At 35.3% G+C, this 144,179-nt stretch overlaps 1 protein-coding gene across 1 annotated transcript; it reads left to right on the forward strand.

Annotated features, from left to right (window-relative positions):
* The first annotated feature begins 30,854 nt into the window (after window positions 1-30,854).
* On the forward strand, window positions 30,855-91,261 carry LOC149553767 (Inositol monophosphatase family protein). Its single transcript, XM_089789125.1, has 9 exons — window positions 30,855-30,980; window positions 31,053-31,149; window positions 31,415-31,517; window positions 55,816-56,057; window positions 66,501-66,560; window positions 69,534-69,946; window positions 70,176-70,254; window positions 70,359-70,409; window positions 90,970-91,261. Exons 1-9 carry the CDS (start codon window positions 30,913-30,915, stop codon window positions 91,099-91,101), a joined length of 1,245 nt encoding a protein of 414 aa, XP_089645251.1. The 5' UTR covers window positions 30,855-30,912; the 3' UTR covers window positions 91,102-91,261.
* The last annotated feature ends 52,918 nt before the right edge of the window (window positions 91,262-144,179 follow it).

Genomic DNA, 144,179 nt, shown 5'->3' on the forward strand with positions numbered 1-144,179 from the left:
TGTAACTACAAGTATATTGAATCTTCTCTTTAAGTTTACACAAACTAATTTTTTAAACCCTTAACAAATTAATTTCAAAACACTGAATTGATTAATTTCATGTTGAGTTGATTAATCATTATGGTAATTCCACTTGCAAAACAATAAAATGGAAACCACATTTGTAACATTCATTATGAGTAAACTGGAAAGCTAAAACAAATGTGGATTGGTTGAAGTTTGTATGGTCTGCACTTCCTTAATAATGCCACATAAGTAAATTTGCATAAAAAGCAAAAAAATCAATTTGAAAATTCAACCAAAATACACAAAGGGTCTAAAACAATTTCTTCCATGATATTGCATTAAGAGCATATGTAATTTGACAATCTATCGATTGGCATAAATATGTACATAAACTTCTTCACGTACTTATGAGTACATAAGGAAAGTCCACCAACTATCGAACTCAAGTAACATCTATATAACATGATTCGTAATGATAAATTTTGATTTAAGAAACATTCATCTTAACATCGATCATCATGGTTTCATACGAGTTTACATTTACATCATAAATGGAAAGATATGTATTCGAACTAGAAGATCATCTACAGTCTATAAGGACTACACTCCCTTAATAATGACACATAAGTAAATTTGCATAAAAAGCAAAAAAGTCAATTTGAAAAGTCAACCAAAATACACAAAGAGACTAAAACAAATTTCTTCCATGATATTGCATTAAGAGCGTATGTAATTCGACAGTCTATCGATTAGCATAAATATGTACATAAACTTCTTCACATACTTATAAGTACATAAGGAAAGTTGACCAACTGTCGAACTCAAGTAACATCTATATAACATGATTCATTATGATAAATTTTGATTTAAAAAATATCGATCTTAACATCGATCATCATGGTTTCATAAAATTTTACATTTACATCATAAATGGAAAGATATGTATTCAAACTAGAAGATCATCTACAAGCTCCTATTTCTGAAGCCCTCAGAATTGAAGTCCATTTGCTATCACGAGATGGGAGTGCAGCCAAGAAAATTTTAATCTCATACCACAAAGTGGTTAGCTCCCTTGAGGTCCTTCTTAATTGGCATAAGAATTCTCCAACCCTACCCAAGGAACCTAGCAACTTGGGACAGTTAGATCGGATGGATCTAGTGCAACCATGTGCCTAATTCTACATGCGCATATACCTAAATAAAAAACATAGAAATAGATGTGGTAGGGAGAAAATAATATAAATTGTGCATTTCTGAAATGTCCCTTTACTAATTTTTTATGATATTTCCAGCCTCAAATCAGAACTTTAAAATCAAACAACCAATATTACAAAGATCTGTCAATTCTCCAATAAAACCCAAATCGGGTATGTCCAAATTAGTGCCAAAAAAAACTTCACAACTTCACAAATTGTTAATAAATATGAAAATGGACATTTTTACAGAAATTTCAGCAGCATAACAGCCTACAAAATGACATTTCCAGATTTGTACAGCCCTTACACAACAGATCACAAATGTAGAGCAAAACTATGCTCAATCGGGCTCCCGAAATTAACACCAAAATGCCCGAAAACACCAAAAAACACTCATAAATTATCTCAGAAGTTTGATCACGACCCAATACATATATTCGGCTCTATTTTAACATCATAAAGTCTGAAATACAACAGCAAACCAAACTGATATGAAACACTCAACTGAAAACCCAAATTCAAACCAAAAACAATCCCCGAAAACACCCAAATCGGCACTATTCAGCACAAGGGCAAACTCTGTATGAGCATGCACATGGAATGGCTTCAAACTCCCGTCCTTAGCCTTTCTGGAAACCTGCAAACTCCCGTTCTTGGGTCTCCTTCTCCACAGGTTTGGCAGCCTCTGAAGAACAACAAGAAAATTAGCAAGAATCAAGATGTAGAATGAGCCCAAAATGCCTCCAAACCCCTTTTAAAGAGGGCATAACCCTAACTCACGTCCAAGAGGGGTTAATAAAATATAATTTAATAATAATTTTTATTTATTAGTCCATTGGTTTCCAAAGATTAACCCCTTTTTCCGAAATTTCACCTTTTTGGAGCCTGCCTGCCTTAACAAAGTTTATTATTTTTTTTTTATTATTTGAATAGGGGACATGACAAGTCCTCCCCTCCCAAATATTGCTTGTCCTCAAGCAATGAAGGTTGGAATTCTCAAGAATATGTTCTCCTTCCCAAGTTGCATCCTCTAGTGGTAATCCTTTCCATTTGACCAAATGCTCTATGATGCTCCTATTTCTCAACCTTTTCTCTCTTGTATCCAAAATTTCTTCTGGTATCAAAACTAATTTCCCTTCATCATCAAGAGATGGTAATTCTGTAGATACTATGGTTTGCTGGCCTATAACCTTCTTTAAGCAAGATACATGAAAAATATTATGTATTTTGCTGTTTGGTGGGAGCTCCAATTCATAAGCTACCTCTCCTACCTTCTTGATGATTTTATAAGGCCCATAGAACCTTGGCTTGAGTTTCTCTGCCCCACTTCTCTTCAAGGTGCTTTGCTTATATGGCTGCAACCTAACAAATACCAAATCTCCCACCTCAAAAGATCTTTCAATCCTTTTCCTGTCAGCATATATCTTTTGTTGGTTTTGTGCATGTTGTAGATTATCCTTGAGGGACCTTATTATGTCTTGGCTTTGCTTGATGAAATCACTTGCTGTGGGTACTCTGCTATCGGAAAGTATTAGATCAACAAAGGAAAGGGCATCGTAACCATAAAGAGCACGAAAAGGAGGCATACCAATAGACATGTGATGAGATGTATTGTAACAATACTCCCCTAGGTGTAACCATTTCACCCAAGCATGTTGTTGATTTGAAACATAGTTCCTCAAATATCCTTCTATCCATTTATTAACTATCTCTGTTTGTCCATCTATTTGAGGGTGATAGCTAGTACTGGGAGTGAGTTCAGTTCCTGCCAAATGAAAGAGCTCCTTCCAAAAAGAGCTAAGGAATCTACTGTCCCGGTCACTAACAATGTTTCTAGGCAAACCATGTAATCTAAAAATTTCCTTGAAGAACAATTCAGCCACTTGTGATGCCTTGAAATCAGATGTGATAGGAAAGAAATGTGCATACTTAGTTAGTCTATCTACCACCACATATATGCAATCCTTACCTTGAACCTTGGGCAACCCAGTGATGAAATCCATGAAAATACTTTCCCATTTTTGTTCAGGAATAGGAAGTGGCTGCAACAACCCTGCAGGAAAATTTTGCTCACTCTTGCTTTGTTGGCATACCATACATTCTTTAATGTGTTTAAGGACATCCTCCTTCATACCCTTCCATGAAAACCGCTCTCGAATTTGCCTGTATGTCTTGAAGTATCCCTGGTGACCAGCCAAAGGTGTGTCATGAAAAGCCCTCAATATCCTCTCCTTAGTTTTTGACCCTGGTACTAAGAAGATCTTGTTCTTGTAATAAATCAATTCATCAACAACCTTGTACCTGTTATCATCCACTAACTTATCCAAAATCTTGGTGGCAAATGAATCTTTAGCATACTCTAAAATTATGGAGACTTTCCAATCAGCAGAGATAGATGATAAGGAACACAAAGTGGGCTTTCTTGAGAGAGCATCAGCAACCACATTATTCTTTCCTTTCATGTATTCAATATCAAAATCATAAGCTTGCAATTTGCTTACCCATTTTTGTTGACGATCATTCAAATCCCTTTGGTTCAAGAAGAACCTGAGGCTATTATGGTCTGTCTTTACAATGAATCTCCCACATACCAAATATTGTCTAAACTTATGAAGTGCATGCATGATTGCCAACATTTCCTTATCATAGATGGAGTACCCTTTCTCTGATTGATTTAATTTTCGACTCTCAAATGCTATTGGATGTCCCCTTTGAGTTAGGACAGCCCCTATACCTTCTCCTGAAGCATCACATTCAACAACAAAAGGTAAAGAGAAATCTGGAATTGCAAGCACAGGGCATGAACTCATTACCTCCTTAAGCTTATCAAATGTTTTTTGTGCCTCTTCTGTCCAAACAAAAGCTCCTTTCTTTGTCAAATCAGTCAAGGGGGCAGCAAGCTGAGAAAATCCCTTGGCAAATCTCCTATAGTAGCTACACAACCCGAAGAAACCTCTCAACTGTGTAAGATTAGTGGGTGGAGGCCAATCCAAAATTGCCTGGATTTTTTGTTGATCAACCTGTACTCCTTTAGAGCTTATAATATGTCCCAAATATAGGATCTCTGTCAAACCAAACTCACATTTAGATAGCTTAGCATAGAAGGATTGCTGCTCCAAGATTCCCAAAATAGTGTCTATGTGGTTTAGATGCTCTTCCCATGTTTTACTGTATATCAAGATATCATCAAAAAATACCAAAACAAATTTTCGAAGATGCTGACTGAATACCTTATTCATACAAGATTGGAATGTTGCTGGTGCATTAGTGAGTCCAAATGGCATAACAAGAAATTCAAAGTGCCCATAGTGACATCTGAAAGCAGTCTTTTCCACATCTTCACTCCTCATTCGGATTTGATGGTAGCCTGATCTTAAGTCAATTTTTGAGAAGTATACAGCACCATGTAACTCATTAATGAGTTCATCTATGCGTGGTATGGGATACCTATTTTTTATGGTCTTCTTGTTTAGAGCCCTGTAGTCTATACACATTCTCATTGTACCATCCTTTTTCTTGACAAGTACCACAGATGATGCAAATGGACTAGAGCTAGGCCTTATGAATCCCATGTCCAGGAGTTCTTTAATAGTTTTTTCAATTTCTTCCTTATAACCTCTTGGATGGCGGTATGGGGTTGTTATAACTGGTTTGGCACCCTGTTCTAACTCTATAACATGCTCAAAACCTCTATCTGGTGGTAATCCTGGAGGCAAGTCATTGAAAACTATACTATGCTTATCAAGAATATTTTGAATTTCAAAATGGAAATTACCTTGATTCTTGGGAGAGCTTGTTGGTTGGATTATGACTCTTGCTGCCCATGTTACTTGTCCTCTTCGAAAAGTCCTCTCCATCCTCTTTGCAGAGACCGCCTTAGGTGCTCCATTTGATAACCCTCTCAATATGACTTCTTTCCCATTGGAATGAAATTTAAACTCCATAGTTTGATGGTTCATGTAATAGCCTCCGATAGAGTGCAACCATTGAACACCCAATACAAGATCTGTCTCCCCAATACCAACCACATAGAAGTCATCACATAACTCATAATCTCCTAAGGTCATCTTGAGTTGTTTCACCACCCGTGTGCAAGGCATAGTGAATCCATCAGCTACAGTAACATTGAATCCCTCAAAATCTTCTGCTTTAAGCCCTCTTTTCATGACAAATCCTTCATCAATAAAATTGTGAGTTGCCCCACTATCAAGAAGAACAGTCAACCTTTGTCCTGCTAGTACCCCTCGAATTCGGAAGGGATGGTATCTTGGGACTCCTGATAATGCTGCTAAAGTGCCATCCTTGCTGATTTCTTTTACTTTCTCTTCTTCTACCTCCTCCTTAGTATCATGAAATTCCTCATGCTCATCTGAATCAGATTCTGAAGCAACTTCAATATAGTGCACTTGACCTTTCCCCAAACATCTGTGTCCTGGAACCCATGGTTCTCTACAAGTAAAACAAAGTTTTTTCCTTCGTAATTCACTCCTAGTCTCTTCATCTACCTTCTTTTTTGCCACATTTGTCACATCTTTTTAGTGGTAGTGTTGGGAAAGTCTTTTTCTGAAAATTTCCCTTATGTTGCCAAAGATTTGGGGGTTTTTGATTAGTGATTGATTTCATAGGCACGCACGTTTCAAGTTGCAAGCTTCTTTTGATAGCTTCCTATAAGGTTGAGGGTGAGAAAGCCTTAACCAAACCCTTAACAGAATCTTCTAAACCATCAAGAAAAAGATAAACGATCCTCTTTTCACTCATATCAGGTACCATAACAGCCACTTTTTGAAATTCTTCTACATACTCATTAACTGATTTGGTTTGCTTCAACTTTGACAATTCTTTAAAGTACTCTTCATCATCCTTGAGGTCAAATCTATCTATCACCCTTTGACTGAAATCTTCAAATGTAGTTACCTGATCGTGACCTTGAGTAGTCATTCCATGATACCACCAATCATAGGCTGCATCTTCCAAGTGTAGACTTGCAAATTGAATAGCATCACTCTCTTTCATGGGGTTGAGTGTGAAGAAAGTTTGTAATTTTTGTAGCCATGCTCTAGCTGAAATTTTATTTGTTCCATCAAAAGTAGGCGCTGTAAACTTGCTTATTTTATTTTTGAGCTCTCTTCCACTTGTGTCATGCTCCCTCCTATTCTCTTTCTTGGGCATCAAAGCATTCATCATATCCACATATTCTTTAAAAGGAACTGAACTACGAAAGTCATCATCTAAGCCATTGTAAGTAGCTCTTAATGTAATCAAATTACCTCTAACCTCTTCCACTGGATTAATGGCTGGATTTGGTACTGGTGGCTCATCTGCAGGCAAGAAAATAGATTTGGATGATTTAGATGGTGTGGATCTCCCATTTCTCGGCTCCTCTGAAGTGCTCCCTTTCTCATTAATAGATGCAATTCCTTGTAATTTTTCTGTCAATATTCGCAAAGCCTCTCTAGTTTCCACCAAACCATCCACTGTTTGCTTCTGAGTATTTTGGATGTCTTGGAAGAATTTCTTTGCCATCTCATCTGGATCAGCCATACTTTTTTCTTCCTTGGATTTTGTACTTTTGCTTTCAACTGGGGGTTTGATCAAAATTTCTTTATTCTTTTCTCGCTGCAAATATCTTTTTTCTCTTTCACTTAGTTGCATGCAATCATAAAATATGACATGCAAGATCTGGGTAGTTATCAAAACTTGACATGCAAGATCTGGGTAGTTGTTAAAACTGACATGCAACTTCTACAAACCCTCAGGCTGGCAAGATCACGGCTCTGATACCACTGAAATGTCCCTTTACTAATTTTTTATGATATTTCCAGCCTCAAATCAGAACTTTAAAATCAAACAACCAATATTACAAAGATCTGTCAATTCTCCAATAAAACCCAAATCGGGTATGTCCAAATTAGTGCCAAAAAAAACTTCACAACTTCACAAATTGTTAATAAATCTGAAAATGGACATTTTTACAGAAATTTCAGCAGCATAACAGCCTACAAAATGACATTTCTAGATTTGTACAGCCCTTACACAACAGATCACAAATGTAGAGCAAAACTATGCTCAATCGGGCTCCCGAAATTAACACCAAAATGCCCGAAAACACCAAAAAACACTCATAAATTATCTCAGAAGTTTGATCACGACCCAATACATATATTCGGCTCTATTTTAACATCATAAAGTCTGAAATACAACAGCAAACCAAACTGATATGAAACACTCAACTGAAAACCCAAATTCAAACCAAAAACAATCCCCGAAAACACCCAAATCGGCACTATTCAGCACAAGGGCAAACTCTGTATGAGCATGCACATGGAATGGCTTCAAACTCCCATCCTTAGCCTTCCTAGAAACCTGCAAACTCCCGTTCTTGGGTCTCCTTCTCCACAGGTTTGGCAGCCTCTGAAGAACAACAAGAAAATTAGCAAGAATCAAGATGTAGAATGAGCCCAAAATGCCTCCAAACCCCTTTTAAAGAGGGCATAACCCTAACTCACGTCCAAGAGGGGTTAATAAAATATAATTTAATAATAATTTTTATTTATTAGTCCATTGGTTTCCAAAGATTAACCCCTTTTTCTGAAATTTCACCTTTTTGGAGCCTGCCTGCCTTAACAAAGTTTATTATTTTTTTTTTATTATTTGAATAGGGGACATGACAATTTCTAACATATGCATTAAACAAGCTTGGCCAAGCATTTATACCAATTGGAAGAAAAAATGAACTGGTAGGTGGCATGAAAAGAAAACATTTTTTCTTTCAAGTAAACTACCCTTCCATGTAATTCCACATTCAACACCCATTTCATGGTTTTCAATCATGTGAAGAGAAAATAATACATAGAAATTCCATACTTTAGTTTTTTGAAATAAGGCTTGATAGATCTTACTTGCAAATCAGAAATTAGTATTTGTTGTTTATCTATAGTGCCAACCACAATTCCTCTCAAGAACTATTAATTTTGTATATCTACAAATCAGTAAGGAGACAACCAAACCATTTACACCATATCTAACACAACACTAAGATTTCAATGTAGAATTTAATTTGTGTTCACTCAAAACTCAAACTAGTTGTGACAACAAAATAATAACTATCTTATCACTGAGTTTAAGTTACACCAACACTTTTTTATGTATAAAAAAGAAAACTAAGAGTCACCTTCTTCCTTAAATATGATATTTTTTAAAAATAAACTCATAAATGAAATTCATGCATAGTCATTTGGTTTTCCTATCCATTGGAGATCATTAACTAGATTAAAACTATCCTTCTTTCCTAACAATCATTTAACCCATTTCAAACTGTCTTTGATCCAAGTGATCCTCAGTTAACCAATGATCTCTATGAGACAACATCTAAGCATTACTTGGATAAAATCTCTAGTTGGAACATCATTATTCTTGTGATACTAGGAGATAAGAAAAGTGTAGATTACTCGAAAAATGAAGGATCTATATGGTTGTCTACATAAAAGTTTAAGTACAATGTTTTCAGAAGAGCATAATAACAACTCTTACTATTCTTTAATTTATTTATTTTACTCTTAAACTAAAGGAAATATAAAACAACCAATCATTTAGGAATAGACAAAAGAAGTGTTAGAATTTGTAATCTTTCCTTGGTTGTATTTATTAAATGGGATAAACCAAGGTATCCCTTATGTTGTTTGTCCTCTAGTCCACATATGAGGACAAGTCCTTTTTGTAATTCCTTTATTAAGAAAAATATTTTATTCCTCCTTAAGAGGATTATGACACTTGTTATGCACACACTTATGAATGTGGCAATCATTCACATGGGAGTTACAAATAACTCCTTTTCTCATCTCTTTATAAGAGATGCTTCTCTCTCATTCTAAACACACAATCACAATGTAGTTCATGTAATGAGCAATGTGGCTCCACATTTTCTCCTTCTCTCTCTTTCTTCATTCTTAGGCGTTTGCCTCATTCATATAATTCAAAAGGGGTTTTCTTTGCTTTCCCCTTTCAAAATCCTTGTCTCCTCTCTTGTGTTGATCTTGAAAAGATCATATAAAGTGTGGTAATTATGTTCATCACAAACTCTCTTGGATTAATTTATAATTCTTTAATTTTAGTTCATTTCAATTTTATTATTTCTAACATGGTATCAGAACAAATTAATCCTTGTTTTGAATTTTGTGATGATGGATTAGAGCTCACCTTATTTCAACCTAGGTAACTCTATTTTAAAATTAAAAAATTCTCTTAGTAGCATTTATTAATTTGAGTTTAATATTTTTTATTTTAAAAATTACATTATTATTTCCCTGACATTTGATTGCAGGGAACACTTAAATACTATTAATTAATTGTTAATTAGGACTTACATTAGAGTCGATTAGATTTATTTCTATTCATATTATTATTATTTTTTAAATTATTATTTTCTTTCATCTATTTTTAAAAAATATTTAATACCTGTATTCTTTTTAGATATTTTCAACAATATCTATTATTTTCAAATCTTATTTATGATTCTATTCCTCAATTAAATAAATCTCTTTTTTGTCTCTTATTTTAATTACTTAAATCTTTTTTTTTTTTTGAAATTCTCAACATTCTCTAAATTGATTTTATCTTATGTTTCCCTTTTAGTTAGTTTTTTAAAGAAATTTCCTTTAAATTCTTCAAATCTGATCTCTTTTTAAGAAATTTCTTTATATCGCTTTCCTTCATCTATTTAATCTAATTCATGTTCTCTTCATTTGTTCTTTTAGTATTTTAAGTTGGCTTCTTTACTGATTAATTATTTGTTGCTTTGTAATGTTGATTTTTATAGAGGTTAAGATTTATTCTTTATAGAGTATTATTTTTAGTGAAATTTTAAGTAAATTGATAAATGCAAATCGAGCCATTCTTTTGATGGGTTTGAATCGCATTCCACATTGCTAGGGAAAGGATTTCTATTCTAGTTTTATTATTTGCAATCATGCTCAATATTCACAGAAACATCTTCTAGGGTTATCATGGCTTTGAAGCATGCATAACCAAAATCGTTCTCTGAGAAGGCTTGAGACATCACCCTAGCTTTATTATTTGTTGTGTTCATGCTAGCTTTATAATTTACATACAATATATTTAAGTTTTGCATCTGCTTAGGATTAAGACATTCACTAGGCTCGACAATACGATTCTTAAAGTTCACATTCTATCTTTAAGTGTTGCAAAATAGTGGTATTCAATGGCTTTAAAATGATTTTGGTGTTTACAATGAGCCTCTTATTTCATTCTTTTAACTAATGTTGCATGTTCTTCCTTCCCTTTTTGTTGCATGTCACAATCCTTGAGACCTCTTTCTCCTCCAATCCTCTGCCTACGTAGATCCGTATAGCCCTCTATAAGATTCATGTTTTACCCATCCACCTTCTCTTCTTTCGATAAAAATCCCTAATTGTGATTGTTTTTATTAACAGTATTAGAATTAGTGTTTGTGTTAGTAGCGGCTCTAAGAGGCGTAGATCCATTAGCGAAGTTATGATTGAAAAAACCTCCAACGGTAGCAAGGGAGCCGTCAACTATGGGAGGAGCACTGCTGCTTTTGTACAAGTTTAATTCTCTTTCCCTTTCACTAATCTCATACCGACGCTACTTCTGCAACACCATCCCTAATTCTTCACTGTCTTGAATACTCGTTGGACTTGCGCCACTATTGTTACTACTACCTGGTATCCTAACGTTCCTCTCATCCCAAGACCAAGAAATATCTTTACAGGACTTTCTATCTACCGTCTCTCACTCATTGTCTGCTTTGCCAAGGCCTGGACATGGCTCCACACGTGTCTCAGCCAACCCTACAATGAGGGCGCCAGATCACTTCAAAGCGAAGATCTGCTCTTTCAAGCTTGGATTCTCTGTATTTTGGCCCGGGGACCTTCCTCGGCAGTTTAACATTCGATCCACCCAAGCACGTCATTGTCGTACCCCTCTGCCAAGCTGCTATACCTTCTCACCCTAATGTAAGGCTTTATCACCTTTTTTTATGCTTGTCCTTAGAAGTTTTTTTATTTCTTTTTATTATTATTAACTTGTTAATAGAGCTTAGTTTGGTTTTTTATTTATCAAAGAAGTTTTTTTCAAATTCATTTCTAAGTGTTTTATAGTTGTTAAATATATAATTTCAAGTTATAAATAATGATATAAAGTTTCAAAGTTTAATTCGTATTGTTCTTTAATAAAAAAAAATTTGGCTCGTAAAGTTTAATATAACTATTTTGTTTTGTTTATCCTTATTCTAAACAAGCCTTAATTTAAAGTTTTATTTTATTGTTTTATTAATAGAATTTGAGCTATTAATTTATTAATTAAATTTTTTGGATTGTCACTAATCTAATTTTATTATTATCATTTAATCATTTATAAGTCTCATATGGTCATAGCATAGGTTATAAAATTAATTTATAACCTCTATACTTGGCCTTTTGATTATATTTTATTGTTTCAAAATTATAAGTTATTATGTTATAATTTATTACATTATAAGAATAATTTACTATGTCATAAGTAATTAAATTGATTTAAAACTTATATGTTTTGCATACTTATCCATACTTAGATACGCCTAACATCAAGTCTTTTAAAATAGTTTTTTTTTTTAAGTTTCCTTTTAAAGGATATTTGCAAATTCTTTAATAATAATAACAATTTTGCATCAGTTTGATTCCTTATGTTGCAACATTATTATTCCTCTAATGTTTTCTTGTAGGATTGCATTATTATTCGCCTGTTACAACATCTATTCTAAGTTATTCTCTGACAAGTTTTTTATACTCTAGATTACTTTTTTTAGAATATTGTCGTTACCAATGCTTTCATATGCAGTGTTTCCTTACATGAAGAGAAATCACTACTAATAAGAGAAGTTGTTGCTAATTAATAAAATTAAAACATCTTTTTCTATCTTAAAATGAATTCATGTAGGCAATTAATACAATTCTCTTCATCCTTTCATTAGTCTATTGCAAATAAAAATAAGTACATAAATCTCTCTCTCTCTCTCTCTCTCTCTCTCTCTCTCTCTCTCTCTCTCTCTCTCTCTCTCTCTCTCTCTCTCTCTCTCTCTCTCTCACTCTCATAATTAAAACATAAACCTATTGCATGCCTAACCTTTTAACCCTTTCCTCTAGACCCAACTCCCTACACCTGGTTTGTAGAACCCACTGACTCCACAATAACCCCTATATTATCATCCCCTGAAGAGGCCCTCATCTGAGGATGAACCCTTCAACTTTCACAGTATCGAACCACTACTAAGATTGCATCAAATAATGCATATGTCCTAGCCACCATATCTATTGGCAGTAGCCCTGCAATATGAATCATTTCTCTTTCAAAATATATGTGATTCCTTAGCCGCAACCCTATCCTCATAGTATCCAAAAGGTTCATTCGTACCATATCCTCATCAAACTTCTTGATGGGAATAATTCCTCCTACCCATGCCTTTGAACCATGCAACATATAACCACTGATTGCTTCATCTAATACAGTTGCATTCACAAAAGATGGATTAATACCGATCTCTTGAATCTTCATCAACGTCTTGTACTCAGGTAACATATCATATATGTTTGAGTACTATATGGACAATACTTGAGTCTGATAGAGAGGTCGTGTTGCCCTTGGCCTCAACACCCCATCTCCTATTATGCTCCTTATTGCATGCTCCACCTCTCTAGGTATTTCTTGAAATAGTTCATCAAAATCTCTCCTCAGGTATGTTGACTCCAGTGGAAATTCCCATGTTAAAATGGGAATCATCACTTGGAGATTCAACACTTTGTGATCCATTTCCTCTCTGCAACCTACATTCAAAATACATATGAAATATAAGTGTTTTTTTCATGACAAAAAGATACTTTTGCATACTCTACTTTCATATGCTTTACCTTCACCTAGAATTAGCTCGACTGAAGTTTTTTTGAGTAAGACTCTAGATGCTTCTCTCAACTTCATTCTCTTTGTTTGCAACTTATAGAAGTTTTTTTCCCTTTTCTATTCGATTACACTGTTGACTACCCAATGCATGTTAGTGCATTCTTTTTTGGCGTACTTGCAACTATCTATTCTAGTTATATTCTTTCATAACTGCTAAAATTTTCTATCATTGCTTTAATGTCTCTGTTTATGTATGCACAAAATTAAGAGTTTTTTTTTAGTTGTTCATGTAATATGCTTTTTCGGCTTTCATCATTCTAAAAATTCGGTTATGTTAATTTTTAACAAAAAAAGAGTACTATATTTTTTAATGATAATATATTTCTTTGATTGTGATTAGATTATGTTATTTCAATTTACCAAACATTACTATTTAAGAGATTTTATCTTCATTCTACTTGATTTTTTTTTTTCCTCTCAATATTGTGACTTATCATTTACATATATTTATTTGAGTATATATGGGTGCACACATATATACCCAAATAAATATATAATTTTATTTATGACTATTATAATTCAGAAATTGATATATACCTTCACAAAATGAATTAAGTACGCATGTTTACCCTCAAAGGAGTTTATACCTGATATCCATATTTTGTTTTTTTTTTTTCCATTGATCTTCCCTGGATAACTGCATTTACCTAAAATGGATTATGAGTTATCTTACACATTTGCCATCATTGTGATATTTTAACATTACATGGTTGCACTTTTATGCTTTTATAGCATTGTTCTATGCCCATGTTGGTACTTTATGGTTTTATACGATTGATCTACATGATTTATATGATTTTTTTTGAGTTGCATAGGGAGCCATTTTTTTTCAAGGTTAACTGTGTAGGTCCCCTCAGTATAACTGATACATAGTTTCCTTATCTGGCCCATGGAGTATCCCTCCATCCTATATTGTTGTGCACTCATTTTATATGGAGTTTCCCTCCATTTGATCCTATCTGTTCCACTTTAATAGGATAATATCTTTATGGAGTTTCCCTCCATTTGGTTCTATTGGTTCCACTTTGAAAGATTGATATTTATATGGAGTTTCCCTCCATTTGATTCTATATGCTCTACTTTGAAAGGTTGATATTTATGGAGTTTCCCTCCATGTTGTTCCATTTTGTTCCTCAATGAAGAGGATACTATTATTGGAGTTTTCCCTCCAAATTTAGATGATTTGATCCAATTTGAAGGCAATATGTTGTTAAACCCTCATAATCCATTCGTTTGAGTATCCTAACAAAAATCATGATAATACTAATTTGATTAGCATGTCTCTCTTTTTACTTTATTTTCATAGATTTAATGTGATAATGATTTACATACTTTATTGCTTAGATCATGAGTCATGCATGTTATGAAGGCATGCCCCCATTAACTTGCAGTGAGATGATTCATTAAGTGGACTGTCTGTATCCACGTGATTGATGCAATGTTGATGCAAGTATCATTAGTTGGCCTTGTCTATGGTCATTAGTACATTAGTTTAATATACTTTTCTTGAGAACACTGATCAAACTTTTTTGTGCTTATTGATAATATTTTGAGCATGTACTTTATCTTGATATCAGGTTATCTCCATTGCTTTGTGGTAACATGTTTATTTTCCTTTCTGTCTCACTATGAATATTAGATTTCTAATTTGAATTTAAGATAAAATACTCCTTGTGGATAGTTTTCTTGTTTCTTGTGTCGATGTTTTTCAGGTAATCCATCCAAGCACATACAAGACAATATTATTTGGTGTACATTCAGATGACCTATCCACTTCTCTCTTGGCTCTATGAAGATTTACTTACACTCATAAGAAACCTTTTGCATAATTGGAGATTCTCAAAGATCAAGTTGCTGCTATTTAGAGTTTCATTGTAAAAATTTGGGTTTAATACCCTTTGATGTAATTTCCCCAAGTAAAGATTAAAGGGGAGTGTTAGAATTTGTAATCTTTCCTTAGTTGTATTTATTAAATGGGATAAACCAAGGTATCCCTTATGTTGTTTTTCCTGTAGTCCACATGTGAGGACAAGTCCTTTTTGTAATTCCTTTATTAAGGAAAATAGTTTATTCCTCCTTAAGAGGGTTATTACACTTGTTATGCACACACTTATGAATATGGCAATCATTCACATGGGAGTTACAAATAACTCCTTTTCTCATCTCTTTATAAGAGATGCTTCTCTCTCATTCTAAACACACAATCACGATGTAGTTCATGTAATGAGCAATGTGGCTCCACATTTTCTCCTTCTCTCTCTTTCTTCATTCTTAGGCATTTGCCTCATTCATATAATTCACGAGGGGTTTTCTTTGCTTTTCCCTTTCAAAATCCTTGTCTCCTCTCCTGTGTTGATCTTGGAAAGCTCATATAAAGTGTGGTAATTATGTTCATCACAAACTCTCTTGGATTAATTTATAATTCTTTAATTTTAGTTCATTTCAATTTTATTATTTCTAACAAGAAGAATAAGTTTATCAAAAATATATTACCATACTTAATGCCTACACTAGCCGATAAACATGTTATCTAATAATCAAATGTTCAGCCAACCTTAAACATCACACATTAAGGAAGAAATTAAGCTTGAACAAATAAGTCAACTTTGACTATTTAACACTTTTAGCTTAACAATCAAGCCTCACTTTGTGATGCCAAATGTTCCACAAAGACAACAAAATTATTGGGTGTTTAAAACTAATGTTAACAAATTAATCTTTACATTTTTCATAATGGACGATAAAAAAGTGTGGACAAGACTACCCTCCTTGCAAAATGTACCTTTGACAAAAAATAAAAAAATAAAAAATATAATAGATTTTTTCTCAAATTTTCACCATTTGTTCTTCGTGGTCGAAAACAACAACAAAAATTGAAATATAATTATGATGCTTTAGACAGTTTGAAAAAAAAAGTTTAAATTTTGATATATTTTGTGAGGACAGCCATCCCCAACTCTCGTAGTTCCCTCCTGATCTTCCCTCTAAGAGTCTATAACCTTGGAAAGATCATCAACCTCTTGATGGATCTGTACTTGCCTCATACATAAACCCATTTTAGAGGCCTTGAGTTTTCAGACATTTCCTATAGGGATTCATTTCTTTTAACAAAAGGAGAGCTCCATGCTGGTATGCATTGAAGAAAAATATTAGTTTATTTTTCTATTTTCCAAGGTAGTATTTATGGCAAGTTTTAAAACCTTAACCAACATCGTTCTACGAATGCTAGACTAGCTCAAAATAATTGCACTAACATTTTCTAGGCATAAATCATTTGACAATGATTCTAGCATAAATTTTAGGTAAGTTTTTGATAGTGGAAAAGGAAAGTTTTAAAAGCCACTGAGGATATTCATTCAGCAGTCCAGGTTGTCTGGTCCTATACGATGGAAATACAACAACAAGGGTTTCCATAAAAATATTAATGATTTGTAGGTGAACAACACCTCACTAACAAAGGCAAAGAAGATATATAAAAGAAAGAAACAAGTCAAGCCATCATGATATTTATCAAGGATGAAAATAAATAAAAATTCCATTTTGAGCCAAACACAATAATGAACAAATATGAACTCGATAAAACTAGTTAAAAATAATAATAATAAAGAGGGAATCTCAGTGTTCCATAGTAACTAAGTATAGAGCTAAAAATAAATTAAAGTCTGTGATTTGTGATAAGCATCAACGACTTCAAGTTACTAGCTCAATCCTGACACCACTTCTCTATATGCTATCTGTACATACTACATGATTAAGATTAAAGGAGATTAAGGCAAGAATTTTGATTTTAACTTAAACAATTTATTTATTAAGGCAAGCTTATTTTATCTTAAGAAGCAGATTGAAAGAGAATTAGATCTCATATCCAAATTTAGTTCTGAATCAATGCACCTCATTTTCATAAAGTATAGCAATGATAAAATGAAGTATGATTTTATTTCAATATTCCTAGTATGCATAAGGTGGTGTATATGTGAGCTAGATTATCCAAACCAACCCTACCAAGGAGCTAACCTCCTCTACCTTAGCGACACACTTGCCTTCAATTCTTACACAAAACTCAGATACTCTCGATACACAATGAGTTAGTATCCATCTAAATACTAAAAATCCATAAAGAATGTGTCACATGTGCAATACATACATACATGTACATACACCAATGTAACAATTGATCATTATAATTGATAGCATCAATATCATCATAATTTCAAATCATAGCATCATCAAACTAATATGCATTAATCATAAATCAAAATCATATGATCAAAGATGTAATCATCTACTCATGAGTCTAACAAGTAAGTCATAACATGTAATCATAGATCAAATCAACTTCCATAGTGACTATTAAGTCTAACTTAGAAAACCATAACATTTTGATACAAGTCAAATCATAAGTCTAAGTCAAACATAGTAAAACATAAAAAATATCCTAAAAACATAGGTGCCCATAGGTCAAGTCATGACAAGTCAAAGAGAAATTTTTTCATAAATTTACATTAGTACTAATCATTAAAAACCATAATCAATAATAATGTAGAATTATGGAACCCTACGTAGAAACTAGATTTTTATTGATAGTTTTGAATATTTACATTAGTTACTCCTACTGTACTATAGGAAATATCTATAATTTACAGTGGCATCCCTCCAAATAAGGTGAATAGATAGTATCATATCCAAAAAAAATTACAAAATTTTTGCCATAAGGGCATTGGTTGTTTGGTCATTTAATATAGAAAGAAAGAAAACATAGTGGACAGTGAACTGCAAAGACACTAAGCATCTTCATCATTAACCCCATCCAAGAAAAATCATTTGGAGAGGATATCTCCAAGAATTATTCTAGTCAACTATAATCCCTTTCCAATTCTACCTTGTTGTCTAGCCTATGCCCCTTCTAGAGGACATTCCTCTCCATTTGTGCCCACTTGTAATGCCTTGTCAATTGTCACTCATTCATGTTGAGGAGGAAGGGTTGCCTCAAGACATAGCTTCCTCATTTGAGAAGCTTGGGGATATCATCAGCCCAAGGAATCCATAATCCTAGGTCAAAAAGGACAACAAATTCAATGTCACCCTCAAGAAACTCTTCCATGAAAACCCTCTGCAATAGAATAATCATTTCAATTTTATATCATTTGAGGTCGAGGAGAGATCTGAGGAAATGGGACATGATGTATATGCTCACATAGTACATTGATTCTCATTCTGAAGTAATCATGGCCCAACACCATGAACATAACAATATTTACGAAACAACCCACTTCCGTGCAGCTAGAACTAAGAACTTCATCAGGGATAATGGACTAAAAGGGCTTCTGCTACAATGTGGACATGTTGTGCAACCAAATTATAATATCCATCTATACTTGCAAGAAATTTGAAAAACCTAAAACTAGATGCAAAAAACTTGACTTCTACACATTGAACACTAGAGGCAATGATAAGAAAAATTGAAATTGAACAAGAAGGAAGTGAGAGGTATATAAATGGTCCTTGTCTTTTATTTTTTTCAATCTATTGTATCTTTAGGAAAATCTCTCCCATTAATGTATGAGCATGGTCTATACTTAGTCTATTATCATTTGTACTACTAAAATTTTGGAAATTGTGCGTGATAAGTGGAACATAGTTAAAATCATTATCATTATATTGATAGGACATTCATTTATTGCAAGTTACTTTACCATACTTGCCACGTGTATCCTTTTCAAAGACCTCATGTAGAAATTTTCTCAATCGAAGAAATTTGACCTAAGATAAAACTTCAGCGGTTGATCTACTATTAATTAACTGTCTTGATTAATACATTTGCATTGCACAATTACGAAACAATTGATTTTTTGGTATGTGTCAACTTAATCCATACTTTGTGTAGTGAAAACCAATAACATGGCAAGTACAATGGTGATATTAAGCTGACAAGGTGTTATATAATATTTGTTAAAGTGTTAATTTAATTTAATTTACTAAATTACCTTTACTCCCTTCTTAAGATTCCATTTTGTACACTTTGCATTTCTATTTAATAATTAATTAGTAATTATTAAATGTCATTTACCTCTTAGGGTTTCCCTTTTGGGTTTTCGATCTTCTTCTATAAGGATTGATCTTTTGTAATTATCTCTCATCTTTTCAGTCTAATAATATAGTTCTCATATTTTCAGAGCAAGACCCTTGAGTCTTCTTTGCTTTTTCTTCTCTATGATAGGTTCTTGCATGTACGTGTTCTTTGGGTTTTATGGATTTGTATTGCTCAAATCCTTCAAATTTATGTTTAATGAATTGACAATTGGGATTGGACCTAGGGCCCACATGCAGTGTGTCACCAATAAAATACATATGACAAATTAATCACTAAACGATTAGTCAATGTAATTAAAAAATTTTTATTGGTAGAAAAATATTTTGGCAAAAGAATTCATTTTTTAAAACCTTTTACAGCAATTTTTTTACCTTGCATATTTCAAATCTTTTTTTGGCAAACCAAAAAAATTCACCTCAATAATTATAAGTTTCCCCCAAAAAATGTTTCATTTGCCACTATCTTATAAAAAAATAAAGATGGGCCACAAAAAGGTTGCCAATAGAAAATAATCTTCTTCTTACTTTAACATTTCAACCTTGATATGAATTTTTCCTACCCACAAAATGTTGGATTTGCTAAAAGTTTATACTTCACATTAACAAATTTAAGAACCGATTCTTTTATGTGTTGTTGCTCCTAGAATCTCTTCAACTCTTGTGTTCCCATCTGCTTTCCCCAACTTCTCTCCCTCTAGTTCATGTATATCCCTATTAGTACTATCTTTGTCTTTTAATAACTTTCATAACATCCCTTACCATGTGCAATAGATGTCCTGATTCAAGGATGCAAATTTCCAATTATTGAATAGTTTTGTCTCTCTTAGGTAATTGTTTAAAATCCCACACTCTCTCATTTTCAACAACCCCTTTAAATTGTGCAATTGAAATTAAGGTTGGAACAATTTATTGTACTTGTTGTAGGTTGTACTACTATTGCATTCACTTTAACAGATTAGTGCATTAGTTTATAATTTATCAACCATTCACAATGAATTATTTTTTATTAATTAAATATTAATAAGGTTTATATATTAATTTATTATTGAAATAGTTTCTCTTAATGATGATTGGCTCATTTCATTTGGTCTTATAGGACCCCTTTTTTTGGATGCTTCCTCCATATTGATTTATTTTCGGCTATATTTTAGGTAGTTATTATGTTTTATTCTATTTAATATTTCAACATTCTTGATAAAATTATTTATAAATTTACTTTATAATTACTTCTATCTATTACTGTTCAAATTTTATTTTTTATTAACTTTCAATATATGTGATATTTTCTTTAATATTTTACTAAAACAAAAATATTATTTTTAGAAAATACACATTTCTCATCTCTAAAAATGAAATCAAAATATAGCATTAACTTATATTATATTATATTATACTACATTTTATAATACTAAAATTATATAATATGTAATTTTAAAAAAAAATAACGTACATCTATTCTTTAATAGTTCATTTAATTATTATAATATTGAAGAGATATTTCTATTACAATACATTTTACATCAAGTACATGTCACTATGTGGCACTTGTTCAATTTACATTTAATTGATTATCAAAAAGATATTTAGTATATCATTTATTACCAAAAATCTTCTTATTTTAAATCGTTCTCACATAAATGTATGTAATAAAGAAACAAAAATGAGTTACTATTATATATATATAATCTAATTTTTATTTTCTCACCTACACTCATACACAAAAATCATTGTCTTTCTTTGAACAATAATAATCAAAATCAATTTAAATAAAAGAATAAATTCTACTCGCAGTAAGAAAATTTAAAGAAATTCTCAATATCACTTAATTTATAAGTATGGAAATCTTCGCAAAAGATTAAAAGTCACTTTCCATGCTCATGCAAATCATATTGAAAATACATTAAAAGAATATTTAAATATATAATTTTAAATAATAAATGAACAAATTCAACTTAGACTAAGTGATGTGCTCAACTACCATTATTCTTATTGCACCCTTACCACCCTTACCGAAGATCTAACACCCTTTACCTCAACCACATTCTCCCCTTTAATCATGCCTACAAAAACATGTTCAGCTAAAATCCAAAATTGAATAGGAATACATACATTTATAACAAAAATATTTATCATTGCATTTTTATTTTTCATCAATATAATCAAATAGTAATTAAGAATACTTATTTCATTTGTAAACATAATAAATCATTCACATGACTTAAAATAAAGATATCAAATCACATGTCTATAATATTTTTTGAAGTTGATGAAAGCTCAACCTCGAAGCTCCCAAGAATCACCTGCATGCAAACACCTATCATAGAAAGAGAGAAGTAAAGCTATGGAGGTTGGAATTCCTAGATCCATAGATGACACATTCTTGATGAGAAAAAAGAGAAATTACTATTATCAAAAGTGAATGGATAATTACAAAGAGACTAGCCCTTATAAAGGAGAGCCAAACAGTAAAAGGTAAAACCTAGGCTGCATTATAATAATTAATAAAAGAATTAATAATTAGATGCCTAAAGTTTAGCTTAGCAGAAGTGAGTTAATTAGAAAATATCTAATTACTCTAACACCCCCCCACAAGATAAACTTAGGGAGTAGCTAAAAACCTAGAAACTACTACTAGAAGTAGATTTGGGTCCCAACAGCAAAGCCTGGTGAGGTACCAAGCACAACCAAATCAATGAAAAGAGAAGAACTAGAGAAAACCACATGGGAAAAACCCTACTTCAAAAGGAGATGGAAAAAAATATGAAAGAACTAGTGAAGGATTGAAGAAGCCTCCAAACTAGAGAATACACTAAAGCATGTAGAAGCTGCAAAGCTTTATCAAAAAGTAACTGTTGATTTAAAGAACCTCCATTGAAATAAAACCTAGCCAGATAGAGAAGACTATAATCTTCATGAGTTCTCTTAGAAGAGACTAGTCGAATCAAGAGGCACACAAAGGCAAACAACCAAACTCAAAGATACAGATGACATGAAACACCAAAGCCTAAAGAGTTGATCAATCAAACATAGAAGGTTTAAACTAAAGTAGGAATGAAAATAAGAGTATCTATATGGTAAATGATCCATGAAGTAGGAATGAAAATATGAGTGTCTATATGGTAAATGATCCATCTCACTGAAATGCATAGGTACCTAACCACTGCATCGGTCTAGTTTATAGGAATAAATACCGAGTACATAGCTCATGACTCCATCGAACCAAGGAATCATAAGAACCAACATAAGAACTATTGATATCTCTAAGTCTTGTTGTCTATTAGCATCAAACACAATCATATATAAGGCAGAGTTAGTCAGTCATCACTATGATTGAGCTACTCTATATAGGCCGAGTCATGTAAAGACTTGTAAATAATCATGTATATGTCAAGCTCTATAGGAGCCGAGAAAGTATTTTGTCATCGAGTATTTTTAGTACAAGTCAAGCCTAGTGAATGTTGAGCAAATAGAGCACATAGACATCGAGTTATACAGAAGAAGCCAAGTTTAGTTAAGGTTGAGAATCAACAAAAAGAATAGTTACAATTGAGCATTAGAAACAATAAGTGTCGAGTAACACAAAGAGAACATAAACATTTGGAATGATAAAAACTTTGAGGTAAACCATTTTGAGCCAATGTGGACACGACATTTAATGATTGTAGAGTTTGTTATAGATGTTGTTACACATTTTGACATGGATCACCAATCCTATGAGGAAAGAACAACCAATTAGATGAAGAGGCAAAATAGGAAGCATCTAGAAGACTCCACATAAGTCTTTAACTAGGCATATCCAAATCTTATTTTATATAAAGGAGTGAGCTAACGCAGAAGAGATTGTGAACTGTGTGAAGGAAGCAAAGTATTGTTAAGTTTTGGATGTTGCATGTGAAAGCTGTGAAGAACAAAGGTTAGCGACCTAATGAAGTAGTGAAGGATTAAGCAAAGTTGTATCAAATTGGAGATCATATCAAAGATTGGAAGGAGGAGATCTGCAATCAACAATTACAGTGTAGACCAAAGGATGAGGTACTGAAATAGTTCTAATAGATTGAATCAGGGCAAATCTCTTAATAGAGTGTTTAACATACCTTTGTAAATCTTCCAACATAGTCTTTACTTCATTGTAAGTCTAAAATCATTTAACAAGGTACGACCTAACAATCTTAAATACCTTTAGTAGAGAAGACCCATCACAGGGTAGATCATCAGAAGTGATCAAAATCATAACCCTAGTTCAGTTTAACTTTGTTACTACATTAGTGAAGATTTATGGGTGTCATCCCCATCCTAGTTTTATCTTCACCTTGGAGGGTTTTTGGGTAACCAAATCTTTTGTATTATGTGTTTACATTTCATGGATGTGATTGATAGTTATATTTATTTGTTACAACATTTGATTTTACAAGTTATGTTATGCATAAACTATATATGAGAGGGTTAATATGGTGAATAAAGTAAAGTTGTTTTGAAGGATATAAGTTTTATAGATCCTAATTCACCCCCCCACTTAGTCTCTTAGTTTCCCAATTAAACTTCCAACAAAGAACCCATGCAACTATAAAAGTGGGCCAAAAGAACTACATGTCAAGGAAGCATGATCAAGATGCATAAAAGAATACATATGTGTGAATGCAGTGATCGATCGTAGATACAACATGAGGCTAATATCATGGATAAAATACTCACTAATAGAGGAAGATGACAAACAAAGGCGAAAAACCAACCCCCCATGATACTTTAATCAGAGTAGTGCATGTACAATAAGGCACAAGATATGGTGAATCCCAAGAATATAGTAATATGTATGAGTGTCCTCAGATGATACTTCTCAAATCAAAAGGCAAAAATAAGGCAAAATAACTAATATAAAAATATAGATGCAATATTACACTTTATCTCAGTGTGTTTGCAAGAATACATATAAATGATGTCTAAAAAGAGCATAAGAGACATAATATTGATAAAATGGATAGTAAAACCCTAACAAACCATATGAAGCAATAAAATCGACCCCCAGACCTAAAACAACCAAGATATCCACTATAATATATAAATACAAAAAAATTGAATAGAATGTGCTTCGAGAAGTATTTAGAAAAACAACTAGCATTACTGGAAAGAGCTCGGGAAGACATTTCCAATGATACAAAGAATTCCTAAATCAGAGATTGGATGCTCAAGATATGTCTCCTTGAGTGCAAAAAAGAACTCCTAACTTTGACAATTGAAAAAGCCATAAAAAATATCAACATGGAAAATTACCTATACCCTTATGATGGGCTCAAACTAGCTTTCTGACGATATCTTGTTTGCATAAAATAGAGTCTGTATGCTAGAGCTATGAGCATATAATTGAAGGTAGGTCCAAATAGAGCCATAAGGGGTGACATGTGTGCTAATGTCACCAAGTGATGAACATAAATTTGACAGTTAAATAGTCGTTGAGGCAAAAAAAAGCCAAAAAAAGACCCTTACCAGAAAAAATCCAATCACCAAAAGTATTATGCTAGAAAATAAAGGGTTGGTATTGGAAGAAAAACTTGGTGGCCAAAATAAGCATGTGTCACAATGTGGTTGGTTTGGAAAATAAACCACCCAAAAATACCTAAAAAAAAACTACATCCACCAAAAAATTTGTGGAGAAGAAGATAGGCCAACCAATAAAAAAACATCACCAATTACCATATGTACGTCATAGAGTGAGAAAAAGTGGTCCACAATGGGCTTGAAAAATGTGTGGAGCTTTCAAAGGAGCTAGATCGAACACAAAGACGGTGAAGCTTTGTTTGACATGATTTTTGATAGAGCTTCCCAAAACACGCGGGTCTAAGATGGTAGATTTGAAAAATGTACCACCCAAAAATAATAAACAATGCCCTTACCAAGCTCAATTAGAGTGCAATATGCAAATTACCCCTACAAACTTCAATGGGCCTATTGGTGGTGTAGGCGCAAACAAAGGCACATGGGGCCAAAAAGAAAGAGGTTGATAGTATGGAATTTGTGCCAAATAGGAGTCTAAATACACCTTTCATTAAAGCACAAGTAGCATGCTGCATGATGCAGGAGTTGCAACACATAAAATGGCCTTGGCAAATCTGCCTCTAAATTGGCAAAACTACCAACTATCCAACAATTTTTTTGTGCAAACTTGAGGTCCACACCCACAAAAAGTGAGCAAATAATTTGTCTATTGACTGGGTTGCATAACAAATACGATTACATGCATGTGGGAGCGTATGATTGGAAGAGAAACACAAGCCTCATGTCTCAGACGACGCTTCCAAGGTGAGGCTTGGTTTCCAAAATGATGATGTAACCAGAGCCTGCAATACCAAGCCCATGTGGGAACCCTAAAGATTCTACCCCCCAAAAAATAAATTACTGCAAATTGGAATAAAAATGTAGGTGATAAGAAGGTACAGGGGGACTACCACCTGTAGATCCCCTAAAAATTTGCCTTTTTCTTTTAAAAAAACCCTTGTCACCAATAATAATCGTACATAAAAATAATATGCACATTGATTTGTGAAAAATCACACACTATTACACATTTCCATAGATTTTAATTTTTGGTAAAATGGATCAAAAAAATTGAGTCACCCTTTGGGAAGTGTGCCCAGGCCGTATGACTTAGGTTCAATTTTTTTTGCCTTTGAATCTAACAACGTCCAAATAAGATGTATTTTAAATGGAAATAGGGGTTTTCAAGCTCTTTGAGCTCAATGGTGATGTCCATTTGGGCTCAAAGTGCTCTAAAAATAGGTCCTCGTTAGATCCAATACACAATTCTCTAAAAGTCACATATCTAAAAATTGATGCCAAATCTCTCACAAATATAAAATGGGCATGAAGATCTGAGACTCTGATATTATGTTGAATTTGATGAAAGCTCAACCCCACAACTCCCAAGAATCACCTACATGCAAACACCTATCATAGAAATAGATAAGCAAAAGCTATGGAGGTTAGAATTCTCAAATCCATTGATGAGACATTCTTTATGAGCAAAAGGAGAAATTGATATTATCAAAACTAAATGAATAATTACAATGAGACTACTTCTTATAAAGGAGATCCAAACCCTGAAAGATAAAACCTAGTTTGCATTATAATAATTAATAAAATAATTAATTATTAACTTTCTAAAATTTAGCTTGAGTAGAATAGAGTTAATTAAGATATATCTAATTACTCTAACAATATTTAACCATAACATGTTTCTAAATGACACTAAAATAAAGGAATTTACAAATAGATTATGACATCTTGTTATTGAATTCATTTAAATTAAAGACATGAATCAAATTTTCATTTTAAATTTGAAAAATACTAATAAGAGCAAACATACATTAATACTTAATACTACTATTGATATATTTTAAATGAACTATTCTAATTTTCAAATATATAAAAATAATATAAAAACCTAACTAATTATATATATCTTTGAAAAGAAATAATAAATCATAATTTTTATAATTATTAAAAAAATATAAATCTCACCTATAAAGTAATAAAATGACATTATATCATAAATGTAAATCAATTTTCTTAATACGCTAAATCTAACACCTCTCATAAATTGTTTTATTAGTACTTGTCACTAGGTTAAGTACTATTGTGATGATTTTTGAATTTCACATTTTAATGAGTGATTAAAACTTTTCATTTTTACGAATTAGAATTAATATAGCTGAATTTTCTTATTGTGGATAACATAGATGCAAATTTTTTAACTTTGTGATGTCAAGAAAATATTTTTCTTTGATTTAATTGGACAAATCCATTTAAGTCTTATATTGGTTGGATTTCACATAGATTGTAAAACTAACACTTTTTAAAATTTATTTTTTATTAATCTTACTTTTTAAGAATTATTTTTATTAATCTTAATGCGATTTATTAGTGTTTAATATTTTTTGAATGTAAGAACATTGGTTTAGATTTTTATACTTTTAATATTGTAATTATTCCCAATATAAATTTTATCATTCATTTAATTGTTAAAAAATAATATATACTTATATTATATAATCATTTAAGAAATATTATTATGGTTATTTTTTTTATATTATAATTCATTTACAACATAATAGTATCATATGATATATATATGCAACAAAAATATACCAATAAATAAAATTTTAATTTCAATAAATTATACTTTACAATTAACAGTTAATAATTATTTATAATAATAATAAACTCTTTATTACTATAATTACCATTATAGAATATTATAACTAACTAATACTTTTATTGATTAAAATATATTATATATTATATTAAATTTATTAAAGTCACATGCTTTTATACATGGCGATAGGAGATGAGATTTAAGAGAAAAATGTAGAATGAACATTAAATAATATAAATATAAGTTTTTTCAAAAATTAAAATTAAGAAATTTAAAAAGTTGAAGATTAAAACATAGATATAAAAATTTTAATATTAAAAAAAATTGAATATTGCTTAAGAAATATGTTCAATTATTTTAAGATTTTACAATTAAATTCAATTTATCAAATATGAAAAAATTAATCATTTAAAAAAAACCTCATCAAAAAATTTATTACGAAAAATTAACAAGTGGCCACATAGTGGCTTAGTACTTACCTTAAGCTTTTAATTAATAAATTTATTAAATTATATAATATATTTTTATTAATAAAAGTATTTTATAGTTATAATTTCTAGAATGATAATTGTAATAATAAAGAATTTATTATTATAATTATATAAATAATTGTTGATTATACATAAAATTAAAATTTTATTTATAAATATAATAATTGATGTATATGTTATATGATACTATTATATTGTAAATAAATTATAATATAAACATAATAACTATAATAATAATATATAACAATTATATAATATAAGTATATATTATTTTTTAAACAATTGAACGAATGACAAAAATTATATTAGAAATGAGTACAATATGAAAAGTATAAAAATCTAAATCAATGTACTTACATTCAAAACTATTAAAAACCAATGAAGCACATTAAGATTAAAAAATAATTCTTAAAAAGTATTAGTTTTGCAGTTTATGACATATGACTAATACAAGACTTAAATGGATTCATCCAATTAAATCATAGAAAAATATTTTTTGAAAATTATAATGTTAAAAATCTTGCATGTATGTATGCACAACATATTAAATTGAGAAGAAAATATAAAATATTAATTCAAACTTGTAGAAAAAAAAAAGTGAAATTCAAAAATCATCACAATAGTACTTAGCCACAAGTACTAATAAGAGAAATTCAAAAATATAATAATGAAAAAATAACATCTCTAAAAAATATTCTATTTACTAAATAAATTATACAAACTAAAAAACAATGTTTAAAGATAAAACTAAACTAATATAAAAATCAATTTTAAAACTAACACCTAAATCAATTAAAAAAATTAAAAGTTAAATAAATAGAGATCACAATATAAGCTAAAATGTGGAGATCACAAGTAATTATTTTTTAAATAAATAAGAATAGAAAACAATAATTAAAAGTGGATATTTAAAATATAATCTTATGTGAAGAAATTAGATTATTAATAATTTTCAATTTAAATAACATAATATTTACTAAAATCTTTTTAATAGATTAATAAATATTATTTATTTAAATTAAATTTATCAAATATGAAAAAAATTATTTATAAAAAATCTATTATGAAAAATTAATAAAAGAAATACAAAATTTTTATATGTCTAACAAATATTTAATGAGTAAATAAATTATAGAAACTGAAGGACAACCTTGCGAGTTGGCAGGATATTAGGCTTAAGTTTAACCTTCCTGACTCTCATAAACGTACCTATAATATGATAGTTAATGCCTGTCACCCCCTCAATCTTCCTTGTAGATGTGATGTGGATTCCCATAGATTCTTATATTTTCGTTGGGATGATGGATCCCTCTTACATAAAATCAAAGCCAAAGATATATATAAGGTGCTTAATAAAGATCACTCTATCTTATCACACTTGAATACCACCTGGTATATGAATTTGGACTCTCTTGAATGGTACAAAATCCTTGACAAATTTTGGATGTCTCATATTCCTCTCAAAATCTTACATTTTAAATGGCAGCTTCTTCTTGATAGATTTCCCATTAAAAATTAGGCTGGTGATACTGACTCTTGTTCTATTTGCAGGGTTCCTGAAAATTTAAGACGTATCTTCTTTACTTGTCATTTTGCTAGGATTATATGGAATTTCTTTGGAATATCTATAACTGATCATGTCTCTGTGCTAGATACTATTCTTGGAAACATATCGGGTCTCAAGAAGGATGCTAACTTTTTTTTGGAATATTCTCTCTTCCCATATTCTTTGGTTTATTTGGAAAAGTAGAAATGAGGACAAATTCCAAGATGTTGGTAGATCCCTTACTTTGTTTCAATTGAAACTCAAAGCTTTAAGATTATCCCGCAGGTGTGCTGCATTATGAAACTTGAGAAGGACAAGCTAAAAAGATTTCTCTGTGATGGGCACGCTACTATGTTCATCTATGAAATGAAACATGGGCTGGAACGAGCTAGCATTATTGATGACTGGGCTGCTTTTGAAGAAGCCCTTAAGCGGCTGATTAAGGAGATGCAGGATACTAGAGGCCCTTTTTCTGATAGACTTGAGTTCTTTGCTCATATTCTTGAGCGGAAGAAAGTTGTTTGGATGGAAGGAGAGTTGGGATGGACTGCGTGGATTGATGATCGTGATGATATTCTGGATTACCTTATCTAATTTCTCTTTTTGTAATCTAGCTGAAACTATTACATATTGTGCTAGTTGACTGATCATGGATTACTAGTTAAACTAAGAGGTTGAGGTTCGCCTCCCCTATTTTGATATTGTACATTTCTTTTTGATCTACCAATTATTTAATTTAAAAAAAAATATAGAAACTAAAAAATAATATTTAAAAAAATAAAACTAATGAAAAAATTTAATTTAAATAATTTAAAAACTAAAATCTAAATCAATTTTAAAAATTAAAAGTTAAATGAATAGAGATTACAACATGACGAGAAAGATTTGCAATTTTTCAGCGAAACTGACAATTTTTCTGTCCAATTGACAACTTTTCTATCAGAAGTTAAATTTGTACAAAAAAAGTTCCTACAAATAATCTATCGACTAAATTAAATCTTGATTTATATAAAAGCTAAAAAAAGTCACTATGTGACACTTGTTAATACACGAAATGTAACATCTCCTTATATTGTTTGAAGAATTGAAATGATAAGAATTAACATTTCTTAACAAAGATACATAGTACAAAATATCAAAAATAAGAGATTGAGATTTAATTATTGAAAACCTTGAGTCCGTAGAATATTCAACCTCCTAAGTTTTTAAAGAGGAGTCTCCCTTAAAAAAACAAAAAAAACTAATATTCAAGTTTACCCTTTCATTTAACTGTTTATGCTTATTAAAATCTACTAAAATTTTCATGCTTTTTTCCCACGTTGAAAGAGCGGCGGAAATGACGCTTTTTAGAAAGGAATTTGGTTGAGAGGGCAGCCGTTAACCCCAGTCGATGCTTGAGTTCAAAAGCTGTGCAATAGTTTACTGCCAACAGGACCGTTGACAGAGCCCTGAGCTGCAGGGAAGAAAATGAAAGTGTCATGCCTCTCTTCTCATCTTCCCTTTTTCATCGCCCCAACTCGGAAGCTGAACATCAGGTTACATTTGAACTCTCCAAATTTAAAACTGCATTCTTGATCCTTTGAATTAACGGCCGAACTCGTATGCAGGTCCAGGTTAACATTCTTAACGGAGAATGCGAAATACCGCCGAGAACTCGAAGCAGCCGTCGATGTCGTCCAGAGAGCATGTCGTCTTTGTGTGGAAGTATGTTATTCCTCGTTTTCTCCGTCATTTAACGGTCGTTTTTCTTTTCTTTTTGAAATTCTCTGGGCGAAATGTCGTATGCATTCTCTTTCTAGATAATCAATTGATTATGAAAACTGTTTTCAAGAACATTTTTGATAACTGTCAATGACGATGACAATTTATTGTGTAAGTAATAGTTTGTACATTTCCTTTCCTAATTATCAAAAATATGGTATGCTTTTCGCGTTAGAAAATGCTTTGCTACATGTTTGTGCATCTGTAGGTGCAAAAACGGCTGTTCTCTAAAGAGAGGGGCGTGTTGGAGAAAGGTGATCGGACTCCTGTAACAGTTGCTGATTTTGGGGTTCAAGCATTGATTAGCATGGGTAATTTTCCGAACAATCAACATAATGCATCAATATTTTGTTTAAATTCTTCAATTAATCCTTCATTTTAGTTTAAAAAATATTTTAAGAAATCAATTATGTGCTTCTAATATTATGTCAATCCTCTCGACCCATCCTTCATCAGTATTGGTTACCAAATGCATAAATAATAATTTTTATTCTTGGACGACTTCACTTAATTTTACATTTACCATTTTTATCTGAATGGTTGAATTTTAACATCAAATTCAAATACATTGAGATCAAACATTAAAATTTGAATTAAAACTTGATGAGATTACTTGTTGGGGCCAAAGCTACCCGGGATTAAGACACTCGAGATCTATAATTTCTGTGTGAAATATCAGCTTCAGATGGATTAAAAGCACATCTGAAATTACATTATGAATAGCCTACTAACTGGCTAACTTTAAGAGTCTTCTGCTCGTCTTCTAAAGAAAGGTGATGGATTAGAATTATACCCATCTCATCAAAGAAGGCAGCCTTCTTTTGTCTCACTTAACTTGAAATTAAATACAGCATAGTAGACTTCTAGTTTAGTATACAAAGTTTTATTATTATCACACGAGGAAGAGTTGCTAACTTGCTATTGATACACTTGAAACAGGGGCACACTGGAGTTACTTTTATAACTTCAGTTTCAAATATGAAAAAGTCAGCCTTTCCACGAAGCCACACAATCTGCCTTTACATTCCCTTTGGGGTAGATATGCATGGCAATGCAATTATCAAAGCTATACATGATAGGTATCACACCTACAGAAAATGCATTTAGCTGCCAATTTGCAGTTTTACCAATTCAGATTGCGTTGATTACAATTGCTGAATCACCTTCAATTTCTATGTTTTTGATTCCTTGCATTTTGCATAGATATAGTCCATGAACCAGATCTCTAAACTCTGCTTCATTGTTGGTACCTTTGCCTAGAGGCTTGGAAGAAGCTATCACCGCTTTTTCTAACCAGTCTCCGATGATACATCTTGCACATGATATGCTAGGACGAGGATTCCCTTGAAAGGCCTTGTCAAAATATAGCTTCATCCATACTATCTGTGGTTTTTTCCATATTTCTTCCTCTCTTCGAGTTTTTCTTGTTGTTTCATTCTTTCCAATCCAAGATGGAATTCTTGGCTTCGTCCCCTTCAATCTCATTTATGCATCTTATTCTGTAAATTGTACATTTTTGGGTATGAATGTTAATAAGAACCTGGATTATTGGGGGAGTGGGGTAGGGTTGAATCAGTAATATTCAACTTCTACCAACTTTAAACTCAAATCACAACTTAATCAAACTCGATTAACCAAAATTGAACTTATCATCTATCCATTCATGTTAACTTGTGAAGCTTAATCATAAAGTAACTCATAAAAGCATCCACAAAGTAACACATTAGCACAAAGCTTCTTATGGTGGAAACCCTTGTCAGAGGGAAAATCACGACGGGAATTGATACCCACAACTATTTTGCACTCTTCTGAAATGTGTCTGATTAAGAGCCTAGCCCTGTGAGGAGTTTACAATAATTTTCGGTTAAGAACAAGTCTTGTTAGGAGTCACCTGATCAAGGGATTCACCTCTAGCCTTGAGCTTTACCCTATTAGAAGTAACCTGAAGAAAGGATTTTGTAACTCAAATTAATGAGCCACCTGCTTCAAGGAATTAACTTCAAATCTTGCTAAAGGTCCTGCTCACCCTGTTAAAAGTGACCATGTGAGAAGCTTTTAACTTGTCAAACTTCTAGGATTAATCAAGTAGAAATGATCCAAGAATAGCACTTCGCAATTGCTTGTAGAGATCCTTTTCTGTTCACCATCTGCATCTCCTCGCAGACATTCAACTATCAGCTTGATCGTGCAACCCTTGTTGATCACAACCACTTCAAGTGATAACTCCACTCTCACTCTTTCAAAATAACTATCTGCCATATACATATACTTTTCATCATTAATTAATACTAACCCTAAATGTGTTACCCATGATTCAAGGAATAAACTTCAGATCTTGCTAAAGGTCCTGCTCACCCTCTTAAAAGTGACCATGTGAGAAGCTTTCAACTTTTCAAACTTCTAGGATTAATCAAGTAGAAATAATCTGAGAATAACACTTCACAATTGCTTGTAGAGATTCTTTTCTATTCACCTTTTGCATCTCCTTGCAGACATTCAACTATCAGCTTGCTCACGCAACCCTTGTCTATCACAACCACTTCAAGTGATAACAATACTCACTCTTTCAAAATAACTATTTTCCATACACATATGCTTTTCATCATTAATTAATACTAACCCTAAACGTGTTACCCATGGAAATCCAACAATGTAAAATGTGTTGCACAACCCTAATCCATCATTATATGTTGCCACACGATCAACAACTTCCATCGTGCATTGATCTAACATCACACATTTGTCCTTTTCTTTTTCCAACGAGTATATAGTTCCACGAAATCCATCACAATCGTCAACATCATTCAAAATTTCTTTGCTTCCACATCATTGACACATCATCAAACATCTCACTAGCTCAAAAAATCTACTGGAAACAACCTACATGTTACTGGTTCAATCTACTTTTCATTTTCTTCTTAAACTTTGTTCTATTGATCCAAAACATGTCTTCTTATTGTTGAGTTTTATAGATTGTTTTTTGCAAATGTAATAACACAACCATCATATTGGTGTTTTCCAAATGCATATATAAAAGTAGATATAAGAGTATTTGTCTAAATGATGATTTACCAATAGCCACTAAAGAATAATCTCTAGGTCAATTCAATCTGATTGAAGCTACAACCGTAACACCCCCTCTTAGCGAGGGAGGATTGTTATAGAACACATTATGCTCTTAGGCATATGGAGAGATATCATCTTAGTATGATAATCCTGGAATGATATATTTAAGGATATCAACATATATCCATCAACATAGATGTTATCTTTCAATACAATCTGAAGTATGATTCAACAAGAAATATCAATCATATGATATTCATCATACCTATATTCTTTTGGTATGTGCACTGGTATAAAATCCTTGATGCCTACCAAAAGAATATGTTATATCTTAGAAAGATATGTGTTATCTCCGACACTCTTGGATAACAACTAAATGTAGTCTATCAAATAACAGTGATGATCTTAAGAACAACAACTTAATGTAGTCCATCATGACAAGTATCATGACCTCTAGCACACTCCAAGACATCAACTTAATGTACTCTGTTAGGATATGTATGTTATCATGATCTCCAACACATTCTGAGACAACAATGTAGTCTATCATGATAATAGAATAAGAACACAAGAACAACAAATGTAGTATCATGGGCTGTGAGACATTTTAGGACATCAACTTAATGTAGTCTATCATGATACGTTCATTATCGTGATCTTTGGCACTCTGGGACAACAATTTAATGTAGTCTATCATGATAACAAGTCAAGCCATTGTTAAGATCGTTACCTTACAATAGTGACCATTCACAAACATCGATGAAAGATTGTCACCTGCCATGATGTTTTCCAACCTGAATTATGTACTAACTCACATGATATCCACCATGATCCAAGTTAGAGGGTGGATCCACCATAGCTACTCCTAGAGGGTGGAACAAGGGTATTTGCCTCAAACTTCTTTCTCACAGAAGAGAGTACATTACAAAAAATTTCACTTCGAACTTCTCCCTCGTAGAGAAGAGACCATTAACAAGGGATCACACTTCAAAATTCTCCCTCTAAACAATGATCCTGGGAAGTCAAATCCTCTAGTTACTCCCTCTCTTTGCCCAACGATGCCTGTTAGACTCCCTTTGAATCGGATATCAATCTTCCGACTTTTTGGTGATAAGTCATTATTTCCTCATGATGCACACAAGTGTAGGCCCATCAAAATCATGCAGTCACACACTTATTTTTAGACTCCCTTTGAGCATCAATCTTCTGAGCTTCTATGTTTCCTTTGAAGAAGTGTTAGCCTCCCTCTTAGTATAGAAGGATACTGATAATCTTAATCATCAAGAATATTTTCTTCAAGAGCCTTATTTTATCCATTTTGATCATTAGATGACTAATGAATTCTAGATCACAACTTCTTTGGAGCTATTGTCATAAGATTGAGTCCGCAAAATATGCCTAATGTACCATTTTTTTTTCTTCTGTAAACTATAATGAGTAGATAAATGAATACTTAAGAATAATAATTACTTATCTGTACATCAACATCCTTGATACTAATTGCTTCAATGAAGGTCCACATGCCTCCAATGGGAATAAAACATTGGCTTAAGGTAATTATTCACCCCCCTACAATGTAAAACTCCCACATACTTCATTTTTATAGAGTTTTCAATCAACATCAAGTCTAATGAGAGACAATCATCCATGAATGATATCGACCTCTAATTCTGTTAGTTATCAACCTCTATGACGAGACCATCAAATTGATACCATTTATTTAATGTTTGTTAGCTTAGACAATGCCATTTTGCCTTTTGAAACTTGATCTAATTTATGATCAGAGAGCCCGTGTAATTGATGTGCAAGATCTCTAAGTCTGTGTTTTTGCCATTTACAAGAGCACGAAGAGAATGGAACGAACTTCCTTGTAGAATTTCCTTTCTCCTTCTCCATGCATTTGATTTGAAAACTAACTCATGATGTTTTCCCACAATTTGGATTGTTGATTCAAAAACGGGTAGCTCACATTTATCAATCTTTAATATACATTCATTGTGGTAGACCATCAATTTTGTTCAGTTCATGCATGTTATCATCCAGTTTTGCATGAATGAGATAGGGTATAGACCAAAGTATCTTGACTTGTAATATCCTCAATCCTCATAATTTTCGGCTTCCAATATTAGCCAATATAACATTTTGCAGTTTTAACAAATCTCTGTGGCAATATTAATCAACCAACCCTTTCATATCACAACAAATCAACAAAGTCATAAACCATATTTCAAACCGAAACCCTTTTGCAATCCATATATTAATAACAACATTCTTCTGTGTACCAAATTCAATTTCGAGCAACAACCTATACTTCTAAAAGCTTCCTTCAACTGCAAATTCCATTCATTTATCACAGGACTTTCTTCCCATAGACAACTTCCAATTCTGTACTTCTTCAATTTTATAAGCAGATATTGTTTAAAACTCCTGTTATGAATATCTTTTATTTATTTTTGTTTCATACTTCAAGTTTGAATTGAATGATATATATTGTTTATTGAATCTGGTATTGCCGTTTGGAGTTCTAACCATTCTACATGACAAATGGTGGTGACTGGACTCTCAACATTGGCCAAGTTCGATACTTGTCAACCAAATCTTCTGCATTAAGACCAAGTCTATCATCGACTCATAAAAGTGATTCCATTTGCGTTTCATAATGTTAAGCTGCTGAGTTTCTTATCATCGACTTTAGACTTATCAAATTTGCAATATTGTCAAGTCTGTGCTATTCAACTTTATCTCAGTGAGATTTGTTTGCGCTAAATATGATTTTTAAAAAAACGATTGTAAGAGAAGCTTTAATTAAGGCCTGATTATTTCACTACACTGCTTGATAAATATGAAATATTTAACTCTGAAGGATATCCGCTGTTTATGGTGCTGAAAATAATTTTATTGTAGAATTGATACCAACAGTATTGACTATTTGATCGATCAGTATGTAATGTCCCCATCTTTTTAGCAACTTAGTGGAGTTCTTAGCCTTTACGTTCTCCAAAGGCTAAGTGGAGAAATAAGGAGAAATTGATTAAATCAATTTCTTATAAAGTCATTAAATAAATTAAAATTAAAAGGTGACTTTATATTTAATTAATTTAATTTTCTAGAAGCACAATTAATTATTGTATTGCAAGGGAGAAGCTTCTAGAAAGTGCATTAATTATTGGAAATGGGGAAGCCTCTAGTAATTTAATTTTCTAGAAGCACAATTAATTATTGTATTGCAAGGGAGAAGCCTCTAGAGAGTGCATTAATTAATGGAAAGGGGGAAGCTTCTAGAGAATGCAATTAATTAATATTTTATTTCCTTCCAGAAGGGTGAAGGAAAAGAATAAATAGGGGTGAGAGTCTCATTGTTTAGCATTGGATTATTGTAAATTGCATTTGATAAGAACTTGGATGTGTGAGTTACAGATCTGTTCTTGGCATTATGATGTAGAGAGCACAACTAAGAAGCTTCAAATGGGCTTCCCACTCTTGAAATCAACCAATTGGTTATCAAATCTTTAACCTTATTACAAAGTTTCAGCACACTCCAATCCTCCAATGGATCAAAGAAATACACTCTCCAACTTCACCAAGAATCCAAGGACAAAGAACCAAACTTGCCCACTTTATGGGTTTTGCACCAATCCCCACAACTAGGTCAATACTAGGAAAACACCCGAGAAGTTTGTCCCAAGGGTTCTAAGATATTAAATGGTCTTAGGGCACCTATTTAACTTAGACTACACCACTGGTTTGAATCATATGTTTGCACAATGCCTCAAACCCCGATTTGGCTTAGTAGCCCTGTGAGCCCCTTTTAGCCCTCCTGAAATGGCCTTTAGGATCTAACTTCACAAAGTTTCAAACAAAACCTAAAACAAATTAGGTTTTTAAATACCCTTTTCAAAGTTACTTCAAACCCCAAAGCATCAAGTTCTAGCCCCACTCTAGCATTCCCTTTTCTTCACAAAGCAACACAGACCTAAGTGATCAAGTTAGGCTTGGTTTACAAAGCAACCAGTAAGAAACAGGGTCATGGAAATGAACTCAATACTCAAGAATGACCGACAACATTAAAATAACTTATTCCCAAATGGTCAACCCTTCACCAAGTCCCAAACTCCTGCCATTCACAAATCAACATGCTACAAGAGGTCAAATCCTTCATGGTACTTGATCTAGGGCTTGATTGGAAAAATCACAAAACACATCCTCCAGTTTTGAAACCCTGGAATCTTCAAAAGGACCCTACTAACTACCATTTCCCAAGTGGCCATGAAATTCCAACCAAGGAAAGTGCAGTTAGAGGCCCATTTTTGCTGTGTGCACCAAAATGCTGTCCTAAAAACCTAGTTTCACTAAAAATGCAATACCTTGAGTTAGAAAACACATAGAATGATGAGACCAGAAGCAATAGAAAGCTGATTCAAAAATCTATCTCAAACATCCATAAGATCTGGTCTGACAGTCCGTACAGTTTGTGCAGCGTGCAAACAACAGTAAAAATGACTTCCAAAACTGAATTTTCTTCCTTGCAACTTCTTCCAATCTGTTCATTGATGCCCTCCAGACCTCAAAAATGAGGTATGTATATCTTCTATGTCTATTTTAATGGTTACAACCAATATTTTAATAGTTATAACCCTTTTCCCACTAAGTTGCAAATTTGAGCAACTTTTACAACTTTCAACAATGCAACTTTGCACAAAAAGTGCAATTTTTACATTTTTCACTTGATTCCACTTCTAGGACTTGGAAAAGGTTCCAACATACCCAAAACCAACTAAGAACACCTAATCCTAGGTTTTGTTGACTGAAAACATTAATAATCCCGAATTTGCCTAATGAACAACTTTTGCTTATAAATTACATAAAGTGCCTTAAGCATACAAAATGGTGTCTTTCTTTGACAACCATGAATTTTTCATCCAAGTTTTGTTTATTCTAGCCTAAGTAGGTGAAAACAAACATGAAAACCAAAATATAAACCAAGTGCCTTGGTGCTCTGCACCACATTAGAGGACGTCTATCCTCTCTTCTGACATACTAGGTGTCATTCTCTTGGGGTTTGGCCTTTGGAATTCATTTCTATCAACTCATTAGCACGCAGCTTGGACGCATTTCCAGCTACAGGCAGATTGGGTGTAATTAGTGAGTTGAAGAGTTTGTTATGTATTTGATTTTATGATGCTGGAGTAATTAGTGAGTTTGCTATGTATTTAATTTTATTAGTTTGAAAACTAATATTATTTCAGTAATGGTCCAATCTTCAGTTTGCATAAATTCCTTCTTGTTCATGTTATATGGTTGTAAAATCTATGCAAAAACATTAGAATCTTTATCAACAGTTGGTTCAGTTCTTGGGCATTTCCAGGGTGTCCATTACATAGTAATCTAACCAATTATGAATTGGTGCCTTTACTGATAGTATTGTTGACTGGATTACTAGATTTATTGACATGACTGAGTCTCTCTTTAGTACTAATTTTCTTACCAATATAATCATAAGTTGTGTGTTACCAAACATTAATATGCTTTCCATATATGTGGACATAAATTGATATTACACCTTATCTCCTCTTCACTTTCTCTTTACAACTAAACATTCTTTGTCATCAAATATAACCGGTTCTCATAACATGCCCAATGGAGTGGGAAAGTTATTCTCTTATATTACCCAAACTGATAGGTTGGCATCTCTTGGCAAGCAAGAGACACTTCTTGTCATGATCAAACCCCTCCATCTTAATCATATGTTAATTGTTGTAAATGAATCGTCTTATATGATCACAACTTATTATTATCATCATGTTTATAGATTGGTCTTATACTCCAATCATACCTCTTCCTAAAATAATTGATTATGCTTGTTCTTTTTCTATTGCCTGTGCTAGTTAAAGTCCTCCTGTGCTGTCATAGAAAGGATGGTTGACTTATGCGGCCTGTGTTTTCTTTCTAGATCCGTAATGTTCGATCTTAGACCAGTTCGTGCATTCCCATGGTTGATTAATTTAGGTTTCCGGCTCCACTTCTATGGCTTAACACTTCTTTGAATCATGTTCATAACTTGTGTCTGCAAGACTTTGCCACTATCTCTTTTTTCAGACCCTCTCCTCGACTAATGCCTTTGCTCTCTCCTTTTCCTAACCTCTATAGTTGGCTGTTTGCCTGATACAAAACAAAACTCCAGATGCCGTCTATGGTAAATAACTAGACATCTATCCATCATTATTAATAAGCGGTAATGTGTGAGTAGACACCATTCTAAGCATGTGATTTTGACATGAAGAATAATATATATTTGTTCCGTGTTATTATCGTGCCAACATTCCCATTCGATGAGTCGCCTGATAATTCATAACTTGCAGATGAGTCTGAATGTACGGACACTACCCGACAATCCATATCTTGCAGATGTACAATTAAAGATAATACATATTTTGCAAATGACTTCAGAATATAGATGACTTCAAAACATGATGGGAAGCGCTGTCATTATTTGTCATTGTTGCTATAATTTGTACAACAATACACAGGTGTGATTTACATCTTTGAGATGTCAAGAATGACCCTTAGTTCAACAATAATAATACAACCAACAGTAAAAACTTCCGCAGGTCGAAGAGAGTAAAATAGATAGCAATGGGCGGGATTAACTGCAACATAAGAAAATGATGACCCAACGAAGCACAACTAACATAGGTGCCCATTGCAATATTCAAATGCCCATCGCAACAATTTGCAGATTCTCCATTTCCTTATTTGATGCCTTGCTGCATTTGACTCTCCCCTTTGGGACATGCGGAAAACCCTCGTGTTTCCCATGTCATGGATACTATCCTCTTCATTGTATGCTGCGATCTTATATGTATATATACTACAATCCTATATATACTGTGATTCCAATGTCAATTCATTTTGAAGGAAGCATTCTATGCCTTGCATCCTTTCTTACATTTGTAGCCTTGCTTTGATACCATGTTGAGTTTTATAGATCGTTTTCTGCAAATGTAATAACACTGCCACCATATTGGCATCTTCCAAATGCAGATTTGAATGACTTATAAATATGAAAGGAGAGACATATCTCTATTGTTAATCATCATTAGATTATATATATATATTTACCAATAACCACAAAAGAATTATCTCTAGGTCAATTGTAATGTCCCCTTTTTGACAGGCACCAACTACTTATTTTATTTTAGCCTTTATTTTCCCTAGAGGCTAAAAGGGAAGAAATAAAGGGGAAAAGATATATTAAACTAATTACTTATAAGGTTACTAAACAATGAAATATTAAAAAGTAACTTTATATTTAATTGATTTAATATTAAAGTGACTAACATAATAAAATATGAAAAAGTCACTTAAAAGAATAAAGTGCTGGATTCCTCTAGAAGCTTCTTGGAGTTGCTTGTGAAATCTTTATAAGGAGCCTTTGGGGGGTCATTTTACACATCTTGAGTTGCATATTGATCTATTGTGCTGAGAGCCTTAGTGCTTGCATACTTGCCTGAGAGTTTGAAGACTCTAAGGTGCCAATTTCGGTTGTGAGATATCAACCCTAGTTGGGAGTGGAGGAATTGGTATTCAACCAATTCATTTGTGATGAATTGGGAGATAATATTCAGTGATTTTTGTTCAGCCCGTGCATCTAATTTTTGACATCAGTTGGCAAGGAGAAAGGTTTCAGTTTTTGCAGCGGATCCAAAAAAGCAAAGCGAAAAAGCAGAGCCGAAAAAGCAGTCTGAAAAAGCAGATCCGAAAAAGTAGTCCGAAAAAGCAAAGCAAAAAGGCAAAGCCGAAAAAGCAGATTCAAAAAAGCAGTCCGAAAAAGCAAATCCAAAAAAAGCAAAGCCAAAAAACATGTCATCTTAGCTACTTATTCTAGGTTCTTTTAGTTTTACATTTGGCAATTGTAGATGGATACATTTGACAAGTAATATATGTCTTTTTGTTACCAAAGCATTCAGTCATTGTGAACATTGAAGTATTGAAGGGAAATCAACTTAATTCAGCTGTTCAGTTTGTATGCCAAATGTTTGTAAAAACGTCTCATTGCATAGTCATAGGATGCATACCAAGTGTTTGTGAAAATACCTCTTGGTTGTAGTTGTGCATTTTACATCAGAGTTTCATGTACTTGCATTTGGAAAATAATAAAAAGAAGTTGCATATCATTTTGATTTCCAATTAGTTATTTTGCAATCATTTGTATTCATCAATATCGTTGGCATTCAAAAATCATAGCAAAACAAAAAACATCAGCAAATTGAGGCTGCAAAGGAAGTGTTCGACAAAATTCCCAAGGTAGAAAAACAGGGATAAAACTTCAAAAATTGTCAAGGCACTTTACATCAATTCAATCCGATTGAAGCTACAACCTTAACACTTGTAAACCAAATCGATCATAACTCTGACATTGATCTAACAACTTAGTAAATTTCATAAATCCTTGATTTCATCTCTTGAAACAACACAAATTTGATAAACCAATCAAATCATTGATTGACTGTTATAAACTAACCAACCTGATAAGATATTTTCACTTCAATCAGTTATAACTCATTCAAGTCTGATGTGCAGTCATGAAATTTCAAACATAGCAACTGGAGACATCTTTGAGTCTCCCATACCAATTGTGCACACTAACTCATCATACAAATAAACCGTAAACTTGATTTGTCACCTGCATAGTGAGTTAAGCTCTTCCTGATAAATAGCTCAACACACATTGCAAGTTGACATTAATGACGACATAGTAATTGGTTCAATCATTATCAAACATGTTCTTCAAGGCATCATAAATTTCCTATCAACTCTTAAATACATTTGCATCAGTTATGCCAACAATGAATTGCCCAATCTTGCTATTAATGATTTCAGTAATTGATGCTTCTACCTTATTCAGGAAGGATCTCATGTTTATTTCTTTTCCTGGAATGATGTCTTTTTTCTTTCTTTCCACAATTTCCAAGTCAAACTTGTCGGACACATGGACCATAAACTTTTAAATGTTGACTATTTTCTGATGGCCAGCTTTGAAAAGTCTTAGGATATCAATGGGTAGTGCACTCTGTTAATGTTTTATAGCTGCAGGAGAAATCATTTCTACCTACGATGATTGCTTCTGTGATTTAGTTGAGTTATTATTGTTCATGTGTTACATCAATATTGATTTTGAGACCTTTGCTATCATGGAACATTCAAATTACGCTATGAAGAGTCCAATATCATAAGTTGAATGATTTGAGAATCTGAAGAGTCACAACAGTTCATTCTTTAGCGTTGGCCCATGAACAATTACTCTTATAACTTCCTTTAGATGTGTGCCACGTCAGGCATTTCATCCTTTGTCATGAATGTTTTTTAAATATGAAAGGGCCATACATGGACCAAGGGAATTAAGAGTTAATAATAAATTAGTATATTGTGGCAAAGACAAGGAGGTGTCATCGGTGGAGCGGAAGAGTCTTAATGTATTAGTTACGCAACACAAAGAGTTGGTGTGGCATTCTTCCTTGCATGAGAATAGTATCTTCATACAATCTGTTGAATCAATCAATATCAAGTCTATTGTTCATTGAATATCATTGCATGGTATTTGGATAGATACTTGGCGATTATTGATGTTTCTTATTCTTTATATTGTCTTTGTGCTTGAAGATGGTCCTTTTTTTTGTTGTAGCATTTGATTCACTGTTGTATGTATTAGTGCGGATTTTTGTAAAAGGCTTTGCTACTACTGTGATAATAGCTATTCTATAAATTTCAATGCTCAAAGTTGTGAAATAAGGAAACTTGATTCTGAAAAAGTTATTGTTAAGGGTAAACGCATTGAAAGTAATGTTTATGGCTTGAGAGAAGTTAAAGGCAGAAATTGTTCGTCGAGTCAAGTAAATGAAAGTTGGCTTTGGCATAGCAGGTTAGGGCTTGTCAATTTTGATAATTTGGTAAAAATCAGTTCTTTGAATTCAGTAAGACATATGCTCAAGATTGTGAAACCTAAAAACATTGTGTGCAAAGAATGTCAACAAGGAAAGCAAACTAGGACAAGTTTGTAACCGAAAGAATATAGTCTACAACCTGTGGAGTTGATACACACAGATCTTTGTGGACCCACCAGAAATAAAGGCTTAAAAAATGAAAGATACTTCATGCTTTTTGTAGATTCTTATTCTAGAATGACATGGGTGACATTTACTAAAAGAGAAATCAGAGGCTTTTTAAAAGTTTAAAATTTCTAAGGCTATGGTTGAAAAGGAAACCAATTATTAAATTAAATGCCTTAGATTTGATAGAGGTAGCAAATCTATGTTTAATGAATTTGTTGCTTATATTGAAGAAGGAAGTATAAAGAGACAGTGCTCTGCAATACTTCTACCCAAAACCTTAGTTAAATATTTAAATAAAGCCAATTTTTGTTAAATATTTTAAATTTTTTGGAAGCAAGTGTTTTATTAAGTGGGTGAGGAAGGTTTGAGTAGTTTTGATCCTAAATGTGATGAAGGGTTATTTCTTGGTTATTCAACTCAGAGTAAAGCATATAAGTGCGTTAACATGGATTAAAGAACATTGTTGAATGCGTTAATATAAAAATTAATGAACAATTACACACAAAACAAGTCTGAAGAATCTGTTGTTAATTCAGATAATGTGTTTGAAAGTACCACTACATCTTCCAATGTTTCTAATGAAAACACTTCTACAACAAATATTTTTAATGATGATGATGAAATATGTTATGAAAATGCTAGTGAGATTTCTTTTGAAAATATTGGTGAAAAGAATCCATTTAAAATTGTGAGAAGAAATCATCTTGAACAATAAATAATTGGTAACAAAGACGATGGAATCCAAACAAGGAAAAAAGTTATTAAAAATTATAATGACGAAGCCTATCTATCTTTGATTTTTGAAATGGAACCTAAAACATATAAAAAATTATTACAATAAAGATAATCATCTATTATTAGTTAATGGTAATCTATTGTAAATATCTAGTTAGCTTTAAGTTAGCTTTCACTTTTTTAGCTTTCCCTGTTAGAATAGAATGTTTCTATTCTTAATGAGCATTTCTTAAGGAAACATCGTTTTATTCTTTTGTATATATTGACCTTTCGATCTCTGTTAATAACAATCAAGTATTTACCAATTACTTCGTAATACGGTATCAGAGCCAATGCTTCAATTTTTTTCGAAAATTTCATAACTTCTCTCGAAATTATCTGCACTCAATTTTTGAAATTATTTTTGATTGTAGTATAGGGTTTCCAGGTTTATGAGAAACTCCTCTAATCTCACCTAGTTCTTGGCTAGGGTTTACGAATCTGAAAAATCGCAAATCTGGAGGTCATTTTTTTCTGCAACTCATTTGCAAATTGTGATTTTGTTGGTCGTTTGCAAATCGTGACCTAAAAATCGCGTCTGAAAACCTTAAGGAGCTCATATTTTTGGTTTTTTACAATCGTTTTTAAGTGCCTGGTAACTGCCTGTTTTTCATAACCGAAACTAGACAAATTCATGCCTAATAACTGCTCATTTTTTCGTGACCTCTAGGCATTGGGTTTATGAGTTTATCAGTGTTCTTACTTCTCCATACTGCTACTTCCAACATTGGTTGTCTGTTCAAACTACCTCTTTTTGACCCAGTTTCAGTAACATTTTTGCTCAAAACCGCCATTATTTGGAGTTTTTTTTTGTAGCCAGCTAGGGTTTTGCTCGAAACCCTTTTTTTTTGTACCATATCCAATTTGTTTTACAGATTCTTGGTGGGTTTTTTGAGAGCTCAACTAGGTTGTCAAATTTTCCTGGGTGCCTCAATTTTTGAGCTAATGGATCTAGAAATTGACAACAAATTCCTTCTGGGTTATTCGTGCTCTCTTCTGGGTCACTCTGATTTTTTTGGGTCTTCGATTTTATTTGCCTCGAAGAACATGCCTTAACAGTTTTTCATTGAAAAATGTGCTATGGCATCTTTGACAAACATTCTGCTCGAGCACAACTCCAAATTCAATAGTCGAAATTATGGCACTTGGAAGCCACAGATCATCGCCATTTTTGAATATCAGAACACCGATCAACTTGTATTGGGTGTTACGAAATGTCCGATTGCTCATGGTATTGATCATGATACATGGGATTTGAATAAGCAGGAGGCAGTGATGCTTCTCAAATTATCTGTGGCTGATGATCAACTTTCTCAGATTCTATCCAACAAGATAGCTGCCGAGATCTAGACACATCTCAAAATTCTTCATGAGACTTCTGACAAAAGAAGAGCTTTCTTTTTGAAAAACACTCTGTTTTCTATTGTCATGGATAAGCGCACCTCGCTCCAGGCACACTTGAATTGGATTCAGGAAATCTGTGATCAGTTACTTGCCATCGGTTGAAAGATGAAGAGGATATTGTGGTTATCACTCTTTGGAGTTTACCAAATCCTATGAGCATTTTATCGATACTCTCAACACCACGTCTTCTGGTGTTGATTTGAAGTTCACTAATCTCTACACACTGCTACTTCAGCAAGATCGGTGAAAACAATAGTTCGGTAGCAGTTCCAGCTCCACCTCCACAGAGCAAGCCTTTGTTACAAATTCCGTTCAGAAGGATAAAGGCAAGTTTCAACAACCATCTCAACAGAAGTCTTTAGCTCCACCATCAGATGGTTCCCGAACGAAGAACATTCAATGGAACTACACATGAAGGTTGAATGTTGAAAATGCTTAGCTGTACAATCTAAGCAATCAGTTTCACAGCCCAAAGCAAACAGTGCAGAGCACACTGAGCAGACGGAGTTTGCCTTTTATGCCTTCATGGCCAAAATACCTGCAGATCATGTGAAGTTGTCTGCCTGGTACATTGATTCAGGTGCCTCTTGTCATTTCACTCACCACAGAGACTAGTTTATTGACTACCAACCTTATTCAGACTCTGTTATTTTTGGTGGCGGAGAAGAGTATGCGGTTGTCGGCAAAGGCAACATTCAGATTTAGTCTGCTGGGAGGAATCTCATATTCTTTGATGTGCACTACGTTCCAGGGATGGAACTAAATCTACTCTTAGTCAGTCAATTGCTACAACATTCTCCACACTTGGATGTCACCTTTAGTTTACATCAGTGCAACATCATTGATTGGGTGACTCAGTCTATGTTGCAGTGGGTCTTGAGGATTATGGTCTTTTCAGACTTACTGATTCTGGTGATTCTTGGGACTTAGCTATGGCTGCTCGGTGATCTTCTGTTAGCACACTTTGGCATCAATGATATGGGCACTTAAATGTGCATTATCTCTCACAGCTTGCTCAAGATGAGCTTGCTCTTGGATTTCCAGAGATTCAGACACAACAGCTTGGAGTTCGTGATGCATGACAGGTTGGGAAGCAACATCGCACACCCTTCACTAGTAGCAATTCATGGCACGCTTCTCAGGTATTTCAGCTTGTTCATGCTGATATCTGCGGCCCTATGGCCACTCTTTCCGTTCTTGGGTCCAGGTATTTTCTATTGTTTGTTGATGATTTTAGTAGAAAAATGTGGGTGTATTTCCTTAAAAAGAAATCATATGCATTTCCTGTATTTTAGAAGTTTAAACCTTCAGTTGAAAAAGAGTTTGGGAAATCTATTATTACTCTTAGATCAGACAATGGGGGGGAATTTTGTTCTAATGTTTTTTCTAGCTTCTTGGATACACATGGCATTAAATGCCAGTTAACAACACCCCACACGCCACAATAAAACAGTGTAGTTGAATGTCGAAATCGGATAATCACCGAGATGGCTTGATCCATGCTTGAACATAGACATGTTCCGAAGAGGTTTTGGACAGAAGAAGTCAACACTGCAGTTTATTTGTTGAACTGGTCACCCACAGTGGTGGTCAAAGGTAAAACTTCGGAAGAGGCCTGGTCAGGTTGCAAGGCTAGAATCATTTACCTAAAGGTTTTTGGCTCCCTTGCTTTTGTTTGGATCCCTGATGCATCACGTACCAAGTTGGATGCCAAGAATCAGAAACTCATGCTTGTTGGATTTCACAAAGCCTAATGCCTGATCGATGTTGAGACATCTTGTCTTATCTATAGTCTTTAATAGTCTTTGATGAGCAGTGAGGACCATTTATGCCTGTTTCTCCTGTTCCTAATCCAACAGACTAGCCTACGAAGGCTCATGATTTGGGAGTTCAGCTTCCATTAGGTCCACTTGATGGGACGACTCTAGTAGCTCTTGCAGCTCCAGTTATACCAATGATACTTGTACAAACACCTCCGACTTCTCCTGCAGGATCACCTCGATTTGTAGATGCTTCACCTGAGTTTGATCCAGATTCTTTTGATGAGGAACCGGATCATCATGCATCTTTTGATACTCATGTTGGTCATTCTCCTATCCGGCCTAAGTGGTGGGCTAAGACATTTGCTGATCTTTGTGATGATGAGCTTATTGATGGGAGAACTGCTTTGAAAAAGAGAAAAATTATAGAATCTGTTAACTTTTCTCTTATGGCCAACATTTACAGTGTGTTTGAACCTCAAACATATTCCGAGCCTAAAGGAATTCTAGAGTGGGAACATGCCATGACATTTGAACACTAGAGCGTGCTAAAGAACAACACTTGGGTCCTTTCTGATCTTCCACCAGGGAATAAACCCATTGGATGCAAATGGGTTTACAAAATCAAATACAAATTGGATGGTACTTTGGATAAGTACAAAGCTTGTTTAGTGGCAAAGGGCTTTTCTAAGCGTCAGGGCATTGATTACGAGGAGACCTTTGCTCCTACTGCAAAGATGAGCACCATCATATTAGTCCTAGCCATGGCAACACAATTTGGTTGGAAGGTCCATTAGATGGACGTCAAGAGGGCTTTCCTGAATGGTGATCTCCATGAAGAGGTCTATGTGATGCAGCCTCCTGCTTTCAAGGTTGTTGGAAAAGACCATCAGGTTCTCAGATTGGTAAAATCTCTCTATGGCTTAAAGCAGGCCTCTCGGGCATGGTACATAAAAATTGATAAGTACCTTAGTGATCAAGGCTTCAAGAGGAGTTTTTTAGACAAAAATCTATACATCAAGACTAATGATAGTAACATCATCTTTCTGGTTATTTATGTGGATGATCTGATCATCACTGACAGTTCACCATCTTTGATTCAGGGAATTAAACAAAATTTATGCCAGTCTTTCGATATGACTGACCTTGGTTTCATGCTTTATTGCCTAGGTGTTGAAGTTTGGCAACAGTCTTTTGGTATATTCATCTCTCAGTCCAAATATGCCAGGGCCTTGTTAGACAAATTCCCTATGCGGTATTACAAGCCTACATCTACACCTATGGAGAAAGGTCTCAAGCTATCAACAAAGTCTGATTCTCCTTTCATTGATGATACTACATATAGGCAACTAGTAGGCAACCTCATTTACCTCTCTGCTACTAGGCCTGATATTAGCTTTGTAGTCAGTTATATTTCACACTTTATGACAGCTCCTAAGGTTGATCATTGGATGGTAGCAAAGCGTGTGCTTTGTTATGTGAAGGGCACTTCAAATTATTGACTTTTGTACTCTCGAAGTTCTAATCCTAAACTCAGTGGGTTCACAGATTCAGATTGGGCAAGCTCAATTGATGATAAAAAGTCAACTTCTGGATATGTGATTAGTTTGGGATCTAATGTAGTCACATGGACCAGTAAGAAGTAGTAGACAATTTCTCTCTCTTCTATAGAGGGATTGTTAAGGCAGGATGTGAAGCTATTTGGCTTTGTCGGATGCTTGGGGATATGCAAATGTCACCAGCAAGATCAACTACTTTATTTGTTGATAATGAAGGTGTTACCAAGTTAGCACGAAATCCAGTGTTCCATGAACAAACCAAGCATGTGGATGTTCATTGTCATTACATACGACAGCTGGTTGAAGACAGGACTATAGATTTGCAGTATGTTCCCACCACAGATCAGACTGCAGACGTTCTCACCAAGCCCCTTGGTCCTAATAAGTTTGTTAAATTCAGAGGCCAGCTTGGTGTTCTAGATAGATTAACCATTAAGGGAGGGTATTACGATAATAGATAATTGTCTATTATTAGTTAATGGTAATCTATTGTAAATATCTAGTTAGCTTTCGCTTTTTTAGCTTTTTTTGTTAGAATAGAATGTTTCTATTCTTTACGATTGTTTCCTAAGGAAACATCGTTTCATTCTTTTGTATATATTGACCTTTCGGTCTCTATTAATAACAAGTAGGTATTTACCAATTACTTTGTAATAGAAATCTGGCATAGACGATATCTGAAATATTTGGATTGATGCAATGAAAGAGGAATTAGGACAAATTGAGAAAAATAACACTTGAGAGTTAGTTCCTTGATCGTCAAATAAGAATGTCATTAGAGCTAAATGGGTGTTTAAAAATGAATTTAACAAAGATGGAAAAATTATTAGAAACAAAGCCAGGCTAGTTTGTAAGTGTTATGCACAAATTGAAGGAGTTGATTTTGACAAAACATTTGCTCTTTTAGCCAGGTTCGAAGCTATATGTATGTTTATGGCCATTTCAATATATAAAAAGTTTAAGGTTTGGTAGATGGATGTAAAATCAGCTTTTCTGATTGGGTTTTTAGAAGAGGAAGTTTACATGGAACAGCCTGAAAGCTTTGCTTGTGCAAAAAAAAGAAGGCTGTGTGTAGACTCAGAAAGGTCTTGTATGGTCTGAAACATGCACATAGGGCTTGGTATCCTACACTTTATCAACATCTCTTACGACAGGGGTTTCACAGAAGTAATGCAGGGGATAATCTGCATTTCAAATCTATTGGAGATCAGGTTTTTGTTGTGGTTGTTTTTGTTGATGGCATCATTTTTCATGGGGATGATGAAGTTTGCAAAGATTGTGCTAACCATGCAATCAGCTTTTGAAATGTCCATGTTAGGCATATTATCATATTTTCTTGCTTTTCAAGTTTTTCAGTTGGAAGAAGGCATATTTTTGTCGCAAACTAAATATGCCAAGAAAATGCTTAAGAGTTTCATATGGATAAATGTAATCTTGTCAATACACCTATGGTTATAAGTTGCAAATTAACTAAGGATGATGATTCCCCTGCAATAGATCAAACATGGTATAGGTTTATAATAGGTAGTTTGTCATGTCTTACAGCATCTAGACCAGATATAATGCAAGCAATGTGTACTGTTGTACGGTTTCAGGCTTCTCCTAGTTTCTCATCTAAATGAGGTGAAATGATTTTTTAAGTATTTGCAAGGTACTCTCGATTATGGGTTGTGGTATCCAGAGAATGCAGGTTATTTGGATGCTAGGCACAACACCAGCAGTGGAGCTTTTTTATTGGGAGACAGGTTGGTAGCATAGCTCAGTTAAAAACAAGATTTAGTCACCTTGTCAACAGCCGAGGTTGAATACGTTGCTGCAGTTGTTTGTTGCATCCACGCATTATGGATGAAGCAACCCCTTATAGATTTGAAGGTGAACTTTAATGGTCCAGTTCCTATTTATTGTTATAATACTAGTGTGATTAATATTTCCAGAATTCCTGTCGTATATTCTTGCACTAAACACATTTCTATTAAGTAACATTTTTTTAAAGAAGGGTTGCTGACTGTGAAGCCTGTATTGAATATGTTAATACCAAATAGCAGTTGGCTTACATTTTTACAATGCCTCTTCTTGCAGCTACTTTTGAAAGTCTTCATGAAAGTTTTGGAGTTGTGGCTTTGCCACATTAAATTGTTTTGTAGAATGACATGACCTTAGGGGGAGTCTTTATTGGTTTTAATTTCTACACCCTGTACCTTGTCATTGATGTCAAGGGGGAAGAAAATGTGATATATTGTCGTTCTGCAGATATTTTTGTACATTCGATTCAGCTTCAGCTTGATCAGATTTTGTATTGAGTATTTTTGCATTTCGGTTACGAGTTTTGCCTTCAAGTTATTAAATTACAGATGGTTCAGATTGTCTGTTCAGAATGTCATGTTACAGATTGCAGGGTGTAGTTCAACGGTATTTCATATTTCATGTTTAAATTACCATCAAGGACAGGGGAATATTGTAAGATGTTGGTCATTGATGTCATGACAATGAATAAACAAACAGTATGAATCTGGAAAATACATATACCATTTTGTGAACAAATAAATTACAGTATGGATTATTCTCCCATAGCAGCCAATAGAAATTACAGATTGTTCTAAGCATGTGTTAAATAAGACAAATCTACTTACCTGCCTTTCTGTTCCATGCCGTGTCGAAGACTCTTCTTAATAACTGCCATAGGATATATTGTTTGCAATTATTTACAGAAAATATTACTTATATTTCACAGGGTTCTAGTATAGTTTCCTTCTTCGCGATGCTTTTGGTTCGTGCTTGTTATATTGTATTGCCAGTCTGTGTTTATATGGAGGTTTTGGAAATTTTGAAGAGGTTCCTAAAAGTGCCGTTGAATGACAAGTATCGAGTGCTGGTTACCAGTTTCCAGCCCGATAAAAGACAAATACATTGAAGTCCCAGTCTGTGTTTATATGGAGGTTTTGGAAATTTTGAAGAGGTTCCTAAAAGTGCCGTTGAATGAGAAGTATTGAGTGCTGGTTACCAGTTGCCAGCCTGATAAAAGACAAATAAATTGAAGTCTACCACGTAGGTGTTTTCTGGCATTCATGGGTCCAAAACACATTCAAACAAAGTCTATGTCAAAGTCAGGTTGTTTTGAAATCGACAATCAATATCAGCCGTGCAATTATCAGGTTGTTTATTAAAACTTTTGACAATCAATATCGACTGTGTAATTTTTCGGGTTGTTTATTTGCTAAAACTTCTTAATGCTTGGAAGATACTACCACTTGCCATGTTGTGGGGTTGATGGCAGTTGTTAGTTATACTTCTGAACGGAAGTTTACATTCTAATAATTGTTTTAGTTTTTTTTGAATGTTGGTATCGGGAAACAATAGCTTGAATGCAATTGTAACAGAGTCACTGCTGTGAAAGAAACATATGAGAAGTTCTGAAGAAGTTTATTTTCTAATAGTTGTTTTAGTTTTTTTTGAATGCTGGTATCGGGAAACAAGAGCTGGAATGCAATTGTAACAGAGTCACTGCTGTGAAAGAAACATATGAGAAGTTCTGAAGATAAGAGCAGACTTATGCTGTAAGTAATATATTCAGTATCTAAAACATTGAAGGGAACATAAGTCTTCATTTATTTTCAGTTTTAAACACATAAATATTGGATACTTCAATATTTTAAAGAGTTTAATGGTCAGATATACAGAGAAAATATCAGTTTTCAGATTCTGATATGCAGAGAGTATTGTGTGATTTGACTGGGAACTAAATTATTTCATCTGAGAGGCTTTAATCACAGTTTGAAAGTGCTACAATACGTATTGTCTGGGCACTACATTTTCAGTGATTTTGTAGTGCAGCAAACATACAGGCTCCGTGTTTTCTAAAGATGCTTACATATCAGTTATTTACGTTCAGTTGGTTCAGTTTAAATACCATTAGAACATCTTTGTTTTGAAAGCATTACTTATTTCATTTTAAAGATCATCATTCTGAAATGTATGCGTGTTCAACTGAATGAACTTAAGTTCTAATCCTTTAGAGCTGAACCGTTTCATTATTTCAAAGCATTGATAAGTTGAGTGGGTTGGAGCCTTGAACATTACGGAGCTAGTATTCTTATAATGTATTTGAAATAATTTCGAGTTTGTGCTCACACAAAATTGTATAAGTTGATGCTTATGGTGTTGAAGATTTGAAGCTCTTAAGAAGAGAGGGGTTTGTTGATTCCTAAGGGTTGAAGCTCTTAACATTGTAATTGTTTTCAGATTCGTGAGGCTGGATTAGGACAGTAAATCCTAGCAGCATTTCTCACCTTGGTTTTCTCCCACATTTGGTTTCCACATCACATTCTTGTGCACTGCTCCTTGTGTCTCATTGCTTGTTTTCTTTGTACTTCTCATGTGCTTTATATTAATCAAGTCAACTTGAAGTAAATACATAAAGTTGGAATTAAGTTGAGAAATTAAATTAAAGTTCATTGGCTACTTATTCACACCCATCTCTTATTAGCGAATCTGTGTTCTACAAGAACATGCTCAGCAAATGTTGATTTCATAGTTTCACCTATACTAATCAGCACGATCCAACTCTTAACTCTAACCTCTGATTTTTCCCCTATCAATGAGTTGTCCTGATTAGAACATGCTCAGCCAATGTTGATTTCATAGTTTCACCATTGCTAATCAACATGATCCAACTCTCAACTTCAACCTCTGAATTTTTTCCTTTCATTGAGTTGTGCGGATTTCTTCTCAAATTTGATTCAATCTTCATTAATTTACCCATTGCTTAACCTTTCTTAAGCCAACCTGCAATCTGAAATTGGAGGTGGGAGGTGAACTTCTTCTATGGTGGTGATCAAATGTATCTTGGTTTGGTTCATGATGGAGCCCAAAGGGAGGTTAGAATCTGATTCACCCATGGTGTCAAGCGCCCCAAGGAAGCACCCCAAGGAAGGTTGGAATCCGACCTGCCCTTGGGCTCAAGTCCAAGGTAATGTTCATTCCATTCTCAAATTGCACTTGAGATGACTTTCATGCACTTCCATTCAATTTCATATCAGAATTGGTTTGGTCTTTTGAGAAGACAAAGATTTGATCTTTTGAGATGGGTCAGGTGCAATGGTATCCCATGGTTGTGAAGCTAACCAAGAGGTGTAAATGATAATTGTTGTAGTTGAAAAGATGGAACTATTATTGACAAGGGTTTCAGTGTATTGCTTTTACTGGTTAATAATATAGTTTGAGCATAATATTTTTGAGTCAGGATTTCATGGAAAGAGGCCATGAACCATCCCACACTTTATGCATTTGATGAACTAATCAACACTTAAAAAGTTAGCTTATAAAAGGTGTTTAAATCATACTGCATGCTTCTCCAGCATTAATTACTAAAGAAAAATAACCCCAGTTGAATTCCCATCTTGAGAATATTTAAGTCCAGACATAACATAATTTTATCAGACATCACACCCTCTTTATCAAGTTCTATTCTGGTGGTAGGATATTGCAATTTACATTATGAGTTGATGGAAACGTTTATGGCAGCATGAATGCTACCTAGAAAGATTTATGGTAACATTTATGGCATAATAAATGCATCCTAAAAGGCTGCGTGTTTGCCAACTGTTGTTTCTGTAACTTGTAAAAACTTTTAAAATGTATGCTCCTGGAATTTTTATTTCACTAGTAGGCCTTCTCTTCAGTAAAACGACAGTCTAGTCTCAGTACATTTTTCTTTTAGTTTAGGTTCTTTACAATTTCCTTTTTAAAACTGGATTTCATGATAATTTTACAGTAACTTTGTGGGAAGCTTGTTTCTAGCAAATTTTTGGTGTACCTTATCATTAACTAACTGGTATGAATTGAACAAAATGTGCACTATATATATGTTTGGCTTTGGTGGGAATAAGAATAAAAGATATGATGGTTGCTGACGATCTAATCTTTTGGTTGCTATTTTAGAGCTAGGCAGGTTATTCCCCTCTATTCCTCTAGTGGCTGAAGAAGATTCTAGCCAGTTGCGATTGGACCTTGAAAATTTTCAACAAAATGATTCTTCTGATTCCCTTGTTGAGGCAGTAATGAATGCTGTTACCAATTCTCAGAGTGTCCAAGGTGAACAGCTGAATTACAAGCAGATCCTAAAAGCTATTGATAGAGGCGGGAAAGTAACGACTTCAGAAGAAAAGTCTGGTACATATTGGGTGGGTGATGTGTGAGGAAACTCAAAGAGTTATCTTGTTAGTTCTCAATGCAGAGTGTTCTAACTGTTAAAGAACTTCTGGAGAAATTTATTTGGTAGCAATTCTTTATGCTTTAATTGTCTCTTTTTATTGACTAACAAGATAAAATTTCATGTCTTTAACAAAGGAATAAGTATGGCTTAGTTCCTACAGTAATATCTTCTGTTTGTAATTGATTTGTATTCACATTTTTAGACAGTTTCCACATAATTTCTTTTTCTGCAGATATCTATATGTAAATTTAAGGTTCTTAAGTAACCTAGTTCACTGAATGGAGTTATGCAAATCATTTTTTGGTGCAAATAAAGGCTCCACACCATCTTGTCGCTTAAATTTTCTCATCAAATTCTATCTATTTGAGGGGATCTGGAGTTAACTGCTCTAGATCATTGAGGTCTGGCAAATATATACCGAAAGAAAGAGTAAAAGTTAAAATTGACTTTCAACCTACTTGTTCAAGTGATATAATAATAACTAACAATTTTCTTGAATTCTTATATTTGTGTAAAGGTAATTGCTTAGATGATTGCAAAAATAAATTTACAATATATATAGGCAATTACAAATCAATGTTTCCATAGGAAACAATCGTAAACATAAGTCTAAAATTTAAACTATCTAAAATAACTGAACTAAATTGAAAGCTACTTAAAAAAAACAAATGACTATTAAATAATAAATTATAATAAAGATACTCTAATACCCTCCCTTAATGGTCACTCTATCAACTACACCAAGTTGTCTCGTAAATCTTACAAACTCGTCAAGGCTTAGAGAATTGGTAAGAATGTCTGTGTCATGTCCCCAATTTCTGCCCTTCCTTAGTGACAACATTTTCTAGCAGGGTTGGTCTATTATCTGGTTCCCATAGGCTAGTAGAGTGTGGAGGGAACCAACCCAGGGGCTTTGAGAGTCATGCATGAGCTTCCCAAGTAGTTTGGAGCAGTAGACAACAGTTTCCTACAATTTAGGAGGGATTCCTAATTTGTAGGGATTGACTAGGAGTGGTCTAGGAGGCATTTGGAGACCTCGGCAAACGTTTTGGAGACTTAGAGTGCATCTCCTATTGTTTAGGAGGCATTCCTTTTTTTAAGGAGGAACTCCCAGTTCAGTGACAGTTCTCTCAGAGGTGCACATAGTAGGGGAGAGTCATTGGGACTCAATTTTGGTTGATTGGGGCTGTCTCCTACTTTTTAGGAGCATCCCTAGATTTTAGGGATGGACTGCCAGTTGACCCATCTTGTTCGGCATCAGTCACAAACAGGTGACAAGGTCAGATTCATGTTTGATTGGTCATTTTGGGCCTTTTGGGACCATTTGGGAAATATTTCCTAAGTTGGTGATTAAATAAATTAAAATAAGGTTAATAATATAACCATTTTGGAGTAATAAAGGGATTCTGGCTTTAGTTGATCAGGTACACCTATGTGTTATAGCTCGTTGGAAAGGTCTCGAATTATTATACATGATTTTTACTATTTGTAGACTTTTTAGTGCCTTCAGCTATGCAATTTTAATAAAGTAATGTTTTTCCTATAGAGTGGACGACTTTAATTGGGAAAATGTTATTTTATTATATTTTATTTAAAGGGCAAAGTGTAATTTCCCTTTAGGGTTCGATTTACAGCTGGAAGGGGATATAAGGAGATGGAGACCTAATTTCTTATTATCTTTTGCATATTGAAAAACTTATTTTTGTGAATTGGCTCTGAGAGAGCAATTCTTCATCTAGGACGCAAACCCTAGGTTCTGGATTGGTTGAGACGTAGTCCTCAGTGGTTATTGGCATTGGATTCTTTAGACAATGTGCATTGCTATCAGGGATAGAGTATGCCATTCTTTATTGTGGATTCAGGTTGCAGATTTATGGTTTCAGCATTGCAGATTGATTCTTTCAGCTGGGACGTGATCCTTGCAGTCTTAGGGCCGCCATTCGCAGCAGGTACACCCCACGTGGAATATAGGGAATGCTTGTATTCAGCCTCAGATGTATCCTTGATTCATGTTCATTATTCACCATCCAGTTTGGCATTATTGTTGGATGTAAGCTCCTTGGAATTGTATTGGATTTATTATTTGGCTTTATAAATCAAAAATCTGCCTGGTACGATTTATAGCAATTCTGATTTGGCTCTATGCTCTTATTTATTTTCAGCCTCCTTTCATGTTTATTGTTCATTATTCATTACTATTGTGAAAACTATCAAAAAACACAAAACAAAAACAAAACCTTCTGCAACTTATGTCTATTCTCAAAGACCATCAAAGAAATCACAGGAAAATATAGTTTATTAATTTAAAAACTACAACAGATCAGCAAGGGCATCCATCAGGGATCTTTCAGTCTATAGTCTGATCTTTAGTTGGAACATGCTGCAACTGTAATTATCCATCATCTATAAGCTTGTGGATGAAATGACAATAAAGCTCAACATGTTTGGTGGGCTTATGGAAGATAGGACTTTTGGCAAGTTTTAGCACCCCTTGATTGTCACAATACAAGGTTGAAGGACCTGCTTGAGTATTTGCATGTTAGAAAGCATCCTTTGAAGCGAAATTGTCTCACAAGCTGTTCCTCAATATTTTTCTTTCATTGAGGAAAGAGCTATTGCTTGCTAGCTCTTGCTGGTTTATGTGATTGCAAATGTGCCCAAGATGAAGACCCCAAAAGTAGACTTTCTGTCATCAATAGAACTTGCCCAACCAGAGTTTGTAAAACCAATAAGCCTAGGATCTTTTTTTCTACTGTATAGAATGTTTAATATTTTGTACATCCCCTTCGCTGCTCAGAACCTCCGTATGGCACCGGATTATCTTGCCTCCATATGTCACTCCTTGCCTATTCTTGTACGACCTACGAAACTTTCCTAAACAATCGATACCACCATGCACAAACAACACAAACCACCCTTATACGACCAACACAAGCCTTGCACCATACAACCTTCATTTCATTGGACATAGACAATGCACTCCTCCAGATGTAGACATGACACCTCCAAATGTAGACAAGGCACACCTTCAAACTTAGACATGGGGGCGGATGTAGATGTAGGCATGGACGTGGACACAAACATGGGCACAGACGTGGGTGTTGACACGAGCATGGACATGGACTCGGACTTGGCCAAGACAAGGAACTTAATGCTATCAAGTTATGGTAGATCCAGATACGATGTTTGATAAATTGTTCAGCTATAATGGAGATAATCACACATAGGAACAATTATAGAATTTCACACAAAATATATCCGTGATTACAATAATTGAGATTCACAAGCAGAATAGGGTGAGGAATGATTCGCACTGAAAGTGCAATGCCAGAGTAGGGAGGATCTTGCACCTCCAAAACAAAAGACAACGTTGGACTTCCAACTGAAGTTTGTAAATACAATTAAGATATCAAATTCACCATACCTATAACTATGCTAAACTCGACCTTATAAATGGGCCCAGAGAAACTTCCTAAAGGGTTATAAATGGGCCGACACAACAAACATTAAACTAATTAATAAAATAAAAGGGACTTGAAAGATTTTTTATTAAAGTCGGGACCATATAATCAATAAATTTTAATTAAATTATTTAATTATATGAGGGACATTACAATCCTCCTTGTGTAGAGATTGCTTGCCCTCAAGAAATTGCAAATTCAATCTTGGAAATCCTTCTAGGGGGGTGCTTGAATCTTGTCTAAAGATTGCCTCTATCTTCTTCACTGAAATCTCCCTTGGGCCTCTATTTGACATCCTTCTTACCGCAACCTTTTTGTTGTCCACCTCAAATGAAAACTCCCTTCTTGAAACCCTGTGTGTACTAGTTGAGGGTCTCCATCCATTGGCTTCCCAATACGACATTTGTATCATTGAGATTTATCACAAAGAAATCACATGTCGCTGTTTAGTTTCCCATAGTAATGTTGAGTTGTGGAATCACATGAGTGCAGGGTAGTAAAGTTTCTACGACCACCTTGACTTCAAATCCCTAATGCCTTACCATGTGCAAGGCCCTCTTAGTGACAAGTGATGAATTGCTGAAATTGAGTGTGGCCCCATTATTAAGCATGATTGTGACTTTCTCTCCATGAAGTGTGCCAGAAACTTGAAATGTGCTACATCAAGAGGTTAGAAAAGTGTTGCAATGGAGCCTTCCCTTTGTACAAGTGTGACAATCCTCTCTGCATGATTAATCTCTTCCTCTTTGGGTACTTCACTTTCTTCTTCACCATTAGGTACAACCTCAATATGGTGAATCTTCCTTTTACCAATCCAATGATGGGCCAATTCCCAAGGCTCTTTGCAAATGAAAAAAAGATTCCTCCTTTGGAGCGCTTGACAAGTGGCCTCATCCATTAGAGGCTTCTTTTGAAATGGTTCCTTGTCCCTATCCTTCTGTGGGAGAGGTGTTTGAGAATATGATTCCTAGGGGATGAGGCAGCCATGTTACATGCCTTCTTATATTCTCAATGAGCATGTTGGGATTGAAACCTTTGGTGAAACCCATGAGGGGTTCCATCAATCCATCCATGAAACATGTCGGCGATCAATGTTAACAACCCCTCAATTTCTGAAAAATAAATGTCCATTGGTCTGGTCTGCTTTAGTTGTTCTAACTCCTTGAAGTCAAGCTCTGGATTCTTCCCATCAAAGTGGTCTTTTAATTTCTCCATGAAATCTGCATATTAAGTGACTCAATTGTGACCAAGGGTGACCATCCTCTGGTGCCATCATTCATGAGAAACTCTTTTCAGGTGAAATGTTGCAAACTTGATTGCCTATCCTATAGGCATTGGGTTGAGTTAGAAGTAGGTATCCACTTTCTGTACCCATACTTACATTGATGTTTCCTTGGACCCATTGAATGATGATTATTTTATCTTGCCAATCTTCCACTTGATGTCATCGTTGTAATGACCACATCTCTTGGAATACCTCATTCGTAAGCCCACATAATCCTTGAAGGATAGTTTTGCTCCAAATCCGACATCAAACCATGCCTGAAATGATATTACATCTCCAAGAATGTAGGTTGTTCATGATGTTGTTCAATCCTTGAGGAAATGTTGACATCATAGGGCCTGTGTGGGAATGCTTTGTATAAGGCGTCTTATTGACAAAATTATCATAGTGCCCATTGTTACTTCCATTTGTCCTTCCTTCTACCAAAAGTTGAAGGGTTTCACCAATTTGTTGTTGTCCTTTACCAAGGTCTTACTAAGTTGTTGTACCTTCACCAAAGTCTGGCTGAGTTGTTGTCCTCTTGTTAGTTGTCGTAGCAATGTCATCATCTCAGTGCTTGATTCCTCCATCCTGTCTACTAATTGGGATCTTGTTTGCATCCAACGTTACCCAACAGGTTGGCAAGATCACCTACTTTGATACCACTATAATGTCTTGTACGACCCCTTCGCTGCTCAGATTCTTTGTACGACACGTCGTTGTCTTACCTTTGTATGACACCCCTTGCCTATTCCCAAACAACCTATGAAAATTCCCCAAACAATCAATACCACCTTGCACAGACAATACAAAATCACTCCCTTATCACCAAAGCAAGCTCTTTACTGTACAAGCTCGCTTTTACTGGACGTAGACAAGGCACACCTTCGGACTTCGACATGACAATCCTCTAGACATGGATAAGGCACACCTCCAAATGTAGATGCAAACACAGACACACATGAAACTAGACGTAGTTGTGGGTGCAAACACAGACGCAAACATGGGCATAGATATATTTGAAAAATTGCTCAGTCATAATGGATATAATTGCACAAAGGGACAATTATAGAATTCTGAACAAAATACATTTGTGATTATAGTAATTGAGATAAACTAGCAGAGTAGGGTGAGTGATGGTTCCCACTAAAACTTCAAAGTGCTAGAGTAGCGAGGATCTTGCACCTCAAAAATGGTAGACAACATTGAACTTCTAATCGGAGTTCGCAAATACAATTAAAATATTCAGTTGACCATACCTACAACTCTACTCTGGTAACAATATGAAACCGGGATGCACACTCCATTACCAATTTTGGACGAGGCAAGGTAGGAGGGAAGGCTGCCGCATGTACAATTCTGCTTTTGAAGATTTTCTTTGCCATGAGGAATTGCCCTTTCTTCAATCTGTCCTTTAACTGGATCATGTTCACTGTACCAATATTGGTGTCACTTATTTGCCTCACTTTCGAGAAGAAGGTGGTCTTAGGCATCATGTCTTCCTTGTCCTTTTTGGTTTTTGTTCCCTTTGGGTTCTTGCTTGCACTAACATCTACCATCCTAAACACTTATTTCTGCACTTTCGTTCTAAATGATATGGACTACAGTTATCGATCTCTAACCTTCTTTCTATCGATGAAATCTAGCTTATTTCTGCCTCGCCAAGTCCTATCATGAAATCTACACTTATCTCTCCAAACCTCAACCTATCAATGGGATGATGAAGTGGTGGATGATGAATGCAAGAAGAATATAAGGGAAACAAACCAAGCAAGAACAAGGAGTGGAATCCGCCTTAAAACCAATCTTCACCTCTAAAATGAATAGAATTTTACCTTAATTTTGTCTTTACCAATAATTGGGCCCCTTTTGAATTTGGATCAGATCTTTAGAAATTTCAAGCCTCCTTGCAAATAATGATGCCCTAGCAAAAATTAGAATTTTGACCTCCTTGAAACCGCCCAAATTTGCCAAAAAATCAGACCTTGGATCATGTATCTCCTTTACAAAATAAAATTGCGCAAATCTAGGGCAGAAATTCGGAGCCTTTGGAACAAAATCAGACTTCAAGAAATCGCCCAAGCAAGAGAAAAATTCCAGATCTGCTCCCAAATCACTTAGGGCAGAAATTTGCCCAAATTGGAAGAAGGAGAATGGTGCCAAGCAAGGAAAAATCTGCTCCAACAAGAAAATCGTCTAGGCTGGAAATTGCCTCTCCAAGAAAAATCGCCCAACACATGAGGAGGAAGGTGGAATGAGGGAATGAAAGAGGTGGGATCCCCTCTTATACCAGATTTCCATGTCTCTCCAAGCTGGCCGACTCACCCTAGAGGAGAACAAAATTAAATTAGCATCCTTACTAATGGCCCAGATTTAAATGCCATGCTAAAATTACTTAGCTTAAAGTGAAATTAACCCAATCAATTGCCGGTTGTGACCAAAAATTGTAAAATAAAATGAGGAAAGCCTAGGAGATGCCAAATTTTTCATTTAAAGACGTTTTAGCAATTAAAATATCATTAAAATCGGATTTAGCAAGCTAAAATCGATTTTCAATTCGAATTTACCAATTTCTTTTGAACCTTTAAAAATCTTCTAGGCAATATTTCAACCAATTTACTGAGATTTTGCAATTTAATCCTCTTTCAATTTTGCAACGCAATTTTAATTTTCTAACCAAACTTAATCACTTTCTAGCATCCAAAATCAATTTTTCCATTTTAATTTCACTATCAAAATTTTTCTATCTTCACCAAAAGAATTTAAGATTTTCCAAAACAATTAAATCTGAAAATTTTCGTTTTGAAAATTTTCAAGTCTATACAATTATTTCAGATTTCCAAAATCCATTTAAGTCCAAAAGTTTGCAAACTTATCCTGCCGAATATTGTTTTAACCATCGAAAAAAATATTGTTTTTGAAATTCGTTCGGCCTAAAGATAAAATTACATGTTTTGGAAAATCAAGTTAAAACCGGGTGAAGAAGGAAATCCAACTACATCCCTCCTGGCTTGAAGGCGTCCAAAGTGTAAAATTTTCAAATCAAAACTTTTGGACAACTCCAAAATAAATTTGCCCAGGCAATCGAAAAAGGGGGTCTCCAAAATTTTGGGGCGATGGTGTGAAAACCTCACAAGAAGTTCCTAGAACAACGGTATCAAGACACCAAAACTCAGAGGTAGTCAACATGCAATGTTTCCATGAGTTGTAGTCGTGTCCATTGAACTCTTGAGCTCAGCTTTTGTAAAAACATGGGCAGAGGTTGAGGAAATATAGACGCACTGGACACACACAAAACCTTGCGAAAAAATACAACCTGATACTCACAACAAGAAACCCTTGAATTTCAGAGGATCAAAAAGGGGAATCACAGTTTTCACTATTTTCTTATGAAAAAATTCGAAATAAGAAACAAATTACTGTTCAGGTACCATGTAAAGGTAAATTGATGTATGATTATGAAAACAAAGTTAAAATATGTAGGGAATTACAAGACATTGTTTCTACAAGAAACAATTGTTAACATAAATCTAAAATCGAAATTATCTAAATAATAAACTGAACTGAAAGCTTCAAAAAACAACTAAATAACCATTAAAAACAAATTATATACTCTAATAAATTGTACGCTAGCATGAGTGGAAGATCCACTTGGATACTAGTCAAAAGGCTTTGATTTCCCTTTCTTGAGATGGAACAAGATTCACCATTTGGAGTATAAGGGAGAATGAATAACACCCTGGCATAGAAACCTAATTGACAATACTTTTGAACCATTAAAAAATTGACTTATAATAGGCACAATCCATTTTGTCACGAGATCTAAATTGGATTGGAAATTTTCATTATTGAAGTCAAGGTGTGGTAGCGATGCAATCAACAAGAAGACATTGGATCGTGGGGAATTTGATCCACAACGATGAATCTAAGCACATGGCAAGCGAATGATATAGACAATGACACATGTCATGTGGTAGAGTATAGAGATTATTGCTATACTATGTTCCCTCGAGTTTCCGGGATGGGGACGGTAGGGAACAGAGGGACGGGTTTCTGGGACGGCAATTTTTTTTGCCGATTTTGGGGACGGGGGGGACAGCAATCGTTTAAATTTTTTTGTGTGTTTAAAAATTGGGGACGGATGCAAGTCCCCAATGAAGTACTCGGGACAGGGACATCCCCGTCCTCGAAAGACTGGCTTTTTTAAGGGGACGTGTCCGCGGGGAACATAGTTGCTATATCTTCTAGAAGAAATAAGATTTTTCTTATGCCTACATGACCTCAGCTCCTTATTGAATTCCTGAATTACCCAGAATTCTCTTGGCGTGCCCTCTTGCCAAGAAAGACTCCTCACATTGGATACTGACCCCAAGCTAATGTTTTCTATAAATGGTTAATGCTTGTTAGATAATGGCCGAGGAAAATGTCAATTTGGTGTGCAAAACCCTCCTTTTCGAATGCCACATGGGAGCTTCTTTCTATTTGCCTTACATATTGTTCGAATAATGCATCCTTGGATTTTGGGCTCATGTTTAAATGCTAGAGTAGATCTAACCTGCCAGTCCACTTAGACCTGGCATCTGATTCTTTTCTTTATGACATTTTTATTAGCCTAGTTTGTGGAATTAGGTTTATGCACTGACAAAGTTGCATATTATGGAGGGATCTACTGTGTTTCTCAAATAAAGTGTGCATATGCTGGCCTTTCCCTATGCTAAATCTAGTTAATATGATTGTCTGCTGATGGGTTTACTTTTACCCATGGTCACAACATATTGTCTATCTCATCATAATTTGAGGCATAGTTCAAATGTGAATAACCATGGTATTATACGATGGTTCACATTTTCCAAACTTTATTCCAGTGTTGAAACTTGAAAATGATGCTTTCAAGCACTTAGAATGTGATAATTCAAGGGCGAAGGGGCAGGAAGCTTCAGAATATACTTCCAGGGTATCAATGACAGTTTAACTATTGAACATTTAAACTTGAATGTGATGAATTATTTGTTCCATGGCATATGCAATATGTTTAAGGCTCACTGACCATCCTTATATCTCAGAGACCATCACTGCCATCACGAGCTTTAGTAGGCAAATGTTTCCTAATTTAAGGCTATTTATGCTCTCTAGACTCCGAGAAAGTGCTATAAAACGCTGAAATGGCACTTGGTTCAATGCCTCTATATTGCACTTGCAGAAACAATATTCCAAAGCTTGCAAAGTCCTTGGCATGTCTCTTTTATATCAGTTGCAGATAATAGTTCATTGCATTAATAATAACATATCATGCATCAATCTTTTAGATGGTAAGATATGCGTTCATCTGTCTGTCTGTTCCCTATATCTATGTATTGTTGTAGTGCTGATTGTCTCTGATAATGTGTCATATTTGATGGTGTATATTCAATAGTCAATTTTGTTTGCATGGCTTTCTGGCATACAAAAGTTCAACAGTATGCATTTTGCATCCCACTGTGGCCTGATACAGTGATATCACTTTTTCTGTTTCCTAGCAAAATCAATTGCATATGATTTGAAAAATGATTATCTCTAATAATTGGTAAGGCAGTCCTTTACATCAATCCAATATTTGTGACTGGGATGATGAATAACAACTAGAAGATATCACAAATTGTAATATACCTATAATATATCTACTAATTAAAAAATGTATGTTGTGCAGGTGCTTGATCCTATCGATGGAACCCGAGGTTTTGTAAAGGGTGGTAAGGCTTTATATGTGGTAATTTGTCAGCTTCAAGTTCTGTATTTCATAGGCTTACATTATGTAGAAATAAGATAATTGCACGTATCATTTTTTATGTGCTCCAAGGAGAAGTATTCAGTATCTGTTGAATAGCTTATCCATAGAGTAATTTCATTTTACTAGCATTTCAAGCATTTCCCATTCTTTAAATTTTTCTATTTGCATGATTAATTTTGGACACATGAATATATTTTTCTATTTGCATGCATGCACACACAGAAAGGTATGCATGCATACTCATGCACTATGCTCACTTGATCACATTTCCAATATATTTCATATGACATTTAGTATTTAGTAATTATTATTAAAAGCTTTTGGAAAGGCCCAGCCTTACATTGAAACTAAATTCCTCAACATGTTCTGGGGCCTAAGGGTACAGTCCATCATCATGGGAGGAGAAATGATTGATGAAGAGCGATATAACTATTTGTTGCATGAATGTTTTCAGCAGAAACTCTAGTTCTCCCAGCCGTTTTGCTAATCATAGCACATTCCTTAAGGGTGTCGTGGATACCCTCAATACTATTTTCCTTGATGCAGACGAGGAAGGAGCTACTCAACTGCCCAAAGCCAAAACATTTAGTGAAGCACTATAGTGTATCAGAAGGGGAAAAATAGTGAAGGAATTCACCTCTTTCAACAGCATAAATTAAACCATAATGCTTCAATTTCAACTTTGAAATTCTGGAATGTCTCTCAAAATTTATTACGTCAAGCAAAACTGTTTTACAAATTTAATTGTAATATTAGACAATTATTAATTCAAGTTTCCAAAGACAGTTGCAACCAAAAATAACTTATGCCGATTGATGCATACAGCCTTCAGGAAAACCCTATCAATAACAACATTTTCACAAAATGTCAAGATGCACTACTACTAGAAGCATTTCAAGATGCCAGTTCAGGACAAAAAAATGTTCAAAAATTGTATGCTCGACTTAACACATGATTACATTTGATCTTAATTTTTGAAAGACAAGGCAATCAAAACCATAGGTGTGATGGGTAGAGGAGACACTTGCAAGGGGCCTTGGAGCTCCAGCATTAAAGAGAGTTGGAGAAACATGTGGAAACCCCCTCTGTGACATCAATGCATAAGTCCTAATAGCAGATTCAATATCATTTTTGTGAATTCCCATAGATACTCTCATCAACGTATGCTAAGGCCTTTCCACAACAAATCTATCCAATTTGAAAAAAAATGATCTCTCCAGAGTCTTGAAGCCAAAGATATACTACTTCACTGTCTAAACGAACAGCATTCTGGAGGCACATAATCAGCGTTTGAGTCACAGCTTATAGTGCGAAAAAGACCAAAGGTAAAAATTATGGAAAAAAAGAGTATGATCTATAACTACTTATAATGGCTTAGCATCATCAGCACTGGTTTAACAGGCTTCAGATAAAAACCATTTACGTTTACCTTTGTTGGTTTTGTAGATCACAGTACCAATAATGGACCTTAAAGTGTGATATAAAACATCAATTTAACTGAATGCACAGTCTTCACCAGAATACCAATTAAGTTTTAAAGACACTGGAGATATATGTCTATTGTTCTCAAAATTTGTGAAACAAACATAAGATTGCCAAATAGGCTGATTTATAGCTTTGAGGATTTCCATTTTTCAACCATACTATTCAAAACTTTAATGAAATATCATGACATTTTTAACAAAAGTTTCGTCCACTACAGAATTTATAGATTATGCAAGGAAAATGTGAACAGTACCTTGATGATGATATTGTAACATCATCTGCCATTGAAGGGGCCAACTGACCAGATCTCATGTCTATGCGGGCATACATGTCCTTGCATAGACGATTCAACAAACATTTTGCAAAACACTGCAAATATGCACCCAATGCGTCTCTCTCTCTCTCTCTCTCTCTCTATATATATATATATATATATATATATATATATATATATATCTATATATATATATATATATATATATATATATATATATATATATATATATATATATGAGATGCACTGAGCACCGCAACCGCGATGAATATTTCAAAATTTTCAGCAAAAATACATATGAAAATATCAAGAATTTGATGTTTTCTACAATTTACAGGGTAATGGACTAGTTTATGATAAGTTAAAGCAGTCTGATACATTCGAGGTCCATTTAACTGCTCTACCATGCATGTATGCAATATGTGGCATCCATTCTAATCTGTCTGGTTAATCTTCTGCTGTGTGCCATTCTAATCTCAGTTTTTTAATTGGCATCACAGTAGCTGAAATGTATTTCAAAGGCATCTGCTTGAAAGGTTATCACTGTCTAGGAATTGGAGATGAGCACTTATATAAAAGCTTTGTTGCCACATTGAGTAAGAGTATGCATGACGTGAAAGCAAAGATAAGGCATATTCACTGTTGAACAAATGCCATATACCTTTATTTTTCATTTGTGAGAATATGTTTTCTCCAAACTTGTTGATTGAAAAATCAAATAAACCTTAAGGAAAAATACCACTGCCAATCATAACATAGGCAAACACAGCAATTTTTTTAAAAATTTATAGCGAAATTGTTATAGACCATGGGTTAAAAAGTTTCTGCACAATTGTCAAGAATAGATTAATTGCGAACAGCATTATGAAAACAGTAGTCTCCGCCTATAGATAGGCGGAACTAATAATAAATCCAACAGTGTTGAAAATGAAAAATGCTTAAACATAGTTAGAAGCCTTAACTTTTTTCTTTGGCTATGGTCAGTTGCTACTGGATATTTGAATAACAGATGCACACATTTTGGTGTACTGTATAATGGTGTTTTAATCGAATTGTTAAAAAACATTGATAAATGCTTCCCAGAGAATTTTCATCTCAGAAATAGAATTTGTTGTGTTTTCTGCATATGCGTATTCAGCAATAATACCTGGAGATTTTCTTGTTCTTAGCCAAGGGAGCAATGGAATTTGTAGGTTGGATTAGCTCTCGTGGTTGAAGGCATGCCTACTTTGGGAGTTATGGGTTGTCCAAATTGGGATGCTGAAAGCACATATATTGTACAGAATTTAGCTAAAGAAATCAGAAATAAAGATGAGTTGGAAGATTTTATTGTACCTGGGATCATTATGGCTGCATATTATGGCTGTGGAACATGGATAAACAAATTTCCTTGTAACACAAGAAATGTGGCTCTAGATGGAAGCAACAATGGATGGTCAAGATGCATAGTGGACACATGCGATTCATTCCAGGCTGCACGGTTCTGTATTGCTGATCGTGAAACATGGGAACTCCTTCCACTGTCAAAAAACATAGCAGCTGATGTTGTTTCTGTAGATGGTGCCAAGAGCTGGAACCCAACTATTGTGCCGATATGTTGCGGAAGGTATTTTCTCTCCTTTTGATTACATGTAGCAATCATAATTTTTACAGGGACTATCCAAATAAAAATATATCTGTCATCGATATACAACTAAGATGATTCTAGCCAATCCTTTGTTTTCTTGTTTGAATAATGGGGATTATAAGTGATTTCTCTATAAAATTGTTTATTAAATTGGTAATAACCTTTGCATTGTACTAGAAAGAATGCTTATAATTAAAGTCCTTGCCAGCCTTTGTAAGTATATGATGGTTGCTGCTGGGAGAGCTTCAGTTTTTCTGCTTCAAGTCACAAAACAGTCTTCTGTGAAGGTTAGCCTTAAAGTGTTAGTATAATCTATTTTCCAATTAAAAGAATTTGTACTACATGATTGGATGTTGATTTAATATCTAAATTTACTTCTGATGACATGTAGGTGTGGGACCATGCAGTCGGTATAATCTGCGTTCTTGAGGCTGGGGGAGAGGTATGTGATGTCAATTCTGTTCTATTGTATTGATTTTATGAGATGAGATCAGTTTAGTATAATAAAGGCCCATTGAACATAAAATAAAATTGTGATCTTGCAACTCGCTTAGAGATAAAATAAATAGATCGAAATCTATAAGAGTACCAAATTGCATTTTGAAAGCAGTAAGTCTTTATTTGTTTAGTTTACTTTTCCAGTTAAAAAAGAACAGCAATTTAATGGAGTGAAAGGCTTCTAATAATTGTCCATATGACAGTTTATGACATGTATCCATGGAAGTCAGAGTCATTTTCAACAATGTTCTAACTATATCTTATATACTTTTAGGTTTTAGAGCTTTATATATCCATTTCTAACAATCCTTTGAAGAATAGCCACTTATAGTAGTCGATGAAACTTAAGGGATCAGCTCAAAAATGTGCATGGAATTTCCAAGTGTTTTTCATTTGGGACTTGAAAGTGGCCTCTATACTTGAGTTTTGTTCATAAACTATATTGTTGTATTTTTAAGGACATCATATTTTTTTATAGTTTCTAGTGCGGCCTTGTCGAAGTTACTTTCGGCAGCCGCTCTCCACTTCTAGCAGTATTCAGCAATAAGGTTTTCTCTCGCCCTGGGCTGTATCCCTCGGTTCTGGATTTCTTTTCTGCAGTGGGGCATGTCTAGCTTGGTGCAGATGGCTGTCCCCAGTTCTTGGCTCTTTTGTTTTTTGTTGTTTCTGCTTTCCCCAGACACCATTTGGTGTTTCCGCTGTTGGCTGGCCTCTCTTGTTGTGCTCTGGCAGTCCTTTTGACCCTCTTTGTGGTTTCTTGTTGGACATTAATAAATTAATCTTATCTTATCTTATCTTAGTTGCATGTAAGTGTGGGAATTTATTCTGCAATATTTGTTCTCAGATCCTTATTGAGAATAACTTGATTTTAGGGCCATCTACATGTGTTTGTTATAAACTTATTTCAGATTAAATATAAAATAAATAATAAATGAAGAACTTGTGTAGAGTGACTGGATTCCATTAAATAAATTTACTGAATAAATTAGTTATCAATTGGGAGTTCCCGTCAAGTAATATATTGATAATGTTGAGCTGTCTGATAATGACTATTCCATAATAGTAGTTGGATATTTGAATGAATTTCAGTTGCTTGGAAGTAATTAAAAAGAATATTATTAATTGGAAGCAGTCCCTTTCAAATAATATATTCCTAATTTTGAGCTGGCTGACAATAACTATTCCATAATAATAGGTTACAAATTTAGCCCTATCATTTGAGAGAAATTCACATGTTTGTGGGTAAGTGAAATTGAAAAATATAGCATCCTGTGAGTTATGAGTAGAAAAACTACAGTGCCTTGTGCATTATAGATAATTCCTCAGATTATGACTTTCCCAAGGTGAGGTCGGATTCTGACCTCCCCTTAGAAAACGTTCTTGCTTGTCCAATTTGATTTTTCAAGCCTTCTCATTCATTACTGCATTTCTACCTTTCACCTTGTCATTCTCAGATTTAAAATTCATTTTGAATCATTGTTTGACTTCGAAATTTACAAATTTGACATTCAATAATGAACTGTTCCAGATTTGAGATCTGATTTTGTGTTTTTGCATGATGAAGTTTGATTTCTTCATCACCACTTTGGATCTGATTTTCATGGTATAAAGGTGTGATTGAAATCCAAATTTAAAATATTCATGATGGGACTGACATGGAATTGAAATTTAACAAAGACTAGGGGGTGGAAATTAGGGGGTCTTAGTACATCTCTGTCCATGAGGAGTTTGGTACCCAACCTCCCCTTGGACAAGTTTTCCAAGGCGAGGTTGGATTCTGACCTACCTTGGGATAGGTTTCGAAGGCTTGCTCCAAGTCTTCGCAAAACATCATTTTGCCACTGTCCTTCCTCTCTTTTCATTAATTCAACCTACCTTAATGATTTCATCATGTGCATCTTTAGATCTTATCAAAAGATCTCATAGTTTTATGCTTAGACTTCATCTTGTCATACTTTGCGTTCTCATGTTGATTTTCTACCAAATAGTCATCTCCATCTTCTTCTTGATTTCATGCTTCCAATACTTTCCTCTCTTTTTGCTCACATTTTCATCTTTCTCACATCAGATCTTATGGTTTCTAAGGGTTGGAGTGAGATTTACATGAACCAGCATTCTCCTTGTTTGTACCTCATTGCCTCAAAGATCAAATGAGCATTTCATCAAACTCGAATATTTTCATGTCAATCTTCACCTCAAGCTTTCTTTCACCATTGAGGGTCTAAATATTGAACGCCTTGGTTCAACTTTCCTTTATGGCTTTGACTCCTAATCGCCACCAAACAAAGGCTACCTAAAAGTCAAGACATCTACTCTACTGCCTAGTAAAAAGATGCGGCCCCTATTTGCAATGGAGCAATGGTGTGTAGAGGTCACAACAAATCCTATTCTCTCTTGAGAAAGGAAGTCTTAGATGCTATTGGATGCGATCAGATGAGACAACCTTAAGGTTCCTATTGTTAGATCTTGACTGTGCTTGCATAGACTTGGTGGATAAATGCGATTTGTTGGATTCACAAGGGGAGTTACGTGAATGTTCTTTAAATGCGATTTGTTGGGTTCACAAGGGGAGTTACATGAATGTTCTTGGAATGTGGAGGCGATTCTTTCTCTCTTGCTCTATAATTATTGGCTTGAACTATTTTAAAACAAATTGCAAAAGAGATCAGGGGTATAGAGCTAGGAATCCTAAAGACAATGATATTAATGGGTGATGCTGCACACATGTTGGGTGGATATTTTGCAACTGACAGTTCTGGGTAAAAATCCAGTCGCAAAATAGGATGACCAGCCACAACGTGTGAGATAGTCTCTACTACATTAAAAGGGAAGGCTCCCCCTTCTTACCGTTCCTTGGATCAACTCAAGGTAAGCAAGAAGTTGAGAGATTTTATAAAATGGGTGTTACCAATATCCTTTCTTCTTATCTTTCAAGAAAGAATCCACTTAGTCGTGGAGCGAGTAATGGGTAGGGTCAATCTATGATTACACTTCTATCAAGAGCTGGAAATAGTGATATCGATAAACCTTCACTAACTCAAAGGCTAGCTGAAAATGTACTGGTTTGGCTCTAAGTCCGGTTGTATTTCTATATGGAAAAACTTTACAATTAGGGCACAAAGACTCCTAAAAGTAAAAATAAGTCAACTATTTTGCGAATTAAGAAAGAAGTATAAGCTATAGACAAAGCTTCTAGCTATATATTTCCACAATTGCTCCTAGTCAAAGCTTTGGCTCCAATTGCTTCTTAATTCTTTTAAATTCAATTCACAAGATACAATTACCCAAAACAAAGATAACATGAATCAAAGATAACTTAGATGAATTATAGACAAAGCTTGTAACTCACACAAGTAATAATCTCACTTAATCAAATTTAAGTCTCAAATGCTCCTTTGTATTCACTTTCTCTCAAAATAATGCTACACAAACAAAGTTTTGTTGGCACAATTTCTCCAGAGCTCTCTTGCATAAAGATAATGATGATTTTACAATGAGGGGATACTCCTTTATATAGGCACAGGAGTTGAGAAAAAGGTGGAGGAAAAAGTGGGAGCAACTCAACCAACTTTGACCTAGTCTAACTAAATGAGAAATTATTGGGTTACATACAACTGAACATGTAACTCGCATTACACCTTTTGACATACATGTACCTCACATTACATGTAATTACACCTTTTCATGTAATGCATCCTCTTAAACCTACAAACATGAAATAAAAACAAAAAACAACAATCTAAAAGATTGTTTCTCAGTGCCTTGAATTTGACTATGATATCACACACTGTGGAAAGATTAGCAATTTCCATGGTCTTTCATATGGCTTCGATCCTCATTGCATCTACATATGCCGATTGTATAACTTTGGAATTTGTTGCCATAGAATCTAACAAGTGTTTTGTCGAGGATTTACACAAGACAAATTTGTTCATTGTGTGCGAACCAAAGTCTTTAGAATCTACATCACCATTGATCCTGATTGTATATTCTGAGCTTACCCTTTCAACTGCAATGAGATTATCGGATTCATCAATAACATGGCATCCCATCTGTTCCAAAGCACAAGTAACATCCCTTTCAACTACTTGACAATCTCCAAGGGCTGCCTGCAACTTTATAATCAACTTCCTCAATGTTTCTTCTTTGTAGCCAATAAGTTCTTGAAATCTGAAGAACATTTCACATGACGGAAGAATGTCACATGAGACTAAGACATCTAGGTCAAATCTTACCATTTCATCCCATTTCCTTCAAATTATCCGCTTCTCAAGTCAAAGAAGAGATCAAGTTTCACTCCATTTCATTCATCTCTTTGATGCGCCTAAGAGCTGCAAATGTCTTCGTGATAGCTCAAATTCCTTTAGAGATGATTTCCCCTATCTGAGACTTGGCGGCTTCAATCAACTTTCTCTCCTTGGATGTCTAAGACATAGCAACAACACTTTGAGAAGATTGTTGCCGAATGACCTTGTTCAGGAGAGAAACCTCTTGTTTCAGTTGATTTTTCTTCTCCCATAGCTCATGATTGCTCTTCGATACATTAGCCAATGCATCTTGAGCATCCTGTAAACAACTCAGACGTGATTGTTTCCCGATTTCAACATTAGTAAACTTGTAATAAGAACGAATAAGTTCTTCCACAGGTTTGTCCACCAAGGGTTCAACAACTTCAACAAATTTGGTTTTATCTGAATCAACCAAAATTCTTGAAACAATCTTATCTTTCAAAAATTTGGATTTGTTCTTCTTAATAGGGAGATTATTCGGTGGTAGAACCACTTTTTTTCTCTCTGTTGTTATTCTGCACAACCATGCAGGAAAACTGAAACCTTCATCCACAGAAGCAAGTACAGTGGAGACCATTGGCATTGATCCAAATTGTATTTCCATTATGACTGAGCAAGATTTAGTCTGTACAGCTGAAGGCATAGGAACATGCTGAGATGACTCTGTCATGAAAAGCTCAAAACCCGTCAAGGAGGTATCAAGTTGGGAAACTTGACCAGTTGTGAGAGTTGGAAAATCCTCAAACACATTTGCCAAATGCTCATATTGTTCATTTACGGGAATGAGAGGAGCAACGGAAGAAATAAGAAGGGCCATTGTATTAACTTTTGAGATTGGAATAGAAGGAGTGAAAACCATGGAGAATGAATCCACATCGTCATCTACCTCATCTAGAAAAGGTGCTTCATGTATAGACGGTGCACGAGTTTGTGCAGGCTTTGGGGGAGATATGATCATGACTTCCCCTTCTTCATTTGTATCTTCTTTATCCGATTCTGTCTTCTAGTTTTTCTGATTCTTCCTTTGATTCTTGAACTTGTTCAGAGATCTGAGAAGACTTAGAGCCTTTTATACTCTTCAATTTAAATTTGTGAGAACCCTTAGCATCAAAAGATGAGGCACCATCTTTCTCTGTAATCTCTAGTTGTGACTTCCTACCAGGAGGGCCAAAACTTCCACAATCTAAGCCCATCTTACGATTAACTCTTTTAAGGCCTTTACTTTTCAGCCATTTGTTAGTGTTTACCAAGATGGATTGAAATCCATCCATGATAGATGTACCTTCCTTTTGTTGCCATTGAATAGGAAAAGGGCATTTCTTATCAAAGCCGGCTTGATGAAACTCTAGATCAAGGATGTCGCTGTCATCTTCAACTTGGAAATCTGAAGTAATCTCCAACATGTTGAGATCGATTATCTGCTACAGGGTTAAATCTGCAGTAGTCCATCTTCATTACGTCAAGCTCTGTTCTCATATCAATCTAGATGTCCTTGATGCGATTTACGTGAGTGTAAGCTCTTTTCATTTGAGAATTGATCTCATGTGAGGCGGGTCTGTGAGCTCAATCTATGGGTTCGTGGACTCCCCTCTACCCATGATCCTCTCGCAGCGGGACGCTCTTTCCTCTGTGATCAACTTGGTCTTACCGAGATTACGTTGGATAGGTGCTGGTTTGGACAGGGGGAGGTCCTTTTTATCAGATTCTTTTCACTTGCAGACAGGCTTCAGGCTCTCCGTGCTAAGAGGAAGTTGTTTTCCCTTCCTTTGAAGATCTTCTTGGATGAAGATCTCATGAAGTCCCAGGTTGCAAAGCTCAAACATGCTCGTGGTATTGTTGCTAAAGCTAGGCAGGATGGTAAATGGGCTGTTATCAGAAATCTGAGAGCTGTCATTAGAGATTCCCCCCCAAGTGGTTGGGAAAAGAGGCAGGCCCCCAAGGCAAATGACGGTCCCACCAGCAGTCGGACAAGAGGGAGGCCCCCACTTGCTCCCTTCTTGTTAACTGCTGGAATGGTAGTGGATCTTTATGGTCCTTACCTAGTCTTCTTCTTGATGTTGTGGGCTCCGCCGATATTCTTGTCATATCAAAGACTCACGAGAGTCCTGTGCGTCCTTTCCTAGGTGTCACAGGTTTTCAGTGGTTATCCCTTTTTAGGGAGGAGGTTCGCGTTTCGATTGGTGTGCGGGGTTCAGGGGGTGTGGCCTGTTTGATTAAGGATGATATTTTCAGTAGCACCTCTATCGTACACTCAGATTTGTTTGTGAGATTTATGTGGGTCTGTATTGATCGTAAGTGTTATCATCAGAGGGATATCTACTTGGCTGCTTGCTACTTTCCACCGGCTGTATCTCACTATGCTATTCATGGTACCGATGACGACGATCCTTTTATTGATCTTTGCGAGACTATCTCTCAGTTTACTGCTTTAGGGGACATTATTATTCTTGGGGATTTCAATGCGAGAACCAAAGCACTACAGACTCCACTTTATGATCGTCGCTGTAACCCCTTGTGCTCCACCGAGATTGATCCTACTTCTTTAGGGCTTCATAGACTTTCTGAGGATGCTCTTGGGCCGTTATCCGTGTATGGTAGACATTTGTTGCGGTTTTGTGAGTCTTCTGGTTTGGTGATCCTGAATGGCCTCTCTTGCTTCCCTGGTTCTGAGATCTTCACTTGTTGGCCTCATGGTGGTGGTGCTAGTGTCGTGGATTATGTTCTTGCCTATCCCTCCATCCCGTGTTTTCGCAGTTTCACCATCTTGCGCCTTCCTCTTGCGGATCACTCTCTCCTCAGCATTCATAGTAGCCTCTCCCCTTTTTTTGTGCCCTCACTCATGTCACCTCATCATTCTTCTATTACCGCTCACTTGCCCATTCGCTTCCATTTCATTGATGGTGACTATGAGCTCTTCTCCACTCATCTTTCCAAACTCCTCAGCCTTTCAGGGTTCTCTGACTCGTTCGAGGCCACCCCCATGTTTGACTTACTCGCATCGGCTATTCTTAAGTTTGCCACCCTTTCCATCCCTCACTGCCCTCCCTTGCTCCTTTGTAGCAAGCGTCGTAATACTTGCCCCATGAACCAGTGGTTTGATTCAGATTGCAAATCCTTTCATCGTGCTATGCACTTTGCTTTTGAGGCTCACTCCACTGACTTGGCCAGTATTCGCTCGTCTTATCTCTGCTTGCTTCGGAGTAAGAAGCGTAACTTCACTGCCTCAAAGTGTAAGTCACTTTGTTGCACACTGGTTAGCAATCCCCAGCTCTTTTGGCGTACTCTTTTCCCCCGTCATCCCCGTCCGCCTTCCACCCTTGACTTTCACTCCCTTGCGTTGCATACCATGGCTCTTTATGATATTCCTGGGCAGCTTTCCATTCACCCCCCATCGCCTCCTTTCGTTTGCCTTTTCACCCCTTCCCACATTTATGAGGCTATCAGATCCATGAAATGTAGTAGAGTTGCTGATGAGGAAGGTTTTCAGGCTGAGCTTTTCAAGTTCGGTGCCTCAGTTCTGGGTCCCTATCTCTCTATTCTTTTTAATAGAGTGATTCACACTGGTTTTCCGGCTTCCTGGTCTAGGCACTTGATTCATCCCATTCACAAGACTAGGCCTGTCTCTAATCCGAGGAACTACAGAACCATCATGATTGGGCACACTTTTGCCAAACTGTATGCTACTGCTCTTAATACTATGCTATTAGCGCAACTCGACAGGATTGGTTGTAGGGCTAGAGGACAGGCGGACTTTCGGACGGACTATCAGACTACGGACCACATCTTCACGCTACGAGCTATTATTGAGGAGGCTAGACACAAATCGGAAAAGGTATACTGTTGCTTTGTTGATTTTCGCAAAGCTTTTGATTCTGTTCCTAGGGTGGCTCTGTTTGAGAGACTTAGGGAGACCGGTATTTCCGAGATGCTACGTATTGCTATTATGAGATTATATGAGACTGTGGTCGGCAGATTTCGGACTCCTGTTGGCTTCTCAGATCCGATCCATTGTACTATTGGGGTTAAGCAGGGTTGTCCTCTCTCTCCTACTTAATTTGGGTTATATATTGATGAGCTGGAGGACTTCCTCTTGGAGTCTTCACTCCCAGGTGATGGTTGTTATCTTCATCAGGTTCTGATCTCGATCCTTCTCTTTGCGGATGATACTGTTCTCCTTGCTTCCTCTCCTAACAGATTACAGAGACTTCTTGATAGATTGGCTTTATTTTGTGATCAGAGACAGCTGGTGGTTAACTTGGGTAAGACTCGGATCATGGTCTTTAATTGTTTAAAGACCTCTCATCTTCACTTCACATTTTGGGCCCAGGAGATTGAGATTACTTCATCCTATTTGTATCTAGGTGTTATGTTTTCTGGACCGCGTTTTAGCATGAGACCTGCTATTCAGCCCAGAGTGAATAAGGGCATGGGTTGTCTTGTTTTTCTTGAGAAACAGTGCTTCAGACATCATTTTCAGGATACCTCGTCTAAGCTATCTCTCCTTGATTCTCTTGTTCGACCGATTGTTCTTTATGGTTCTGTGGTTTGGGGTCCTCTCCTTAGCTCTGATTGGGCCTCGATTGAGCGGGTCCAAACTTTGTTCTTGCGGCGCATTATCAGATGTCATAGATCTACTCCTCATGTTATCATTCTTGCTGAGTTCGGGGCTCATCCTTTTAGACTTGCGGCCATTTTTGACTTAGTTTGGTTTCTTCATCGCCTTTGTGGGTTTGCTGATATGGTTGGAGACCGTGATCATTACTCCTATTTAGCTTATTGCTCTTTGGTTTCCATGGCGGCTGCTGAGTCTGGTGCTTGTGCGCGATGTTGGTATGCACAAGTCTCTTCTTTGCTGAGTTCGATTGGGATTGATATTGATTGTCTCCCCCCTTTTCAGTTTTCTTTGGATGCCCTTGCTCATCTTCTCCCTTCTCGGTAGGAGTTGAATGAGCATGTTTGTCTTGATATTTATAGATGTTACATTACTGCTACCTGGGTTAACCCTCCTGGTGGATTACGCCCATGGATGTTGTTTTATGCGACACACTTTTTGGAGATCTCAGATGGGATTATTGCCCGACCTAGCTATCTTTCACGACGTTCGTCTCATGCCCTGTGGATCTCTTTAGGTTCTTTCAGAGTTGGTTCCCACCGTCTTCGGGCTCAGTTGGATCATCATATTGACAGGGAGGAGTGGACTTGTTTGTTCTGTTCTTTAGGGGAGGTGGAGGATGAGGCTCACTTTCTTTTTCGATGCCCTATTTATTATGAGATCAGAGGGAGGTTCTTTTGTTTGTTCAGAGAGTGCTTCTCTCTCTCTATGATTTCTTCAGCTATTATGATCAGAGATGCCTTGCACTATATTTGCGTGAGGCCACTATGCTTCGGGATAACATGATTCGGACTCTACTTCCACACCGACACTCATCTGCTCAGCTCATTACTGCCTTTTTTACACCTTTATTCCCCTTGCGTGGTGTGAAAAGGCCCTCTAGCTCTGTTCGGCCTAGTGATCTTTCTAGATGTGTCAGATCCCGTTTTGCTTATAGGCACCAGCGACACTCTTCTGGGACAGGTCGGAGACAGTGTAGTACCTCTACGCATGGACACGTGTATCATTTTGTGACTGATTTCTTCTCACCCAAGAAAGACTCCTAGTGCTTTCTGTTGCTTGTATTTGTTTGTTGTTGTTGCTTTTCTTCGGACACCTTTGTGTGCTCTTGCTGGCTTCAGCCCTACTTTGTTGTAATCTTTCAGTCCCATAGACCTCTTTTTGGTCTTTTGTTGGACATTAATATCATTATCTTATCTTATCTTATCTTATCTCTCGGCAATCAAAGTCAAATTGGGCCTTGAACTTTTTCAAGGTGATCAACTACAACTCTGCTTCCATGTTCTTTGCTTTGGGCACATAATTGATTGAATAGTTGCCAATTGCCAAGGGTTTGGCCGAGGTAATACCGAAACTAGGCCTATGCATAGCATGCTGATCACTTTGCATGTCCATGAGTTGTCTAGCTAGCTCCATCAAGATGATTTGATCTTTTCCCATGCTGCATCAAGTACCCTCTTGACGGATAACTGTCTATCGAACAAGCAACGAAAATGCCCAAAGAAGGCATCTTGGACTCTTCTGTAATGAAATTTACTATTTGTCAGAGTGATTTGGTCATAGTAATACCAAACAGGAATTTGAAGACGATCTCCCTTGGTTGAGAGACCAGAGAAAGATCCCATGACAGCAACAATGTAGACAAGATAGGACTTCATGTAGAAGGGTGCCGAAGTTCCCACGTTGAGTATTCACTAGCAAAGTGTAGTGCTAATCAGCTCTCCCCAAAAGATGTGTTTTTTGTTTTCCATGATTTGAAAGATGAACTTGAACATCCATGGGTCGAAATCAGTAGAATCTTTGAGACCGCAAATTCTACTGAGAAGGATGATGAGATCCTTGTACTCTTGTTTGAAGTTAGATCGATGAACAGTCTTTGGCCATCTTTAGAAGATGTTTCTTTTATTGTCTAACCAGTACTGGTTGACATACTTCTGATAATCACCTTTCTGCTCATTCCAACATGCCAAAGATGATTCTTTGGTTAGATCTGCACACCGTGCTTTATGTGGTACTTTAAAGATTTGCTCAATGACCTCTGGATCAAGTCTAATGACAACCTTGCTGTTAGCGTCCTTGATAGTCTTTGATTTTGCATTAAAACACCGTGCACATCCAAGACCAAAATCAGGTTCCATGGCTGCCATAGGAAATGTGGACACCAAGTGAATGTTACTTCTTTTGATGCACTTCATCTCGTGGCCATAGGAGCTTCAACTCTTTGTAGAAAATCAGCCATGTCCACGTGACCGATCATTGTGTCCATTACATTGTCAACAATAGATGCAACTAATGATGGAGTTGCATGAGCCAACTCTTTATCATATTGATATTTCATCGTTCCTTTGGATTTTGATGAAAAAATGGGGGCATCTCTTGCGTTTGCGTTGCGTTTGCCTTGGACCTTATCCTTTGGTGCTGGACTTTTTCCTGCTAAGGAAGGACCTTTAGTCTTCCTTCATGGGTCCTTTGCTTTCTTGTTTGTGTTGGCAATATGGCTAGTTAGATGTCTGAAGTATTTTCATTTATGGCAACGTGTTTAGTATTTCATTTATGCAATCACAGTTAGAAAGTTGTCCAAGTGTTAGACAGATTGCAGAAGTACAGAGACAGATACGGCATGTACGAACAACTGAGTTTGAGTTAGGATGTGCACAGTCAAGGATCGATAGATGACAACGCAGTGATTACGTATGTCAGGGCCCAGACCTGTACGTACGGTACGACGCAAGTTACAGTCAAGATACCAGTTCAAGTATCTAACAGAACAAAATAGAGCATATTAGAGAATTGGATTGTACGACTTAAGGAATTGTTTTGGTAACAAAATAATTACTAAGTCATGATGGGCCAACATCCTAGATGTTTACCCAATGTCATTTTTATATTTGGTCAAGCGTGTGAAAGCATTAAGGCCTACTGAGCAGAGATTTATTAGTTTGCGAGATATAACTAAGGATCATATCTTGCATAGATAATGTGTGTGTATGATGTGATGCGAACGATTGAGAAGAAAGCTTAAATAATATGCAAGCCTTATGTGATGCGAAATTTGATGTATGATCAAGGCAAGTGTGAGATACAACAGTAAGCCAATATTGTATGTATACCTATTCTTGTGAAGAACTTAATTGTATATTGCATGTTAGGGTAGTGGGCTCTTCTTGAATACATTGTATTTGATCCACCAACTCATAACAGGGTTGAGGCTTTTTAAAGGGCCTAGTCCTCTAATAAGGACTAAAGATACTATGTATTTCATAGAGTCCAACAGGGTCAATATCCTTGACAAGATTATTTTGTTTAGTGAATCATCTTGTGGGTACCATCCCCATTGGGGTTTTCCCTTGGCCATGGTTTCCCTAATTAACAAATAATGGTGTTATGAGTTATCTTTGTGTATGGTTATAGTTACTGTTCAACATTGTTGGTTTACTTTCATATGCAAGTTATAAAGTAATTAACAATATTTAGTTGTGGGCAAAAGTTTGTAGAATACTGATTCACCCCCCCTTCTCAGTATTATCTATTTCTAACAATTTGTATCAGAGCACAGTTACTCAGAAGAGGCTTAACAACTTGAGTAAGATCCCTATGGATATGGAACGATTAAAGAGAAATCTTGAAGAAGCTCTCGAGCAAATCGACCTCCTTGCAAAAGAAAGAGACAACCTGAAAGATAGGTATGGGGATGCAAAAGTCTACATTGGTAAACTGAAGGATAAGATAGATGATTTGAAATCTAAGAAGGAACCAAATGAAGAAATTAGTGATAGTGATGAAGTAGAAATTCTAAAGAAAGGAAATGAGATTTTGAAACATGAGTTGAAGATCATTGAACTGAAGTTGAGTCTTAAGAAAGATGACAGTAAGATTGAATTTGATCTTAAATTTGAGAATGTAGACCTTAGATCCCAGTTGAGTCAAGTAACACCTGAATTAGATTCTATCAAGATTGAGCATGCAAAAAGAGAAAAGTAGAATACCATTGTGAAAGGAGAATTGACACAATCTAAACAACAATTAGAAAAACTTTATTCTAGTAACGGGAAAATTGATGAACAAATATTTCACTAGAGATCTTCATATGACAAGATAAGTCTTGGATATCTTATTAGAGAAAAGTCAGCAAAGAAAGCTTAAATTAGGAAAGAACCAAATCCATTTGTTGAATCCCCTAAATAAAGTGATCTAAGTAGATTGAATCAGAAGTATCTAAGGAATTTGTTGATTTATCTATAAAACATGATAAACCAAAGGAAACATAGCAAGTTTATCAACCTAAGCAAGATAAACCATCCAAGGAAGTTAGACATGAGTTTAGAGGTAGATGTTTCATATGCAATGAAGTTGGTGATATGAAAAGAGATTAAACCTATTACTAATTTCTATTGTTATTTGTCATGGTTTTGGACATGAAGCAGTAGATTGTAAGAAACCTAAGTTTGATAGTAATAATGCAAATAGTAGAATGTTTAGGAATACTAACCTCACAGGTAATGAAAGAGGAAGATCAGAAAGCAGATCTAATGATGGAGGAAAACCTAATAGCGAAAGAAAACATGTTGTATGTTACAAATGTAATAATCTTGGACATATTGCAAGGAATTGCAGAGCACTTGAAAATTAGAATGGAACTAATCAGAGAAGAAATGCACCTGTATGTTAGTAATGTACTAACTTTGGACACACAACAAGATTCTATAGAATGGACAGAAGGAACTTCAATGGGAATCCCAATTATAGAAGGAACAATAACAAGAATGGTAAAAGGAATGATAACAACAATGATAATAGTCATAAAGAAGTAGTAAAAGAGCATGTTGATGAATTTAAAGAAGTATTTGTGAAAGCTAAGGATCCAGAAAGTTCTTACATAGTTTTGGAAGAACAATATTTTGATGCACTTGATGAGAAATTGAAGTCAGAAATTGTTTGTGACTCATCCTATCTGAATTAAGCATTCTTAAAATAGGCAGAGCATCAGTCAATTAGAACTGATGAGAGATTGTGAATTAGAAGTCATGCAGTCAGTAGAAGGTAGAGGACATAGAGAGGAAGCTATGGTCAAGTGTGCAAGCATTTGTGTGATTGTAGTAAGCCATACGAAAGAAAACAAGTTCACTGTTAATCAATAACAACTTTTGAAGTTTTAGTAGATGCGCATTTAATGTGGAGTAAGATTTGAAGTGATTTAAGGATTGCGAGCAATATTGTGAGTACCATTTGATCGTGCGAAGAGTTTGGAGCAATTAGTGAGCAATTTGATAGCGAAGTCAAGTGCAAAGAAAGGTGTTTGAAGGAGAAGTTGAAAAAGCCCTGAATGTGACATTAAAGGTATTTTACGAAGCTTTTGTTGGAATTTCCAGTATATTCTGTAAGCAGCATGGTAGGCCAGTCAATATGTGATGTAAGTGATAGATCCAGATACAAGTTCAAGAAACACCCATTTGTTTCTCTCATTGATGATCTGTTAGGAGCGTTTTCTCAAATCCTGCAAAATGTACTTCACGTAGAGGACGTTAGAAGCTACATTCACTATAAATTTGAGAACATTGGAGATGAGGACATCCATAAGGATTTAGGAGTTATGTGTAAGGATGACTTAACCCTAAAGTCTGAATAGGCATACTTGAATGAGCTGAATTTGATTAAGTATATGTTCTACATGGAATTCAATAATCATGAATGGACCGAGGATTATTTTGAGTAGAGTTCATGAAGAGATGTTTTGGGTAGGTGATGTACCAATCACAATTGACAATGACCTAATTCACAAGGTCACAAGTTTGAGTAATGAAGGCTGTAATCCAGTAAACGGCAGGAATGTGAGAAAGGTTGTTGAGGCAAACCTTAAGACTAAATTTGATGGCAAGAACATGCGAGTTGATTAATTCAGGATATTGGAATCATAATGCTGAACATGATTGTAGGTTACAAGTTAAATCACAGTTCTAGAGTTAACTCAGTGCTAGCAGGATTTATGCATGCAACATATGTTATGGCAGTTGAGAAAAGGAAGGTAAACATGTGTGAGATAGTCATAACACAACTGTTGGACAACATTGTGAAGCTGAAGAAGACTAAGAATGCAGTCTTTAGATTTGAATCTTTGTTAATACCTATTCTTCTATGCAACCAAGCAGTTCCTCGGTATGATGAGTTGGAACAATAATGAATGTTCAATGAAGATGGTTACATAGTGTTACAGGGCCAATTAGAGAATGTCCGAGACAATGACATTGATAAAATGATGAACTTTCAATCAGAGATGTAACTGAGATACAAAATCCCTCCCTCTATGGTGGAGAAGTATAAATATGAGATATGTTTCATAGTTGAAACTGATACCACATGTGGCGAAGCAGTTCAACCTAGGGTGAAATTCATTGAACCCATAGGATATGAAATGAGTGAAGAACTCATTGAAGGTTATGCACGGATCGTTTTGCAGTCAGAGGACACTGAATGTCCTAGATGGGTACTTGTGAGGAAAAGACGAGGGAAGTTCATTTTGAACTTCATAGCAAAGAGATTAAGAAGAATGTGGAAGAGAAAATAGAATCCAATCTTAAGGAACTCGGTATGTCAAGAGAACAATTTAATGAAATCAAAGAGATAGCAATGGTGATGAAAGCTAGTGGGCAGTTTGAGGTGTTAGTAGCTACACCTATTACTATTGCAATACCATTTGAATGTGTAACAGTTGTAGGACCTATTGTACAGACACCTATTGCACCTTATCTACCAGTTGCACAAGTGCAACCAGTTAGAGTACAACATGATCAACAAAAGAAATAGTCAGAGGATATACACCTATTGTGTAGAGAAAGTCAAAGAGATTAGTAAAGGTTAAACAAGAACCTACACCACCTTCAAAGAAAAGGGTCAGGCAAACCACCAGTGGACCCGAGAAAAGAAGAAAAACATTGCAAATCAGTGATTCTAAGGAATTTGATGATGAAGCTGAAGACAAGCCAGTTGAGCAAGCAGCTAAAGAAGGTAGGACACCAACCGACAAGAAGGCTTGGAACCAAAGGTAGAAAACCTAAATATGCAGATTATTACTGATGACAATTTTGTACAATCGAATAAATATTATAGTTTGTATAGCAATATGGATAGAAGAGAACACTATTGTAAGGAATATGATTTTGAGGAACAAGAGATTCGATAGTATACAAAATAAGATTCCAGAAGATCTCTACAATAGATTACTTAATAGGAGGAAAAGAGTGGTCGAAGAAGATACCAAACTAAGTGAAAGCATGAGTAATAAATTGTGGGAAGTAAACACAAAGGAGGATTTGGACAAAGTTTTGAAAGGCATTGAACCCTTGCCAAGGAATGAAAGAAGAGCTGTTCTTCTTATGGGAGGAAACCACGAAGAAGTCAGGAAAGAAATAGAGGAAGCCATAATGAAATATATGACTTCCATGCTTGAGCTTACCAAGGAGAGTGCACAGCCAAAATCACCAAGTCCAGTGTATGTGGAGGCTAGTACTCCTATTGATGGTGAAGAAGAAGCTGAAGAGACACATCAAGCACTTTCACCTCCTCATATAGTTATTGGTACTAAATCCATGCAAGTGGACAGTATGCACATAACTATCGATGTCAAAGAGAATCCATTTACTACTGAATACAGAACAAACTTGTTGGCAATATCATTGCCTACTCAAGCTCAGATGAAGAAGATAATGCAAAAGCAAAGAAAATTGCAGAAAAGAAAATGTTAGAGGAAGAGGAAAGGAAGAAATAGGGAAAGAGGGAAGAAGATGAGAAGAGGAAAGAAGAGGAAAGGAAGAAGAATAAAAAAAGAGTTAAAGAAAGAGGAAGAGAAAATAAAGAAAGCTGAGAAGGAAAAAGAAATACTAGAAGAAGAAAGAAAGAAAGCTGATGAAGAAATCAAAAGAGAAGAAGAAAAAGAGAAAAGCAAACAAGAGGAAGAAAAGAAGAGTGCAAAGGTGAAAGCAGCTACACTTATTCCAGCAACAATATCTGATGATGATGATGATGATCAAAAGGGATTAGTGTGCTCCCTGAGCAAACTTCTTGAGAAGAACAAATCAGTGAAGTCTTTGGAAAGAACATTGATAAAAGTCTTGGATAGGATGCAGAAGACAATTCACACAACTGTTGCAAATCGAGAATTGCAGACTAAGGCAAAAGAATTGGTGAAATCTTTTGATGAAGAATTCACAACCTTGTTTGAAATAGCTTCAGTACAAGCAGAAGCAAAGCATGGTGCATCACTATTTGATACAGTATGCACAAATTTGAGAAATGATCTGAAGACATTAGATACGTGCATCAAAGAATTGAGGAAGAGCATTGATGAAGGTAATAAGTTGTATGGACAGTGCACAATGTCATACAATTACCTATCAGATTTTGATAGTCAAATCAAAGGCCAAATAAGCGAGCTTCAAACACTCACTACCAAATTGCAGTGACCTGAGGCAAGCATTGAAAATGTTGGAACTGAAATCAAGAAGATTCACAATGCTATCAGAGGCATTGAAATTGATAAGGAGAAGGTAATCAAAAGATTTTTCTACTTCTAGAGAAGTTTTGTCACCTAAAATCAGTATTTTATAGAGGCAATTAGAGGAGTGTCTTGCAACTAAGGCCTCCTATGACAAGTTTGCCTATACTGACTTGAGCGCAGAAGTGGCACCATATGCACTTTGCGCACTCATCAATATATCTGACACAATCAAGGAAAATTGGAAGGACCTTGCGAGACTGCAACTGAGTTTTGCAGATTGTTTATCTAGAATGACAAGTAGATCAACAAGAGGAAACACAATTTTGTATACAGTTTTTGACACCTTTGCCATTGATGTCAAAGGGGGAGAAATATAAGTAAGGAAAATTATATATGCATAAGGGACAAGTTCAAGTAAAGAAAGTATACATGTATATGTTTGCAAAGAGAAGTATGTATATGTAAGGGGGAGTCTACTTATGTACCATTGCAAGGGTGATAAGGAATGTAATGATCCGTCAAAACATGAATAAAATATTTTCTATTTTGAAGGCAATTTTGTGTAGTCACCTTTTGTATTCGTTTTTGTATGACATCATTTTGGGACTAAGCCAATTTTCCCAAATGTTGCCATCAGAGGGGGAGATTGTTGGCAATATGGCTAGTTAGATGTCTAAAGTATTGTCATTTATGGCAACATGTATTTAGTACTTCATTTATGCAATCATAGTTATAAAATTGTCTAAAAGTTAGATTGCAGCAGCACAGAGACAGATACGACATGTACAGACAACTTAGTTCGAGTTAGGACATGCGCAGTTAAGGATCGATAGAAGACAACGTGGTAATGATGTATGTCAGTGCACAGACCTGTACGGATGGTACAATGCAAGTTACAGTCAAGATACAAGTTCAAGTATCTAGCATAACAGAATAGAGCATATTAGAGAATTGGATTGTACGACTTAAGGAATTATTTTGGTAACAAAATAATTACTAAGTCATGATGGGCCGACATCCTAGATGTTTACCCAAAGTCATTTTTATATTTGGTCAAGCATGTGAAAGCATTAAGGCCAATTGAGCAGAGATTTATTAGTTTGTGAGATATAAGTAAAGATCATATCTTGCGCAGATAATGTGTGTGTATGATGTAATGCGAACGATTGAGAAGAAAGCTTAAATGATATGCGAGCCTTATGTGATGCGAAATATGATGTATGATCAAAGCAAGTGTGAGATACAACAGTAAGACAATATCGTATGTATACCTATTTTTGTGAAGAACTTAATTGTATATTGCATTTAGGGCAGTGGGCTCTTCTTACATACATTACATTTGATCCACCAACTCCTAACAGGGTAAAGGATTTTTACAAGGCCTAGTCCACTAACAAGGACTCAAGACACTATGTATTTTACAGACTCTTAATAGGGTCAATATCCTCAATAGGATTCTTTTGTTTAGTGAATCATCTTGTGGGTACCATCCCCACTGGGGTTATCCCTTGGCCAGGGTTTTCCTAGTTAATAAATAATGGTGTTATGAGTTCTCTTTGTGTATGGTTATATTTATTGTTCAACATTGTTGGTTTTATTTTCATATGCAAGTTATAAAGTAATTAACAATATTCAGTTGTGGGCAAAAGTTTGTAGAATAAAACCATGATGTTCACTCTTTCTTGACACTTGTATATTGTCCTACAATCTGCCTCCAATCACTGCCTTCTAGGAATGCTTACCTGTCAGATCTTTGTTCATGATATTTTATATGATGGCAGCTGTTGATTGTAATGTCCCCAAATTATGAATACCCAAATTTCGCCCTGGGTCACAATTTCTTATTTCTTACTTGAAGCCCAACAGCAGTAACCTTTGGAACCCTTTGGCCTCATGTGAGTCCCTAGTTATTTACCATGAGGTGGAATTCCTAGAATATGACTCCATCATTGTTCCCCTACTTGTAGCTCCTCATTTTTGCATTCACAATAGGGTGCCTTGAAGGTCATCCATCCCAAGCCAAAATACAGTCTCCTTTGTACTGTTTTGGCCTCATGGGACTCTGCAGTCATATACCGTGATGTAGCATGCCTAGAAGATGACCCCATAACCATTCCTTGTGATCTGTCAAGAATCAATCAGTACATATAGGGAGTTCAATATTATGCATGTATGCTATATATGTGATAATCAGTTATTAACAGCATATCCTAATCAGCAATGAGCAGATATAGATAATATTTATTATTCTATGCTAAACAGACATAATAAAAATGCATTATTAATCAGTCTTGTGCAGATATAAATGGTACTTTTCTTCTGTGTATTATTAATTACTAATTGCAAATCTGCTTACTTCCCATGAGACTTGATTTTCTTCTTGTCTTCCTTGATGCTGAAACACCTAGGTTTCATGCCAATCGCTTGTACACCTGAATATTCTTTTCATATCAGATCTCTGCTTGATCATTTGGCTTTCTTGTTTTGCCCCGGGTGCCCTTGAAGCGGCCAATCTGCTGGTATAAATAATCCTCCATGTAGGTGGAGTATTGTGTCCCTCCAAACGGATATCAAATGTGCAAGGGTCACAACTCTTCATAGTTCTATTCTAGATTAAAAACCATGTATCTTTATTGCTTTTTGTTTAGTGATTATTCAGGGTTTACTCTATTGTTATGATATACGGTATATTGATTTTAGCATGCTAAGTGTTAAACCTATGTTATGTGTATTTAGGACAGGTCTTAAAACTCTCTCATTTATTAAACCTGATTTTTTTTTCAAACTTATTGCCATTCAACCCATTTTCCTTTCGAATTTCTCAGGAGGATGACGTAATTTTATAATAATAAGTATTGGAGAACCTCAGTCAACTCTAGTAAAATGCCATCGATTTTATTTTGTATCATTTAAATAATGTACCATAGGCAATAGTGGTAGCCTTGTCTAACTTTTTCCGTAAGTTCTGCAATCCATTCATTAGAAATATTTGCATAACCAGCTAGTTTCTAGTCTGTATATTCTCCACAAATTTAAAGAGAAGCATACTCGCACATAATCTGCATGCAATTTCCTTACAGTTTTCATGGAAAACTAACAGTGACCAATTCAGGTAACCAATTGGGATGGAAGCAGTTTGGCTTTGTCTAGAGATGGTGATGGAAGACGAATAATCATTCCAAGAGGTGGTGGTATACTTGTAACAAACAAAATCTTGCACAATAGATTATTGCATATGATATAGCACAGGTTAGAAGCTTTTGCAAGATGGAGTAATTTAAAACCAATTTAGTGTTTTATAAATTTTAAATTAATTTTTGTTAAATGTCTCACATTTTGAGTTGTATGCCATAAAACTCACTTGTGATGGATAAATAAATGTATTAGGCATTATTTTTACTTTATTTACTATGAAATAGTATGACAAGCTTCAAAATGTATTTTTATATTCTTTCAACCTAGAAGATTAGGTAAATAAATATATTTGTGGATGTATATTTACACTAGTGCTTTGCACCTTTAAAGGGTGCAAGGGTTAAGCTGATAGTCTTGTATATTTTTGATGACGTTCTTGAGTAATTCTACCATGTTTTTGGTTACAATTAAGTTTTTAGTTCTTGTAAAATATTTAATAGAATATTTCTATTTTTAATGCTTTAGAATACTTGTATTTTATTTGAAGTACAATATTATTTAGGTGAGCTTCCTCTTTTTTCCATATAACTATATGGATTAATGTCTATGTTGGAGTATCTATCAAAGGTGAAAGTGGGTCAAATACAAAGCCTCTCTACTGTTTTCACTCTCGATATCAATGTAAGAGTTAGACCTTATCTCTCAACGACACCAATATCGACCATTTCTTTCCATAGTGTAAGCCCTTGAGATTGGTGTATAATAATTGCTCGTGGCATAGTGATTGAGAGTTGTCTTTGACTTCTCTCTAAAATTCCATGATGACCTATTATAATTCTCAAAACATGCTACAACATATGTGGGTACTTCTAGTGGCCTAAAACCTAATTTGTAAACGATATTAGTGATCTTAACAAAAGATCCTTTAACAAGTGGACTACTTCTATGCAAGTGTTCATTGTAGGCATAATGCGTTGTGCCCAAAGGAGTGCATATTTTTCTAGTTTTTCATCATGCATATAACTATTGTCCTTTCTCACACAAGTTATCATTGTACATATTATGACTCAACGATTCATTAATTTAAACCTCTTTTTACTATGTAGCCTTACTACCTTGTTAGTAGAAAATAAATGCACAGATATGTCAAATTCTCTGTTGTCTTCCGCACTAAGTCTATGTATGTATCATTAGAATCCCCCAATCATGTTGTGTTTTGTTGGCATCTTGTATGTTATGCAGTAGTTGGCAAAATTTTGCTCAAGTCCAATCTCTTAATGTGAAAGTTCTCATCAGACTCTTGTTCTTATCTTTTCTTAATTCTTCCTTCTAAGGATTTAGAGTAAACTTTCTTCCATCATTTATGATGAGCGCAATATTCCTTCAATAATAATGAATAAAACTAACATAAACTTACCCTAATCATGAAAATAATCACAATTATAAACCCTACAGCGCAACCTTAACCATGATATTATTCCTATCTCTCAATAATACACCTCAACCTTAATAACCCTAATTAAATCAAAATTTTAAATTCAACACATTTACATTAATATGATATTTTCAATAAATTATAATATTAATAGATTGTAATTAGAATTATAAAGTAAGTTAATAAATTATTACAATTAAAAATAAAAGTACCTTCCTTGTTTGCGGCAACAACATACGTGAGCACCTATAGTGGCCTATAACTTGACTTATAAATGATATCCATGATCTTAACAAGAGATCCATTGACCAATATTGCTTCTATCCAAATGTTAATTGTAGGTGTATATTCTTTGTTGTCATGCACACTTAAGTGTATGTCTGTATAGGTGATTAGAATCCCCAATCATGTTGTGTTGGGTTTGCATCTTGTATATTGTGCAATAGGTGGCAGAGTTTTGCTCGAGTATAATCTCTTAAGGTAAAAGTCTTCATCATACTCAATTTCCTATCTTTTCTTTGTTCTTCCAAGGAATTAGAGTAAACTTTCTTCCATCCTTTATGATAAACGCAACATTCCTTTGATAGTAATGAATAAAACATCATATTGCCATGGTCTTCACAATAAAACATGAAAAGCACTCATGTTAACCACATCACACAAAACCTCATCCCATTATGGCCCAATGTTTAAATTAACTCAACATTGTTCTTTCCCTTCAACCATATGATCATCCTAAAAATATTATACTTAGGTTCTTATCTTTTCTTCATTCTTCCTTGAAAGGAATTAGAGTAAAATATCTTCCTCTTTTATGATAAACACAACATTTCTTCAATATTAGTGAATAAAACCAACATCATATTGTTATGGTTTTCACAATAAAACATGGTAAGCACTCATGTTAACCACATCACACAAAACCTCATCCCACTATGGCCTTATATTTAAATTAAATCAACATATTTCTCTGCCTTTTGCTTATGATCATCCTAAAACCAACTTATCCCATAAGGGCAAAGGTTATTTGAGTCTCCTTAACCCCAACTTATGTATCATTTCTTCTTATACAATTTTATCAGTACTTTAAGTTATTCATTATTATTAGGTTATAACAAAAAGTTTAAATACAATAATTTTTTTATATAACATTTCTATTTGTATTGTTCTATACAGCCAAAATAATTACATTTTGTAGTGCAAAATGATCTAGGAATTTTTTTATTTTTATTTTTTTATAGAATTATATTGTGGATTATTTTGCATTTTAGAGTATCCATCAAAAGTAAAAGCAGGCCAAATACGGATTCCATCGAATGATTTCACTCTAGATATAGCTATAAAAGTTAGTCCTTGTCTCTTAATTGTTCTAATATCCATTGTTGATGTATGCAACGTGAGCCCTTGAGGTTCATGCATAGTGATAACCAATGACATGGTGATTGGAAGTTGCCTTCTTCTACCCAAAATATAACCATTTGATAGACTAGAATTTGATTGCAAGTCCTCTCTTTTGTTTGATTGTGAATTGTCATCTTTAATGTTGAATATATCCCTTGTTTGCCTTCTTTTTCAACTTCCTCTCCGCCTACTACTACTACTTTTTATCTTTTGTCTTGTTCCTATTATTCTCCATTTTTTGTTACCGTCTTTTTTTGGAATGGTTGATGTCCATGCTAGCTCCTAAATTTCATCATGTAAACTTAATTGTTGTATAACATTGTTGGTTGATAGCTCTTAAATATTTCTTTTGTGGCCCTAATTGATGTCCTAAAATGTAATCATAATATAATAATTTGTAAATTTCTATTATATAACTTTAGTCAAACTTTAACCCTTTTCAATTAAATTCCTACTCCTTATCCTTGTTAAACCCACTTCAAATAATACCACTATGTTACTCTTGTTGAAACCTAAATTGAAATGTAATCCTAACTATAACTATAGTTGAACCTAAGTTATCCCATGATGTCTCCCGCTTTCGCTCCTGTCTCTGCCTGTGATGCTCTTGCAAGGTTTGAACTCGCGGATTCTTCCGCCCATTTATCTTTGGCAGACAATGGGGCTGTTTGTTCTTAGGCCAAGGTGTTAGATTGTGGTGACTGATCAGGAAAGTACTGTACATACTTCATAAATTCTTTGGGGTTCGAGCTGTGGCCGACATTGTAGTCAACATATGGTCGACATGTTGTAATCCTAAAGCAACATAAAATACTTGCATAAAAGTGTTTAGGGTTAGGTATTTTCATTATGTTGTGATGCGAAATTGCTTCTTGTGGCAGTATTGAGCTGTAAGGGATTATAGATTGTAATCAGGTTGTAATCACTAGATTGTAATAATATCGGACTTGCAGTTTGGTAGACGTAGCCCAGGGATTGGGTGAACCACGTTAAATCTTGGTGCTTTGTGTTCATTTCTGTGTGATCTATTATTTTCTGTTATTGGTTATATTTGGATGTAGTTTTTATTTATGTCTGTAGTTTTATCCTAACAAGTGGTTTTAGAGCTTAGTTATTTTTTCAGTTATCCTCTGCAAGAAAGTTTCACAGTTGAGTGTGAGTCTCACGGTTGAGTGGGAGCAATGGCAAATGAGGGTAAGCCGAGGGTTGATAGGTTTAATGGGTAGAATTTCCAGTTATGGAAGACGCAAATGGAAGACTATCTGTATCAGAAGGATTTATAAAAGCCGTTGGAAGGCAAAGCCAATAATCAAGGAACTATGTCAAATGATGAATGAGATCTTTTCGACAGAGACACTTGGAAGCATTCGATTATGCCGAGCACCATCGATGGCATTTAATATTACAAAAGCAAAGACGATAAAAGAATTGATGAAATCCCTAGCGACACTGTATGAAAAGCCCTCTGCTTCAAACAAGGTATTTCTTATGAAGTGTTTATTTAATATGAAAATGGCAGGTGGATCTGTTACAAAACATTTAAATGAGTTTAATACTATTACTAGTTAGTTATCTTTTGTGGGTATCAATTTTGAAAAAGAAATTAGGGCTCTCTTGATTTTGTGTTCTTTGCCTGAAAGCTGGAATGGCTTGGTAATAGTTGTGAGTAATTCTGTTCCTTGATCTAGTACCCTAAAATATGATGATGTGATCGGTGTTATTTTAAGTGAGGAAACTCGTAGAAAAACCTTAGGTGGATCTACATCAGGAATTGCTTTAAATGCACAAAGCAGGGGCAGAACGACTGAGAGAGGAAGTAATTTTGGAAATCGTGGAAAATCAAGAAGAAAGTCAAAGGGGAGGAGGTCTCAATCGAGAGGACTGAACGACTGCTGGTACTGTGGGAAACCAGGGCACAAAAAGAAAGATTGCTAGAATCGAAAGAAAATTGAAAGAGATAAATCAGATGGAGACAAGAAGGCAAATGTGATAAGTAACAAATCCGAAGAGGATGCTTTGCTTCTATTTTTAGAAAGTTTTGATGATTCATGGGCATTAGATTCTAGTGCTTCATTTCATGTTACACCTCATAGAGGTTATTTCATTGATTATGTCCAAGGGGATTTTGGGCTTGTTTATTTGGGGTATAATGAAACCTATCAATTGTTGGAAAGGGCAAAATTAAGATTAAGTTGCAGAATGGGAATCATTGGTTACTACATGAGGTAAGACATGTTCTAAGGCTGAGTAGGAATTTGATTTCAGCAGGGCAACTCGGTGATGTGGGTTGTGTAGTTACTTTTAATGATAAAAATTGGAAGGTTTCAAAAGGTTCCCTTGTAGTAGCAAAAGGTGTGAAAGTAGGCACCTTATATCTTTGTACAGGTCATATTGTTCCTTCTACTTTAATTGTTCCAGAGAAAAATGAATGTTCAAGAACAATTGCTAGAGTTGAGTAGAGAGAACAAATAGTTGCTGTAGATTTTGATACAGAGCTGTGGCACAACAGACTTGGGCACATGAGTGAGAAAGGTATGAAAGTACTTCATTCAAAGAAAGATTTACTAGGTCTAAAATGTGTTAATATGGATTTTTGTGAAAGTTGTGTGTATGGAAAACAAAAGAGAGTGAGTTTTGCAAAGACTGGGAAGGAAAATAAAAGGGAGAAATTAGAGCTTGTGCATATCAATGTATAGGGACCGGCTCAAGTATCTTCCCTTGGTGGCTCTCATTACTATGTTACATTTATTGATGACACAACTAGAAAAGTATGGGTTTATTTCCTTAGATAGAAATCTGATGTATTTCAAACTTTTAAGAAATGGAAATGTTTGGTTGAAAATGAGATTGGTAAGAAATTAAAATGTCTCAGATCTGATAATGGTGGTGAGTATTGTAGTCATGAATTTGAAGATTATTGCTCCACTAATGGTATTCGTAGACAAAAAATTGTTCTGAGGACTCCATAGGAAAATGGAGTGGCTGAATGCATGAATACAACTATAATGTAGTGTGCAAGGAGCATGAGGTTGCATGCTAGGTTGCCCTTATACATGTGGGCAGAGGCTGTCAATATTGCTGTATATTTGATCAATAGAGGTCCCTTTACTCCTTTGGATTGTGGTATTCTAGAGGAGGCATGGACTGGTAAGAAGATGAGTTATTCTTTTCTCAAAACCTTCGGTTGTGAAGCATTTGCTCACATAGATTTTGAAAATAGAACCAAGCTATTAAGTCAAAGAAATGTGTATTTGTTGGATATGACATTAATGAGTTTGGTTATAGGCTTTGAGATTTTGAAAATCATAAAATTGTAAGAAGTAGGGATGTCATATTCAATGAGAAAGTGTTGTACAAAGATCTGTTGCAGCAACATGAGAAGAAAGAAGATGATTATGTAGTGCTGAATGATACTCCACAAGCTGATGTTCCAACCATTCTTCATGATGTGCAACAACCACAACAACAAATACCACACACCGGTGAATGTTAGACGGTCAACAAGGCAAATTAGACTTCCACAAAGATTTTTTCCCTCTTTGTATTCTATTTTACTTATTGATGCTGGTGAACCTAAAAGTTATGATGAAGCTATGCAGGTGGATACTAAGATTCAGTGGGAGTCTGCAATGAAAGATGAAATGGACTCTTTAGCGAAGAATAAGACATGGGGTTTATGCAAGTTGCCTGCAGGTAAAAAGACTTTACAAAATAAGTGGGTATACAGGTTAAAAGAAGAGGATGGAGGTAAGAAAAAATTTAAAGCCAGGTTAGTTGTAAAAGGATTTGCACAGAAAAAGGGAATTGATTTTGATGAGATATTTTCTCTTTTTGTTAAAATGACTTTTATCTATATTATTTTTAGTTTAGTGGCTACTGAAGATTTGCATTTAGAGCAGCTAGATGTTAAAACAACCTTCCTTCATGGTGATTTGAATGAAGAGATATATATGGCTCAACCACAGGGATTTGCGGTCAAAGGTAAGGAGAACATAGTGTGTAAATTGAAAAAAAGTTTGTATGGCTTGAAGTAAGCACCTCGGCAATGGTATCTAAAATTTGATAGTTTTATACATGAGTATAGATATAATAGGTGTCATTCAGATTACTGTGTTTATTTTAAGAGGTTGGATGATGATAGCTACATTATTTTATGCTTATATGTTGATGACATGCTTGTAGCTGGGTCTAACATGGATCATATTAAGGGGCTAAAATGCTAGTTAGCTGCTATGAAGGATTTGGGGGCAGCAAAACAAATCCTTGGTATGAAGATTTGTAGAGATATGAAGAACATAACATTGACGCTATCTTAGGCTGGTTATGTTGAGAAGGTGTTGCAATGTTTCTCTATGGAGAATGCTAAAGCTGTCAGCACACCTTTACCTAGTCATTTGAAGTTGACTCAGGAGATGTGTCCCAAGACACAAGAAGAGGAGGATAAGATGTCCAAGGTACCCTATGCTTCAGCTATAGGAAGCTTGATGTATGCTATGGTATGCACTAGGCCAGATATTGCAGATGCAGTGGGAGTCATTAGTAGGTATATGAGTCATCCAAGAATTGAGCATTGGAATGCAGTCAAATGGATTCTCAAATATTTGAGAGGCATATCCAATAAGTGTTTACACTTTGGAGGCTCTACTACTGATTTACAGGGCTATGTTGACTCGGATTTGGTAGGGGATATTGATACCAGGAAAAGTACTACGAGTTATGTCTTTATTGTTGGTGGGGCAGCCGTGAGCTAGGTTTCTAGGTTACAGAAGATTAATGCTCTATCCACTACAGAGGCAGAGTATGTTGCTGCTATAGAGGCAGCCAAGGAGATGATATGGCTTCAGTTCTTCTTGGAAGAATTGGGACATCCTCAGAAGGATAATTATTTGTTCACAAATAGTCAAAGTGCCATTCATCTTGCAAAGAATTCAGCTCTGCATTCGAAGATCAAACACATACAGTTGCGGTACCATTTCATTCGGTCAGTTTTGGAGGATGGACAGTTAAAGCTAGAGAAGATACATACAAATGACAATCTAGCAGATATGTTGACAAAGGTTGTAACAAGGGAGAAGCTGAACTCCTCTTCAGCTTCAGTTGATCTTCTAGATTGAACATGAATAAAAGAACAATAGAGTCTAGGGTGGTTTGATCCAGTGGGAGCCCCATGTGGTAGTGGTATTGCTACAGGATCAGTCTCCAAGTGGGAGATTGTTGTTTAGTGTGGAGCCTGATCAGTCCCCAAGTGGGAGATTGTTAGATTGTGGTGACTGATCAGGAAAGTACTGTACATACTTCATAAATTCTTTGGGGTTGGGGGCCGATTTTTTTTTTTGGGCCGTGGCCGATGTTGTAGCCGACATATGGTTGACATATGGACGACATGTTGTAACCCTAAAATGACATAAAATACTTGTATAAAAGGGTTTAGGGTTAGGTATTTTCATTATGTTGTGATGCGAAATTGCTTCTTGTGGCTGTTTTGAGCTGTAAGGGATTACAGATTGTAATCAGGTTGTAATCACTGGATTGTAATAATATCGGGCTTGCAGTTTGGTGGATGTAGCCCAGAGATTGGGTGAATCACGTTAAATCTTGGTGCCTTGTGTTCATTTTTGTGTGATCTATTATTTTCTGTTATTGGTTATATTTGCATGTAGTTTTTATTTTTGTCCGTGGTTTTATCCTAACACAAGGCTGTGGGCGGTCCCTTTGCAACAGTTAGGGGTGGGCTAATGTGCCTCCTGCTAAGGAGGCTCATGCTACTCTGCCTCGAGGTGCTGTGGGAAGATTCGCTATGTCATATGCTAATGTAGTTGCCTATGAGGCAGGTATTGGGGGTCAAGCTGTGAAGATGGGGCTATGAGATGTTGTGCCTGTTGTTGTAAGTAACCTGATTCTAATTCAGTTAGAGTTAAAATGGTTGATGAGATTTCCACATATGTGGAGGTCTTCTCTTCTATAGCTACTATTTTTCGTTTTAGGAGATTTTGGCCCTCGATGTCAGATTTGCATGCTTGGATATCCAAATATTGGGAGCTTATAATTTTGGATTTAGTTTAGATTTACCCTGTGGCAAGGGGTTTTTTTATTTTGAAATTTGCTACTGTTAAAGATAGAAATGTCATCTTGTGTTGTGGTTTCTCCTAAGAGGAGAGGTTCCCCTTGATGGCTAAACCTTGGTGTAAGGGTTTTGATCCATCGACTGAATCCTTTAATAAGATTCCTCTTTTGGGTAAGGTTTCGAAATCTTCCCCTTCACTTATGGCTAGATTCAGTCCTGGAGGTTGTAGGGGAGGCCCTTGGGGACTTCTTGCTAGTTGATGTTGCATCTTCCAATGTGTATCGGATGATGTATGCTTACATTCTTGTGGAGATTGACGTTTCCAAGGGGTTCCCTGAAATGATTAAATTGACCTCTCCAAAAGGCTCTTGGATTCAACTTCTTGATTATGAGGGCATTCTATTTAGATGTAGGAAATGCGATAAGACTGACCATCTCATTGCGTGATGTTCCTCTAAAAAGGTTAGATCGAGGAAATCACCTTCTTGGTGGTTGGGGGTTTCAGATGATCACTATACGGTTTAGAAAGTTTCTACTATTGGGGATGGTTTGGAAGGCTCTTCTCAGGAAGATATTTCTTTGGTGAGGGATTCTGTTGCTACTTTTGATGTTTCAAATGATGTCCCTATGGCAGTGACCAAGGGTGTTGCAATAGTCCCTTCTTCTGTTGCTATAACTGTTGATTCGTTTGTTGCCCCTCTTACGGCTCTGTCTCAGGACAGTGTTGTTGTCCATTCTTCTGCTGTGGTCTAGAAATCGTGTGGTGGTGTTATTTCTTCTCCTGCCACAAGGGTGTTGGGGGTTGTTTGCAGTGCTGATGACCTTGAGTGGAAGAAGGCTATTGGGAAGGTGGAGGACGGATGGACCACAATAAAAGGAAAAAAAGTCAAGCCCTCCAATCCTTTATTTGATATGTCTTTATGTTCTCAAAAGATGAGACTGAAATGTAAATCTTGAGGCTTGGTTTTGTATTAGGTTTTGGGTCCTTTCAAAACCTATTGCTCGCCTGTTCTTTTGAGGTTGTCCCTTTTTGTTTGGCTCTCTTGGCCTTTTTGGCCCATTGTTTCTTTGCAACTTGTCATGGTTCAGGACTTAATGTCTATTTCTTTTGTAACCATGGGGTTTCAAACACCTATTTCAAAACCTGTTTTGTTGGCATAAGTGTATTGTGTTATCTGTGAGGCCACCCTGGTCACCTTATTTTTGTTGGTGACTTGTTTCACCTTTGGTTTGTTGTATCTTTTGTTATGGTTTTATTGAAAATATTTTGATTTGTAAAAGGTTTCAGACACCCTTCAAAACCTGTTTTCCTTAATCAAAAACTATAGTTGAATCTAGTTCTGAACGTAGTAATTATCTAGTTAAATATAATTTATTATATGTACATATTTCTTTCATTTTAGTTATTAGAGGATTTTATTCACTGTGCAACTCTAGACTATATTTGAACTTTAATCATAATTAAATCATAACTTACCATTTTTATTAGATAATTTTGATAGAATCCTAACAATTATTTAATTATAGATCCATTCCTTACCCTTGTTGAATCTTACTCTAACCTAATATAATTGTAATTCTAAACATAACTATAATTTGACATAGTCTTAAACCTAATTGATTACTTGATTGAAAGCATGCTTTTTAGGCTTAAATCATTCAACCTTAACAATATTATATGTACAAATGCTTGCTTTCTTCTAAGAGAAATTAATTTGATTATTGAACTATTAGTTTTCTATTTAGTTACAATTGTCATTTCCTAGGTTAAGCTAATTAGTTAGTATTTTACTCAAAATAAATCCTACATCTAGTAATGATTTTTTTTCAAAGCTTTCATAAATTTTTCTAATTCTTTCTAATTTAAAAATATATAAATTTAATTAAATAAAAAAGGATTATCATAAAAAGATTTTATAAAAATAGTTTACATATGTATAACTTACTCACAAACCACAAAAAAATGTAAAAGGTCTTGTACAACCATATCTGGTAATCTTATGATAATTTTAATAGAATCATAATTTTTATTGAATTATAGACCTATTCCTTATCCTTGTTGAATCCTACTTAACCTAATAGAATTGCAAATCCTAATGATAACTACAATTCAACATATTACAAACTTTGGAAGCATTATAAGTTTTTGGTATCATAAAAAAATGTCTCTCGCTCTCACTTTCGCTTCCACTCCTACTTGAGCTGCTCTTGTCAGGTTTCAATCTTCAATTTTTCTCACTCATTTTCTCTAGTAGATAATGGGGATGATGTTCACTCTCTAGCTACGTCAGTGGATGTTATCCATCCCTCTGCTACGGCTAGGGTTGTCGTAGCTACTGCTCTTGTGGCTCTAGCTATTGAGGCTCATTGTTTCCCTGTTGCTTAGTCTCGGGTTACTATGGGGAGATCTGCTATCTCTTATGCTGATGTGGCTGCCTTTGAGGTAGGTATTGGGAGTCCTACTGTGAAGTTGGGGCTCCATTCGGTTGTGCCTATCTCTATAAGTAACTCGCTTGTGCTTCATCTAGATTCAAAAATTGTTTATGAGATTTCCACATATGTGGAGGACTACTCTTCTTCAGCTGCTAATTTTCGTTTTAGGGGATTTCGGCCCTCTCTATTGGATCTTTATGCTTGAATTTCCAAATATTTGAAACCTATCATTTCAGATTTAGTTTAGATTTACCCTATGGCAAGGGGCTTTTTTATTTTGAAATTTGCAAATGTTGAAGATAGAAATTACATCTTGTCCCATGGTTTCTCTTGGGAGGAGAGGTTCCCCTTGATGGTCAAACCTTGGTATAAGGATTTTGATTCGACGTTTGAATCCTTTAATAAGATTCCTCTTTGGGTAAGGTTGTTGAATCTTCCCCTTCACTTTTGGTTGGATTTAGTCTTGGAGGCTCTAGGGGAGGCCCTTGGGAACTTCTTGTTGGTTGATTGAGCATCTTCCAATGTGTATAAGATGACGCATGCTCGCTTTCTTCTAGAGATTGATGTTTCCAAGGGGCTCCTTGAAATGATTAAGTTGGCCTCTCTAAATGGTTCTTGGATTCAACTTCTTGATTATGAGGGTATTCCCTTCAAATGCAGGAAATGCCATAAAACTGGTCATCTTGCTGTGTGATGCTCCTCTAATAAGGTTAGATCGAAGAAATCACCTTCTTGGTGGTTGGGGGTTTTGGATGATTAGTACAAGGTTTAGAAAGTATCCACAGTTGTGGATGGGTTGGATAGCTCTTCTCAGAATGATCTTTCTTTGGTGGAGTAATCTGTTGCTGTCTCTGATGATTCAAATGTTGTTCCTATGGCGGTGACCAAGAATGTTGCAATTGTCCCTTCATCTGTTGTTGAAACTGTTGATTCAAATGTTGTCCCTCTAGTGGCTCTGTTTTAGAATGGCGTTGTTGTCCCTTCTTCTACTACTGTCCAGAACACGAGTGTTGGTGTTGTTTCAACTATTTTATCTCCTGTAGCGAGGATGTTGGGGGTTGGTTGTGGGGCTAAATGCCCTGATTGGCAGAAGGCTGCTGGGAAGGTGGAGGATGGATGGACATTAGTAAAAGAAAAAAAAGTCAGGTCCTCCAATCCTTTGTTTGATATGTCTTTACATCCTCAAAAGACAGGACCAAAATGTAAATCTTGATGGTCGGTATTGTATAAGGTTTCGGGTCCTTTTAAAACATGTTGCTTGCCTGCTCTTTTAGAGGTTGTCCCTTTTTGTATGGCTCTCCTAGCCTTGTTTGGCCCGTTGTTTCTTTGTTTTTTTTTTTTGGTTCAGGACTTAATATCTATTTCTTTTGTAAACCAATGGGTTTCAAGCACCTGTTAAACCTATTTTTTTAATAAAAAACTATAATTCAACATTTGTTGCTTATGAGGCCAGCATTGGAGGTCAGACTGTGTGTTCGAGTTACCGTGATGTTGTGCCAGTTGTGGTAAGTTACCCGATTGTGATTGATTTAGAACGTGATATAGTTGATGAGATCTCTACCTATGTGAATGACTTCTCGTCCATTGCTGCTATCTTTTGTTTTAAGGGTTTTTGGCCCTCTCTATTGGAACTACACGCTTGGATTACCCATGTTTGGGAGCCCATCATTGTGGAGATTGCCTAGATATACCCTATGGCTAGGGGTTTTTCATTATGAAATTTGAAACTACTAAAGATAGAAATGCCATTCTTTGTCGCGGTTTCTCATGGTGGGAGAAGTTTCCCTTGATGGCTAAACTTTGGTATAAGGATTTTGACCCATTGACGAAATCCTTTAATAAGATCTCGCTGCGGGTTAGGTTGCCGAATCTCCCCCTTCACCTTTGGGTGGATTCTATCCTAGAGGCGGTTGGGGAAGCCCTTGGGGACTTCTTGCTAGTTGATATAGTTTCGTCCAATGTGTTTTGGATGATGTATGCTCACATTTTGATTGAGATCGACGAATCCAAGGGACTCCTTGAAAAGATTAAGTTGGCTTCTTCACTTGGTTCTTGGGTTCAACTTCTTGATTATGAGGGTATCCCCTTCCACTATAGGAAATGCCACAAGGCTGGCCACCTTGCTGCCCGTTGCTCCTCTGATAAATCTAGATTGAAGAAATTCCCTTCTTGGTGGAAGGGGGTTTTAGATGATCACTACACAGTCCAGGAAGTCCCCTTTATGGGGGATGGTGACTCTCCTCAGGACACTTTGGTGGTTGACTCGATTGTTGTTTCTGATGGCACGATTCTTGCCCCAATGGTGGTGACCTCATTTGTTCATCCTCTTTCTGATTCTCTCACTAGCTGTTCGCAGGCGGCCCCTCCTGTAGCTACTTCTCAAGCTATTACTGGTCCGTCTTAGGATATTGCGGTTCCTTCTTCTGCTGCAGTCCTTCCCTCGACTACAGGGGTTTTGGGGGTTGGTTGTGGTGTTGCTGACTTTGCGTGGTAGAAAGCTGTTGGTTTGGTGGAGGATGGATGGACCACAGTAAAAGGAAAAAAGGTCAAGCCCTCCACTCCTTTTGATATGGCTCTATGTTCTCAAAAGACGGGATCAAAAGGCAAAGCCTAATGCGACTATCCTGTTTTTGGCTCTCCTCGCTCTTTTCGCCTATTGTTCTTTGTAGTTTGACATGTTTAGGGACTTATTGTCTATTCCTCTTTTAACCATGGGGTTTTAGGTGCCCGGTCAAAACCTATTTTTGTGGTTGTAGTGTACTGTGTTATCTGTGATGCCATCCTGGTCACCTTGTCTTGGTTGGTGACCCGTTTCACCTTTGGGCTGTAGTTTTATTTGATTTGGGCTTCATTGTATATCTTTTGATTTGTATAGGGTTTTAGGCACCCTTCAAAACTTGTTTTCCTTAATCAAAAACATATTCATCATTCTAAATCTAACTGACAAGCTATTTAAATTGAATGCATTTTTAGGCTCAAAACATTTAACCTTAACAACATGTTATATGTGCAAATGTGTGAGTATACTTCTTTAGAATATAATTTGATCAATGAAGAATTAAATATTTAGAAAGTTAATAATAGTTTGTCTCTTCTTTATCATTTTCTTTTCTTGATGCACTAATGACTTGTGTATTCCTTATTTGAAAAGTTAAAGATAATTTAAATCAAATAAATTTTCTCCCATTACTTTTTGGTTGTAATTATTATTTTCTAAATTGATCCAATTCGTATAAATTATCATTAAAAAATGTCTAGCTTTGTAATGATTTTCTTTCAAACTATTTTAAAAATTTTGAGTTTTGAAAAAAATCAATCTATCAATTATAAATAGAGAGTATTACATAATACTGATGCTTATCAAATTACACATCTATTCCTTAGCTCTAAAATACACCTCGATATGTAGTGTCGAGGAGTGGTTCATGTTAATCAACTATCCTAGTACTACATTGGTTCAAGTGCACTTGATAAATCTTGAACTAATCAAGCTTTTCAAAATATAGATAGATAGATAGATAAAAATCAACTCAAATTTCTTAATTTAACTGTAATTATAAATCATATTAAAATTTCTATTGTATAAAAATTCATTCCAAAAGACTATAATTTTGAAACTTTCAATGAATTTTTTAAAAGAAAAAAAATTAGTCCAACATGATTTTTTTTTAGGATGTTTAAAAATTAGTATGGATGTATAGTGAAGTGAAAATGTCCACATCATTATTATTTTAAGATTATCAAAATGATATTTACCCATCAAATAATTTGGTTGTGTAAGCATTTTTATTTTTTGTTTGTTGTCAAACTTCTAAGAAATGAAGATTTGGTTTCATACAAAATAAATTTGTATTTATGTAGAAACTCCCTTTTGCAATTTCAATATATTTCTTTATAGCAATTATTTTTTAGTGTTGTGTAGATATTTTAACAATTCAATGTCTTCTTTCAACAATAGCTCAATCTCTCTTCTTTACTTCATAGTTTCAATTTAGATAGAATTTTAGAAACTTATATACATTATTGAACTTGAACATAAAAACACTATTTTAAATTTTGTAAATATCAGAAAAAAATAATAACAATTTAATAAAACAATACACATAAAAGAACTACAAAAATAATAACATTTTTAAATTTAAAACAAACAAATTTTGACCTTCACAAATAAAAAAATTAATTTGAATAATAGAATTATTTTTAACTTTGTATAAAATAAATAGAACCGAGATAAGATAAGATAATAGATAAGATAAGATAAATTTATTAATGTCCAACAGGAGACCAACGAGGGTCTAAAGGATTGGAAACAGTACAAAGGGCAAATGCCAACAAGGAGGAGCACGAGATGGTGTCTGCAAAAAGAGCACAAAAGCAACAACAAGAGAACCAAGAAAAGAAAGAGCAGCAACTAAGAACTCCTCATAGGTGAGAAGTAGTCTAGAATGGAAAGGTGTGCATTAGAGCAATCAAGTGCTCTGAAAAGTCGCCTCTGATGTCTACAGAGAGTAGTAGTAGTAGAGAGATGTTGTCGAGTGTGATCCTTGTGGGGTCTCACAAATTTGGTGTGAATCAAGATAGTGCAGAGGTTGCTTCAATCCTCCAGTAGGAACCGTAGGACTAAAAAAGGAGGTGATAAGCTGCATAGGGATCAGTGTCAAGCAAAGCTAAAGCTGTATAGTGTGCTCACGAAGCCACATGGTCTCTAGAAGGTAGAGTGCAAGACAGTGCTGGTCAATATATCTGAAAAATGAGGGAAGAGATTGACACTCTCTAAACAGATAGTAAAATCTTCTCCAGATCTCATAGTAAATGGGACAACAAAAGATAAAGTGAGACTCGGTCTCAACCTCCCCAAGGTGACAAAGCCAACAGATCTTGTCCTCCCTGCCAATTTGGTGATTATTCTGAATATGTAGTCGGTGAGATCCCACCCTAAAAGATCCCAAGGAGATGTGAAGAGCATTAATCGAACGACGAGTGAGGTACTAGGGGCGTAAGATGATCCTGTCCTGAATATCAAGGAAGTGCTCAACATAGAAGGCCATACATGGATGGAGCCCACTTGGGGGATTCCTCCAGGTCGTGAGAACATACTGTCTATAGATGTCAAGTCTAACATGCTGGCTGTAGATGTGAGAACTAAACTGATACAAATCACCTTGTATTATTTTAAAATATACAACCATAGCTATCATTCCAACTCAATACTATCTCTAGTCACGAAAGCTACGACCAACATTGACATAAAATTAGTTAACTAAGTTGTTCCTATAAAAATTATGAAGTACATACATGGCTCACTAATTATTGCATGGCCCAGAATATCCAACCTAAACATTGATATTTGATCATACAGTAGCTTGTCATTGTGGTGTCTATGAATTCCAGGATGCAAGCCAATAAAATTATTGTAGCCTAAATAGTCACTATAAACCAGCCATAGTTTTTATAGAATTGGGTGTAGTATAGGAAAATTAACATAATTCATTTATTTAAAAAATGTTCATATCTATTTATCATTCATTTCTCCTTACCAGTTCTTATTGTATATTATGAAAATTTACCGACATCGAACATTAAAACTTAATCTGTACAATTTAGATTAAAATATTTTCTTCAATAAAGAATGCCTTACCCCTTGTTTTTCCATTTTTTTTATTGCCATTTCTATCGTTGGAATTGTGTCATTTCATTTATGGTTTAGGTAAATAACAAAATTTCTCTTTTAATTTCAATGTCTCTATGTTTACATTGTTAAAGTTGTGTATTTTTCAATGAGTGTTGCTTTTTAAAAACTTAAAAAAATTAAAAAAATTCTTAATCTATGAGACCCTAGAGGGAACTTTTTTGCTAGTGACACTCCTCTTGTAGCACTCAGCTTCATCATAGGGCCTCTGGTAGCCACACAGATCAATCGCTGTTGGACTTTTTCCCTGTGAGAATGAATACCTAATCTTTTCAGTGATGTCTCCTACTTTCTTCTTCATTCTTTGTGCTTGTTTTTTTGTGGACACCATTTGGTGCTCCGTTTGTCTGTTTTCTTCTTGGTGTAAGCTTCTAGTTCCATAGACTCACGTTGTGGTCTTTTATTGGATATTAATAAAAAAAATCATCTTATCTTATCTTAATATAAAAAAAATTTAGTTGTTTAATTTTAGTTTTTGCATAAATTTGGAGAATCTTTGTCTCAAAATCTAACAATCCACGTCCTTCAAGTTTCTTGTTTTCTTCAATGGTTTCTGATACATTGCCTAGTTTAAGAGATGTTGTTGACTGGTCTTTATTACAAATGAATCGCTCTAACAACTGCTGCTGCATCTCAGTTTAAGATGTTGTTATGTGGGAATAATCCTATTAAAGTCTCTTTTTTTCAGGCGTATGACAACTGTATTATTAACAATTATTTTTCCATCCGATTTTCACGATTTTTTGGCACTATCTTCCTTGTTTCTCGGGGTCTAACCATTTGGGAAAATTAAAACATCCTGTTGGGCAATCTGCTAGGAATAAGCCTATCAGCTTAAATACACACTATAACTACATACAACGTCTCATACTAATGACCATATGTTTATTCTTTAAGAACAATTCGTTGGTTTGTGTAAATGTTTGAATTTTCTTACATTACTTTAAAACTAAAAGAGTTTCTGTATTAAATCGATGTGCCAATAAATCTAAATAATTTGGAGTAAGTTTGAGCTCTTGAAAATAAAAATTGATTGTGTTTGTATCAGTATGCTCAAATATTTGGATGCCCGTGTTTAGTGCTTACAGTAGGCTTTATATGCATCAAGAAAATTTCAATTGGATTGCCCTAGCTTGTAAATCGTGTTCATAATTTCACAAAATTGAACATGTATATTGAATTAAAAGGAAACATAAGATGGAATGATATTTTGTGGTAATATGAAAGAAAGTAATTCAATAGGCATCTAAGTTTGTGAACATCTATATTGGATTAAGAAAAAATAATTAACCTAGTGAATTGAAAAGAACTAGAAGTAATTTGGGTAGAAGAAAGTAATCTAATATGTGGATCACTCTAATAATGGGATATATGTACTTCTATTGAAATAGAAGTTCAATTAGGAAATAACCTTATATGTGCTGATGCAAAGAGAAATTTGAGAAGAGAACATACCTAACCAATGTGAGTTAAAATTTTCTTGCCCAAATCCTTTCATATGATTTTAAATGATCTTGGAAGAATATGATTGATATATTATGCATATGTAAACAAATTATATTCCACACATCTTTCTATCCCAACACACCCCTTTCGTGAAATAAAGGGAACCAAAACATGAAAAAATAGATCTAACACATTAAAAATGATTATAAACACCATAAATAAGTGAGATGATAGTTTGACAAGAGGACAACTATCATCATTTACTTCAAGTATCTATTCCTCCAAACTGAACTTGTAACCTTATGCTCTTAACATGTTTGTAGTTTGTCTTCGTGTATATAAAATGCTCACCCTATACAAGAGTAAAACTAACCAATTTTCTTGTCCAATTTTGGAAGGTATCCTACTTTCTTGCTTGACACCTTTCTAAGGTAGAACTTAGTCCACTTTGTTGAATTTGCAGTGACCATTGTTGGGTGAGTAAAATGAAATAATGAATGAGCAAATAAAAACATCTCAATATAGTGTTTCATTCGCATTATCTTTGGTTTTCATTATTAATTGGCTTATGAGTGACATCACTTATTCATGGAAATACCACTAGCCATTCCTCCTTTACTTTTCTCTCTATTTGGCTTAAGATGGACATCACTTATTCACAACAATACCACTAGCCATTCCTCCTTTATGTTGCTCTTTATTTTCTAAATTTAAACAATGTACATTAATTTGGTACACAATTATAATCTTTGTGCAAATATTTAATAGGCTTCATAATTGGTCCAAGCATGCAATAACACACCTCGTCTTCATAAGGGTTTTCGGTGCACAATTCATATATGTTTTATTGGTCTTGGTGCATTTATGTAATGTATCAAGGCATTTTGAAAAATATGTAATACCACCTACATCAAGATTCATAGATTATCATGTTACTACAAATTCTTTTGGAAGGAAATTGTAATTTTTAATAAACCATTTTTTAGTGGTTTGATTATAAAATATTTAAATTCTTCATAAATATTTAATCAAGGAGTTGGAATCTATATCTTGTAATTTCTTGAAGTATACATTTTTCTCTAATTCTAAATTTTTTTCTTGTATGTGTTTTAATTTCATTTAATTCTTGTTTAAACCTTGTCTAGTTTTTTTGTATTTTTGTGCAACCTTATATGTATACATTTTTGTCCTTTGTACGTATTTAACTTTTATGTAATGCCATGTCCTCATTTTAAGGTGAATTTTTTAACAATAACTATACAATACAATATTATTAAATAAATTATGAAAATAAAATCACATAAAAATGAGATTATATATATATATATATATAATCTATTATCAATTAAATAATATTTGGTAATAATAAAATTATAATGAATGAAAAGTAAATAAATTAAATATAAGATATAATATTGTAGAAAATATGTTACCTTTCTAAATAACATTTAATAGTAAAAGGTAATAAACACAAAATAAGGGGCGGGGGCCCTAGCTTGGTTGGCTAAATCTTCCCTGTTGCAAGGGGTTGGTCACGGGTTCTAGTCTCCCCTGTCCTCGTGGTATTGGTGGGTGTGTCATGCCGGCGCTACCGGTCACATTAAAAAGTTTACCAGGCGCACTGCAGTTTATAGGGGGGCCGTGTTGCACCGATTCCTGCAGTCTAAAAAAAAAAAAAAAAAAAAAAAAAACACAAAATAAATAAGTAAATAGATAATATAATATACAAGCGATAGAAAATTATTGTGAAAGTATAACTAGTAAATCATCATTAAATATAAATGAACTAAATCTAATAAAAAGATGTCGAATAAAGAGACAGAACTCCTTGAAATTATGATATAAAAGGTAGGAAGGTCTCATTTTAAAGATTGAGGAAGGAGGAAGAGGAGAAGATATGAGTTAAAGAAGGATTAATGGAAGAGGAAAGGAATGAGAAGAAAATAAGGAAATGACTTTTTCAAATGGTTGCAATGATGAAAGGATGTGACTCTTTGAAAGGGTTGTAATTACAAATGGTTGTGATGTTTTAGATTAAGGTAAAAGCAGGTTTTGAAGGGGCCCCAAAACCCTTTACAATATAAAGAAAGATTTACCATGAAGCTCTACTAGGTTTTAAAAGGACCTGAAACCAATAGTACAATAGAACCAAGTAAAGGACCTGAAACCATCAGACCCAAGCTAGGGACCTAGAAAGATAGACTAGATAAACCAGAGAAACCTCCCAGACCAGAAAAGCAAGGACTAAGATTTCGATTTCACTCCCTTTTTATGAGAACGCAAAATCATATCAAATTGAGGGTGAGACTTTTTAGATCTTTTCATTTTTACAGGTATCCATCCCTCCTCAACCAATGCAGCCTTTGACTGCCACTTTTGAGCATCCAAAAAAGTTGGAAAATCATCCAAACTATGGCTAGGACTAGCCATCACAACATCCAACAATCTGGAGCAACAACCACTGGATTGAATACCAGTTCTAGCAACAACATCAAAAGGACATACATCCTTTTGACCAGGGAAAACTACCTTCAAATCATCCACCAATTTGGGACCAATATTCAGAGAACCAACATTATCACAAAGATTAGAAACTTAATTTTTTTTTCCAGGGTCAGCATTTACATTATCTCAACCAGATTCAGAAATAGGGGTACCAAAAATAGCACCATTATCAGAGATAATAGAAACAAAGTGTACCAAGCCCATAGCAACCATAGGACCAGAGTCTTGACCTGGTTCTGGTATGGGATCCACAGCACTGTTAACAAGACTAGAATCTGCACCAAGAGGACCGGAACAACCATCTTGGGCATCCACCTTGGAAGCAGACACATTCACCAGCACAGAGCCAGAATCTTCATCCGCAGGAGAGGACTTGTAAACTGTATAATGCTAATCCAGAACACCCTTCCACCAGGAGGAGGGCCGTTTGTTTGAAGAGTTCCTAAACTCACATTTAGCAGCCAAATGACTTGTACTAAAACAATTTTTACATCTAAAAGGGAGGCCCTCATAATCAATTCGCTGAGTCCAAGATCCCTTTGAATGATGTAAAATAAGCTCAGTAGGGAGACCCTTTGAGACATCAATATCAACTAGAATCCTTGCATAAGTAGAATGGAAAATCTCAAAGGATTGGGGATCAACCATACGAAAATCCCCTAAAGCCTCACCAACTTCCTTAAAAATAGATTTCACCCAAAAATGAAGAGGAAGATTAGCTAACCTTACCCAAGTGGGGATTTTGAAAGTCTCCATTTGAGGGTCAAAATCTAGATGCCATGGTTTAACCATTAAAGGATAGCGGTGCTCCCAAAAAAAGACCCTATCACACAAAATAACGTTCCTGTCCCCTAGATTAATAAAGGTAGCAATGAAAAAACCTTTAACCAAAGGGTAAATCTCAATAGTATTAGTAACATATGGATCCCAATTCTTAGAAATCCAAGCATGGAGCTCTAGTAGAGAGGGCCAATAACCTTTAAAATGACACATAACGGAATCCTTGGAAAGATCCCTCGAACGTTCTTCAATTTCTAAAAGTGACTTTTCCCCTAGAGTAAGAGAAATAAGCTTACAAGGGATCAAAGGGGATACCACAGATTTGCTTCCAAAGCCAGCGACATTTTCAAAATCAGATGCTAGCCCTACTCTGTTTCCAGATTGCCTAGTGGCCTTGCTAGGTTCAGAAGCCACAGAGACCCTAGCACCCAGATACCCACATTCGTTTCTAGCGACCTTTGTAGAAGCAGAAGCCTCCACACCACCATTTCAAGAAACCCTAACAGTGTCCTTGTTGTTACCACAACCAACTTCCTTTCCAAAAATGACACCTCCACCCAAGCAACCAGAAGAAGGGATGTCATGGACGGAAGATCCAAGATTTCGAGTAGGACCAGGAGCAGATGATCCAGGAGAACGAACAAAACCCTGAGCAGAAGATCTAGGAGCTCGAATAGGACCAAAAATGGAAGATCTAGGAAAATGAACAGGACCAGACACAGAAGCAGAAGCCTCCACACCACCATTTCGAGAAACCCTAGTAGCATCCTTGTTGTAACCACAACCAACTTCCTTTCCAAAAATGATACCTTCACCCAAGCAACCAGAAGAAGGGATGCCATGGACGGAAGATCCAGGATTTTGAGTAGGACCAGGAGTAGATGATCTAGGAGAATGAACATGACCTTGAGCAAAAGATCCAGGAGCTCGAACTGGACTAGAAATAGGAGATCCAAGAAAATGAACAGGATCAGATGCAGGAGATCCAGGATTTTGAACAGGACCAGGAGCGGGAGAACCAATATTTTGCACGAGAGCAGCAACCATTCAAATTGCTAGTTTTCCTCATGTAAATTGTATTGTTACTAGCGAATTCATTGTCCCAAATGGTTGTGATGTTGGTCTTAGCGATTGAATTATTGAGAGGGGTGGGTGGGGGGCATGGTGAATCAATAATCAACAATTTCAAACAACTTTTTCACCTTTTAAACCACTAACCTGTAATCAACTTAAAATATCAAATTAAATTTTATGTCACATGAAAACATTCACACATTTTACACAAAGATTTTGGTTACGTGGGAATCCAACTTGGATAAAAAATACAGTGATGATTAATATTGACAAATCATTTGTACTCTTTTGAAGTATGACTATTAAGAGGTTAACCCCACTAGGAATTTACAAAGATACTGTTAGGTGATTTACCTCTAGCCATGTTAGGAGATTTACCCTAGAAGACTTTAAACACTAGCTAAAATGTCACATTGTAAAAGGATTTACAATGAGGATCTTTTAAGATTCACTCGGTTAAGGGATTTTACCTATTGTAAATGTTAGGGAACAACATAAATATTGATCTGTGAAATAACACTCCCTTTTCCTAATCAAATCCACTTAAGTTCTTTACTCTTCTTAACTCACTTCTCTTCTCTTTGGATGGATCCCACCTTCCACTTCTTCAAACATAAATTGGAACATATTCAACCAATTTTTCTTTTGAATCCAATCACCATAAGATGATATCTTATGTTACAAATCACTTTACATGACCACTCCAAATAATTCATAGTATTTTGTAGCATAGGTCAAACACGCTTTGACCTATCATGAGATTCCTCTAGAATCTTCTTCAAAAACTTAATCTTGATCATTGTTACGCCAGATCATTTCCTCTACATATATATCCACATCAATAGATTACAATTGACTTAGACCAAGTCATTATAACTTTTTCACCTGTCAGTGATTCTAGTTAATCGATTGTTACTCGAGAACTAATTTTTTGTTAACCTTTCAATCACTTCTTTATAACCTATCTATCACAACTTCATTGGTTAACTAACCTAAAATCATTATACCTATCACTTTTCTATCTTGCAAATGTTTTACCTATCATGATATTGAGTTACTATTGTAACTATATCATCTTTACTCTCTTGTAAACACCATATTGTGATCATTCTTCTCCCTTCATCATGGATTTGATGAACCTATCAAATCACCTATCATTTTTCACTAGTTGTACTAGTAATTGAACTGTTTACCTCACCGATCATCATATACACTTCAAGGGACAAGCTTTAACCTTTTTGTACCACTCAATCTGCACACTTGTGCTTAGTAACATACTAGGACACTAGGTGAATGATTGACATAAATGTAAAAAAAATGATCTTCAAATAATTAAATAATTACTCTTCATATCATCATCACATCATCATTTATTCCAAAAACCTTCCCCTTTGCACTGATAGCAATATTTACTATACTTAGTTTTACTTCATGCACAAATCTGACTTACAAAGATTTTCAACAACAATCATTGGATTTTTTTTTCACTTCCATCTTCATCTTAGTCAGTTCAGTCTTCTACATATAATCCCCTTTTCACTACACTTATTTATACAACTCCATTCATATAGGTTCTCCATTTTTGTTTGCAGAAATCATTCTTCATTCTATTCCATCTTCATTCATCTTCATTCTCTCCCTTAAGGTATTTGTATGGAGTATTCATTCTCCCATGAAGTCATCTTCTCATTCTCTCCCCCTTTGACAGTAGTACCATAGGTGTCAATGTACACCTATTAAGTGTTCTTCAATCCTTTTCTTCCTTAATATACCCTTCTCTAAATTGCAACTACTCCCTCTAAGGAGTAGCCTCTAATCATCAATCCAAAGCCTAAGATATTTACTGACTTCCCTTGAATTGATGCAACTTAATTTTCTTCTAATTCATCTTAGGTGAAGGAATTATCCCTAACCTACCCATTAGGTACTCAAACATATCCTTAGGTAGTGACTTTGTGAATATGTGATGCAATGGAGCCAAGTGGGATTGATCAATGGATGATCAACTGGTCCAAAAACCCTCTTCAGTGAAGTCCTTCAACAAAATATCTTGGTAAGATGATCAAAATGTGCAAGCACCAATCACAAGTGCTTCAAGGATGGTATTAGGTTATCACAACCCTACATCTAAACAAGGAAAACCCTAATCACTAGGAAATCCTATGAACAAGACAATTGATCACAAGTTGCCCACAATGCACAAATTGACACAATTTGGTAAAACAACCCTAAACTTCATGAAATTACCACAAGAGAATCATACTCATGGAAATGGTCTATTTAGGTCAATAATAGAATGATCCAATGGTTAAAAGCCAACTATGTAACTTCTGGCATATGGTTGCTTTATTAAATCACTTAAAAGGCTAGTAGCCCTTTTTGATGAAAATCAAAATTAGAAGGAAATATAGTCACACAACCTAGGGGAAAAATTACTATTTTGGACACCCTTTTGGGACTTACAAAATATAATAAGGCACCAAGGTTTGATGACACAAAAAAATGGGATTTTTTTTCACCTTCTTGCTTAGGCAATTAGAGCAATTAGGCCTCCATTTACAAAGGAAGTAAATGTTCTAGGAATCCATCCTACAAATAAATGATGAGAACATGTGAGGGAAACCCTAGAAAAGTTATAAACTTTATTTCAAGCCTTGATGCCAAGTCTGGTTGAAGTTGTGGGAGATGTTGCATTCTTTTCCTAGCATGCACATGAGTCTTGCATGCCTAGGGCATCAAATTTCTAATGGGTCTCTACAAGTACATTCATAAAACCACTTGCATCTTATAGTACATTTAAAATTATAGGATTTCACCAATGGCCGTTAAATTTCCATGGTGAAATCCTCCTCTATGCTTGAAAATCCTTAAAAACCCTAGGTTAGCAAGAAATCCGGACCTACTTGTGTAAAAATGACAATAACTTGAGTTAGGGAATAGATGGAGACCTCAAACCAAATGAATTGGAAAGATAATTCATCTAACTATCCAGAATGCAAGTTTGAACACTAGATGAATCCGTAGAAATCCTTACAACATAGAACAACGGGTTGATTATAGTAAAAATAGGGTATTTTATTGATTTGAAAGTTGAAAGCACATTCTCTTTGCCTGTCACCCCCTAAAAGGGATTATTATAGGCCTTCCAATGGTCATAACAAAATTTCAAACTTGTTATGGCCGTTGGGTAAGGTTTTTGCATTATTTTGCAAAAAGTTGCTAAAGTTGTTTGACAACTTTTTAGCAATTTTTGCAAACTTGTAACTAGAACTAATGAAACTTAGCCCAAATGATCTAAATAGGTCCTAAAAATGATGAAAAAAGAAATAAATCAAAATTCTAAGATTCTAGGCACTTTGACCATGTTTGACTATAGTTGACCAAGGGCTTATAACATTGCCAATCTTGGAACTAGGTCTTACAATTTGGTCTAGATACCTATTTGATTGATCTAACCTTATATAGATGTTCTTATGACCTTAGTGATTCATCATTCATTTTGGGTGCTCCTACACATACTCCCCTTGTCTTGAAAACTCAAGTTCCTACTTGAGGGTAGTTGTTTCGCAGAAGTACCATCTTGTTTGATTTGTTCTTCTACCATCCAAGTTGCATCAATGTTGGGGAACCCTTTTCACTTGACTAAGTACTGCATGTACTTCTTGGTTCTTGTCTACTTCAACTTGGAACCCAAAATTTCTTCTAACTCCACTAGTTTTCTTTGAGGGAGATCAGTTACATAGTCTTCATCATGGATGCATGCTTTCTCACATTGTCCACTTGCCGAATCTACTATGCCTTTGTATGGGGTGAGGTCTGCAACATTGAAGACTAGAGAAATTTGCAAGGTAGGGGGAAGAGAGATCTCATATGAATTTTCACCCATCTTGTTGAGTATGCTGCATGATCTAACTTTCTTCATCTGAAGCTTGGAATATCTACCCTTAGGTAGCCTCTCTTTTCTCAAATATGTCCAAACCTTGTTTCCAAATTTGAAGTGGATTTCCCTTATCTTCTTGTCATCATGTTCCTTGCATTTCAATGTAGATATCTGCAATGCTTCTTTGACCTCATTCTACACTTTTGCAATAAGTTCTTCCAATTCTTCTGCTTGAGAACTGATCTTGAAGTTCGATGATAATTCTACCAAGTCTAATGGTCCCTTGTGATGAAGGCTATACACTATTTGAAAAGGTGTTTTTCCTATTAATTTATTCATGGAGTCATTAAATGCAAATTTTGCTTGAGGAAAAAGTAGGTCCCAACTTTGAGCATATTGTTTGGTTAGACATCTTAGGAGATTACCTAAGGATCTATTCACCACCTCAGTATACCCATTAGTTTGTTGATGGTAGGTAGAACTATAGGTTAGGTTAGTACCAAGTTTATTAAAGAGCATTCTCCAAAAGTGCCCTTGAAACTTGACATCCATGTCAGATACAATAGTTTGTGGTAAACCATGGATCCTAACTACTTCCTTAAAGAAAATATGTGCAATATGGGAAGAATCATTTGTTCTTTTACATGGTATGACATGGGCCATTTTGCTGAATTTATCTACAACCAGAAAAAAACTATCAAAACCTAGCCTTGTTCTAGGTAGCCCCATGACAAAATCCATTGAGATTTATTCCCAAGGTCTTGTGGGGCTTGGTAAGGGTTGATATAACCCATGATTTGTAGAAACACCTTTGGCTTGCTGACAAATGGTACAAGTCTCTATGAACTCCTTTACCTCATTGTTCATTCTTGGCCAATAATAGCTTCTTTTCACCACGTCTGCTATCTTGTCAATGCCAAAGTGTCCTCCTAGACCACCATAGTGTTTCTATCTTATGATATTTTTCCTCATTGAGTAGTTGGGAATGTATTATTGAGATCCTTTGAATAAAAGACCATTCTAAATAAGATATTTATAAAAATCAATATGGTATCTTCCAACCATCTCTGTACAAACTTGAAAAATCTTTGCAAAATTAGGATCATTAGCATATAAATGCTTGAGGGAATCAATTCCCACACTCTGAAGTTATACCTCCTCAACTAGACCAATTCTTCTACTAAGGGAATCACCAACTTTTTTTACAACACCTTTCTTATATTTGATATTGAATGTATAAGCCTACAACTACTCATTCCATTTGAAATGTTTGATAGATAGCTTTTCCTAAGAATTGAAGAAAATCAATGAATGGTTGTCAGTGTATACTACAAACTCCTTTGGGATTAGATAGTGCCTCCATTTCTTGAGGGCTTGAAACATGACATAAAGCTCCAAGTCATAAGTTTAGAACTTTTTCTTAGCATCAATTAGTTTCTCAGAAAAGAAAGCTACTACATTACCTTCCTGACTTAGGACTGCACCTATGGCCAAATTACTAGCATCAGTTTCCATAGTGAAGACCTTTCTGAAGTTAGGTAGAACCAAGATTGGGTACTAAAAGACTCTGTTCTTTAAGTATTGAAATGCATCATTTCTTCCTTTGTCCAAGAAAATTTAGTCTTTCTTCCTCCTTTGATGGTGTTAAGCATGGGTGCACACACATGACTGAAGTTTTTGACAAACTTCCTATAGAAGGTGGAAATACCATGGAAGCTCCTTACATCACCTTGGTTTTTTGGTGGAGGCCACTTGATGATTGCCTCAACCTTCTTAGGTTACATCTTGAGGGTACCTTGTGAGATCACAAAACCTAAGAACACAAGTTTGTTCTTCATAAACATACACTTTTTCAAGTTGATCACCAACTTGTGCTGATGAAGCCTTCTTAATACCTATTCCACATGATCAAGGTGCTCCTCCTTGCTATGACTAAATATTAGTATGTTATCAAGGTAAATAACAACAAACTTTCCAATAAAATCAATGAAAATCTCATTCATAAGCCTCATAAAAGTACTAGGGGCATTTCTTAACCCAAAGGACATCACTAACCATTCAAACAAACCTTGAGTAGTTTTCAATGTTTTCTTCCATTCATCACTTGGTTTTATTCTTATCTAATGGTATCTAGACTTCAAGTCTATCTTGGTAAAATAGCAAGCTTCTCCTAATTGATCCAATAGATCCTCAATTCTAGGAATGAAGAATCTATACCTTATGGTAATCTTTTTGATAGCCTTTATATCAATACACAACCTCCATTTTCCATCCTTTTTAGGAGCAAGGATAGATGGAATAACACAAGTACTTAAACTCCTCTATATTAGGCCTTTTGCCAAAAAATCATTTACTTGTTTGGCAATTTCAGCATGTTGAGTTGGAGTCATTTTATAGGGTGCCTTGTTAGGTAGGGAAGAGTTTGGTATCAAGCTAATCTGATGACTGATATCTCTAATGGGAGGGAGGCTTGTGGGCAAGCCAGTAGCGGTAACATGACTTTACTTTTGTAGCACATCTTGTATTTCTTTGGGAATGGGATCTTTGTCTTTGGAACTTATGTTTTCCTTCGGCTTAGAGACCAATATAAAACCTTGGGCATCAGGTTCCTTTAGGGCTTTAATTATTTCTTTCTCCCCTATGGTTACAATAGTAGGCTTTTCTTTAGGATCAGGCATGGGTTTCATGGTGAAAGTTACACCATTGCTTGTTATAGAATATGTATCCTTTTTACAATGGTGGATAGTATCAACATCATATTTCCAGCACCTTCTTAGAAGTCTGTGAGATGCATCCATTTCTACAACATCACAAAGCACTTTATCATTAAAATTAGCTAAAGAAAATTCTACCCATGCTTGCTCTGTCACCAAAATTTGCTTACCCTTTGTTAACTGTTGTCACTTAGGTTTGCACCCTTGTCCAAAGCCTATGCATGAGGACAACCTAGTGAAGCATGAAAACAACCTCCAAGCCGTGGGACTTGAATTGTGAGGTTGAGTCTCCAGAGAAGGCTGGCTTCCTCTTACTATCAGGATGCACCTAACTACTCTTGGAGAGGAAAAGGGAGAAGGAGAGCATGAAAGAAAATCTACCTAATCTAATATAAAGAGGTGATGCACCAAAATAGAGTGTTCAGACCAATCTTTGGCCATATATGCACTATTGAACCAGAATGAAACTAAGGATATACACATTCTGACTTGCTTTAATCTAATAATCACATGCAAATCAGAAGACCAAGATAAATGACACAAGGAAAGAGAGATTCACTTATATTATCATTCATAGGCCAGGGAGATACAGTCATGCAGATTACTGATTTCCACAAAACACTAGTGGAGGCAAAGAGTTCTTGCACTTCACACCAATGGCTGAAGGAGATAAGGTAGAATATCATTAAGTTCAGAGGAAGAGGGGATTTTACACTGAAATTGTAGAGTAACAATAGAGAACAACAGAGAATGATCAACCTTTTCAAAATTCACAAAAATTGCCTTTATAGTTCAGGGATAACTGAGATTTTCCCTCCAAAACTATCCTACAACCACTGCCATTAAGTCCCTGCCAAGAATAATCATGGGGATCTGAGGAAATCTGATCTAAGTATAGCCTTTTGGTACCATGAAATCTGATTTTTAACTAAAACAGGGCCTTGAGAAGACAGAGGCAGTGCCATAACTATGCTCTTACCAAGTAGATGGATTGGATTCGAGGTGGAGTGTTCTTCCTTTTCTCACATTCACTCTGGGTTGGTTGGGATCGATCATAAATATCAAATCGTGCAGAAAACCTGACCTCCTATCACTTTTGGTGCATGAATCAGTAGAGTCAATGAGTCAACCAATCTTTAGCACCAGGACGAGCCACGTGGACTAATGAGTTTATTTCCTTTCGCCACCTCGCAAGAGTCCAACGTGGTTGACCATCTCTTTCTTTACTAATTGTGCCAACTTGCAAACCCTGACTGCGATGGTCTCACTAACTACCAACCCTCACTATTAACACCTAACATTACCTTCCTGGGCCCACGAGGATATGTGTCCTCAAGTCGCTATCTCACTATGCATATCTTTTGAGCACCTTTCCATAGAAAGATAGTGAGGAGCATCGATCTGCCACCATTTGACGGCCCTAAAAGTACAATAAAATATGTTAAGTAGCCCTACATTTTTGTAGCTCACAAGGAAATAGGACCCATAATCCATGTGTCACCAGGTCACTAACTCGCTATACGTATCCTCTGAGCACTTTCCCATAGCGAGATAGAACCCACCGTGGATTTGAACTGATCTGACGATCATTGTGACTCACCACAATATTGTGCTATCTCCTTAGAACCTATGGGCCCATGAAACAACTCAACACACCTGGCATTTGACTCAGCCCGAACTAGTACCATCCCTATAGTTTCATAACCCTTAGCCAAACCTTGCTACGTGTCACTGAGGCGCTATGTCATTATGGTTAAAATTTTCGTAGCTTTCCATAGCGAGATAGCGCCCACCGTTGATCTCCATGAGATCAACGTTGGGGAAAGATCTGCACTTGCCTCCATAAGGTTTCTGATCCATGAATCCACTTGGCTATTGCTTGGCACATCCTGGCATATCCATCTTGGTGAGACCTGGCCCCACTGATCCATGTGGTGAAAGGGTGCTATGTCGCTATGGTTAAAATTCTCGTAGCTTTCCATAGTGAGATAGCGCCCATCGTTGATCTAGACTGATATGATGACAAGAAAGATGGATTTGACCTACCAATAGAAATTGGCCATGTGTTGACCTGTTTGACAAATCCTCACTGACATCAAATGGGGCATACTTGGGACCCACCATATTTTCCAAAGTTCACCGCAGGATCACTTTCCGTCTGGGTGCTATGTTGCTAACAGTGAGAAGCATGGATTTTCTGGTAGCACCATAGTGCCCACCGTCGATATGTCAAAACTTGACACCGGAGAAACAATCAAGGGAAAGGGGGACCCACTGTAACACATGGCCAAAAGGCACTATGTCGCCATAGCAAAATGACGTGCAACTTTCCATGGTGAGGTAGTGCCAACCGTAGATCTTTTGAGATCCGATGATGAGGAACTTACGAGCTCACAGAAATATAATAAGGAATAACATAAGGTTCCATCATTTAATTTTTTGATATTCCTAGGGGTGTTTAAAATAATATTAAACTAGGAAGTGACCGTTGGGCAGGCAGTATTTAAAATTCAAATATTTGGTAGGGAGGGACAAAATGCAACATTTCTGGCGACTCATAGGGGATGCTAGCCCGCTATGCATAAGACTAGTGGCTTGAAGTATCCATTGGGCTACAGAGTCAAGAAAAGAAATGGATCCTGCGAATATTGTGAAACCCTAACCCTACCTCTAAGAGGAAAACCTTGAAACTCCTATCTCTGCAACTGGAACCAGAGACGAAACCTTCTTTCTACAACCACAAAACATTCAAGAAAATTGGCTATCTCACAGAGAGATCGCTGTGTTCGTGCACTTCTTGGAAAAGTAGGGACCAAACTGGAAATGAAACTATGTTAACTATGTACACAGCATCTCGAACCCTCAGAAACATGGCTTGAAATAGATCCCATTGATTGGGATAGGCAAAATCTCACCACCAGGCCTGCTTAACTAAAAAGCATTGGCCTGCTTATAACTTTCAATCAGATAGGGACCACTCCATAATGCATCAAACTTTGAGTGTCTTCCTAGTTTTTCCCTATCTGCATCCCATTTTAAAACCAAGTCCCACTCTTTGAAGGTTCTGATCCTAGCTTTCCTGTCAAAGCTCTTCTTTACCTGTCGTTGATGTGTCTCTAAAGTTTGCATGGCCTAATTTCTCTTCTCTTCCAGCTCCATTAACTCTACTATTCTCACTGTCATGGCATCATCTTCAATCAATTCTAGCTGATGAGCTAGCTCTAGGGATGGGAACTCCAATGAAATTGGAAGCCTTGCCTCTCTTCCATAGATTAACATGAATGGTGAATTCCCTATTGATCTTTTAGGCGTTATCCTGTTAGCCCATAGTGCTGTCCTCAATTTTTTATGCCAACACCTTTGGTTATCCTCTATTGTCCTTTTCATGATTCTGATCAGGTTTTTGTTGGAGGACTCAACCAAACCATTACCCTAAGGATAGTAATTTGAGGATGTGCTCAAATAGATATTATGGTCCACTGTCCATGCACAAATCTCAACTCCAACAAAAGATTTTGCATTATCTAAAATGATGGTTGAAGGGGCACCAAACCTAGTCACAATTCCATCAAGGAACTCAACAACTGAAGATTCAGTGGCATTCTTCAATGCAATTGCCTCTATCCATCTGGTGAAGTAATCTGTAGTAACTAAAATCCATTTGTGACCAGAACTAGAAGAAGGATTGATATGACCTATGAAATCCAATCCCCACGTAGCAAAAGGCTGGTCCACATGAATAGGATGAAGGGGAAGAGCTACAAGTCTTTGTTTGCGAGAGAAGAGGGCACATTTTTCACACTTCCTTACATACCTATGATAGTCATGGAACAGAGATGGCTAGTAATAACCAACCCTCATGATCTTCATTGTAGTTGTCCTTGCTGAGAAGTGACCACCATTAGGACCATCATGAAGTTCTTTGATTATTCTTTCATCTTGGTCTATATCAATACATCTCAATAAGGCTCCATTAAAATCTTTTTTGAAAAGGATACCATCAACTATGACATAAGGAATTGACTGCAATCTATATTGTCTCCTTTTAGTTCTATCTAATCCTTGAGGGTATCCATTGCCTAATAAGAAATTCTTCATGTCATCCATCCAACTCCTTGGGTCACCACTTCTCACCTCTTGTTGCTCTGTCAGTATCATAGCAGCTTCCTCATTAGGCTCCTAAGATGATAACATCTATTTACACAACCGCATCCCTCTTACCAGCTTAGTGATTTGAATGTCAACATCATATTCCATCACTCTTGTAATCCAACCAGCTCTTTTCTCACTAACATCTTTGTTCAAAAGGAACTCCTTCAAACTGGCATGGGGTACTAACAAATGAATCCTATTATGAGACAGGAGGTGTCTAAATTTCTTTAAAGCTTTGATGACTGCAAGGGCTTGCTTCTCTACATAGTTGTACTTATCTTCATATTCCTTAAGCCCTTCACTAAAGAAAGCTATGGGCTACTCTTCATTCTTATCATTTTTTTGAGTCAAGACAGGAGAAATACTTGACTCACCACCTAGGGTATAAAGAATGAAATTCTTCTCAAAATTTGGGTTCATGAGAGTAGGGGCTAAGGCTATGGCTGTCTTGATCTCTTCAAAACTTTCCTTCCCTTCCTTGGTCCATGCAAAGATCATAAATTTATTGAGCATAGCTATAAGAGGTTTCACCATGGTAGCAAGATTAGGGATAAATCTTCTCACAAAATTTATCCTACCTAAGAAAATTTGCAGCCCTTTCTTGTGTTTAGGAAGAGGAAGGGCAAGTATTGCTTTTGTTCTCTTTGGATCAATGGTCAAGCCATCATCAGATACAATATGTCCTAATAATTTTCCTTGGTTAGTAGCAAAGACACACTTGGTTGGGTTAAGAGACACCCCAAACTCTCTGCATCTTAGGAATACCTATCTTAGATGATCAAAATGATCCTCTACATTTTTTGAATACACAATGATATATCATCAAGGTAAACTAAGACAAACTTGTCAATCAAATTCTTGAAGGCCATCTCCATAGCCTTCAAAAATGTAGCACCTACATTGGTTAGCCCAAATGGCATCTTACAATAAGCATTGGTACCCCATTTAGTGGTAAATGTAGTCTTGTACCTATCAGAGTCTTTAACCAGTACTTGATTGTAACCAGAGAATCCATCAAGAAATGAAAATCTCTCCGAACCACTAACCTTGGACAAGATCTGCTCCATGGAAGGAAGAGGATGGTGATCTCTACGGGAAGCTTGGTTAAGGTCCCTAAAGTCTACACACAATCTAATTTCCCCATTCTTCTTCCTAACAGGGACAAGGTTTTTTACCCATGATGAGTTTTTGGTGGGAAAAAATATGTGGGCCTCAATCAATTTAGATAGCTCCTTTCTCATTAAGGGTTCAATCTTGGGGTTCACTGGTCTCTATTTTTGTCTTACTAGTTTTACATCATCAACTAAATCTATAGTATGTTGAAATAACCTTGGGTCAAAGCCCTTTAAGTCATCATATGTTCAAGCAAATATATCATTAAATTCTTGACATAGATGAATAAAATTTTCTTGTTCAATTTTAGAACATACCTTCCCCATGTTCAAGGATTTTCCATCAGCAACAGTGACTAGAATATGATCATCTTCATCAACAGCTAGGTTCATACCTCTGCCTCTTGCTTGGTCATCAAGATTAAAAATACTCTCTAGAGTAATGAGACCTTTAAGCAGCTTGTTGGAGCTGAGATGAATGATCTGATCACCATATTGCTTCTGCAGTCTCAATTGGTTCCTCTTTGAAAATTCTGCCTCATTCTACAAGAAGCTCACAATTTGTTCATCAGACTCAAACACTTGCCAATGGATGTTGTTACCAAGGATGGCAGGCCTTTACCACTCTAATCTTTTTCTTCTTCTCCTCCTCAAGATTCCCTAGCACATCATAAGATGCACCTATTGCTGCAAGTCTATCAGCAAGTCTATTTTTCTTTCTAGGGATGCTTTGAATATTAAATGCATTGAAACCTTCAAGCGAATCCAATACCCTATGTTTATAAGACTTGAGCAAACCATTCTTGGTGGTATTCTGATTTCTCACTTGATTAACCACCAACTCACTATCTCCATACACCCTTAAGGCTTGGATTCCTCTTTTTTGAGCAAGTAGGAGACCTTGAATCAAGGATTCATACTCATCTACATTATTAGTGCAACTGAACTGGAGCCTAAAGGAGAAGTAATACCTTACTTGTGCAGGAGAAATCAACATCACACCAGCCCCTGACCCAACCTTATTCGTTGATCCATCAAAGTACATACTCCATATGCCACTCATATCTTCTGTAGCACCCACAAGATTGGGAATTGAAGCACCTTTTTCCAATATACAGTATGTACCGAGACCTGTCTCAAGGTTTTTTGCCATAGGGTCAAATTGATATGCATTAGTCCACTCATCCAAGAAAAAATCAGGTATCTCTGCTAGCGAAGTGGTGGGCTCACTCACTATGTCATTCTCATCCATTTCTAGAATAGGGCAATTCATGTTGATGAGATTAGGGGTGTAGGGTTCAATATGATGGAGGGCTTGAGGCTTTGCTCTAATTGAAGCATTGGCTCCATATCTTGTCTTAAAAGACATATATGACCAATCAAAAGATATGAAACCACCTATTTGGGTAGTAAAGTCTTTTGACAGACAGATGGAAAAATATGGCTTGACCTCAGCAATAGAGATATCTTGGGTTACAGTACAACTAGGGCATGCATGTAAGGCCATCTCCACATTCCTAAGGATCCCTACAGTCTTGACAGTACTACCATCCAACTGTAACACATCCTTAACAATGGGCTCATATTTCATTCCTAAAGCATCAACAACACACCTAGGCATCACTGAACTACTAGCCCCTGAATCAATCATGCAATTATGGACTAGTTTGCCCCCTATAATTAGAGAAACATAAAATGGAGGGGGTCTAACCTTTTTACTTGTTTCTACCTCCTTATTTGATGGTTGTACCAGGCTTGTGGCACTTTCCATACTAGGTGTCGGATCCTTTGGTTCAATTCTTTCCAATTCTTGCTGCAACAACCTCTTTTGCATGGGTATAGTAGCAACAACATCCCACGTGGAGATATTCACATTTGTCTTCTTCATTTTCTCTACCACACTGAATGGCATAGTAGGTGTTTTGGTAGAACCCTTGGGAGCTGCACTTGTATGAGGTTGAGATGGAATAATTTGTGGGTCACTTGTATCTTTTCTGCTATGATTTTGCCTTTTCTATTGAAAGGTACTTTATCAATTATCTACTTCTTGCTCATGAGATATTACATTTGGAGTTGAGGCCTGATCAGGGGGAGGAGGGACAACATCTTCCATAGCTCTTCTCTTTCTTCTACTGTTATGAGCAATGGAATCCTAGTTTACATTACAATGGTCCTCCATCTGGTGATTCATAAAAGAGCAATCACCTTGTCTTTGCATATCTGAGGTATCTTTAAATTGGTCCTCCTTGGATGATTGTTTTGCTGCAAGTTCTTGGACTGTGAAAGCCATAAAAGATTCAGCCTTCTAACACATACAATAGGCATAGGAATAGTTACAGGAGGGACAAAAATCTTGATCTTGAGCCATATTGTTTTGAGGGACTATGGCCCTACTTTGGTTTACATTCGAGGTTGATGCATGGCCACCCTGCCTACTCTGATCAAAAGAATTGTTCCAATGATTAGGGTTTGGAGGCCTACCACTTCTTGGAGTTTGATATTGCAATTGATGAGGTTTACTATGTTGAGCTTGCTGTCTTTCTAAAGTCACCACCTTGTTGCTCAATTTTTGCATCATAGAGAAATTTTCCTCCAACCTCTTCCCTTGATCTTCTAACTTCTTCCCATGATCTTGCAATTTTTTCTCTAGGTTCTTTTCTCTTTTATCCATGTTCTACGTCAGAGATTGCATCATCTCTTTGATTTCATCTATCCTATTTGAAGATGTGGAAGCTTGAGGGACTGGGACAAGGGATTGTGATGTAGAAGTTGTGGGAAGAAGAGCCATTGTTGGTTGATGATTTGGAACATCAGGGAAGAAAGGCATAGGAGGCCTTGGAGCTAGTTTACCTCCTTGTATCAATATATTTTCTGCCCTTATTGCTATGTCATAGGCATTAGGCAAGGTATCTCCTCCCATAGTTTGGATTGTAGTGTCAATATCACTATTAAAAGCTCTAAGGTAATGCAAGAAGGCATTACCAGAGGTAGGCTTCACTGAAGTAGGTATTCTATCCCATGTCTTTTGAAATCTATAATTAAAATCAGTCATACATTCATGGGGGGCTCTTTTTATAGTGCTCAACTACTCTAAAGTGACAAATAGTCACTTTTATCCTCAAAATGTTTGCACAATCCTGCTCCTAATTCATCCTAATCTATTATAGAACCATGAGCTAAACCTCTATACCATTGTAGTGCTTTTGCTTTCAAGGATGAGGCTAGGAGTCTAACTGCAACAACATCCTCTGTAATACCATGGACATTGCAGACATTTGCAACCTCTTGAATGTGTTCTGAGGGAGAGATAGAAGTTTCACCAGTAAACTTTGGTATACTTTTGAGTGGAGCTATTGGTATGTTATGTCTTTGGGCTAATAAGAGAGGGCTCCGACCATTAAAGGTGGGAAAAGTATGAACTCAGGGAAACACCATATAAACAAGTAATCTATTGATATGTATTGATGGTAGTCTAGGTTGAGATCTAACAACAGGGGGAGTAGAGATAGATCTTGTAGGTATATTTGTTACTATCACACTCCTAACTAGTGATAAAGATATTCTAGTCCTCCTTCTTCTAGGGTTTGGAAATGAAAGCTCTTGATATTGAAACTTACCTCTAGAAGATGCCCTTGTTTCAACTCTAGGCATGAATCACTGCAACTTTGGTCTGGAACCAAATATGTATTTGAAGCTTAGAGTTGCCAAGTACTTTGAAGAATGAGCCTCTTGAAGGCTTAAACATCGAAGCTAGTACTATCTCCTCGGTATTGGTGTTGAAATCTTCTCTTTTGACACTAGTAGGCTTTGAAATTTTTTGAATAGTGGTCCCACCGTGAATGCCAAAAACTATTGTCACTTAGGTTTGCACCCTTGTCCAGAGCCTATGCATGAGGACAACCTAGTGAAACATGGAAACAACCTCCAAGCTGTGGGACTTGAATTGTGAGGTTGAGTCTTCAGAGAAGGCTAGGTTCCTCTTACTATCAAGATGCACCTAACTACTCTTGGAGAGGAAAAGGGAGAAGGAGAGCATGAAAGAAACTCTACCTAATCTAATCTAAAGAGGCGATGCACCAAAATAGAGTGTTCAGACCAATCTCTGCCCATATATGCACTATTGAACCAGAATGAAACTAAGAATATACACATTTAGACTTGCTTTAATCTAATAATCACATGCGGATCAGAAGACCAAGATAAATGACACAAGGAAAGAGAGATTCACTTATATTATCATTCATAGGCCAGGGAAATACAATCATGCAAATTACTGATTTCCACAAAACATGGCTGAAGGAGATAAGGTAGAATATCATTAAGTTTAGAGGCAGAGGGGATTTTACACTGAAATTATAGAGTAACCGTAGAGAAAAATAGAGAATGATCAACCTTTTCAAAATTCACAAAAATTGCCTTTATAGTTCAGGCATAATTGAGATTTTCCCTCCAAAACTATCCTGCAACCACTGCCATTAAGTCCCTGCCAAGAACAATCATGGGGATCTGAGGAAATTTGATCTAAGTATAGCCTTTTGGTACCATGAAATTTGATTTTTAACTAAAACAAGGCCTTGAGAAGATAGAGGCGGCACCATAACTGTGCTCTGACCAAGTAGATGGATTGGACTGGAGGTGGAGTGTTCTTCCTTGTCTCGCATTCACTCTGGGTTGGTTGGGATCAATCATAAATATCAAATAATGCAGAAAACTTGACCTCCTATCACTTTTGGTGCATGAATCAGCAGAGTCAGTGAGTCAACTAGTCTTTGGCATCAGGACGAGCCACGTGGACTAATGAGTTTATTTCCTTTTGCCACCTCACAAGAGTCCAACAAGGTTGACCATCTCCTTCTTTACTAATTATGCCAACTTACAAACCTTGACTGCGATGGTCTTGCTAACTGCCAGCCCTCACTATTAACACCTAGCGTTACCTTCATGGGCCCATGAGGATATGTGTCCTCAAGTTGCTATCTCACTATGCATATCTTTTGAGCACCTTTCCATAGCAAGATAGCGAGGACCATCGATCTACCACCATCTGACGACCCTGAAAGTACAATAAAATATGTTAGGTAGACCTACATTTTTGTAGCTTGCAAGGAAACAAGACCCACAATCCATGTGTCGCCAAGTTGCTAAGTCGCTATACATATCCTTCGAGCACTTTCCCATAGTGAGATAGTGCCCACCATGGATTTGAATTGATCTAACGATCGTGAAGACTCGCCATAATATTGCACTATCTCCTTAGAACCTCTGGGCCCACGAAATAACTTAGCACACCTAGCATCTGACTCGGCCTGAACTAGTACCATCCTTGTAGTTTCATAACCCTCAACCCCACCCTGCTACGTGTCACTGAGGCGCTATGTCACTATGGTTAAAATTCTTGCAGCTTTCCATAGCGAGATAGCACCCATCGTTGATCTCCATGAGATCAATGATGGGGAAAGATCTGTGCTTGCCTCCGTAAGGTTTTTGATCCATGAATCCACTTGGTGACCACTTGGAACATCCTGCCATATCCATCTTGGTGAGACCTAGCCCCACTGATCCACATGGCAAAAAGGTGCTATGTTGCTATGGTTAAAATTCTTGTAGCTTTCCATAGCAAGATAGCACCCATCGTTGATCTAGATTGATTTGACAGTGAGCAAGATGGATCTGACCTACCAATAGAAATTGGCCACGTGTTGACTTGTCTAAAAAATCCTCACTGACATCAGACAGGGCATACTTGGGACCCACCATATTTTCCAAGCTTTGCCGTAGGATCACTTTTTGTCTAGGCGCTATGTCGCTAACGGTGAGAAGCATGGATTTTTCGATAGCGCCATAGCGCCCACTATCGATATGTTAAAACCTGACGTCAAAGAAACAATCAAGGGAAAGGGGGGACCCATCATAACATGCAACCAAAAGGCTCTATTTCACCATAGCAAAAAGATGCGCAACTTCCCATGGTGAGGTAGCGCCAACCGTAGGTCTTCTGAGATCCGATGATGAGGAACTTGTGAGCTCGCAAAAATATAATAAGGAATAACATAAGGTTCCGTAGTTTAATTTTTTGATATTCCTATGGGTGTTTAAAATAATATTAAATTGAGAAGTGACCATTGGGTGGGCAGTATTTAAAATTCAAATATTTGGCGGGGAGGCACAAAATGCAACATTAACCAAGAAACATGATATGGAAAGGGGTGGAGTTTATTAGGTAATTTGAGTTTCTCTACCATTTCAGTGGAAACAAGCTTTTCAATTGAGCCTGAATCAATTAAAAAACTATATACCTTGCCTTGGCATGTGATCCTTGTCCTAAAGAGATTCTTCCTTTGGGGTGGCTCTTGGATGTAAGGGATCTACAAAAATTCTTTCCTCATTGTTAGACATGCTCCTTCCTCAGGTTCAAGATCTCTGTAGTCAAGTTGCTCTTCCTCCACAATTTGTGCTCTTCTTTCCCCTTGATTTTTATTCCTCTTTTCAGGGAATTTTCTTGCATGGTGTCCTACTTCATTGCAATTATAGCATGTGATAGGGCCATTGCCTCTTCTTCTACCTCTAAAAGACTTTCCTCCTCTATAGTTCCTCTTAGAACTTTGTGCTCCTTGATCCTTATTATGATCAATAGGTTTTCTTCCACTATTCTGCCCCTTCTTCCAAGAATTTTCCTTGGGTTTGAAGGTTTTGTTGTTCTCCTTGCCTTTTTTTTGATCCTTCCTTGATGTAGGAGCATCTTGGGTCTTGGAGTAATCTTGTATTAATCAAAAAACATTTCTCTATTTATAAAGTAGCATTGCTGCTAGAACTATATTTTTTGTATTCTATGTTCCTGTTGCATGCTGTATAACTAATGTTTCACAATGGGTTAGAGGCTAAAAATTTAAATTATTGAAGAGGGCCTAGAGTAATATCGATGGTTAAAGGATAACATCCTAATTCATCATGGTTTGGGAGATATGGATGTTTTTCTAACAAATCAACTTTATACTAGTTTTGCAATGGGTTTTTGTACATAACTTTTGGGATGGATGCACAACTCTCCTAAATGAATAATCCTTTGCACATGTAAGGGATTGTAGCAGACCTAATTACTACCTTTAGGTCAAATAAAAAGTTCTAATTCAATCAGAGCTAGGAGATATCACTATTTTCCTTAGACATCAATTTTTGGATAGTTTTCACGAAAACATATGAAGTTTTTGTCTTGCACAATTTCGTATGAGGAAATGAAATCTTTTAAAGATTGGCTCATGTTATTGGATCATGTGTGGATGTAAACATGGTTTGGTATTAATTTTTATTTATATTCTCTATAGTTTTGGTTTACTCTTCCGAGGAGGACCTATAATGTAATTAAATGCCTGACTAGCCAACTTGTGGCTTAGTTGGCTATATAAGAAGCTTATATTGATGTAGAAAATCATTATTAGGATGATATGAGGTAGAATATAGATCATGAGAATATCCTAGAAAAGGCTGTAACTCTTTGTATTTGAGTTTGAATTTGATTCATAACTCTTTGTATATGGCCATAACACATAAGGCCTCACAACCAGACATGTTAGGATTTATTTCTGATTATATCAATGGTTGCACAGAATTTGGTCTCTTGTTCTCTCTTATTTATTTAATTTGTATATTTCTTCTATGTGTAACTCTGAGCAGGTGATGTTCACTGGTTTGAGTAGGATTAATTTTTGTTGAATCTGCCCATCCTTGTGTCAGGTGATATTAGAGTAGTGTTCTTTCTTGTGGATTGGATCGTCGAGAACCTTATTGGATTGGTTGTAGGATGAGAGATCTAAAATATGACCTATAACTTGTAGAATGTTATGCTCTTATAGGAGCCTCATTGTAAAGATGGCTTGTGGTAGAGGAAATGTTGATAATTCTATATTGGACATGCTGAGATAGATTGCAACTAGACTTGAAGCTATGGAGATAGTGCAAAGAAGAGGTGTACATCTTGAAGATATTAGTAAAGAAGAGGCAAAACCTAACCCTGAACCTATACTTGAAGATGAGCAAGATGAGGAAAGACTTTTGAGAGTTTTTTCTAAAGCTAATTCTAGACTTGCTATTGAAGTTTCTCACTATGATGAAACACTTGAGACTGATGTATTATTGGATTGGTTCTCTGAGATGGAAAAGTTGTTGAGATAATGGGTGTTGCACACATTGCATAATATTGTTATATTGTACTATTTTATTTTATTATGTAATGTTGCACCTAGATGGACGTGCAACATGTAAAGATTCCTATGGGATATACTTGATGAGTTGTATTGTAACATTGTGATAATATTTCATATAATTATTTAATATTGGAGAAAAGAATTAAATTTTCAATATTGAATATGGGGTCAATGGGTTAGGTAGCACATGGTTTATGTAATATCACTTGGTGGTTTTGTGGGACTTGCTACTATATAAACATCCATAAGGGTAGTTGTTGGTATGAGAGAGAAAGTGAGAAAAGTATAAGATAGAAGGGAAAAAGGTAAGAGTCAAGCGGGACAAGGCTTGACAAGTTAGCCAAGGGAGCATTTGAAAAGGTTGGAAGCATGGCATGAGATGTGTGGATTCATGCTTGTTCACATGAATTTCTTGGTTGTGGCTATGGCTTTGAAGAATTCCATGGTTATATTGCAATGGTATTTTTACTGAATAATACATGGTGATGGATGCTTTTGAAGGTTGAGTTTTTCCCTTAATGAGAGTTTCTTAAGGCATATCTTGTGTCACATTCTGTGGTATGTTGTCTATTCTCTTGCATGTGGATTTCAATTGCATGTTTATTTTAGATCTATTATGGGTTATGTGGAAACAGTTATATTCTTTCTTGCAAGTGGTATGTCATGACCCCACATTTAAGGATATTTGCATATTTGAATAACATATTATATAATGATAATAATTAAGAATAATAATAAATAGATAATAATAAATATTATAATTACATTATAAACCAATGAAGATTATAATTATCACATTTGAATATATAATATTGATAATTGATTAATAAACTAATCAATATAATATTATATATAAAAATAATAATACAATAATTAATTTAAGTGATAACACAATATGATATTATATTTACGTAACACATATTTAATATGTTATAATAGCATATAATAATTACAAAGATATTAATTATAAATAATTAATAAGAATATATATTATTAATATCAAATAACAATAATAATTTCATAATGAGATGAACATACTCAAGACTAATATTATGATATAATTTATAATACAAATGTAAATAAATAAACAAATAACATATTACTTAAATATCATATAAAGCAAATATACTACAATATTAGAAATAATGATATTAATAATATTATAATATATGATCAAGTCTAATATTATAATATTATCATATATTATAATATATGATATTATTCAAGTCTAGAACCGAACCCCTTTTAATTGATAAAGTATATAGATAAATGTTTATAATCTATTTTACTTAATTATTTATATCATTCATAATAATATAAATTAATATTATTCATAATAATAATAATAAATATAAATATATTTAGTAATATATGTACATTAATAGGCATAACCAATGGCATTATAAATATTTTAATATAAATCTAATAAACATAATACAATACATAATTAATTAAGCATCGATGAGTACTATATCAACCCATCACATCTTGGAGACACGTCCATTCAAATCAAAATATAGCAGTACATATGTTGGAAAAAGGATCTGAATCAGAGATGCGCAGTCTACATCGATGTTGGTCAGAAACATAGTGTGTGAGTCACCCAACACAGGACATAATATTCTTGATGGAGCAGATGATAAGAAATTAAAAGATGAGCATTGCATAGTCTTGACGGCAGCTGAAGATCAATATCATAGAATCCTCTAAGATGGCCTTCATCGTAATCAATAAACATTATTGGAGGCGGGGGGTTGCATCCAGTCAACATCGAAAGTCATCAATACTTCATAGCCTCCTATTTGATTGGTCAAGCACGTGGGAGGCCATATGCGATTTAATCGCTATCACTGATATGAGGATGGCATCGAATACAATATCAGACCAGAAAGAACAAATCTCTTCCCTGATTGTAGAAGACAAGGATCATACCCACACGACATCAAACATATGTACAAGAAGTTATATCAAGGTTATTACTCACAAGTGATTGAACCATAACAAACATATCTTGCAGAATACTACTATTACCAACATTCATAATTCCCCATTAAGCCTTTAAGACTCATTTTCAATGCTACAATCACTGATGAGGTAATCCAAAAAGGACAGAATAGCTAGAGCAGACTTGCATAAGGAAACTAGCCAACATCAGACGTAGTCCATAGGCTCCAGCGAATAATATAATTACACAAATCCAAGCCACGAGAGGAGCTCACTAAAACACCAAATTCCTTCCCAGTTATTGCTTCACATCATAATGATGGAAAAAAAGATCCAAATTCAAGAAAAAAATTGCACATAAACAAATGAACCCATTTGGGGTTATTACATGGTATCAGAGTTATGGTTTTATTATTGTAACCCTAGATTGAGTCCATGGGAATCTATGAGAGGATAAAAGAAAGGGAAAGATATATGAGTTGTTTATTACAAATATGAGAGTTTTGGGTTTGCTATTATGATGAGAAGTTGGTAAATTTTGGGCATGTGAATTTGGTGGAGAAAAAGGTTTTTTGGATGTTTCATTTAAATGAGGGTTTTAAGGGGAGCTTGCAAAAATGACCTCCTTGGTAAAAATAGACATCATCATTAGATCCGAGTCGATGTTTCCATTAATTTTGATATATAATATGCCCTAGTTTGGCCATATTCAGAGGAAATGAAAGAGTTTTTTAGTTTTAGCCCATGATGGCCATCAAATTTGATCTTGTCAAAATTTTTGTCACAAAAAATAAAATCTTAGTGAACATGGTTAAAATATTGTCTTAGTAGAATGACCATAACTTTCTCTTAGGATATCTGATTTCAAACTTCTTATAGGCACTAGAAAGCTAATTCAAAACACTACAACATGGTGTGAATTTTATTCTATGATTTTGAAATTTTGTTAGGTTTTAAGAGCCCAAAGTCAGATGTTATTTATTTTGAGCACAAATTAGGGCATAACTTGGGCATATAGAGTCATATTTTGGACCTCAAGTAGTCAACAGAAAGCTCTTCGAGAGCTCTACACATTGGTTTAGATTTGGTGTAGGTTTGACACGGTATATTTTTTGATATATTAATCTAAACAATTTATGATATGTATTGACTATAGTAGCATTGTGAGTTTATTACATTTTATGTTTGGAGATTTAAGATTTGATGTCATTGTATTCTCATCATATTTCAATTTGTTCTCATGATGATACAATTATTAGTATTTGGTTTGGATATGTATGATGACTTGTTGGTCTACAAGTTGTGCAATGTTGTAAGTGGTCTATACTTATAGGTTGCATTTATGGCTTGGACATGGGTTATCTTTGCCCATTGATGTTTCATTATTGATGCATATTTAGATTGGTGGCTTATATTGGGGTTTTCTATGCCCTAAGTCACATGATTTATTCTTCATGCAAAAGGGATGAGATGTTGTTATCAGGTATAGTCATGGTGGAGGATTATGGTTGACTATTTTATGCTGACAAGTTGGACATATTGAGAGTTAGATGCTTGGTTCATGGATGTGATCATGGTGCCATGACTTTTGGCATGACATGATTGGATGCATAGGTACATCCTTGATGTTCATTGGTTTGGATTTCTAATTTGGTTATGGTGGTATATCATTTTAGTTGAGGATCATGGTTATTTAGTTTCTTTTGAGGAGCTCATGACGTGCACGTTGAGTTCTTTGATGGTTTGATGCATTGGTTGATTCTCATGTTTAGAGGATGGTTTTTCATCACGATGTCATGGATATCTTGGATACACAATTTAGTGGGAGCTTCTGATAGTGATGGGGTGATAGTGCAAGATTAGTTTTTGGTTTGGTTTATATTTTCTTGGTTTGGAGATCTTGGTTTCACTTGATATTAACACTTTTGTGTGCATGTAGACTTGGAGGATCTTCATGGAGGAGATGAATTTTATGATGCCATGGGTGACTCAATACCATGGTTAAGTGGGAGTTATTGGAATTGATATATTTATTGAGTGTTTCTAGATGTTGGAGGTTTGTCTTGGATCTTGTTGCTGCTGAAGCATCTTTGACATTTGCATGGTGCACTTGTTATCTTCATGGTGTGTGAAGATGGTTAGATCTTGAGGACTCATGGAGTTCTTGATTATCTTCATGGTGGGTGGAGATGATTTTTCATGGTATGTGGATATGGTCTTCTTTATGGTGTGTGGAGATGGTTGCATCTTGAAGACTCATAGGGTTCTTGGTAAAGGTATGGTTTATGTTTTTATTTGACATGTTATACTTGGAGTTAGGATGGTTTCATTATTATATCATGGTGTACTCTTGATACGTGTTTAGAGTTGTAACATGTTATAGTATGTTCATATGGAGTATGTTATCTCTTTGGTTGAGATGGTTTAGATCATGTTGTCATGTTTATTTTTTTAAGGCCATGGTTGGAACTTTGACAATGATCTTGGTTTAGTTTCTTGATATTGAGTACATTGATCATAAGCTGGATACTTCATGATATTGCTATGTTGCATTTGGAGTTGGAATGGATTGATTGGTTGTAGGTACTGATGGATACCTAGAGACAGTGGTGATGTTGATTTCTCTTGGATTAGAGAAGTATTTGTTGAAACAATTGATGGTTTCAGTAAGAAGTCTGAGGGGTAGTCATTTGATATGGACTTGAGAGGATATTGTTCTTAGAATTGTCTTGGTTGGAGACATGGGTATCTTGATGAGCATTCTCATTCCCCACTCTTGGTCTACTCGGCAATTTGCTACCTGAGAGGTACAACCCATTGTTTTTTTTAGGTGCATTATGTTTATGCTTGTCTTTCATGGATTTGGATATTGAGTTATGGTGCATGAGTTAGTTCTGGAGGGTTCATTAGAGAGATGGATTAGCATTGGTTATCTCCTTATGCATATGTTATTGTTATGCTGGTTGAGTTTGGGAGATGGTTTTATATTAGGCATATTCTTTGGATTAGGAATGGTTTATGAGTTTAATCTTCTTGTGAGAGGTTTACATCCATGATTAGTTATATGGTATGGTTTGGGTGTTATTGTGGCTTCTTGTTGGGGTTTCATGGAGGAGATCATACTTATACAATTTAGATTTAGAGGTGTGTGTAGAAGGACATGATACAGGTTATGATTTGCATGGTTTCTATCTAGTCTTGGTTTCTCTTCCTAGATATTTAGTTTTTCTTACATTGGATTTGAGATTGGTTAGAGATTGTGATCACTAGTTTGTGCTCATGTATGTCATGTGAGAGATGACGTGGTTATTTCTTTATCTATTTCCTTTGTTGGTTGGGGAGAACTTGGGAGAGTTTTGGAGACTTGTTATGAGAGTTGTTCTTGTAGGTTATTGGTTTATGTGTTGTGGATGTCCTTGAGACTACATGGATTCACTTCTTTGAGATGTTGTGAGTGGATTGGTTATAGATTTGACATTATATTTTGTAATGGGAGCTTCTTGGTATATATGTGGTAGGTATTTCTCTTGAGGCTTGTGATTGAAGATTACAGATTGGATATGTTGATGATGTGAGATTCACTTGGTATACCTTTGGAGGTATGGATAGTTGGATGGGTTTGGCACTTGCTAGGGTGCTATTTCAGCTATGGATATTTTGACAACTACAGATACATGTGATTACCTTTGGATCAAGTTTTTTGTGCTTGGAATTTTTGTTGGTACATGGCTTTATGATCTTCTAATGCAACAGGTTGGGTGGCATTCTCTTTGGATGGCTTCTATGTATGTCCAGTGGCATTGGCATAATAGGAGGTGATATCATTCATGTTTGGGATGCTAGATACTTTGATTTTGTTGCAAGTACTAGGATGGAGCACATGGTGTATTTTGATCCATGATGGTGGATGTAGTAGGAGGGATTGTTTTCTTGTTCATTTATGTGGCTACAAATTGACCCTATACAATGTATACAACAAGTGGAAGATTGTTGAGATAATGGGTGTTGCATACATTTCATAATATTGTTAAATTGTATTATTTAATCTTATTATGTAATGTTGCACCTAGATGGACATGCAATATTTAAAGATTCTCATAGGATATACTTGATGAGTTGTATTGTAATATTGTGATAATATTTCATGTAATTATTTAATATTGGTGAAAAGAATTAAATTTTCAATATTAAATGTGGTGTCAATGGGTTAGGTAGCACATAGTTTATGTAATACCATTCGGTGGTTTTGTGAGACTTGCTACTATATAAGCAGCCACAAAGGTAGTTGTTGGTATGAGAGAGAGTGAGAAGAGGAGAAGACAGAAGGGAAAAAGGCAAGAATCAAGCAAGACAAGGCTTGATAGGTTAGCCAAGGGAGAATATGAGAAGGTTGGAAGCATGACATGGGATGTGTGGATTCATGCTTGTTCACATGGATTGCTTGGTTGTGGCTATGGCTTTGAAAGATTCCATGGTTGTATTGCAATGGTATTTTTTTGAATAATACATGGTGATATATGCTTTTGGAGGCTATATTTTTCCCTTAATGAGGATTTTCCAGAGCATATCTTGTGTCACATTTTGTGGGTATGTTGTCTATTCTCTTGCATGTGGATTTCAATTGCATGTTTATTTTAGATCTATTATGGGTTATGTGGAAATGTTTATATTCTTTCTTATAAGTTTCCTTACAAAATTATTTTGAATACGAAGGTACTCCTAATAATAAGAAGGTGAAGATTGTAGTCATCAAGTTGAAAGGTTATGCATCTCTTTGGTGGGATCATTTGCAAAATGATAGACAAAAGAGAAGAAAAGAAAAGATCAAAACATGGATGAAGATTCTTGGAAAGATGAAAAAGTTTTTCCTAGTAGACTACTAGGTTATTTTATTGAGAAAATTGCAAAATTTGAGACCAAAGGACATGAGTGTGAAGGAATATGCTGAAGAATTCAACAAGCTAGATATTAGATCTGGACATGTTGATGATGAAGTTGAGAAAGTGGCTAGATAACTGAATGTCCTGAGAGTATCAATTCAAGATGAGATGAGCTATGTTAAGATGGATAGCATTGAAGAGACATATCAAATTGCTTTGAAAGATGAAGAAATATTGTCAAAGAGACATAATCAAAAGCAAAGAGGAAGAGGTGGTAGATTTCAAAGAAGTAAAGGTAGAACCTATGGAGAAAATAATAGATCTAATGGCACAATGCAAGATAAAAGATGGAAAGATGAACTTGCTAATAGAGGTAATTACTCTAGAGGTAGCTATATTGGTTACTCTAGGAATAAAAATAGTGGAAAAAGAGAAGAGAGATCTTGGTTTAAAGGTACTTGTTACCAAATGTAGTGAAGAAGGACATAGGGCCTTTGAATACACTAACTCTGGAAAGAAGATTGAAGGTAAAAATAGAAATACTTTAGGTTGTGAAGAAGTTATTGAAACACCTAATGAATCTAAAAATGGTGAGAACCTGATGTTAAGAAGGATCTTGTGGAATAAAGAAGTTGATGAGGAATCTATTTTGAGAAGAAGTTTATTCAAAATCAGATGTAAGATTGTTGGAAAATGTTACAAAGTAATCATTAATAGTGGAAGTTTAGATAATTTGGCATCCGAAGATTTGGTTAACAAATGTTGCGAGACATCCTAAGGCCTACTATGTTGCTTGGATCCAGAAGGAGCATAATTTACTTGTAAGTGAACAATGTTTTGTCAAATTTAAAATTGGGAATTGTCACGATGAAGTCTTGTGTGATATTATGCCTATGGATTGTTGTCATATTCTTTTAGGTAGACCTTGGTAGTATTATAGTAAACCTTTGCATGATGGTAGATTGAATCAATATAATTTTTGGGTGGAAGGAAAGAAACAAATATTGTTTCCTTTCGTGGAAAAGTTTGATGAAATTCTTTGTACTATAGTCAGAGTATGTTTGGTAAAGGGTAATAAGTTTGCAAAGGAAATGAAAGAACAAAATGTTTGCTATGCTTTGATACATGATGAATTGGAACATGCACCTTAGGTTGAACCTTTGTTAATTGAATTTCATGACATCAAATCTGATAATTTATGTGATGGTTTTCATCCTATGAGAAGTATAAGTCTTTGTATGTATTTGATACCTGGAGCTAGCTTGCCTAATAAAGCACCACACAGATTGACACATGATGAAAAGATTGAGTTGAATAGACAAGTGAAAGAATTTCTAGAGATAGGTATGATCAGAGAAAGTTTGAGTCCTTGTGTAGTACCTATTGTGATAGCACCTAAAAAGAATGGAGAATGGAGAATGTGCACTAATTCCAAAGCTATAAACAAGATAACAATGAAGTACATATTTCCATTTCCTAGGATGGATGGCATAATGGATAGTTTAAGTGAAGAAAAATATTTTACAAAAGATTGATTTGAAAAGTGGTTATCATTAGATTAGAATAAGATAAGGAGATGAATGAAAAATTTCTTTTAAGACTAATGAAGGATTGTATGAATGGTTGGTTATGCCCTTTGGTTTGATTAATGCACCTAGTACTTTCATGAGATTGATGAATGAAGTTTTGAAGAAAATTTTGAGTAAATTTGTGATTGTATATCTTGATGACATTTTAATATTTAGTAAGAGTAAGGAATAACATCTTGAGCATATCAGACAAGTATTGCAAAAATTGAAGGAAGAAAAGTTGTTGATTAATTTGAAAAAATGTTCATTCATGAAGGAAGAAATTGTATACTTTGGTTTTGTAATTAGAGCTAATGGGCTAAAAATGGACCCTGAAAAGGTGATAGTTATTCTTGATTGGCCTACACCAGAGAATGTTGGATAGGTAAGATCATTTCATGGATTATAAAGTTTTTATAGAAAGTTTATCAAAGTTCTATTTGTAACACTATGACTAAAATATGAGAGGAGATAAAAAGGATTTCAAATGGACACATGGAGCACAAAGAAGTTTTGAAACATTGAAACAAAAGATTGTATAATTTCCTACACTTGCTTTGTCTAATTTTAGTAAAGTTTTTCAAGTTGAATGTGATGCTAGTGGAAGTGCAATTGGAGATGTTTTGAGTTAATAAGGAAGACTCATAGCTTTCTTTAGTGAGAAGTTGAATGATGCTGAGAGAAAATATTTAGTTTATGATTAGGAATTCTATGGTATTGTTCAAGCTTTGAAGAAATGGAGACATTATTTGATGCCTAAAGGTTTTATGTTATATACTAACCATAAAGCTTTGTAGTATTTGGGAAGTCAACATAAGTTAAATCAGAGACATATGAAGCGGGTTGAGTTTTTGCAGAGTTTTTCCTTTTTATTGAAGCATTAAAGTGGATAGTTGAATAAAGTTGCTAATGCCTTGAGCTGAAGGAGAATTTTTCTAACTGAGATGAGAGTTGAGGTACTTGGTTTTGATGATTTCAATAATTTTTATCAGACTCATTTTGATTTTGTAGAACCTTGGAAAGCTTGTAAAGAAAAAATAGTAAGTGATAAGTGGGTTGATTCTTTCATTTAGGAAGACATGTTGTTTAAAGGAATTCAATTATGCATACCTAGAGGATTTATGAGAGAAAACATAGTGGTGGACTTGTTGGACATTTTGGGATTGATAAGATAGTGAAAATGATATCAGAGAGATACTTTTGGCCACAAACTTATAAGGATTTGTGGAGAATGGTAAGAAGTCGCATAATTTTTCAGCCATCAAAAGGAACTAGTCATAATTTAGGATTGTATTCACCTTTGCCTATAGCTAATAAGACTTGGGAAGATATCAATATGGACTTTGTTCTTGGTTTACCTTAAAATTAGAGGGGTAATGATTCTATATTTGTTGTGGTTGATAGATTTTCAAAGATAGCTCATTTCATATCTTGTAAGAAAACATGTGATACATTACATGTTGGTGAATTATTCTTGAAGGAAGTGGTAAGATTGAATGGTTTGCATAAATCTATTGTTTTAGATAGAGATACTACATTTACTAGTTATTTTTGGAAGACACTTTGGAAGAAGCTGAATATAGAGTTGAAGTTTAGCTCTACGTTCATCTTTAGAAAAATGGAAAAACTAAAGTTGTGAACAAAAGCTTGGGTAACTTGTTGAGATGTTTGGTTGGGGATAAGCCTTCTAATTTGGATTTGGTTTTGGCATAAGAAGAGTTTGCATATAATAATTATGTGAATAGAAGTACTAAGAAAACACCATTTGAGATTGTTATTGGATTTCATCCTAAGGGAACTATAGAATTGAGATACTTGAGCATGGAAATAAATAGGAGTACTAAGGTTGAAGAATTTTTTGATTTTATGAAGAAATTACATCAAGAAATCAAAGATAATTGGACTGATA

This window comes from Cupressus sempervirens, chromosome 6 (genome assembly GCF_028749045.1).
Source record: "Cupressus sempervirens isolate cs-2001-9-10 chromosome 6, ASM2874904v1, whole genome shotgun sequence".
NCBI lineage: Eukaryota > Viridiplantae > Streptophyta > Pinopsida > Cupressales > Cupressaceae > Cupressus > Cupressus sempervirens.

Coding starts and splice junctions, on each gene's coding strand:
- LOC149553767 (XM_089789125.1), top strand. CDS start 30,913: ATGAAAGTGTCATGCCTCTCTTCTCATCTTCCCTTTTTCATCGCCCCA. Junction 31,150..31,414: donor CATGTCGTCTTTGTGTGGAA/GTATGTTATTCC, acceptor GTGCATCTGTAG/GTGCAAAAACGGCTGTTCTC. Junction 70,255..70,358: donor CAAAACAGTCTTCTGTGAAG/GTTAGCCTTAAA, acceptor GATGACATGTAG/GTGTGGGACCATGCAGTCGG.